At 40.4% G+C, this 131,402-nt stretch overlaps 2 protein-coding genes across 2 annotated transcripts; one reads left to right on the top strand and one right to left on the bottom strand.

Moving 5' to 3' along the window:
• The first annotated feature begins 36,702 nt into the window (after positions 1-36,702).
• On the top strand, positions 36,703-57,805 carry faxdc2 (fatty acid hydroxylase domain containing 2). Its single transcript, XM_081391382.1, has 8 exons — positions 36,703-36,874; positions 37,372-37,469; positions 37,592-37,695; positions 37,994-38,115; positions 41,342-41,547; positions 53,583-53,688; positions 53,765-53,931; positions 56,396-57,805. Exons 1-8 carry the CDS (start codon positions 36,866-36,868, stop codon positions 56,553-56,555), a joined length of 972 nt encoding a protein of 323 aa, XP_081247508.1. The 5' UTR covers positions 36,703-36,865; the 3' UTR covers positions 56,556-57,805.
• A 1,424-nt stretch (positions 57,806-59,229) lies between these two features.
• larp1 (La ribonucleoprotein 1, translational regulator) lies at positions 59,230-103,094 on the bottom strand. The gene is made up of 19 exons (XM_081391381.1): positions 102,578-103,094; positions 96,611-96,672; positions 93,150-93,215; positions 92,243-92,390; positions 91,369-91,503; positions 89,780-89,926; positions 86,141-86,303; positions 84,621-84,765; positions 84,259-84,433; positions 83,378-83,535; positions 79,227-79,595; positions 77,543-77,666; positions 76,017-76,222; positions 75,357-75,463; positions 75,019-75,176; positions 73,963-74,107; positions 62,888-62,997; positions 62,674-62,801; positions 59,230-61,320 (listed from the first exon to the last, which is right to left on the bottom strand). Exons 1-19 carry the CDS (start codon positions 102,843-102,845, stop codon positions 61,027-61,029), a joined length of 3,108 nt encoding a protein of 1,035 aa, XP_081247507.1. The 5' UTR covers positions 102,846-103,094; the 3' UTR covers positions 59,230-61,026.
• Between the last annotated feature and the right edge of the window lie 28,308 nt (positions 103,095-131,402).

Below are 131,402 nucleotides of genomic sequence, written 5' to 3'. Positions count from 1 at the left end.
TATGATAGCTATCTAAAAGTGCACTAACAATTAACTATTTTTAATGTGTTAAAAATGTACTTGTAAGAAATACACTAATAAAACACTTGTGTATTTTTTCAATAGTATATCTTTTTTCTATGCACTAAAAATACATTTAAAATATCAATGTTATTTAGTATACTTTCGCAATTACACTTAAGTACTACTTAAGTAAAAATATACTTTTAATTAGTGTATTTATATTGTATAATGTTTACACTTTTCTTTAGCACAAAAAATAAGAATATACTACAAATATACTTTCTTGTATTTAAGTGTTTTTTTAGTGCACTCAAGTACACTTTATTTTCACCTGGGAAACCAAGGCAATTTCATCATTCATGATTACAAAAAACTCAGAGGACAAAATTACTGTCGCTGAATTAACAGCTACCCATCACGGTGTGCGACATGGCCATAGCTACCTGTCAACTGACTGTGGGAACAAGGTCAGTGCAAAAATATTCAGTGACTCTGATATTGCAACTAAGATGTCTTGTGGCAGAACTGAAAGTGAGGCCTTAGTGGAAAATGTGTTGGCACCGTTTAGTCAACAAAGATTAGCAGCAGAGTTGCAGAAAGCGCACTATTTTGCAGTATGTTCTGATGCATCCAATTCTGGGCGCACGAAATTGTTTCCCTACACGGTCCAGTATTTCTGTGCATCCGAGGGTGTGGATTGTTAGACTTTTACGACGACTCCAACTAATCTAGTGAAGCCATATTCAAACAAATAGTGTCTATTACTGAGAACAATGGACTTTCAGTCAGCCAGATCAGTGCCTATGGTGCAGATAACGCATCAGTTAATTATGGTCGGCACAACTCAGTTTTTCAGAAACTCAGAGAAGCTAACCCACAAACTGCAAGTGTCACATCATAAACAACACTGTCAAAGCAGCTAATCGTGTCTTTAGTGCTGGAGGGTGTGACTTGGAGGCCTTTGTGCTGAAGGTGTATAGTGAATTCAGTTGTTCTGCTAAAAAAGTGGAATTGCTTAAGGACTTCTGTGAATTTACTAATACAAAAGATTCTGAGGCATGTCCCCATAGCCAGCGATACAGATGATTTTAGAGTGTTGGCCAGCTTAAAAGTCTTATTTTGTATCCCTGGGAAAGGAGGACTGCCCAAGTATCATCTGGACATTTGTGTGTGGTGCAAGTGATGCAGAAAATGTGGACTGTACTGTAGCTGAATGCATCCTGGCATTCATGCACAATGTGATGCAAGAATTTGATTCATCTATTAGGGTGCTTGAGAGTGACAGTGCGACTGTGATTGACATTTACTCTGTGATGAACCGATTCTATGGCAGCAAAGCAAAACAAATACTGAGGAACCTTTTACTTTTACCTTTTGAGGAACATCAGGATCCTGGTAGACAGATTGTTTGAGAAGGCAGAGCTATATCTTGAGGATAAATTTGACTTCAATGACCAGGTTCTTGAACACATTGGCTGGGTGTTTTAGTGGAAAAACTGGCCCTGGATGTTGAAGAAGACAAGCTGTATGGTGATGTAGTCATTCTGAATGAGGTGTTACACACCATTCCAACAGACCTTACCCCAGACAGAAAGTGGGCCTATTTCTTTAGCAAGGCAACTGAATCCGCTGAGCTGTTGAAAGTAGTTGCTTTTGTTTTTTCCATACCAGTCAGTAATGCCTATGCAGAAAGAGTTTTCAGTATATGGAGGATGTTTGGTCCGATACAAGAAACAGACTGAGCTTGGACTGAGACTGAGCTTCAGGTCAGATTGAATTTCAAATTCTCATGCACTGAATTCAAGAACAGAAGAACAGAAACCACTGATAGTTGCAGCGAAGGGAAACGCCAAGTATAGATGGAAGACTAGGTAAGCTAAGGCTTATTTATGTATGATTTTGTTATTCCAATGTCTGGTTGAGACATACTGAATAAAAGTGGCTATTGATGTGGCTAAGGTATGGTAAATGCAAATCTAATGTCATCCCTCCACTTATTTCTTTAGCAAAGAGGGAGCAAACGCAAGCACAAGCACAAGCACCAGTATATAAGCAGTAAGCTAAGATAAGATAAGTTAAGTAAGATAAGTTTCCTTTTATGAGAATACTTGAGATAATATTCAGGACTATGCACAATCTTACTGTACAAAGGCCAATTTTGTCTTGTGGGACTAATGTCTAATGGACATTTTCACTTCGGTCGGGTCATTGATATGTCCAGGTTTTCTATCAGACATAGCTGGCAACCCTAATCTCAATTCTTGTGGAATTCGCTAAACTTTATATTTTTTCGCTTTAATCACTACACATTTCATTATTGCTTATCTCAAAACAGATATGGGGCCCTATCTTGCACCCAGTGCAATTGACTTTGTACAGCGACGCATGTATCATTCCTATTTTGCACCCGCGCAAAGCGCGCTTTTCCCTCCACAGAAGCACGTCGCTAAACTAGGGAATGAACTTGCGCTCCCTGGGCGGTTCAGCGCAAAAAAGGAGGCGTGTTCCGGCGCAAACGTTCCTTCATGCTATTTTCCAGGTTTAGAAAACAATTGCGCCACTAACCAGGAAAAAATAGTCTAAAGTCAGTGGCGCGTTGCGCATGTTATTCATATGCTATTTTAAGGGCGCATGCTTGGCCATAATCAATGTAGCGTGAGCACAACGCACACACACTTTGATTCTCTCATCTACACAGAAGCAGCAGTTTTCATTTTTGCAAATCATACATTATTACGATAGATAGATAGATAGATAGATAGATAGATAGATAGATAGATAGATAGATAGATAGATAGACAGATAGATAGATAGATACATAGATAGATAGATAGATAGATAGATAGATAGATAGATAGAGATAGATAGATAGATAGATAGATAGATAGATAGATAGATAGATAGATAGATAGATAGATAGATAGATAGATAGATAGATAGATAGACAGACAGACAGACAGACAGATAGACAGATAGATAGATAGATAGATAGATAGATAGATAGACAATTTATTATAAAAGCATACACCTAGCTTACACATTTACCCAAATTATCATACGCCTTTTTAACCGAAGTTAATTTGGGTGTGTTTCTCCATCCCCAACGTCCCTGACGAGAGCGTTGCTCTCCTCGGCTGTGAACCACTCCTGGCAAATCCGCCGTTATAATAGGAATCCGCTTTAGAAAAAGCGCGTCTGCTCTTAAAGGGAATGTGAGATGACGCTCTGATTGGTTTATTTAACGTTACGCCCAAACCGCACCTATGAATAATGAAGCGACTTCAGACCAACCCATTTTAGATTTGCGCCTGGCGCAAGAGTCATTTATCCCGCCGGGAAAATAGCAACAGCGCCAGAGATCCGCCCACAAAGTTACTTGCGCTTTGCGCTTTGACACTTGCGTTTCAGATCGTTAAAATAGGGCCCATGGTCAGTTTACATAAGAAGACATGCATGGATGCTTGTTGGCCAGTATGTTTGTAAAGATTGATCCATAAATATCATAATACCACAATAGATAACACCAAGTCTCAATCTTGTGAGGTGTGAGTTGCATTGGACTCATCAGTTTTAGTTAAAATTGCAATGAAACATTGTTTAAATCGTACTAACATTTCTCATCTATAGACTGTTTAAGGTTTTACTTTCTGTGATGGATTACAAAATAATGAATACATTATTATTATTATTATCTGTACTCCTATAGGGTCCAACAGTACAAGGCAGACTCTGAAAGCTGTCGACCCGGTTGGGAACTTTGTTCGTGGGCTTCAGCTTAATATCACTCCAAGGGCTCCATATTCTGTTCCGGGTCCTCTCTCCCTTTGGCACACAGATGGTAACCATAAGTTGATACGGCAAGACTTCAATTTATTGATCATGTCAACACTGATTATTATTGATGTAATTAGTTTGGGTTTAAAAAAGGCTTTAATGTCAAGATTTCTTACCTACTTTTCCCCCACATCATTAAACAAATGATTTTGTCCTTACCGCTGGAGAATTGTTCTACATGGAGGGATTGATGGGTTCAGCCGGCACATTATGTAGATCTTTGTGCAAACAGAAATAACAGGGCTTCAACTGTTCTCCAGTGTTTTCTCACTGCTGTCCGTCAGCATGGTTTACCCCACTGCGTTCGAAGAGACAAGGGAGGAGAAAATGTTGAGGCCACTAGATACATGCTGGAACATCGAGAACAGGGACCCGGTAAGAAGATCGTCCAGATAGTCCAGATTAAAGTGTACAAATTTTAAGTTTTAACATAAATAAACACCCTGGTCTACTAAGTTGTTTACATCACTACACACACTTTGATGCTGCATACAGTGGCGTGGATTTTAATCGGTTCATGGGGAAAGTATTCTTAAAATGCATTGTAAAAATCTGAATAATTTGTAATAAACATGTTTTATTAACAATAAACACACGTCTACCTTCAGGCACCTTGAAAGTATTGGTCAGCTGGATCCGGATCAAGACCACCACATCATCTGCCTCCATTACGTCTTCCTGTCAAGACTGAACTGGCACCTGAAGGAGTTCGTTCAGATGTGGGACAGGCGTCCTCTTTCCACACAGGGAAACAAGTCTCCACAGCAGTCGTGGATTACTGCTCTTTCAGGGCAACAAGAAAATCATGACCAGGTTACACTGTGATCAGGTGTTCTTTTTAAAGTCCAGTTTTTTGCAGACAAGACTACTTAACTCATTACTTGGTACAATATCTGAATCATGTTCCAACAGATTGATGTCACAAACTGGGGCATTGATTGGGATGGACCTGTTGCAGAACCAGACACCGAGGCTGTTGGGGTTCCAGTAACTCCTCAGGATTTGCATCAAACAGTCGAGGAGCATTTAAGGGCCAACATTGACCCCTTTATGAGCAGTGACATCTTTGGTGTGGACATTTACTTACAAGCCCTGTCATTGGCCCAGTCCTTAATGACTACACAAACATAAAAATATGCACTGCGCGTCCTTCATCCGTGGCCAAGGTAAGGAAAGACATGTGTATTTATTATGAATGTTTTACTCCATTGGCTGACATGCCCACGCTATTTCAGCTAAAGTTAAAGTGCGCAGACACTGCTTTCCTGCAGATCGTGTTATTGATGTTGTGCACAGGTCCCTGCAGTCCTGAAGGATGACACTACTATTGCACACTACTATGTGCACTACTATTATTTTTAAATGGGAGAAAATATAACCCCTAATATGGTGAACAAGTACCACTTTAAGAATAAAAGAGCCAACTGTTGAGTAGTGAAATCATAGTGCCACTGCAGCTGATTATAGATTCTGTGGTCGCTATAAAACAAATTATGCGATTTAAATGAGAAACAAAATTAGACATTTGTTCTGCAAAGGAACATGGATTTATTTGTGAGTACCATTTTACAGTTACACCTGTTGAATGTTATGAGAATATTGTTATAAGAATAGTTTCTTTTTTGTTTGTTTTTTCTGAAAAAGGAGGTATGAGTCACCTTTATTTATATAGTGCTTTTTTTTTTTACAATACAGATTGTATCAAAGCAGCTTCACATTGATAACATATGCCATACTGCCATCTCATTGATAGTGTGAGATGGCAGTATGCCATAAAATCAGGTATGATTTTGACTACTTCCAACATGTAAAGTGCAGTCGAGTCTGTATATGAACGTTTAAGCTTTTGGATTGTTTAAATTGTTTTGCAGGGAATGAACATTTATTTCTACATTGCATGTTCCACCAACTTGACTCTCACCTACACACTGTGATCCTCTAATATCGCTCCCAGTAAGTTGGGCTGGATAGAACTCTCATCTAGCCTGGGAAAACCCAGACTACTTCCGGCGAATTTTAATTCTCTCTCCAGGATAGTCTGGAGAAGAGCCCATTCAACTCATTTCTGTGCCGCTGAAATCGCGGCACCAATCAGAAACGTTGGGGGAGGGATTTACATGATGACGACAGCGCAGCGACGCTGAAGGAGTTCTCATGCAGTGAAAAATACATTTCGGAGCAGAGAGGAGACTGACAACACGCTGGCAGACAGGACAGAGCAGGCTACTTTTCGGTTACGTTTGATATTAAACATATTAAACAAAGTCTCAGCTTTCAAATTTGGTAATTTTTTAAAAGAAATTTAAACAATAAATACCGTTTTGTTGCTCTTTAATGTGCCGTGACAGATCGCTGTAGAGCATCAGTTAAAGCTGTTCTTGTGAACCGATCATCTCTTCCTTTTAGTTAATTTATCTTTCCTTTCTTTCTTTCTTTCTTTATTTATATAGCACAAGTAAACACAACCAACGTTGACCACTGTGCTTTACATAAAATACACAGAAAACAGAAAGACAGAAACATAATATAATATAAAACCTTGTCAAAAAAAAAATCAAGGAAATGCCTGTTCGAGAAGATATAACTTTAGTTTGTGTTTAAACTCAAATAAGGAGGTCAATGTTCTCAGGGAAATTGGGAGGGTATTCCACAGCCTAGGACCCGCAACAGCAAAAGCACGATCACCTCGCGACTTCAATCGAGAATGAGGCTGAAGTTCTAGTTAATTTATAGCCTCAAATAAACATGAACAAACATAAGAAGGAATGTTGTTTTAAAGGGTAACTAAACCCCTGGTCAGAGCCTGACTCCACCCACTGGCAAATTTGAAAAATGCTAGAAAAGTAGGCAGAGCCCAGTGGAGAGGGGGCGTGTATCTGAGACGTATCTCTTTGCAGGCAAGGGCGTGGTTAGCTGGTACCCTCTGACATCACCGGCCACCATAACTTCCAATAGGAAAATTCAACTGCAGTAGCCACTGTTCAACCTGAAGAGGGCAGCACTCAGACGTTTTTACACCATATTTTGTAAAATTAAAACACTTTAAACACAAATGTCAAAAAAATTACTTGCATCAATGAACAGCACTAATAAAGCCCCATTCTTACAGATCATTAACTAAAAAAAGTTGGTTTAGGGTTTAGTTACCCTTTAACCACGGAAAGGTGTCAGTACACTCCGTTTTTCAAGTTCAAATCCTCCTATGTTAATCTACTCTCCTGACTGCTTTGTCGGACAAAATAGCGGATGGCGAAGTATGATTGGTCAGATCACCTGTCAATCAAGCTCCCTGCGAAGGGTCGGAATTTGAGCTACGTCGGTTGGTGACGCCCCTTTGGAAATGATTTGTCTACATAGCTTCTCCAGACCCTACACTCAGTTTCAACTGAGAAGGGTCTGGTTTTAACCAGGCTAACTCTCATCAGAAGTTTACAAAATTTGCATAGAAGAGATATTTACTGTAAGCTTTCAGTCTTTTTAACTTTAAAGAAGATAGTTCACCCAAAAATTAAAATTGTCATTAATTACTCAACCTCATGTTGCTCCAAACCTGTAAGACCTTCGTTCATCTTCAGAACACGAATTAAGATATTGTTGATGAAATCCGAGAGCTTTATGATCCCTCCATACCAGTTTAAATATCACTTTTAAGGCCCAAAAAGGCATTAGAGACTCAAATTATTATACTCGATGTGACTCCAGTGGTTCAACCTTAATGTTCTGAAGCCACAAGAATACAAAAAAAAAAATGCTGGTTTGTTTTAACCCGATTTTGGGTCAAATATGGACAAACCCTAGCCTGGTTCTACCAGACTCTTGTACATTTCATTTGTACAGAGAGTCTGGAATCTCTCCATTGAGAAACGTTTACTTCCTTGTAGGCGGGTTCTCTGTTAAAGTTCAAAACTATTGGATCTGCCCAGAGTCACTCAGGATCTGCCATAGCCAATCGCTAACGTGTGGTCGTGACGTATGTCATGCGCCGAAACCGGCCGGAAAGATTTACAAATTCAAAATGTATAAGGACAGTGATGTATTCAGTCAACTGTCGAAGCTGGGTCTAATCATTAACAATACGCCGCTGCGGTCGTTTCGCATCTGCCGCAAATGCTGTACAGTGATCACCAGGCTACTGCGCGATACGGAAACAACTTTTCTGCCTCCTTCACTTGGTCCTCCATTAGTGCAACAAGAGGGGAGACGACAACAACTATCGGCTTTGCATCCCTATCGTTCGCCTTAGCTAACTCATTCACCACTAGAACTGCCATGGCAGTCATTTTGACCGTTTTGAATTTTATATCTGCAATAACTTTGTTGAAAAAATAAATACAATCCTGCTGGTACCTGACTTTTCCTAAAAGTGTCTGTATTTTCATTTAAAATGTTTTTCATATAAATTACCTATGTAAATTACACATAAGGCAAAAAAACAAAACAAATGAACATATTTACCTATTTCGGCCATAAACGGTCATATTGACCGCACTGAATTTCGCGGTATTATTATATTAATATACGCAACAATAAAATGTGGTAAAAAATACACTAAACATATTCAACAACAAATCATTTAAATGTAATGATATTCAGAACAGAACAAGAATGAAAAAATAACTAAAGCCAAAATGAAATGCTTTATAAGCGAAAGTGAAAGTAAGCGGCGTTGGGCTCACGTAACTCTCTAATTAGAATCAAAATGTTTCAACATTTGCGATGTATTTGGATGCTAAACTATTCTTTATCATAGGCTTTGAACTTCACTCACGTTCCAATATCGACGGAAAAAATCATCCTCTTCACACGCATAAAATGCTACGAATTGTAGCCTACTAGTACTGAGAAACAGCAGTGGAATTTGTATATGTTAGGTTTACTATTTTATTATTATATTTTATTATGCTATAATGAACAGGCTGCAATGCTGGAATATGGTGTGTGTGTCGGCGGGCGCGATCGAACAGTGGAAACATGAAAACATCTCCGTCATTTTGTTCAGGGCATCTACGAATATTATTTATTTATAAATTATAATTAAACTTGTTTAAATGTACAGTTTGGTGTTGTTTTGTTTTAAAAAGACATCCTAATACAATAAATGCATTAATCTCTCAATTGGGGATTTATCATTAAAGATATAGAGTTTTGAATAGCGATCAAAATGACCGCTTGTGGCAGTTCTAGTAGTTATGGAATTCTGGCACTTAGCTGGAAAATCAAACTTTTCCCGAACCCCGTGGGGAGGAGGGCCACAACATCATGGCCACCAACAAAACTTTGTTCTTGCTCCGGCTTTAACTACTGTATATTCGGCAGTTTTGCAACAACGGACCGAATAGCTTTTCTCACATCTTTCTCCGCTGCCATTACTCCAACTCAAACTGACGCACTACATCAACGTCATCGTTCTCAGCCACTCCCTCTGTTCGCTGATTGGTCCTACAAAAAAATGATTTCTGGAAACCTTAAGAATATACAGCAGTCCCAGACGTAGTACTGAAGGAAAATGAAATTGAGCGGAAGTACGTAGGAGGGCGGAGCCAGGCTAGACAAACCCAGCCATTGGGTTAAATTGTATTTGTAAAAAAATTAAAGAAATGAACAAAAATGAAGAATTTCTCCTCTTCCCTTTCATTCTCCTATGCTGTTTCTGTTGTATAGACAGTGCAGGGCTTCTGGGTTCTACTCAGAACGCCTGCTCATTATTGGCCAGCTCCTACATCAGCATCACACACATACATTGTGCTCATGTGAACCACGTCGGTGAGTTATATATATATATAAAAAAATTGTTAATGCAACTGTTAAAATAAAACTAAGATGTATGTATGTGTATTTTTTATTTTTAAATGTGAATTTGTAGACGAAGATTTGCACATTGGACTGAAGGCATGGCTGGACTGGCCATTGGGCATACCGGGCATTATCCCGGTGGGCCGACGTGCTTTTTGGGCCGATACATCTCATACTCATACATACTTTTTATTAGTTTTTTTTTTAGTTTTTTTAACGGCCCATAAAATTTGTACATCGGCGGCCCATTCGTTTTGTTTTGTTTTGCTTAATTGGCGGCGCTGGGTTTGTGCCGGTGTAATGCATTGGTCAAAAAAAGTCAGTGTTAGTTTTTTTTTCTGACAGACCAGCCCATGAAACACGTAGATCAGCGGCCCATTGGCTCTTTTCTTGATTGACATTGGGCTGGCCCAATCACAACTTAAAACGAGTGAGCGAGCATGCAGCAGTGTCAGTGTGTATCTGTCAAAATAGTCAGCGAGATGGAGAAGAAACGCAAGGAATGTGCAGATAAATAGCGTGAAACAATAGAAACAGGCCCTTAAAGCAGACACTGTAAACTGTGTCAAAATATATGTTTTCTGACCTTCATCAGCTCCAGCAGCAGATGATGATAGTGAGGAGGATCAGGAGAGAGATGAGAGAGAGATGGCCTGTGAATCAATTTTGATCGATTGCTCCTGTCTGCCTCGCTGCCTGCTGTGAGTGTGTTTGCTTCGGTGCTGTAAGCTCCGTCTTAGCCTCGTATTTCCTTGTTTTAAACCATCATTTACTACAATTTCTAGTTGTTCATACTACTACTAAATACAGCTTACCCAACATCTCAGATTAACCTGACATCGCTAGCTTCCGTTACTACTAGCACAACACGCTAGTAATTTGCTAGCCTGTTAGCTGCTAAACGCGCCACCCGTGCGCTCAGCTATTTTTATTTATTTTTCTCTCGCGCGTCCGCGCCTTTGAGTTCATAAAAAGCTCAGGTGAGTAAGAATCACTCAACAAACACGGTGAGTAATGTCTTGTCCTGTTATTGTCACTTGCACTTCATGTCACATGTTTAGCATAGCCTTCTCTGTTGGCAATATAGGATTTATCTGTGATAAATGCAAGGAGACAGTTAGGTTGACAGAAGATTTCAGAACTAGAAACACGCATCCAAACTTTAATTGAGGATAGTAAGAGTGCTAGAGCTTCAGATACTATTTTGGATGCGCCTAGCATAGTGAACTCTTTACATGATTCGGTTCCAGCTGAAGTAGAGCCCGTGCAGCCGGGCAAATGGGTGACAGTGAGGGATCGCTCTAGTCGCGGATCTAAAAACCACTCATCCGTTCCGATTACCATAACAAATCGATTTGCCCCGCTCAGTGAAACACCCACTGAGAATGATTGTGCCCTAGTTATTGGCGATTCTATTACACGGAACGTGAAAATAGAGACACCAACCACCATAGTCACATGTTTGCCGGGAGCCAGAGCGCCTGACATCAAAGCAAATTTAAAAGTGCTGGCTAATGCTAATCGTAAATTCTCTAAGATCATTATTCATGTCGGCACTAATGATGTTCGACTCCGCCAGTCGGAGATCACCAAAATTAATATTAAAGAGGTGTGTGAACTTGCAAGTACGATGTCAAGGACTGTAATTTGCTCTGGCCCCCTTCCTGTTCGCAGGAGTGATGAGATAGTTAGTAGATTGTGTTCTCTTAACGGTTGGCTGTCTAAGTGGTGTCCGATATAGTAATATAGAATTTATAGACAATTGGAAAAGTTTTTGGGGCAAACCTGACCTGTTGAAAAGAGATGGTATTCATCCCTCCTGGGATGGTGCTGCTCTTCTCTCTAGTAATATGGCTCATAGTCTTAGAGCTCAAACATGACAATCTGGGGCTCAGGTCAGGAAGCAGACAGACTGGCTAAACCGACTGTCTGCTAGCGGCCTCTCGTCACCAAGGTCAGATAAATCCCATCACATAGAGCCTCTTTCACCTAGCTATCATCATATAGAGACTGTGTCTGTTCCCCGAATTTGGAAATCCAAAAAACGTTTAAACCCAACTAAGGTTAAAAATTTAATTGATGTTCAACAAATAAAAAACAGCTATAATACAGATGAACAAATGCTAAAGCTTGGGTTGCTGAATATTCGATCGCTTACTTCAAAAGCACTCGTTGTTAACGATATGATTTCAGATAATAACCTAGATGTGCTGTGTTTGACAGAAACCTGGCTAAAACCAAACGATTACATTACTTTAAATGAATCAACCCCGCAAGATTACTGTTGCCTTTGGCTTGCTCAGTTGGGGATATTTGGGAATATTTAATTTAATTAATCAATCAACGATACTATTGATCAGCATTACCAAACGTGGACGTTCCACTAGAAACAAACATTGATGTATTGTTTTATTACTGTGAAGCTGCTTTGATACAACCTATGTTGTGAAAAGCGCTATATAAATAAACTTGACTTGACTTGACTTGACTTATAAACATGAGCCTCGTCTGAAACGCAAAGGGGGTGGTGTTGCTGTAATTTATAGTAATAGTTTCAAAACCACTAAGAAATCAAGTTTTAAATATAATTCTTTTGAAGCATTGGTGCTTAATGTAAAAATATATAGTGTAAACGATAAATCACGTTTGAGATTTGTGCTGGCTACTGTATACAGGCCACCAGGGCACCATACAGACTTTATCAAAGAATTTGCGGACTTTCTATCAGAATTAATATTGACTGCAGATAAAGTACTAATTGTTGGTGATTTTAATATACACATCGATAATGAAAAAGATGCATTGGGATTGGCATTTAAAGAGATAGTAAACTCAATTGGAGTTAGACAACACGTGTCAGGACCTACTCATCGTCGTAATCATACTCTAGATCTAATATTATCACATGGAATAGATGTGGATGCCGTTGAAATTCTGCAGCAGAGCGATGACATCTCAGATCATTATCTAGTCTCGTGTAATTTGCATTTAGCCAAGGCTGCAAAGCCGACTCCGTGTTTCAAATATGTGAGACCTATCACTTCTGCTACTAAAGATTGCTTTATTAATAATCTTCCTAATCAGTTTCATCATCTCAGCATCTCAGATAGCTTAGAAGAACTAGATATTACAACAGAAACGTTTAACTCTCTCTTTTCCAGCACTTTAGACACAGTTGCTCCGTTGCGCTTAAAGAAGATTAAAGAAAATAGTCCAACGCCGTGGTACAGCGAGCACACTCGGGCCCTTAAGAGAGCAGCCAGAGAGATGGAGCGCAACTGGAAGAAAACAAAACTAGAGGTATTTCGCATTTCATGGAAAGAGAGCTCAATTACTTACAGAGAGGCTTTAAAAGCTGCTAGATCTGCTTATTTTTCAACCCTATTAGAAGAAAATAAACATAATCCAAGGTATTTATTTGAAACAGTGGCTAAACTAACGAAAAAGAAAGCTTCAAACACAGAAGTTTCCGAGCAGCACAGCAGTAATGACTTTATGAACTTCTTCACTTATAAGATTGATAATATCAGGGACAAAATTATAACTATGCAACCGTCTACTACAGTATGGCATCAGGCAGTGCACTGTAGTCTCCCTAAAGAAAAATTTGATTCATTGGTTGCTATAGGAGAGGAAGAATTTACTAAACTCATTAAATCATCTAAATCTACAACATGTATGTTAGACTCTGTACCGACTAAGCTACTGAAAGAAATACTTCCAGAGGTCATAGATCCTCTTCTTACTATCATTAATTTGTCTTTGTCTCTAGGATACGTACCAAAAAACTTTAGGCTGGCTATGATTAAACCGCTTGTTAAAAAAATGCAATTTGATCCTACAGAATTAATCAATTACAGGCCAATCTCGAATCTACCTTTTCTGTCAAAGATATTAGAAAAGGCAGTATCTTCACAACTGTGTTCCTTTCTTGAAAGAAATGATATCTGGAGGATTTCCAGTCAGGATTATGGCCGTACCATATTACTGAGACTGCTCTCGTTAGAGTCACAAATGATTTGCTCTTATCATCCGATCGTGGTTGTATCTCTATATTAGTGTTACTCGATCTTAGTGCTGCATTTGACACCATTGACCACAACATTCTTTTAAATAGACTCGAACATTATGTTGGCATTAGTGGAATTGCATTAGCATGGTTTAAATATACTTATCTGACCGTTATCAGTTTATAGCAGTAAATGATGAGATGTCTCATCGATCGCAAGTTCAGTATGGCGTACCACAAGGCTCAGTACTAGGACCGCTGCTGTTCACTCTGTACATGCTACCCTTGGGAGATATCATTAGGAAGCATGGCATTAGCTTTCACTGTTATGCTGATGATACTCAGCTCTATATTTCTTCACGCCCTGACGAAACTTAACAATTCACAAAATTAACGGAATGCATAGCTGACATAAAAAACTGCATGACTAGTAATTTCCTACTACTTAATTCTGAAAAAACTGAGATTCTAATTATTGGACAAAAAAAAACCCTTCCTCAAGTAATAATCCAGAATACTGTCTAACACTTGATGGCTTCTCTGTCAAGTCCTCGTTGTCGGTTAGAAACCTGGGTGTGCTCTTTGATACCAATCTTTCATTTATAAGTCACATGTCTAGTATCTGTAAAATCTGTAAAAAAGGACCTTAAGAGAGCAGCCAGAAAAATGGAGCGCAAACGGGAAGAAAACAAAACTAGAGGTATTTCGCATTTCATGGAAAGAAAGCTCGATTGAACACAGAGAGGCCTTAAAAGCTGCTAGATCTGCTTATTTTTCAACCCTATTAGAAGAAATAAAACAAAAGCCTAGCTATTTATTTGAATCAGTGGCTAAACTAACGAAAAAGAAAGCTTCAAGCCCAGAAGTTTCCAAGCAACACAGCAGTAATGACTTTATGAACTTCTTCACCTATAAGATTGATAATATCAGGGACAAAATTATAACCATGCAAACGTCTACTACAGTATCGCATCAGGCAGAGCATTGTAGTCTCCCTGAAGAAAAATTTGATTCATTTATTGCTATAGGACAGGAAGAATTCGTTAAACTCGTTAAATCATCTAAATCTACAACATGTATGTTAGACCCTTGTAACGACTAGGCTACTGAAAGAGATGCTTCCAGAGGTCACAGATACTCTTCTCAATATCAGTAATTCATCTTTGTCATTAGGATACGTACCAAAACCTTTTTTAGCTGGCTATGATTAAACCGCTTGTTAAAAAAAATGCAACTTGATCGTACAGAATTAGTCAATTACAGGCTGATCTCGAATCTACCTTTTCTGCCAAAGATACTAGACAAGGCGGTATCCTCACAACTGTGTTCCTTTTCAGTCCAGTCAAGTCAAGTCATCTTCATTTATATAGCGCTTTTAACAATGTAGATCGTTCCAAAGCGGCTTTACAGAGATACAAGGATAGTTTAAAGTAACAGAGATTGTTTTGGCTTTATAGCAGTTCTTGAATAATGTTATTTTCCAGCTAAAGTTAATTTGATTGATTCACTTCGGTCGCAACAATCATTTGTTATTAAATTAGGGGCCGCTAACACGACACCGTTTTAACAGGAAACTCTACAAAGACTTTAAACGTGAAACCTGTGAGAACGCTGATGGTGCACATGCGTATTACGAGTTCAGTCTATTGGTATGTGTGTTTGAATAATTGAGCGCAGGTTTGTAATTCCCTACAAACCAAGCCTTAAAAACTACTTGTCTGGCCTTAAAATTTTGATACAGAATTATATCACTTCGGGGTAGATAAGCGAACCGAATTTTCCCGACAACGCTTTATCTGTAGAGTGGTAAAGGGGTCCCCCATAAGGAGAGACTAGTTGGCACTTTAGCACCCCGCTATGACATCGGGTCCAGGCGCAGGTCCTTCATCAGATCTGGATACGGCCTGGATACGGCAGGCTGCGGGAAAACCTCGAGATAAACAGAGACACTAAAATTAGCGTAGATGCCATTAACGAGTAACGAGTACATCAGGATTTCATGGGAAGTGGTCCCGGTTCCAGCTGACCTGATCTACGCAGCCTAACATTGATTTATAGAAGTCTAGAATGTATTATGTGAATGCTAGGTCAAAGAGATGTGTTTTTAGTCTAGCTTTGAACTGACAGAGTGTGTCTGCTTCCCGGACAATGGTAGGAAGACTGTTCCAGAGTGTTGGTGCTAAATAGGAGAAGGATCTACCGCCAGCAGTCGATTCTGATATTCTAGGTATTATCAACTGGCCGGAAGTTTGAGATCGCAATAGACGTGAAGGACTATAATGCGTTAAGAGCTCGCTCAAGCACTGCGGAGCTAAACCATTTAGTGCTTTTTAAGTAATCAGCAATATTCTCTCTGTTTATCCCGAGGTTTACCGCAATCCAGATCTGATGAAGGACCTTCGCCTGGACATGACGACAGCGCAGTCCTGAACTGTCACTAGTCTCTCCCCTGAGAAGGCCTCCTTCCCTTCCCTTTACCTCTCTACAGATCAAACATTGTAGGGATAATTCCGGTTCACGTGGCTATGCGGAAGCGGTGAAAATGAAGACCAGACAGGTGGTTTGTTGAGGGTTGCATATTTATAGAAAACTGTTGACAATGAATAGAAAGGACCAACAGTAGCAAAACGAATCACTTATTCTAAAAAGAATATCTAGTAGGCCTATATAATGGATATTGATGGATAATACAAAATGCTTTCTAATATTTTGACAGAAAAAAACACAAGCAAGAACAAAATTTAGACTTACAGTTGCCCGTCTTCTCTTTGTGAGAGAGAGCTTGCACAGCACTGGGACAATGGTTATTTTAAATCCATAAGCAATTAACACGTTGTCACGGCTCCACCAGATCTACAGACTCCACCCACTTGTTCCCTCTCCCCTGATTACTAATCACCACACCTGTACCTCGTCACCTGTTCACTATATACACTCACTTGCACCACTCTTCATTGTCTGATCTCGTTTTTCCATGGACACACAGACTCTACCTCGATCCGTACCTGTTCCACGAACCTGCCATCCTCGTCTTCCGATCCTGTTCCACGAACCTGCTATATCGTCAGTGACTCTCATCCACATCTGCCATCAGCCTCGTGCCGTTCTCTACCTGTGAAGGACAATACTGTTATTCATCAGCTAAGTTCCATTCAACTATCTTCATTGTGTTCAACTCATCATTTACATCTGCTGGTTTCTGTGCTTCTGTTCATAATAAACTTCAGTCACTTTATATTCACCTGTCTGCTTCATCACTCTCCGTGACACACGCTAGTTTTCATACTAAATGAATGTGTAACGAAATTAGGTACTTTAGTAATTCTGAACACAATGGCGTTACCCATTCATGCTACATTTCTCAACACTGAGAATGAATAAGTAAATGCTTGTTTCTCCAGACTTGCAGTTGTCGGTCATCCACTAGTCAGAGCACTTTCATAAAGCCATAGCAATTTCAAGTTTATTTAGATTATATTGTTCAAAGTGACTATGAATGACAGAGTGTAATTTAGAGTCGATCCATGCGATCACGCAGAGGATTAAGTAAACTCAATTCTATATTTCAACAAATCTCCCCCAGCCTGTTTACCATAAGGAGTCAGAAGCACCGAGACAACTGTCCTGTCCTCACTTCAGAAATCTGTCCGATGGCGGGAGTGGAAGGGGGATCGAGCCGGATTCTGTATTGCTGTCTCTTTTCAGTCATGAGCCTTACGCATTTTTGTCAATCATCCTGGCTTGATATTTGGGGAATGAGCCAGTGCTATGATCGGTCGAACTGATTCGAGTAAAGCGCGTGCACCAGGTTTTTGCGTAGTTTAGAGTGACAAATCATACCAGCGTACTTTGAGCTCAAAATGCGTCCGAGTCTGTTCTATCTCAAACAATGTCTTTTTGATTTAAAGGCCTGAATTGATAAAAAAAAAACATTTATTTTTCTTACTTTTTTGGCTTCTTTCTTCTTCATTCTCTGGGTATATCAGGGATGAAGTCCAGTAGTCTTTTGCATCAAGCCGATGTTCTGTGAATGTTTCTGTGAAGAGGGCGGATTAATCACCTTTGACCTTTCTGTAGTAGGCTACACGTAAGGTGAATGTTACCATGACATTCAAAGCATTTGTTGCTGTTACTATGACATGAGCATTTAATCACTGCTAACTAGGGCTGGGCGATAAAACGATAACGATATCTATCGCGATAGACACGTAATCAATATCAATAAAAAATACGTTCGATATATATCTTTTTTTTGCTTCGTCGGAAGAAACCAAATGTTGCGAAGCAAGTTTGGTTGCATGAACAAATTGACTCACTCTCTAGTAACCCAGCAACGTACTGGGTGACACGCTAACAGCCGGTAAAGGGGATTAGAGTACACTGTATTGTACTGTATTGTAGTATCTGTCCGCTCACCCAGCAACGGCTCAGGACCGTGTTCAAAATCCTGCCGCGCCATTTACATAGTTTTATATTAAATTGACATTATATTTGTCTCAAATCGTCATTAATGTATACTGACTTCACCATGTGCTGCAATATACATTTGGTTTTACATTCATTCACAAAAATTAGCTGACTGAATGAAAATTGCTGATGTTATCGGATTTATAGGTGAGATTCTCAATTCATTCAGTTAACGGACAATCTGAGGTAAAGTGTTTTGACTGCAGACTTAGCAACGATTGTATTTAATTGTATAGTACAATCATAACATAGTACAGACATTATCTTAATTTCATAATGTCCTTAAACATAAGAATATTGCTGGCCATAAACTGAGAAAGTGCGCATCTGGTGTGCGATAACGTTACCTCGAGTTGTCTTAGACTCAACGACACGTGGCGTGTTGTGTTGACATTTCTGCCTTTATAACTGAGGGGATTATAATCAGAGGAAGGTTAAGTTTAATATAAAACATGTTTAAATGTAGCCTAATATATTTGTCTCCTGGTCCTTTAAATGGGTCATAAAAAATCTATAATTATCGATATCGACCGATATGAAACACTTATATTGTGATATAGTTTTCAGCTATATCGCCCAGCTCTACTGCTAAAATTCAGTGTTTTACACTTTGCTCATTCATCATCAAGGTTTGACACTTATCATTTTACTGTCACTTTATGTGTCACAGCTTAATTATTTTCCAAGCAATGTTATTTCCACTTCGTTCTTGTTAGTGATCTTACCCAGGCCTTCTCTCTGAGCTTCCGCTATATATAGAGCACTGTGTTCGCAGTTCAAGTCCTCTGGGTTTTCAATTTCTGCAAGCAAGACATTTCCCGTGTTTAGTGAAACATCACCAGTCATCAGTGATCTGTGTTCATAAAGCCAACTCACTTTTATCATTTTTTTCAGAAACTTCCGCTTTTCATTCTGTTCACACATAATCCGGAAGTATCGGTGCATTGTCGGTTCACCAGGAAACTTTTCATCTGGAACACTGACTGAAAAACACACAGCAACAACGTGTTAATATACAGCTTCAGACTGAGATTACAAACAAAGCCAGAACAACAGATTGAAATGGACATGAATCCAGTGGTACGTGAAACTTCTACTGTAAGTAAAAGTAGCATATATGTTCTCAATAACGTAACCGGAGCAGCAGGGGGCTGTTGCTATATAGAATTGTCTCTAGAACTAAGGGTGTGGAAATCTCAGTTTACTCGCTACAAAAAACTAGAGTCTTAAAAGGTAACAACATATAAAATAAAATCATGATTCATGATTTAATCACGATTCTATTTTGCATGTCAGGTTTATTATTTTGCCAGTGACCGAGCACAACAGCCAAACTAATGTCCCAATTTTAAAAACAGAGTCTTAAAAGGTAACAACATATAAAAATAAAAAAAATGGCAGACATTTGGCCCAAAGTAGCAAAGATAGTAAACTTTGTCATTCTTTTTTTTTGTTATTGAAAAAAATAAGCACACATAATGCATATTACATATATACATCTGAAATAAACAGTGATGTGTTATTTCAGCAACAGTAGGTGTATTTAACATTAGCATTGAAGAAAGACATTAAATTAACAGAGTTCTCAGTCAAGAGCAGTGAGGGATTTTCTCTTTGTGTTTTATTAACATTAAAGGATAGTTCCCCCCAAATTGTCATCATTTACTCTCTCAAGTTGTTTTAATGCAGAATAAATTTCTTTCTTCTGTTGAAAATAAAAGTTATGTTGAAGAATGTGGGTGACCAAACAGTTGCTGCTCACCAGTGACTTCCATAGTATAGTTTTTCCCAGAAGACCAGCAACTGTTTGGATCACCTCACTTGTGCTACAAGCCCCCAGATACCAACCAAACAATGACAGGCACCGCTGCCACTCAAGCCTGCGGGCCCAGCTCGCCCTCCGCTCCTCCTGTGAGAGCTCTTCAGCCTCTGCCACAACGCCAGGGCCCACACCCTCCTCCATCGGCTCGAGGTGAACCAAAAACAACTGATACCAGCTCTCAGTGATATGTGTCGGGTCCCAGCTATGATAACAGTAACTTTCTCAAATGTTTACAGAACAAGCGGGAGCGCAGTGTGCCGGTATCTTTCTCTATTGCTGTTCTATTACAAGATAGAAAGTCTAAGGCCTTCAATAGCCGTACAGCAAACCCAACTAATCTGGTGCCTATTACACGTCAAAGTAAGATTGCTGAGGGGACAAAAAGTAAGACTGTTAAGTTAGCACTTTTAAACATTCGTTCACTTAAAAATAAATCACTTCTAGTCAACGACTTAATAACCACAAACAACCCGGATTTTATGCTTCTAAATGAAATCTGGCTAGAGGACAGCTGCAGTGCAACAGTCCTCAATGAAACAGCCCCTCCTAACTTTACTTTTATGGGTGTCTGCAGAGCTGTTAAGAGAGGTGGGGTTCTAGCTGTACTTTTTAAAGATATCTATCAATGTAAGCAAATATCATTTGGGAATTACCCTTCTTTCGAATATCTGGGTATTGTGTTGAAAGGTGCTCCACGCATTTCACTTATCATTATTTACAGGCCTCCAAAATACTCTCCAGCCTTTGCTGAGGACTTTACAGAACTGTTATCAACAACTACCTCAGAGTTTGATTGTTTTGCCATTGCTGGAGATTTTAACATCCACATAGATAATGCAGAAAACAATATGGCAAAAGAAATCAAAACTGTTTTAAAAACTTTTGATCTGACTCAGCATGTACATGGACCCACACACAATCGTGGACACATTCTAGATTTACTCATCAGTAAGGGTCTAAACATTTCATCGATTGTTATTAAGGATGTAGCACTGTCTGATCATTTCTGTATTTTCTTTGATATATTGATCTCTCCTGCCACTGAAGCTAGATCTGTGTCTGTCAAGAAGAGATGCTTAAATGAGAACACTAGTGTACTATTTATGAAGGCTATATCCTTAACACCAATCATATCTGCAGACTCTGTTGATTTTCTCCTTGATTCTTTTAACTCAAAAGTTAAAGGTGTAATTGATGATATTGCTCCTGTGAAAGTCAGGAAGAAGAGTGGCAGACAAAAAGCACCTTGGAGAAACTCAACAGCAGTGCAAAATATGAAAAGACAATGCAGAAAAGCAGAGTGCATGTGGCGGAAGACTATACTTGTAGTCCATTATAACATCTACAAAGACAGCCTTCATGCTTTCAATATGGAACTAAGCAAAGCTAGACAGACTTTCTTCTCAAATATTATAAACAGTAATTTAAACAACACACGCACTCTTTTTGCTACTGTAGAGAGACTGACAAACCCCCCAAGCCAGATTCCCAGTGAAATGCTCTCAGAGAACAAGTGCAGTGAGTTTGCTTCTTTCTTCTCTGAGAAAATCAGTAATATCAGAAAGGTGATCAGCACATGCTTGAGTTGCTCTGGGGTCAGACAGATCAAACCACCTGAGAAAGTAGTTACTTACTATGTCTGATTTCAAAGAAATTGATGGCAAAATTTTGGAAGAAACTGTACAGCACCTTAAAACATCAACCTGTGCTCTTGACAAACTCCCTGAAAACTGCAGTAGTCAAGAAAAAGAGCAATTTTTTCCCCTCCTGAAAAATAGCAATCTGGATAAGACCATATTAAGCAACTATAGGCCGATTTCAAATCTTCCTTTTATAGGCAAGATCATTGAAAAAGTTGTCTTCAATCAGCTGAACAAATTCTTAAGCTCGAATGGATCCTTTGACAATTTTCAATCTGGTTTCCGACCGCACCACAGCACAGAGACAGCGCTCATAAAGATAATAAACGATATTCACTTAAATACTGATTCAGGCAAATTATCAGTGCTGGTGTTACTCGACCTCAGTGCTGCATTTGACACTGTCGATCATAACATACTTCTTGACAGGCTGGAAAACTGGGTGGGGCTTTCTGGGATAGTCCTAAAATGGTTCAGGTATACCTTCACTCTAGGGGTCAAACAACTAAAAATCAAGTCAGGAATCTTGGTCATGTGACACTAGAGTCAGACCTTAGTTTCAGTAGTCATGTCAAAGCAATAACTAAATCAGCTTACTATCATCTGAAAAATATTGCAAGAATTAGATGCTTTGTTTCCAGACAAGACTTAGAGAAACTTGTGCATGCTTTCATCACCAGCAGGGTGGATTATTGTAACGGACTCCTCACTGGCCTTCCCAAAAACACCATAAGACAGTTGCAGCTCATACAGAACACTGAGCAGAACCAGAAAATATGACCATATCACACCAGTCCTCAGGTCTTTACACTGGCTCCCAGTTAGATTTAGGATTGATTTTAAAGGTCCCGTTCTTCGTGATCCCATGTTTCAAAGTTTAGTTAGTGTGTAATGTTGTTGTTAGAGTATAAATAATATCTGTAAAATTATAAAGCTCAAAGTTCAATGCCAAGCGAGATATTTTATTTAACAGAAGTCGACTACATCGAACGGCCCGTTTGGACTACATCCAGGGGCGGCTGGCCAATAGAGGGCGCTAGGGCGCCGCCCCCCCATGAGCCAGACCACAGTTTATGAGCCACACTCATTAAATAAATAAGTAAATACATACATAAATCATACATACAAATTGTCAGTATTTGTGTTTAAGATATTAAATACACCCAGTATATGTGAAAAATATGATAGAAATTAAAAATGTCTGCTTTTTCTACACGTCTCCTCCACCTGCGTGCACGTCTCATCAGCTCTGGGCGCTGGAGAAATCGCCCCAGAGAGGCGGGTCTGTGGAGCAGCTTAGCCAATTGCTGATTTAAGATATACATGTTTGACATAAACTGTAGCCAATCAGCGAGCTCAAATCTAGTCATCTATGGGCGCTTCTGTTAGCGCCCCAAGCTGCGCGTGCCCGCCCGCGCCCGCGCCCGCGCTCATGCGCGCCTATCTCCATCAGACTGCGGTCTATCGGCCTGGCTAGCTGGATGCTAATGCCTTGTTTTGCTTTCCGTGATTACTTTTTAAAACAACAGGGACAGATCCAACATGGACAGTTACCGAAGTGAGGGACCGGTCTGAGAGAGTAACTAAACTTTTTGAGTTGAATTTCAAATGCAAATGGAAAGTTTGTTTTTGTGTAAGAATGCTTCAGTCTTGTAATATGGCATTAAATAATTACTGACTTTTTCACAGAGCACTGGTATCATGCAGTTTGTGTTAAATTGTGTAATACCAATAATTATTTGTAATATTATTATTATTATTTGTTTTACAAAGTCGATATGTAAAGGCAGTGGTTCTCAAACTGGGTTTGTGGTGGTTCTCAAACCGTGAGGTGACAGAAGGGGGTGCGGGAACAAAATGCTGAATTTTGGATATTAAGGATATTAAAGCCTTTTGGGGTACAACCCTAAAAAGTTTGAGAACCACTGGGACTGGGTTAAGGAATAGAACAAAATAAACATCAAAGCACAATGCACATAACATTACCAAGGGCAGAAAGTAGGCCTAATACTCCCATGGTTACCAGACTATTGAAACTGGCTGAATATGACAGCCCCACCTAAGATATTTTTCACCAGCCGCCACTGACTACATCCCTCTACTTCCTTCTTTAATGACGTCACTAGAACAGTTTTTTGACTAACCTCCGCCCACAGGAATGCTCCCTCAACTCTACCGAAATTCGTTTATGTACTTGCGCACTTCTAATAACTTAGTGTTTACTCAGCTCTTACGGTGATTTTCTGAAGTAAAACTGACGCTTCATCTTTTGTGTGATGTACAATAAACTTTATTAAACTCATCAGTATATGTTTGATCATCATTCAGACAGCAGACTTGTAGGCTATTAATAAATAATGGATACATACAAGCAGATGACAAATACGTTATAATAACCGTAATTAAACTACTAAACCATACCTGTTCCATCTCTATACAGCACTCTGACTCTGTAGGCATTATTGTCCGACTCGAACTGAACACCGTTACTGAGAGTTTCTGATATTATCATCATTCCGTGAGATGAAATTGTCCTGAGAGACTGAGCGCGAGCTCATGAAGCTCCGCCCCCTGTGCCGTCCAGCAGCACCTCATTTGCATTTAAAGGGCACACACTAAAACAGCGCGTTTTTCTGAGCCCCAAAAAATGACAATTTAAACATGCTGTAAAAAATTATCTGTTGGGTATTTCGAGCTGAAACTTCACATACACACTCTGGGGACATCAGAGACTTATTTTACATCTTGTGAAAAGGGGCATAATACGGGACCTTTAACGTATTATTATTGGTATTTAAATCATTTAATGGCCTAGGACCTCAATATATTGCAGATATGCTCACTGAAGACAAACCCAACAGATCACTCAGATCATTAGAATCATATCAGCTAGAAATACCAAGGGTTCACTCTAAGGCCGTGTGTCCACCAAAGCATTTTTAGCCAGCTGAAAACGCTAGGCGCTCTGCTGAAAACGCCTAGCTGTGGGCGCTGTGGGCGTTTTGCCTCGCGCCTCGTTACGCCCATGGCGTTTTCAAAAACGTGGCGCTCCCATTCAAATCAATTGAAAAAACATGCCAGCCGCGTGAAAAAACGCTTTGGTGGACACACGGCCTAAGCATGGCGAGTCCGCTTTTAGCTATTATGCCACCTCAGCTGGAACAGCTTCCAGAGGAGATCAGACGTGCTCCTACAATAGTCACTTTCAAATCCAGACTCAAAACACTTCTGTTTAGCTGTGCATTTACTGAATGAGCACTGTGCCAATGTTCGTCCGACTGTTTGTACTGCACTGCATTTTATTTTTCTAAACTGTTTTAATTATTCTTATTTCTTTTTATTATTTTAATTTCTTCTATGTAAAGCACTTTGAATTGCCATTGTGTATGAAATGTGCTATATAAATAAACTTGCCTCGCCACATTACTCAAAATATCGTATTTTGTGTTCAGCACAAGAAGGAAATGAATACAGGTCTGGAACAACATTAAGAGTGAGTAAATAATGACAGAATTAAAATTTTTGGATGAACTTTCCCTTTAAAGTGAGTGACCCTATTGTGAATTTTCCTGATTATCCTGATTGGTTCCAGAGCCGTTGAATGGTTGTGATTGGTTCTTATGATAATGAGCTCGCCTCGCCTCACTCAGAGCTTCTGTTTATCAGATATATGCTGTGCGTGTGTATATGCTACTTTAATGTGATTAGATTTAGAAGTCTAAATTTAAACTGTAATAATATATAGAGCGATCGTGTCCCTGTAGAGGACTAGGAGGAAACCTCGCGACTCGTATGGATTAGGTGATGTTTTTTGCGATTTAACTTTCTGGTGAATCGTTTATCGGAGGGATGTAAATCTCTCAGGTTTCATTAAAATATGTCCGTTTTTCTTTCGAAGATGAACAAAAGTCTTAAATGGTTTGGAACTACTTAAGGGTGAGTGATCATGACAGAATTTAGATTTTTATTTGGCGGGGTGGGGGGTAGAGACTATTTGATAGAAAACGTAGTGTTGTTTTTACCCAGTTTTTTCAGGTCAGGTTTGTGCTGCCTTTGAGTCATTCATGTAAAAATCTGTTTACGTGATTGTTTTTTTGGTAAAGCTGCAAGTCCTAGTTGTCCAGGCATACAATATTTTGCACAGCTTCTAATTTCCTCAAATCTTTGCAGCAGAGGTGAAGAGAGAGCATGTTAGCATGAGCACAAAGACACGCTCATGGGGAATACCCTGGGTTTAAATAAACCACAATTATCAATACACAACATGCCCTCTAATACTCACAGGTTGCTTTATTGCTGTATAAGTATATCTGTGAGTTTTTGATTGAACTCTGCTCAATGTAAGTTGTGTTGGGCTTCTTCTAATCTCATGTTGAGTGTAACTCATAGAGTTCTGTATAGTGACGACAGACAGAAGGTAAACTTTTGTGAATGGCAGTGTCCCGTGAGTGTATAGAGAGCATGTGATGTGAATGTAACAGAACTGCAGCTGATAGAATGTGCGCAGGCAACACAATACTCTACAGCATTTCTTCAAAAGCAGATCGTGGAGACATTTTAATCGTCCACGATTGAATATTGTGATATGGCACACCCCCATGTGCCCCACTGTTATTTACACGTCCCTGTTGCTGCGATCCATTCCTTCAGGGAAAGTGTGCATGATGTTTACTTTCTGCATGTTGCGTGACATCAGAAACATCAGGCTGAATTATGATTCAGAGAGGTAATAACTAGAGACTCACAGAATTTCGGCTGTAGTTTTTTTTTAAACCAGTCATGGTCTAAAATGTTCTGTAAGGAGATCCCTGACTCTCTGTCACGAAGTTTCTGAAGTAGATCCAGGCATTCTGTAAAAGTGTCCAGAAGAGAGCCGATTAGTCCTGTTTGGTTTTGAGATATGTAGTTTATGTACAGTAGTGTTGCTGTTACTATGGCATTCTCTGGATGCCCAAGAACGTTTCCGGTTACTTAACTGTAACCTTGTTCCCTGAGAAAGCTACAGTCGCTGCTTAGCGCATTGGGAATGTCTTTAAACGTGACCAGCTGTGAATATAGTGTGTAAACACGTTATTAGAATTGACCCGGAGGTAATATAGCCTCGGATGGCGACGTCATCGGCGCACACCCGCGACACGAGGCTATAAATAGATGGAGGCGACCCCTTTGGTGGAGTGAGATCCTCCATGACGAAATCATTGTCCATTGTGGGCGCTACCCCTTTGAAACAAGCAAAGCGAACGTGAATCACTTTAACTGTGATCATTACACTGTGCTCGCAATCACCATGCTCAGATGCAAGGGCAGCATGTTCTTTCCCCAAACAAACAAAGCAGTAATTGTGTGTATCCAGTTCTGACATGGGACGAGAACAAAATCAGCTGACTTCTTTTAACTTGAACTCCTTTCACTTGTATGTTGAGATGAGAAAGAGAGAAATCTGCACACTGCCAGTTTTGAACACTAACTCCTATCAAAGATCTGAAGCGAGTTTGGTAGAGAGAGAGATTGCGTGACACACAGACACAGAGTGGTCTGAAAACAAAAGACCTGACGATGCACCTGCGGCTCATCTATTTATAGCCTCGTGTCGCGGGTGCGCGCCGGTGACGTCGCCGACCGAGGCTATATTACCTCCGGGTCAATTCTATCGCTGTGTTTACACACTATATTCACAGCTGGTCACGTTTAAAGACGTTCCCAAACGTTAACGACAGTAAACATTCACTGTCAATCCGCTGTGTTTTACACTTTGCTTGTTTGTCATCAAGGTAATTTTATTGTCACTTGTGTAAGAGCTTTACATGTTTTCAAGCAGTGCTATTTCCCTTTCGTTCTTGTTTTTGGACTCACCTTTGGACAACTGTGTATTTTTCCTGGGAAGGCAAAGTTTCAGAAGACAATCTCCTCCGACCATCTCCTTCAGCACTCTGTGCAAGCCTTTGTTTGTTGCCATTAAAGCGTGGAGTCTCCTCTCTTCTATTGATTTACTACCGCCTTTTCCTGTAAGCAGTAAGTTTTCAGTTTTAGTAAAAAGCCCTTATTTTCATATCTTGTGCATTATAAATCAGTGACTTGTGACAAAAAGCAAGCTCACGTGTTTCTCGGATGTGCAGTGCTCCGTGAAAGCCGGCTAACTTGATCTGCCCGTTGGATGGGTCGATGACTGCCTTTCTCAGGCTGAAGTGTTTATAATAAATACCCTGTGCACTGCAGTGCTGTAACGCAGCGATGAGTTTCTTCATGATGTCTTGTGCTTTTGCTTCACCCATTACCTCTTTGTATATTTTGACGTGATCACGCAAGGTTTGGTGGAATACTGAAGATTCCATAATTAGGATGTCGTGATCTTCCATGCTTATCCAATCATATAACTTTAAGACACGGTTGCTATGTTCCATCATCCGCATTAAAGCTGCCTCTCGACAACAAGGTTTGGGACCCCCAATCTGAAAGAAGAGATTGACCAAAGGGTTAGTTGACTCCTCACCTCAAACCTCCTGACTAAAGAGTGACCGATATTCAAGAAGAAAACAATGAACTTTTACATGTACTTTACAACTGATGCTTCTTTGATTGTCTATTTCAGTTTTATCTTATGCTGTCTACATAATAGTCATTTTCATGAAGAACAAAATCGTGTCAACTTACGTCGAAATCAAACTGGTCCTTCTTTACATATTTGATGATCACCTTAAAAATAAAGAAAATATTTGCAAACGTAAGTGAACTGACTCATTTTTGTTGTTTACATGATAATCTTTTTTAAAACATGTCAGAATAAAAAAGACAGAAGGAAACAAGAGGCAAAAAGTGTGCTGTGTCCAGAAAGAGCACATACATCTGTGTAATCTGATCTTCGAAATCCTTCATAGACAATGCCATGGCGTTTGGATGCCAGTTTCCATATCACTTCATACAGAGAGTCAAAGGATCCTGTAAAACACACAACAGCATGAGAGACTGAACTGCTTATGCCTGAACAACACCTGTGGAGATCAGGCGAGGAACCAGCCAGTGTGAAGATTACACATAAAGTCAGGACACAGGCCGACATTGACACATATTAGCAGGTTTTGCATGCAAGTTCATGTTTGTGATTGTCAGAACATTTGGTAGCCTAACTAAACACTATTTTTTTTAGTTTACTTTAGTGAAAGCATGGTGCAATAATTGGTATGGGCTACTGCTTTTTGAGGATATAGCCAAAGCTTTGAAAGGTAAACTGAGAAGTCAACGGAAATCTGAAGCATTTATATGCATATTATTATACTTATATTCAAACATGGATACAAAAATGTTAATAATTGGTTAATTTTATATCAGTTGTTCTTCCCTTCCACAGAGATCCTGTGATGAAGCAGTCTTCGGCACCACAGTGTCTGAGCCAAGCAACCAGTGTTTAGAGCAGCGAAGAAGAAATGAAAACGCGCACTGGCAGTATGTCCGCTGTTTGGCAGTATTTCAGACTGGACCAACCAGCCATTAAAACGGCGACATGTCTCATATGCCATACTGTAATAATTGCGAGGGGTGGCACAAGAAGAAGCAACTTCAACACGAGTAACTTAATAAAGCATTTGAAGACGCGTCACCCCGCAGAACACGACGGTTACATAAACGCAAGGGCAGAGAAGGATGAGCCGCGCCAGAATCAACAATCTCTGGAAGCTTCATTCAAACCAAGAGAAAAGTTTTCAAAAGACAGCCAACGAGCGATACATCCAACACAATTATCGCGTTTATTATTCTGGATGACCAGCCGCTGTTCAGTCATCGAAAACAATGGATTTCGCCGCTTGATTGAACATTTGGAGCCCCGGTACAGTTAGACTGGACGCAAATACATATCTGAAACAGCGTTCCCTATTCCAGACAGTGCGTAAACACATTTCATGCAAACTAAAAGATGTGAAAACAAACAGCTTCACTACTGACATCTTTAGTTGAGGTTTATTTATACTCAAGTCTCTTATTTCACTACATTGTGGCTGCACTTATTTAAGGACTAACGTTAGATTGAGTACAAGTTAATGTTGTACTTTTTTTTCTTTTCTTTTTTTTAACCTATGTATTTGAAAAATGAAATGCCGTTCATTTAACACAATTGTTTCTGGACTTAAAGTTATAAAGAGATTATTTTTCTTATATTATTCATAGAGTTATACAACTAAATAAAACTAAAATACCTTTTTCAGTTTATAGGATTAGATGTGTGGCTGCATTTGAAGTTCTTTTTCAAATAAATAATATATTGCTGTGAAATGTATGTCAGATAATAAAAATACTCTAGTTCACTGTATGTTTTTGTTCATGTTTTATTAAGGGATTAGTCTGAAGCACACCATAAAATAATTATATCAATTCATACAGGGCTAGTAATTGCAGCTGTATAGATACACACCCAGGTATCGGATCAGTACTCGGTATCGGCCGATACCCTGAGTCCAGGTATCGGAATCGGTATCGGGGAGGGAAAAAGGGTATCGGAACATCTCTATAATTTATACTTCTAATATTTGTTAAACGAGCTTAAATCTTGCCGATATGTATGCTATAAAATACACTATAATGTAAAATATGACTGAAAATTAAGGACTTATCATGCAAGCCAGTAGTTGTATCGAGTATTTCTTAAAAGTTTAGAGGATTTAAGTTTATCCGTAGACATTAATTCATGGATTAAGTAAAAAAAGAAAAAAAAGAGTGTTAAATCAACCCAATTTGCTGGGTAAAATTAACCCAGCGCGTGTAATGATCTAGATTTACCCAGCCCTTGGGTTGTTTTTAACAGTTTTTTAGAGTATATATATATATGACATTTCGGTTCCTAAATTTTTGAATGGCAAAGACATTTAATTAAATTCAACTCATGTTTATTTGTTGTAGGCTATAGCACTTTTCACAATACACATCGTTTTAAAGCAGCTTTACAGAAAGTCCACATTAGTTTACACTGATCTGTTTTCAGAGGGAACTGCCTTAGTTATGTAGCCTATTTTAGAAATGTACAAAATCACAGTTAGCTAAAAATGTATTAATTTAAACAATGTAGTAATTTAATGGAGAAACAATGAGGTCATTGAATTAATGAATACTTAGAAAGCCTAGCATTGGTGTGTTGATTCAGTGTTAGCGTCATCCGAAGTCTTCACGGCTCAGCCCAACTGACTAACATAAGCTATATCCCTTAATGTACATTTGTTATTTGTACTATTTGTTGAAATCAGGAAAAAAACTACAAACGTAAAGATTTGTGGAAATATTTTATAGTTTAGTTGATTAAAGTTTTCATTACAGTTGCAAGCCAATGTTGATATTATACCGGGCTGCACTACACTCCCCAGAATCCTCCTTGGCGCACACCTGCACTCTCTCTCCTCACTCTCCCCTGAGTAATTATCATCATCACCTGTCGTCTTCTCACCCCTTTATATTCAGCACTCACCCTTCAGTCATTGTCTGGTCTCGTCAATACACATCTATTCTTGACTCACAGACTCTCTACTTCACCTGCCTGCATACTTACCGTCGATCCCGATCTTCTTCAGCCTGTCTTCAGTCCATCTTCAGAGAATCTTCATCAACTGTTCCTTTACGAAATACGGCCAAAAGCACTGAGGGGGAGGGGTTAACTATGAAGGTAAAACAGTAGCAAAACTCGAGAGCATGTAAATGTGAATTTGAGAACTTCTACAATAAATATTCGTACTTGTACATGAACATTTACACTCACAGCTCCAATGTGAAAACCTGTAAAATAAAAATCTGAAGTTGAATGTTGAAATTTGCACTCGCAAACAATAGTCACAAACCTGTATTCTGAATCTGAAGCTGCAGACAAGTAGACACAAATGTGTAAAATGCCATTCACAGAAATACAACGACAGACACAAACTTGTAATATATATTTTGCATTTAATCTTACGTTCACATTCGCGGTACTTCCTCAATTTAGCACTTGCAGCTTCTCAAATCTGTCACTGCAATTTCAAATTTCGCGCCTTGACTTTTGCTACTATTTTCGCGATATATCAGGTGCAAAACTAACTTGTGCACTTGAAACTGAGAGGCGGTGAGAGGGAAGGGGGTGCGGGAGGAGGGGGGTCAAAGGAGCCGTTTTATTGGTTGGCACCTAGCCAATGAAATGGGAGTTCGATGATGTCACGAAACCCGCGTGCACTGAAACACTAACATGGCTTAATGCATTAGACTGATATTAAAATAAATAAACGAAATTATCAAACTCAGTAGACACAATGCTAATGCATACTACAGAAAAGCAGATGAGCACAGAATATGATGTAAAACATATGACGTATGCCATATATATATATATATATGCCTTATATATATATGGTATATATACCATAGACTGTAAAAGACACACACACACACACGTACGTATATATATATATATATATATATATATATATATATATATATATATATATATATATATATATATATATATATATATATATATATATATATATATATAATTTATTGTTTTGTTTGTTTTTGTGTGTCTAACAGTTAGGCTAGGGTGAATATTTAAAACATTTACATTTTTCCAAAGAGACTTACATTGCATATTAAGGTATACATTTTACATTCTTATCAGATAATTTAGGTGCATTTTCATATTGCAATGGAATTGGCACACACAACTCTTCATATATATATATATATATATAAGCAAATGTGTGTTCAGTGCAAATAAACTTGCTGCCTAGTGTTTTATTAATAAAGTAACAAATTATGTGTTTTTTTATTGTTTTTAATTTTTATTTTATAACTGTTGGTCCATTAAGCCTCATTAAGTGTTTTCTTGGGTTCCAGGAAAACGTACAATTAAACGCGTTGCGTTCATATTCTGTGCTCAATTTTTTTCTGTATAGGCTATATGGTGTTTCCTGTTTGGTCTTTTAATACCACTGTCTCAATTAAACGCGTTGCGTTCATATTCTGTAAAACTATTCCAGTAAAACTAATGATATTTCATAAAAATATTTTCCAAGCGTTTTAAAAAATAGCTGATACATATGCATACAAATGTTTGCATTGTGGCTGGCGTTGTTCATTGGTGAGGCATCGACCAATAAAATGACTTCATTCCGACCCCAGCCCCGCCCCCGACTCTGCTCTCGCAAGTCTGCATATACAAGTGCACGAGTGAGTTTTGCTACAGGCATATCGCAAAAAGAGTAGCAAAAGTCAAAGCGCTAGGATTTGAAGCTGTACTGCCAGATATGAGAGGTTGTGAGTGCCGACTTGTGGTTGTACAACGAAACTGAACTAAAGCACAAAGATAAATGTGTAGTACACAATTGTGCCTGTCATTTTGTTTGTGTAAATGACACTTTACACATTTGTAACTATTAATCTGCAACTTCGAATTCAAAACACAGGTGTTCTGAGTATTGTCTGTGTGTGCAAATCGATAGATGCAGCTTTTCACATCAGAGCTGCAAGTATAAATTTCAACTTACAAATACAAATATTAATTTTACAAGTTCTCACATTCAAATTAGCAAGCTCTCGAGTTTTGCTACTGTTTTACCTTCATAGTTAACAACCGTCCAACATTTTTAAGGTGGAATGAATAGTTCGACGAATAAGGAGCTGGAGTCCATAGACATCATGTCTATGCTGGAGTCAGCCTCGTTAAATGGGTTCCATTCAGACCTTAATATTAAGTATTTTACTGTTATTTGTCAACAAGATTCAACAACACATTTTCTCCTGGCTATACCCAATGTTTAGATCTGTTGTGGTATTTATGCAAATTAGCACATCTGTAATTAGATTATGCACCGTTTGTCCATGTTAACAAACAATTTTAAAAAAACTTGTAATACATTTTTTGTTTGTCTTGATGTAAGTAATCAACTCAGTAATTTTCATGGTGATATCTAAAGGTTAAAATTTTTACCCTATTCATGTGAGAAAAATAATGAATAGGATATATTTGGGTCTTTTCGGAACTTTCCCCTAATGGGATTCTTCTGGGCTTTTGTTTCGTTACTCGGGACATATGGAGGATACAAAATCAGTTGAGTTTGCTTCTGTTGCAATTTGTTCACCCTTTTTTCCTAAAACGCCTGGACTAAATAGGCGTACTGGAGTTTTGATTTCCATGAGCTGTAAGCCCTTATCATCAAGATTAAAACAATAAAAGGCTTGAAATATTTTACTTTGTATGTAATGAATGTAGAATATATTAAAAATTTACTTTTTAAATTAAAGTATGGGGAAAAAAAATAACTTTTCCACGATATTGATGCATCTGTACTTGGAATTGTTGTCATGAGGAGGAGGAAAAATACTTTCTCATGTATTTCTAATCTTCCTTATCACTATATTATCAATTAGTCTCTCTTTATCCCACTAATGTGCCGAGATTAGCTGTAAAACATGCCCTGAGATAATTTACCATTTGATACAAGCTGTGTGTTTTCGTTTTACGAGCCCCCCTCCCCTCGGTTACGTCTTCAGCCGGTTAGCCAGTAAGCTCGCTACGACGCCGGTGAAACACACAACAGCCTGCCAGCCCCTGATGACAACGACGAAGAAGAAGATTTATATTCTTCTTCGTTAGTTTTTATTGGCAGTTGGCAAACAAGCTGATAGTGATGCGCGATGCATTAGCGTCCGCCACCACGCACGGTAATAGAGCTTGTTTCATTTTTTGCCGCTCCAGTCAGAAAGACTGAGAGGAAATGAAACAAAGTTGATGTTATTTTAAAAAACCTAAAACATTCGGGGCTTTTGACAAAACATTCGGGGCTTAAGCCCAATTAGCCACCCCCCCGCTCCGCCCCAGGTGGCAACGTCTGTGGCACGTTCGTTGCATTTCTGCTATGGCAACGTCGCTGTCTACGTGCTCGCAACATTGTTACAACGTAGAATTGTAAGACGCGACAGGGCTGTAGCAACGCTGTTGCGCAACATTCAGCAACTGAGAGACGACGTTCTGGCAATATTTTTATATGGTGTATTTTGTTAGATAATTATATACTTTTATCGTTTATTGTTTATCTATATTATTTAATGGGGCTATCAACGCCTGCAAGTGTAGCCTACACTTTAAAGAGTAAAAATGACAAAAGGTTTCGTTAATTCAACTTTATTAAAATTGCATATAATCAAATTGCACTTCCAAAAGTCATACATTTGTGAAAAAAAGAAATAAACGAATATACAAATTTATTTTAAGTATAATAAATAAAAACAGTATAAATAAAAAGTATAAAAAAGCAAAAGCAGATCAGAACATTTAATGAACAAATCCGGGTCTGTGTGGCAGACAGTAGCCGAAAGCAGGGGTCACCGGGGAAACATCCACAAATCCAGTGGAGCAAAGAAACGAATGAGACTAAATAGCGGGAAAAAAAAAGAAAAATCAAACGAAAAACTAAACAGTGCGAGCGATGCTACATTAATCACATTAGAAATTAAAGTTGTAGGCCTAGGTTGTGTTTGATAGCTGAGGTCGGCTAAACGCAATACTCACGTATCCTTGCTCGATGGTGAACGAGAACACAACGAGCCCAACAACATGTGGTTGGAATTTAAAAGGCTGATTTTCCCGCTTCAGGGCAGTGATCGAGTGACGAGTAGGCTACATTATGTAGTCCAGTGGTTGTCCAGACACCCTCGGCACAACCTTAAGCAACGGCCCTGAACGATGGTTTAATGTCAACATTGTGACAACGCTGAAACAACCTTCCTCACACAATGTAGTTATAGCAACCTTTTGGCCATGTTGTTAAAACGTTGTTAGAAGGTTGGCTACGTTGTGCCAACGTTCTGTGTTTGCTGGGTTGTACCCATGCTCCTCACTTTCACTTTTTGGGTACATCCCATCTAGACTAAGAGGCAAATACTTTTTTTTACTGCTCTTCCTTGGTTAGTGGGCGGAGCACGAGACAAGCGCATAAATGCTGACGATTGGCTGAGGTAGAGTAAAATTTCATTGTAAGCTAATCAGAGTTAGAGTTGCGGGTGTTCGAAAGCACGCATAGTAGTGATGGGCATTCGGCTCTTTTGACTCAGCTCACTGAAAATAGCCGGCTCTTTTGGCTCACAAACAGCTCTTTAAATGACTTTGACTATAATATTTAATTTTTATTACATAATTATTTAATTTCTATAGGCTAAATTTGTAAAAATAGAGTCGGCTCTTCAGATATGCGAGCCAGCTCCCGACGTTCACCTTAAAGAGCCGGCTCTTAGAGTCGGCTCATTCGCGAATCGCAAACGACCCATCAAAAGCTCATTCGCGAACGAGTCGATCCATCATCACTAACGCTCATGAATTGCGAACGACCCATCATAACGCATAGTCGGACAGGACAGGGCTTTGTCCCACAGCAACATTTTTTTTAGACGTGTGTAGCCTACAGTGTTTCATGTTTCTGTTAATAATGTATTGTATTACGTGTCCATTTCATTATAATATTCAGATTTATCATAAATAATTGAACATGCACATGTATTTTAAGTTCCGTTAAAGAGGGGTAGAGGTGGGGTAACATTTGAGCATTTAAAATTTAATTTTACTTGAAAGTAACGCAATAGTTACTTTCTTAAGTAACTAGTTACTTTTAAAATTTGTAACTGAGTAACTAATTTAGTTACTTTTTGGAAGAAGTAACTAGTAACTGTAACTAATTACTTTTTAAAAGTAACTTACCCAACACTGATGATGACTAATAATAATAATGATACATTTTATTTGAAAGGCGCCTTTCTGACACTCAAGGTCACCGTACAGGCATACATAAAAATTAATACATGATCGGAATCACTTAAAAAAAAAAGGAAAATACAGTTCAGCACAAGTCTGTCATATCGGCTACATTGTAATGGTGAGACTTTTGTTTTTGTAATCAGGCTGTCTTTATCTTTAAATTATATAAAAATGTGGATTTAGATTTATGGGTCAATCAGTTATCGGCTTTTAAATATAAAGAATAATCATTAACAGTAGCCTATCGAACAAACTGTTCATATCACAAATATATCTCTCAATTAATACAATCTGCTGTGTCTATGATAGAAGATGCAATTTTATTGTTAGGTATTATTTTTGTATTCAAGATTTTTCTATTATTCATATTTTAATCCAGAAAGGAGCGTCTACTGGCGGTGTTTCCTCCGCAATCATTGTGCACGGGTCGTCAGCTGACCAGCGGTTGGCCAATCACAGCTCAGCTGGTGACGCAGACGAGGCTGTAAACATGTACAGTATAAACAGACATGACTGTCAGCTCCTGATCTCACACAGCCAGCATGGACAGAGTAAGTCATTTCACTGCACTGTTGTTCACTGCGTGGGTTTGTTCTGTCTCACTGAACTCTTACTTTAATGTGTGTGTAACTATAGATGTGTCACTGTTGTTACATCATCGCTGTCGTGTTATTTTGCATAACGAGTCTGAAGTTTACAAAGAAACTATTTAAAATATTGAAACTGCTATTTCAATTTGATGAAAACAAACATATAGCATATAATAACTTGTAATTGCAAATCGAAAAGATACATAATAACGTAATAATAATAAATGCTGAATTGTTTCTGCACCATTAACCCTCTAGTTTACAAGCTGTCAGTTCTGTTCCTGTCAGAAATACTGTGTCATGTCGTAGTTTTGATGACTTTACTATTATTCTATTATTATGTCACAGTGCTTTTCTCTGGTGGTGTATAAGTTTATTAAATGCTCTTATGGTGGCACTTTATACATTAGTTGAACTTCAACAATATGATGTGGCATTTAGTCTTCATCTCTCTAAAGGGAAACACTGGAGGGCTTTGGGACTCGGTGAAGAAAGCAGCTTTTGTCATCGGATCTGGGCTTTTCTTCCTGGTCGGGTTTAGAAACTCAGTGACATGGTGAGCAATCTTCATTTTCACAGTCTTGCTTTACATTATAAATCCTGCTAATCTGCACCTTGCGCTCGCCGTGTCCTTTACGATCGAGCATTAATCATTAATGAGCTGCTTGTGTTTTGAAGGCACTTGCAGAGGTTCTGGGGAGCGTCTGGAGACTTCTGGCAGACGCAGTGGACCAGGCTTCACCAAGCCATGGGGGGAAATGAGGCCGCCTTGTTCTTTACCGGTCAGGGATTCAGCAAAACTTGTTTTTTAACCTTTATGCAGCTTCCCCTCTGGACACCGATCATGAAGTGTTCTCGCATCTGTTGCTCTAGGCTGAACTGACAGAACAGAAACATATCGATCTCTGTTAGTGTCAGTCTCTCAAAACTTCTCTTAAATAGCATAATTTTGGCAAAGGCCACTGTATTCTGCATCAGGCAGTTTTATTTAATTAAATCTTCCCAACAGTGCTAAGAGTTCACAGTGGTTTCTGCCATGAATAGTGGATCAGTCCTGCATGTGTGTGTGGTGTTGAACAGGGACCATGCTGGTGCCGACGCTCTCCTTCTGGCTGTTCAACGCCCTGCTGATGCTGGTCGACACCACGGGGAAGCCGAGCTTCATCACACGCTACAGGATTCAGCCTGACAAAAACAATCCGGTATCGTCCTGTTTAAGCTCTCAATCATCACTGCCTGTTTCTAACGGTGCGGGATTCATCCCATCACTCCATTTGTAGAAATCCTCCAATACAGTTGACCCGTGTCGAGTAATTGTAAATGCCAGAAGTGACTGAGACGTACACTACCAGTCAAATGTTTTGAATCTGGAAGATTTTTAATGTTCTTCTGCTCACCAAGGCTGCATTTATTTGATAAAAATAATCATATTTCAAAAGAAACAGTGTTTTCTATGTGAATATACAGTAAAGTGTAAATTATTCCTGTGATCAAAGCTGAATGTTCAGCATCATTACTCCAGTCTTCAGTGTCACATGACCCTTCAGAAATCACTCTAATATGAGGATATGATGATCAAGAAACATTCATGATTATTATCAGTTTTTTTCAGGATTCTTTGATGAATAGAAAGTTCAAAAGAACAGCATTTATCTGAAATATAATCTTTTGTAACATTAAACACTACCATTCAAAAGTTTGGGGTCAGTAAGATTTTTTATTTAATTGTTTGGTGGAATAAATAAAATAAATCAATAGTTTTATTCATCAAGGATTAATTAAATTGATCAAAAGTTACAGTAAAGACATTTATAATGTTACAAAAGATTATATTTCAGATAAATGCTGTTCTTTTAAACTTTCTATTCATCAAAGAATCCTGAAAAAAACTGATAATAATCATAAATGTTTCTTGAGCATCAGATCCTCATGTTAGAGTGATTTCTGAAGGATCATGTGACACTGAAGACTGGAGTGATGATGCTGAACATTCAGCTTTGATCACAGGAATACATTACACTTTACTATATATTCACATAGAGAACAGCTATTTTAAATAGTCATAATAATTAACAATATTTCTGTTTTCATTTTGAATCAAATAAAGGCAGCCTTGGTGAGCAGAAGAAAAAAAATATATTAATAAATCCAAAACATTTGACTGGTAGTGTACATGAAAAAAACATTCCTACATTATTAGACCATTTTATGCAAGGGCTGCTCTATATGTTGAAATACATTTAAATCACTGTTGGCGTTAGTTAGCGCATGCGCTGTGTGTTTCAGAGTGAAGCGGCTCATGTTTTCAGCCGCTCGATTCTCTGTAAATCATAAACTCCGTCTACTCAGAGTCTGATGTGCATTTGGAAACACAACATACGCTACTAACTCGACCAGATTTGTAAAGACAAGCGTTTATAAACACTTGCCAACAAAGGAGAAGCTTTAAGGACTGAGGATTTCCCTCAAAATAAGAGCTTGATGGTGTAACGCTTGAGAAAGATATTAAGGCGTAAACATTAGTATTGTAATCTTACAATTGCACTATAAAATAAAATAAATTCATTAAATAGAGTTCATGATGTGACATCATGACATAATGATTTAAATTAAATTTAGATTAATTTGGATAATGTATGCTTTAGGGATGCACCATATATTGGCCACAGTATCAGTATCAGCCGATATATGTTCATCTTTAATGTTATCGTCTCTGGACGAAAATCTGGCCGATATATTAAGCTGATTTTAAGCTCATTTTGATATCAGTGCATCACTAGTATGTTACGTTCTTATGAGACTGTATGGATGATTGCTCGATTAATCTTCACAATAATTGGTCAATAACTTGATTGTAATAATAATGGATAGTGGCAGTCCTAGTATAATGAAGAAAAGACCCAAACCCACTGATTAGCTCTTGCTGTGGATGGGAAATATATTTAATATTCACACAATTATTTAGCTGATAATGAAAGATTAAGCAACATTATTGAACATTGCACTGATTTTAATGCAATTACTATTTGACCAGTAAGTTTCTTAACAACCTTGCCATTAGACAAATTACATGATCCTTCCTTATTTTGTGACTCACTAATAATGCAGACATGTTTCAATAGCGTCTCTGATTTAAACACGAAAAAGCCATGTTTTCTATGTTTCCAAGTAATTTCTGTGAATCAGTTCAAAACTCTTAATTTTGTGACTCGTTTGCAGCACCGCTCAAAGATGTTTAGGGTGTATTAGTATAATATCTGCAAATATCGCTATGTATTGATATATTAGAGTAAATATACTTCTTTGTTTCTTGTCTGTACTGTAGCTCATAGTCCAAATGCAGTTGAATGAAAATATTGGCCTGTCAAGTGATTACTTTCTGCACTGATAACAATTTTAGCACGCATTGCATGAATTTAGATTACACAGCACATATAATCTTAAAATATCAGTCGTAAACACTTACATGTTTCGATTATGTAGTGTATAATAATAATAATGTCTGGCTGTTAAAGCAAAGAGAGAAGCTCAATAATACCCTGTTTATGATAAAGTTCAGAGTTCACCGATGACAGTCTCAGTCATTATATGAAGCAACAGGTTTTTAAAAGTCTGATAATAATAATCTGTACAGTTGAACGTTTCCTTTTCTCCCAGTGTTTTCACATCAGATAATGCTTTACCCTTGAGTAACCTCCACTTTAGAGATATAACTAACAACTACATGTCAACTAACTCTCATTAGAGTATTAGTAGACTGTTAAATTAGGGTTCGAGTTAGTAGAATAAGTTGACATGTATCACACAAGCAGCACACAAACTAGCCAAATATTACACATAAAAGGATTACAACGTAAAATATTATTATTGTGTACATAAAGATATGGTGAATCCAGCTTGTCTCGTAGATGGTCTGCTTCAGCTTCAACCTCACACACACACACACACACACACACACTCACAGCTTTAACCTCGCACACGAGTGGATCCGTTTACTCTCTGGAGGAGCGTTCAGTTTTTCCGCTTGTAATTTCCTCCATGTAAATAGCGAATCCGCCGGGCCGCGAGCGCAACTGGCTTTAAAAGGGAAAGAGAGATGAGGCTCTGATTGGTTTATTGCACGTTACGCCCAACACACACCCATTACTCATTGAGAGAATAGAGACAAAACACACCCATTACTCATTATAAGAATTGGGACAACCCTTTTAGACCAGCGCCAGGAGCGCCGTCCATTTTACCCGTCGTTAAACTAGCACAAAGGATTCGGACACTGAGTGCACTTGCACCGTGCGCTTTAGACCATGAGCTTAGATCCTTAAAATAGGGCCCTTATAGTCTGTAGAATGTCTGTTGCGGAGCATCAAAATAAAGTGTTAGCAACTCCAGTAAACTACATTTTAGAGGTATAACGAGTGTTTCCGACAGGTGGACGCGGGCCGGTTGCGTCATGCGGTGAAGACGGTGCTGTTTAACCAGGTGTGTCTGTCGGGGCCGGTGGTGGTTCTGACCTTCATGCTGATGCAGTGGCGCGGGGACCCGTGCAGCCCGGAGCTGCCCAGCTTCCACTGGGTCCTGCTGGAGCTGTCCATCTGCGGCCTGATGGAGGAGGTGCTCTTCTACTACACACACAGGTCAGCGGTCACATCATACAGCAGAATCACTGGCTACGTCTACATGCAATCAAATAATCTGTTAGTAATGGGATTGACGGCTCAATCGGACTGAAAAGCCTTCATGTAAAACACCCAATGACATCTCGATTGGATTGAAAGGAGCGGTTTATTCCTTTTCTAATCCGATCGAGAGAACATGTAAACACTTGATCAGATTGAAAACCGAAACTTAAAGGTCTGCGCATGTGCAATGACGTAGATATAGCGAAATGACGTAGAAATAGCGTAATGATGCAGAAATAGCGAAATGATGTAGAAATAGCGTAATGACTTAGAAATAGCGAAATGACGTAGAAATAGTGTAATGATGCAGAAATAGTGTAATCACGTAGAAATGGCGTAATGACTTAGAAATGGCGTAATGATGCAGAAATAGCGTAATGATGTAGGAATAGCGTAATGATGTAGGAATAGCGTAATGATATAGGAATAGCGTAATGATGTAGGAATAGCGTAATGACTTAGAAATAGCGTAATGACGTAGGAATAGCGTAATGATGTAGGAATAGCGTAATGATGTAGGAATAGCGTAATGACTTAGAAATAGCGTAATGACGTAGGAATAGCGTAATGATGTAGGAATAGCGTAATGATGCAGAAATAGCGTAATGATGTAGGAATAGCGTAATGATGTAGAAATAGCGTAATGATGTAGGAATAGCGTAATGATGTAGGAATAGCGTAATGACTTAGAAATAGCGTAATGACGTAGGAATAGCGTAATGATGTAGGAATAGCGTAATGATGCAGAAATAGCGTAATGATGTAGGAATAGCGTAATGATGTAGAAATAGCGTAATGATGTAGAAATAGCGTAATGACGTAGGAATAGCGTAATGATGTAGGAATAGCGTAATGATGCAGAAATAGCGTAATGATGTAGGAATAGCGTAATGATGTAGAAATAGCGTAATGATGTAGGAATAGCGTAATGATGTAGGAATAGCGTAATGACTTAGAAATAGCGTAATGACGTAGGAATAGCGTAATGATGCAGAAATAGCGTAATGATGTAGGAATAGCGTAATGATGTAGAAATAGCGTAATGATGCAGAAATAGCGTAATGATGTAGGAATAGCGTAATGATGTAGAAATAGCGTAATGATGTAGAAATAGCGTAATGATGTAGGAATAGCGTAATGATGTAGGAATAGCGTAATGACTTAGAAATAGCGTAATGACGTAGGAATAGCGTAATGATGCAGAAATAGCGTAATGATGTAGGAATAGCGTAATGATGTAGAAATAGCGTAATGATGCAGAAATAGCGTAATGATGTAGGAATAGCGTAATGATGTAGAAATAGCGTAATGATGTAGAAATAGCGTAATGACGTAGGAATAGCGTAATGATGTAGGAATAGCGTAATGATGCAGAAATAGCGTAATGATGCCGAAATAGCGTAATGATGTAGAAATAGCGTAATGATGTAGGAATAGCGTAATGATGCAGAAATAGCGTAATGACTTAGAAATAGCGTAATGATGCAGAAATAGCGTAATGATGCCGAAATAGCGTAATGATGTAGAAATAGCGTAATGATGTAGGAATAGCTTAATGATGCAGAAATAGCGTAATGACTTAGAAATAGCGTAATGATGCAGAAATAGCGTAATGATGTAGAAATAGCGTAATGACTTAGAAATAGCGTAATGATATAGAAATAGCGTAATGATGTAGAAATAGTGTAATGACTTAGAAATAGCGTAATGATGCAGTAATAGCGTAATGATTTAGAAATAGCGTAATGACTTAGAAATAGCGTAATGATATAGAAATAGCGTAATGACTTAGAAATAGCGTAATGATGCAGAAATAGCGTAATGATGTAAAAATAGCGTAATGATGCAGAAATAGCGTAATGATGCAGAAATAGCGTAATGATGTAGAAATAGCGTAATGACTTAGAAATAGCGCAATGATATAGAAATAGCATAATGACGTAGAAATAGCGTAATGACTTAGAAATAGCGTAATGATACAGAAATAGCGTAATGACTTAGAAATAGCGTAAGGATGTAGAAATAGCGTAATGATGCAGAAATAGCGTAATGATGCAGAAATAGCGTAATGATATAGAAATAGCGTAATGATGCAGAAATAGCGTAATGATGCAGAAATAGCGTAATGATGTAAAAATAGCGTAATGATGTAGAAATAGCGTAATGACGTAGGAATAGCGTAATGATGTAGGAATAGCGTAATGATGCAGAAATAGCGTAATGATGCCGAAATAGCGTAATGATGTAGAAATAGCGTAATGATGTAGGAATAGCGTAATGATGCAGAAATAGCGTAATGACTTAGAAATAGCGTAATGATGCAGAAATAGCGTAATGATGCCGAAATAGCGTAATGATGTAGAAATAGCGTAATGATGTAGGAATAGCTTAATGATGCAGAAATAGCGTAATGACTTAGAAATAGCGTAATGATGCAGAAATAGCGTAATGATGTAGAAATAGCGTAATGACTTAGAAATAGCGTAATGATATAGAAATAGCGTAATGATGTAGAAATAGTGTAATGACTTAGAAATAGCGTAATGATGCAGTAATAGCGTAATGATTTAGAAATAGCGTAATGACTTAGAAATAGCGTAATGATATAGAAATAGCGTAATGACTTAGAAATAGCGTAATGATGCAGAAATAGCGTAATGATGTAAAAATAGCGTAATGATGCAGAAATAGCGTAATGATGCAGAAATAGCGTAATGATGTAGAAATAGCGTAATGACTTAGAAATAGCGCAATGATATAGAAATAGCATAATGACGTAGAAATAGCGTAATGACTTAGAAATAGCGTAATGATACAGAAATAGCGTAATGACTTAGAAATAGCGTAAGGATGTAGAAATAGCGTAATGATGCAGAAATAGCGTAATGATGCAGAAATAGCGTAATGATATAGAAATAGCGTAATGATGCAGAAATAGCGTAATGATGCAGAAATAGCGTAATGATGTAAAAATAGCGTAATGATGCAGAAATAGCGTAATGATGCAGAAATAGCGTAATGATGTAGAAATAGTGTAATGACTTAGAAATAGCGTAATGATTTAGAAATAGCGTAATGATATAGAAATAGCGTAATGACTTAGAAATAGCGTAATGATGCAGAAATAGCGTAATGATGTAAAAATAGCGTAATGATGCAGAAATAGCGTAATGATGCAGAAATAGCGTAATGATGTAGAAATAGCGTAATGACTTAGAAATAGCGCAATGATATAGAAATAGCGTAATGACATAGAAATAGCGTAATGACGTAGAAATAGCGTAATGACGTAGAAATAGCGTAATGATCTTAGAAATAGCGTAATGATACAGAAATAGCGTAATGACTTAGAAATAGCGTAAGGATGTAGAAATAGCGTAATGATGCAGAAATAGCGCAATGATGCAGAAATAGCGTAATGATATAGAAATAGCGTAATGACTTAGAAATAGCATAATGATGCAGAAATAGCGTAATGATGTAGAAATAGCGTAATGATGTAGGAATAGCGTAATGACGTAGGAATAGCGTAATGATGCAGAAATAGCGTAATGATGCAGAAATAGCGTAATGATGTAGAAATAGCGTAATGATGTAGGAATAGCGTAATGATGCAGAAATAGCGTAATGACTTAGAAATAGCGTAATGACTTAGAAATAGCGTAATGATGTAGAAATAGCGTAATGACTTAGAAATAGCGTAATGATATAGAAATAGCGTAATGACGTACAAATAGTGTAATGACTTAGAAATAGCGTAATGATGCAGTAATAGCGTAATGATTTAGAAATAGCGTAATGACTTAGAAATAGCGTAATGATATAGAAATAGCGTAATGACTTAGAAATAGCGTAATGATATAGAAATAGCGTAATGACTTAGAAATAGCGTAATGATGCAGAAATAGCGTAATGATGCAGAAATAGCGTAATGATGTAGAAATAGCGTAATGACTTAGAAATAGCGCAATGATATAGAAATAGCGTAATGACGTAGAAATAGCGTAATGACTTAGAAATAGCGTAATGATACAGAAATAGCGTAATGACTTAGAAATAGCGTAAGGATGTAGAAATAGCGTAATGATGCAGAAATAGCGTAATGATGCAGAAATATCGTAATGATATAGAAATAGCGTAATGACTTAGAAATAGCGTAATGATGCAGAAATAGCGTAATGATGTAAAAATAGCGTAATGATGCAGAAATAGCGTAATGATGCAGAAATAGCGTAATGACTTAGAAATAGCGTAATGATATAGAAATAGCGTAATGATGCAGTAATAGCGTAATGATGCAGAAAAAGCGTAATGATGTAAAAATAGCGTAATGATGCAGAAATAGCGTAATGACTTAGAAATAGCGTAATGATGTAGAAATAGCGTAATGACTTAGAAATAGCGCAATGATATAGAAATAGCGTAATGACGTAGAAATAGCGTAATGACTTAGAAATAGCGTAATGATACAGAAATAGCGTAATGACTTAGAAATAGCGTAAGGATGTAGAAATAGCGTAATGATGCAGAAATAGCGCAATGATGCAGAAATAGCTTAATGACTTAGAAATAGCGTAATGATGCAGAAATAGCGTAATGATGCGGAAATAGCGTAATGATGTAGAAATAGCGTAATGATGTAGGAATAGCGTAATGACGTAGGAATAGCGTAATGATGTAGGAATAGCGTAATGATGCAGAAATAGCGTAATGACTTAGAAATAGCGTAATGATGCAGAAATAGCGTAATGATGTAGAAATAGCGTAATGATATAGAAATAGCGTAATGACGTAGAAATAGTGTAATGACTTAGAAATAGCGTAATGATTTAGAAATAGCGTAATGACTTAGAAATAGCGTAATGATATAGAAATAGCGTAATGACTTAGAAATAGCGTAATGACTTAGAAATAGCGTAATGATGTAAAAATAGCGTAATGATGCAGAAATAGCGTAATGATGCAGAAATAGCGTAATGATGTAGAAATAGCGTAATGACTTAGAAATAGCGCAATGATATAGAAATAGCGTAATGACGTAGAAATAGCGTAATGACTTAGAAATAGCGTAATGATACAGAAATAGCGTAATGACTTAGAAATAGCGTAAGGATGTAGAAATAGCGTAATGATGCAGAAATAGCGTAATGATGCAGAAATAGCGTAATGATATAGAAATAGCGTAATGATGCAGAAATAGCGTAATGATGCAGAAATAGCGTAATGATGTAAAAATAGCGTAATGATGCAGAAATAGCATAATGATGCAGAAATAGCGTAATGATGTAGAAATAGCGTAATGACTTAGAAATAGCGCAATGATATAGAAATAGCGTAATGACGTAGAAATAGCGTAATGACTTAGAAATAGCGTAATGATACAGAAATAGCGTAATGACTTAGAAATAGCATAAGGATGTAGAAATAGCGTAATGACTTAGAAATAGTGTAATGATACAGAAATAGCGTAATGACTTAGAAATAGCGTTGTCACGGTCACGTTCTTCAGCCTTCATCTGTGTGTGCACTTCATTCCCCAGAATCCTCCATGGCGCACACCTGCACTCACTCACCCAATCACCAATCATCATCACCTGCACTCCCTCATTAACCACCCTTTATATTCAACACTCTCCCTTCACTCCTTGTCTGGTCTCGTCGATGTTCACCTTAACATGACCCACAGACTTCCGAACACTTACCTGGATTCCTACCTGTCATTTCATCCTCTCCAATCCATCCTGCCTGCCATCCTGTTCTGCCTTCAGCCCGACATCATCTGCAAAGAGAAAGAAAGACAAGGACATTACCAACCAGCTAAGCATCCACTGTTATTCTGTGTTTCTGTTACTCACCATCTGTCTGCATCTCCACACTCCCTGAAAATAAACTATTAACCTTACCATCTTGTCTGCATCCTCTGTAAAACCCTGACAGAAGACCAGACCCACACGAAGCATGGAAGTTGCTCACTTCACCCTAACCCCAGCTGATCGTCTGATTCATTGTTTTCAAGATGGCTGCTCAATCGAGGAATATGTCGCCGGCTTTCTGGAGCTTTCTGTTGGGGTAAGCTGGACAGATGATGTCCTAAAAACAGTATTTTGGGGCGGACTGGATAACCATCTGTACCAGCAAGCTCCAGCGGAGGCAATCCCAGGCTCATTTGCCCAGTATCTAGATCATGTGTTGAGGTTGAGTGGCTCAAGGTTCACCGTAGGTGATGTTGAGGACATCGCCACTCAACCACCATCTCCAGCCATCTTCACCACGCCACCCATCATCATCCGGAATTCAGTCACCAGCACTAGCGAGCCTGCATTTGACGCCAGTCCAGCCGAGCCTGCACTTCACGCCAGTCCAGCCGAGCCCGCACTTCACGCCAGAGCTGCCGAGACCAAGGCAGTAGGCGTCGTGCCCGCCGCCCCTGAGTCTATGAGCGTCATGCCCGCCGCGCCTGTGACTGACAGCGTCGCCTGCCCGCCAGAGCCAGAGCCCGAGCCGGTCGCCTGCCCGCCAGAGCCCGAGCCGGTCGCCTGCCCGCCAGAGCCCGAGCCGGTCGCCTGCCCGCCAGAGCCCGAGCCGGTCGCCTGCCCGCCAGAGCCCGAGCCGGTCGCCAGCCCGCCAGAGCCCGAGCCAGTCGCCAGCCCGCCAGAGCCAGAGCCGGTCGCCTGCCCGCCAGAGCCTGTGAGCGTCGTTCTCCCCGAGCCAGAGCCAGAGTTTTCAAAGCCCTCATCGCTGGTCCTGTCCAGCTCAAAGCCCTCATCGCTGGTCCTGTCCAGCACAAAGCCCTCATCGCTGGTCCTGTCCAGCACAAAGCCCTCATCGCTGGTCCTGTCCAGCACAAAGCCCTCATCGCTGGTCCTGTCCAGCACAAAGCCCTCATCGCTGGTTCCGTCCAGCTCAAATCCCTCTTCATCGCTGGTTCCGTCCAGCTCAAATCCCTCTTCATCGCTGGTCCCGTCCAGCTCAAAGCCCTCATCGCTGGTCCCGTCCAGCTCAAAGCCCTCATCGCTGGTTCCGTCCAGCTCAAAGCCCTCATCGCTGGTTCCGTCCAGCTCAAAGCCCTCATCGCTGGTTCCGTCCAGCTCAAAGCCCTCATCGCTGGTTCCGTCCAGCTCAAAGCCCTCATCGCTGGTTCCGTCCAGCTCAAAGCCCTCATCATCGCTGGTTCCGTCCAGCTCAAAGCCCTCATCATCGCTGGTTCCGTCCAGCTCAAAGCCCTCATCATCGCTGGTTCCGTCCAGCTCAAAGCCCTCATCATCGCTGGTCCCGTCCAGCTCAAAGCCCTCATCATCGCTGGTCCCGTCCAGCTCAAAGCCCTCATCATCGCTGGTCCCGTCCAGCTCAAAGCCCTCATCGCTGGTCCCGTCCAGCTCAAAGCCCTCATCGCTGGTCCCGTCCAGCACAGAGCCCTCTTCGCCGCTGGTCCCGTCCAGCACAGAGCCCTCTTCGCCGCTGGTCCCGTCCAGCACAGAGCCCTCTTCGCCGCTGGTCCCGTCCAGCACAGAGCCCTCTTCGCCGCTGGTCCCGTCCAGCACAGAGCCCTCTTCGCCGCTGGTCCCGTCCAGCACAGAGCCCTCTTCGCCGCTGGTCCCGTCCAGCACAGAGCCCTCTTCGCCGCTGGTCCCGTCCAGCACAGAGCCCTCTTCGCCGCTGGTCCCGTCCAGCACAGAGCCCTCTTCGCCGCTGGTCCCGTCCAGCACAGAGCCCTCTTCGCCGCTGGTCCCGTCCAGCACAGAGCCCTCTTCGCCGCTGGTCCCGTCCAGCACAGAGCCTTCTTCGCCGCTGGTCCAGTCCAGCACTGAGCCCTCTTCGCCGCTGGTCCTGCCCAGCACCAAGCCTTCACTGCTGGTCCTGCCCTGCACAGAGCCTTCACTGTTGGTCCCATTCAGCTCAACGCCCTCTTCACAGCTGGTCCTGTCCAGCTCAACGCCCTCCTCACAGCTGGTCCAGTCCAGCTCAATGCCCTCCTCACAGCTGGTCCTGCCCAGCACTGAGCCCTCTTCGCCGCTGGTCCTGCCCAGCACCAAGCCTTCACTGCTGGTCCTGCCCTGCACAGAGCCTTCACTGTTGGTCCCATTCAGCTCAACGCCCTCTTCACAGCTGGTCCTGTCCAGCTCAACGCCCTCCTCACAGCTGGTCCAGTCCAGCTCAATGCCCTCCTCACAGCTGGTCCTGCCCAGCACAGAGCCCTCATCGCTGCCCAGCACAGAGCCCTCATCGCTGCCCAGCACAGAGCCCTCATCGCTGCCCAGCACAGAGCCCTCATCGCTGCCCAGCTCACAGCCCTCATCGCTGCCCAGCTCACAGCCCTCATCGCTGCCCAGCTCACAGCCCTCATCGCTGCCCAGCTCACAGCCCTCATCGCTGCCCAGCTCACAGCCCTCATCGCTGCCCAGCTCACAGCCCTCATCGCTGCCCAGCTCACAGCCCTCATCGCTGCCCAGCTCACAGCCCTCATCGCTGCCCAGCTCACAGCCCTCATCGCTGCCCAGCTCACAGCCCTCTTCGCCGCTGGTTCCGCCCAGCTCACAGCCCTCTTCGCCGCTGGTCCTGTCCAGTCCAGAGCCGCCTTCATCACTGGTCCTGTCCAGCCCAGAGCCGCTTTCGCCCCCTGCCTCTTCCAGTCCCGTGTTAAAGCCTGATATTTCCCCAAAGGAATTTTGGGGGGGGGGCTATCAGTCTTCTCCGCCATGGCCACCCGAAGGGTCCTCTCCGCCGTGGCCACCCGAAGGGTCCTCTCCGCCGTGGCCACCCGAAGGGTCCTCTCCGCCGTGGCCACCCGAAGGGTCCTCTCCGCCGTGGCCACCCGAAGGGTCCTCTCCGCCGTGGCCACCCGAAGGGTCCTCTCCGCCATGGCCACCCGAAGGGTCCGCACCGCCATGGCCACCCGAAAGGTCCTTACCGCCATGGTCCCCTGCTCAGCCTGTATCACCATGGTCCCCTGATCAGTCTGCTTCACCTTGGTTCCCTGCTCAGTCTGCACCGTCCTGATCACCTCCTCTGTCTGTCCTGCCACCATCCTGGAGTCCGTACTCCTGAACCTGCTCCACCTTCCCGTCACGGACTCCAGGATGCCCACCCTCCCTCCCGTATGCTGCCTTCTTCGGCGCGGGACGCGCCTTACGGGAGGGGGGAGTAATGTCACGGTCACGTTCTTCAGCCTTCATCTGTGTGTGCACTTCATTCCCCAGAATCCTCCATGGCGCACACCTGCACTCACTCACCCAATCACCAATCATCATCACCTGCACTCCCTCATTAACCACCCTTTATATTCAACACTCTCCCTTCACTCCTTGTCTGGTCTCGTCGATGTTCACCTTAACATGACCCACAGACTTCCGAACACTTACCTGGATTCCTACCTGTCATTTCATCCTCTCCAATCCATCCTGCCTGCCATCCTGTTCTGCCTTCAGCCCGACATCATCTGCAAAGAGAAAGAAAGACAAGGACATTACCAACCAGCTAAGCATCCACTGTTATTCTGTGTTTCTGTTACTCACCATCTGTCTGCATCTCCACACTCCCTGAAAATAAACTATTAACCTTACCATCTTGTCTGCATCCTCTGTAAAACCCTGACAAGCGTAAGGATGTAGAAATAGCGTAATGATGCAGAAATAGCGTAATGAAGTAGAAATAGCGTAATGATGTAGAAATAGCGTAATGACCAGTGTTGCCAGATTGGGCGGGTTCCCGCCCAATTGGGCGGTTTTGAATTTGATTGTGCGGGTAAAAAAGGGTTTGGGCGGGTGGACAAAATTTGGGCTGGTTTGGGATCAGTTCGGCGGTTTTCAAACATCTACATTTTAAAGTCTAATTGGTTAAAAAACTAAAATAAAGTGTGCATGTAGTCCATAAAATCAGTCATCATGACATTACTGTACACACACGCCCATGCAGAGTCAGCTGGCATTGGTGTTGACATCACCGACGAGCACGCACTTTTAGCCAATCAGCGATCAGCAGGCAGATGCGATTGAGCGCGATAAGTTGTAGCTGTATATTCAAGTGATGGCTAATGCCTCTACTAAGTTGTATGTACACAGTAAAGAGTGAGATAGTGAGCAACTCTAAAAATGTACACGTGGTGGGAGATATCGATGGTGACTACTCTGAGAGGAGAGCACAGTTATGTCCATGGTCATGTGCACACTAGCCTAACTGTACCAGACATCGTCAACTTTACACCGTCCAGACTGCACTATACTCGCCCCTGACACCTGCTGAAAAAGGTTTGAATCAACGATGAATCAGTTTTGACTGCTAAATTCTGCGTTATGTTCTGCATTGTGTACTTTCCTAGGGTTAAAGTCATCGGTTCATTTCTTGATTGCCGTTTTGACAGTGTCCATCTGGACATTTTAGTCATATTGGCTAATTCTCCTTAATTATTGCCGTTTTGATCTGTTTTCCTGGATTTTTTTTTTTTGATTTTTTTTTTATCACTGTTATTTGTTTTAAGGAGATACAAATTGTGCTTATCAACCTTGAATGACATGGTAATGAAATTATATCATATTATTTTGGCAGTAAAATTTTGGGCGGTTTTTTCTTGTAGTGGGCGGGTTTTGGTGAGCTTTTGGGCTGGAAATCACCGTTCCAATCTGGCAACACTGGTAATGACTTAGAAATAGCATAATGATGCAGAAATAGCGTAATGATGTAGAAATAGCGTAATGACTTAGAAATAGCGTAATGATATAGAAATAGCGTAATGACTTAGAAATAGCGTAATGAAGTAGAAATAGCGTAATGATGTAGAAATAGCGTAATGACTTAGAAATAGCGTAATGATGTAGAAATAGCGTAATGATGCAGAAATAGCGTAATGACTTAGAAATAGCATAATGATGCAGAAATAGCGTAATGATGTAGAAATAGCGTAATGATGTAGAAATAGCGTAATGATGTAGAAATAGCGTAATAATATAGAAATAGCGTAATGACTTAGAAATAGCGTAATGAAGTAGATGTAGCGTAATGACGTAGAAATAGCGTAATGACGTGTGGCGCACTGAACAAGCTGTTCTCCGGCTGAATAAAGTGTGGTATAAACGAGTGTCTCGTCCTCCTATAATCCTCCTCTTCTGCGTGTGTGGAGTGGAGCAGGACGACGGCCCTCCAGCGCTGCTTCAGACGCACACACACACACCACTGGTTTTGGCCATTTTTAATTTGTGATATTAAGTCTGCTGTTTAGATAATACAAATAAAGAACCAATGTAGGAGAACATTTATAACGAGCAAACAGTGGGAAACTCATACTCGTGCAGTGAGCGCATGTCAACAGATATTCCGATTTAAAGCTTGTGATATAAACGCACATCAACCCGATCACGGTTAGCATTCATGTAAACACTACATTCGATGCAAACTTCATCAAATATCTGCTGGAGTTTTCTAAGGATATCAAATTTTCTTGATATCAAGAATTAGACTTCGTTTAGTAACAATGGCAATTTTTGATATCAGGAATTACATTTCCTCTTGAAAATATGTGAATTCTTGATATCAAGAATCTAATTTAAATGTTTAAATATGTAATTGTATTTTCACCATAGGCTGTCATCAAATTCAATTGTTGATATCAAGAATTGATTTCTTACTAGTAGATATCATTTTTGATATCAAAAATTTCTATTTCTAAAAATATATATTTCTGATATCATTAACTCTACTATCACTAGTTGAAATATTAATTTTTTATATCTGTGAATGTATTTCAACATGTTACATTTGTCATTATTACATTAGTAATTTCAGATATCTAAAATGGCTTTCTTACTAGTAACAATCACATTCATGAATATATCAGAAATGAACATGTCCCTTGTAGCAATTCATTTGTTGATATCAAGAATTCATATCCCAGGAATGAATACCAGTCTAAACGGCTCGCCATAACCCCACCACACACAGAGTCTGATGGATCAGACTGAATATTCCTCACGTTCATGAGCTCATCTTCTCTTTCTCAGGCTGGTCCACCATCCGTCGCTCTACAAGAGCATCCACAAGATCCACCACGAGTGGACGGCTCCGGTGGGAGTGGTGGCGCTCTACGCTCATCCGGTGGAGCACGTGGTAAGATCCGGCTCAGGTGTGATCATGTGACCCATACAGTGGGTGTGTGTTGTAAGCCCTCGATGTGTGTGTGCAGTTGTCCAACATGCTGCCGGCTCTGGCGGGTCCGGTTCTGCTCGGCTCGCACGTCTCCACCACCAGCCTCTGGTTCACCATCGCTCTGCTGGTGACCACCGTCTCCCACTGCGGGTACCACCTACCCCTGCTGCCCTCGCCAGAGTTTCACGACTACCACCATCTCAAGTAAGGCCAGCGCTCAGTGTGTCCACGAAGGGCTGAGGTCAACACGGATCTGTTTAGTTTGAAACGACGTCACACCAGTTCGTTCTTCGATTTGAAGTAAATCAGAGCCTTAAATAATAGGCTTATCTTAAAGGAGTAGCTCACTTCAGAATTCAAATGTCCTGATAATCTACTCTCCCCACGTCATCCAAGATGTTCATGTCTTTCTTTCTTCAGTGGAAAAGAAATGAAGGTTTCTGAGGAAAACACTCCAGGATGTTCCTCCATATAGTGTCTTCAATGGGGTCCAGCGGGTCGAAGGTCCAGATGTGAGTTTCAGTGCAGCTTCAAAGTCTCGACACGATCCAGCCGAGGAATAAGAGTCTCATCTAGACAAACCAGCGGACATTTTAGAACAAAACTAAACATTTATATACTTTTAACCACAAATGCTGGTCTTGCACTCGCTGTGATGCGACACACATTACGCAGTCAGGTTGAAAGGTGCTTTGAAGCCGCACTGAAACTCACATCTGGACCTTCGACCCGTTGGACCCCATTGAAGACACTATATGGAGGAACATCCTGGAGTGTTTTCCTCAGAAACCTGCATTTCTTTTCCACTGAAGAAAGAAAGACATGAACATCTTGGATGACGTGGAGGAGAGTAAATTATCAGGACATTTTACTTCTGAAGTGAATTACTACTTTAAATAAATAACAGAGTGTGTGTGTGTGAATGTTAGTCACTTTTACAGTGGTTCCAAATGTTGACTTGTTATATTCACAAGTTATATCCCAGAAGTGAAAGTTTTTCCTGAAAGCTGAAAGTAAATCCTGTATATTTGTTCACAGAAACAACCTAATAACCTAACTAAGGGTTATAATAGTGATGCACCAATCTTTTTTTTAAAGCAAATTGGTGGATTCCAATAGTCCGATTGCAAATTTATTTATTTAATTTATTTGTTTATCTTTGTGCAAGCAATTTTATTTGTAGCCATTTTAAATTAGTGGGAACCACTGCATTTTAATCATGATCCAATCAGAGATGCTGCACACATGTAACATGAGCAGTTGTTTTTTATTTAAATGAGATTTTATAATTTCATGATTTTAAGCAAAAACCGAGTGGTCTGAGTGTAGACTTGTGAAATGATGCTACATATTAAGACACACCTACACAAAACAAAAACAGCAGATGGACTGAATGAAAATGCAGATCCACTCTCTGCCAGTAGGTGGCGCTTATGGAGGAGCAGCGGTTTCTGTGGTGACCGCTATACTGCAGATACAGACTTCGGACACATTTCCACACAAATTACATTTTAGGAAAATGATTGCAATGCAGTTCTTCCACAAGTCCGGAATAGAGATCAGCAAAAATAAAACCGGTTGGGATTTATGGCCGGTCGACCGGGGCATCTGTAGTTAAAAGCGTACTGGTAGTGTGCAGTAAGACATGGTTTATGACTGTGAGGTAGAGCTGATCTGTGCTGTTGTCCAATCAATGAGCCTTTCAACTGTGCTCTACTTTCAACTCACGCAGTCAACTTTGTTCTCATGAGATAACCGGCAAACTCTGGGAGCTGTTCAGCCAGCTGATAGCTGTCCATGTGAGGATACACACATGCAAACTGGTGATGCATCATGTAACAGAGTCAGAACTTTCAATGTATTGGCAGTTCTTTTTATGAAAATGATTTGCAAATACTGTCCCCACCATATCACTCCATATCTTACCTCTTAGCAGCTTATTAGTAACTGGTCGCCTCTTCATTTTTCATTTGCAAAAAATCTATCAGCTTTTTGTGCTTTCTCTGACATCAGTTAGGATGAGTGAGCCTAAACTGAAATGTGCACCATTTTGTAGTCCATTGTCCATAACAAGCTACTTATACCCTAATCATTGCAGACTTGCTCTAATGGGTTTCCAGCACTGGCTTCAGGTATCGCATAGAGGCTAAATATAGATTATGATTATGTGTATGTCATTTCCTTTGGTGTTCCACTGAAAAAGCAATGTTTTCTATTGGTGTAAGCAGGACGCCCATTACTTGGAGAATGGATAGAAATTGTTAAAGAAATATAAAATATGGAAGAATTGACTTTTATTTTGAGACTTAAAAAGGACCTATTTCTGAAATACTGGAAGAAATGGATTGAGTACTGTAATGTAAACAATCAATGACTGTACATGTGGATCTATACTTTCCCCAAAACAACCCCCTGCTCTATTGTTTGCTTTTTTCTCCCCCCCCCCCCTCTTTTTTTCTGTTTTTCTTAATGCTGTTTGCTTAAAAATCATCAATGCAAATACGGTGTTAAAAAAAAAAAGCAATGTTTTCTAGGAGGAAAATCAAAGGCAATACATTAAACATGACGTGTGTCATGATGGCATCATCAGTTTGGATAGACCTACTACGGTAAAACCCTGCTCTTTAGCACAAGCCCTCGCCTGACCTCTGACCCTCTCCGCCCGCAGGTTTAATCAGTGCTATGGAGTGCTGGGTGTGCTGGACAGGCTTCACGGGACAGACGACAAGTTCCGTAACTCAAAGGCATACGATCGGCACACCGTCCTGCTGGGTCTGACCCCGCTGAGCCAGAGCATCCCCGAACACGCCAAGAAAGAGCAAGACTAACCAGAACCCACGTGTGCGTTAGACGTGTTCCTGTATTCTCTGCAAGGCTTCATTACTGATTAAGTAAAGATAACTCTTACATAAGCAGTGTAATCGCTCTGGAGTATGGACACTCACTCCTGGGTTCAGTATCACTGCATTAAGGTTCATTCAACCTAAAGCGTTGTACTAATACATGCAGGACTAAGCTAATTTACTGTATCGCACTTTACTTTATCTGAAGCTGCTCTAGTCGTTGTTTGGGATCAGGGTTCAAATGCTGTCAAATGACCTTGTGTCGTACAGAGACCATCAATTCCTCTATACTGTCATTTTTATTGTTCTTAATCTGTGTCTGAGTTCTCATATCGTGTCAGAATACCTCCAACATTTATACAGTTGATAAATGATTTTAATACTGATCAATGCTATATTTTAATACTGAAAATCTGGTGCTGGTTTCTTGGAACTGAACATGTCCATGACTGTACTGTAGTTCACCTATTATTCATCTACTCTTTACGAGATCAGTTTCTGGATTTTCACTCATTAAAGCTAACCTGCTGCACTGGGTGTGTTTGCATCATTAATGCTCAGAGTAAAATAATGACACTTGCTGTTCAATTTGTCCTCTGGAACCAGAGTATAGTAGTCGATTGTCGAGTTCACACGCGTGATAAGCCTATGCACGTGAACTCGACAATCGACTACTGTGGACTTCGACCGAAAAACAGGATGTAAACACAGGTATGTGCGCTGGCTGAAATAACATCATTTTTATTCATATCTTTCACATCTACTGCAGTCAGATCCACTCGTGTTCACTCTGAAGGAATCACTCACATTTTCTGTGCACTTGTAATGACACATCAAGGATGTTAAGAGGCTAAAAGCAGGTTTAGTACTTGCCCCATTGAAGTCAACAGGGTGCAAATTTTAAAAATAGAATAACTCGGTGTAGGCAACACCGATTTTTGTCATTGTTCTCTGTATTGACAGCACTTAAATTTACAAAAAACTACTTTAAAACAACCAATTGCAGCAACCAATCAGCTGCACTATATAGATAATGATGTGATCGCTACCAAATTGAGTTATGGATCTATCCCAGACAGCAACATAGTGTTGGCCCAGATCCGGCCCACATCTGGTACGCGTTCAATCCACATGTACCATCTATCTGGCTATCTGGGACCAGTCTGCGCCATCTAGTGTTTCATGACAGAACTTAGTATTTAATAAAGTAGGCATTTTTGGTCTTATTTCCAATATAAATCCTTTAGACTCATTTAGGTTTATTTTTGCCATTTTCTTGTTTGTGGTTTTCCCTAGACAGATCTCTTAAGCAACACAGCCTCTTTAGCCACTATATGGCCCTCGAGATCCTCACTTATCAAACACAGCTCAACAAGCTAATCAACGTCTTCAGGATTACTAGAAAGGCGAGTTTGATCAAGGTTAGAGCTAAACTCTGCAGGACAGTGCCCCTCGAGAGCCAGAGCTGAGAACCCCTGGTCTAGACCAATCTCAGTTCCTGGAGACCCACCGTCCTGCAGAGCTCAGCTCAACCCTGAACACACCTGAACCAGCTAATCAAGGTCTTCAGGGTCGCTTCAATAATCACCGGAGAGGTGAGCTGAAGCGGGTTGGATATGTGTCGGCTGTACACCCTACTCTATAACCATGACCTGAAACTTGGCATGGACATAGTGGTCTAAAAAGTCATCTGATCAAATGTGGTCATGATTTGACAATTCAATAGGAGCTTTGGGATTGAGTCACATGTGGCCGGAACATCAAGATTCCAAACGGGTTCATGAAATCCTGGGAGGAATGGCTCGAAGACTAACTAAACAGTATGTCATTTATTTCCTATAATAAAGCATGAAAATACCATAACGTGTCAAATCCAGCGTATTGCAGCCATGGTAGCCAGCAAACAGATTCTTCCAGACCCAAAAAGCCTTGGCATCCATCTAAGAAGCTCTAAGACTAAAGGCATATTAAAAATGTGGATGAATACTGGAGATGTTTTCGAGAGATGGAGACAACTTAAAGCCCAGAGAGACTCTGAGCAGAGCTGTCTGTGCAGGGTGATCGAGAGAGCACTTGATCCCACTCTTGAAATGACACGATTCAAAACATCAACAATAAAGAGCAAAACATGCGACTTGTTACATCTGAGATGTTGAACAGTCCATAACTCTCTGAATTAAATTGGCCCTGCTTTCCAGAGGAACAAATGAAGATATCTTGTCATGACTTCAGTCGGGTCAACAGATTCACTGAACTGTTCTCTTGAAAGGGCTTCTGGATGGATCATGAGTTTGAAAAGAGCCCCAAAACAAAAGTACGCTAATTCAATTCTTCATTTACAAAAACCTGACACACAATATTTATGCCGGTCTGATCTCTGCTGAAAAATCCAGCACAAATTCCATGTTAGTATGGTTAGTTCTGGTTCTAGTGTTGGCGTAGCTGGCGGACCAGCATAATCACGGTGTTCTCCAGCAGACCTGAGCTGATCCACCAGCTCCTGCTTCCCGTTCTGAAGACCAGCCAACCAGGAGCCAGCATCCCAAGCTGTCCCAGCATGCAAACCATTCCTCATGTTGGTGACCAGCAATGCTGGATGTTTCAGTAGGGGTGACAGAATAATAACTGAAGTCAAACCTCATGGTTTCAGGGAGGACCTCAAACATGCAGAGGACACTTCATCCAGCAAGAGGAAGTTACAGCACCTGAAGAAAGAACATGGCTAAAAATTGCTGGACTTGAGTGGGAATGTGTGCTTATCAGGGCTATCCCAACACCTGTGAAAATGATTTGGGTTTATAAGAAAAGCTCAACAGCTGATTTAAGGTTTTTGATCATTTTAAAGTTTTTTTTTCCCGTTTATTAAAAGCAAAATTACAAATCACACTAATAGCAAATCACATCTGCCTATAATTCAGATGAAGTGTTATGATACAAGATTTGGTTCAAGTATTTTACAGTTTCCATTTTTCTTTTCTCAATAAGCCGAATGTATATGCGAGTCATGGTAATGAAGTATTAACAGTTTTAATGGATCACATACAGTTATTTATATGGCTTGATGAACTAGTGTGTCTGTTCCCAGTAATCCGAGCCGTTGGCCTCTGAAGCAGCGCCAACACCCGTCATGGACTCGCACAATGGAAAAGACCATTTAGTTGAATAAAAGCCTTTTAATTATATCAGTGATCACAAGAATGTTCTCATCAGGCTTTGACCACAGCTACTGTGAATGAAGAAGCCCGCCGAGGGGGAACGGGGAACGGGAGCTGCTGATGTTTGCCGGGAGTTAAAATGAGATAAAATTTAAATCCAATAATATTACCAGAGAGAGCATGACCCAAAACATTTCAGACGTTCATATGGCGGCCGAATTCAAAAGTGAAATCCCATAAATTAGATTGGAATATTGCTTATGATCCAAAGGCAGTCGGGCAAAGTTTTCAAATGCATCTCAAATCATCATAATCAAGGTTTGCCTTTCTTCACATGATTCCAGTTGAAACCCTGAGGTCAGTTTCCCTTTACTCAGACCGACATGCTGTTTGTATGAAGAAAAGCGAGAAGTGATACTAAAACATACCCATAATAACTCAAAACGCATTAGGGCGAGCATAAAAAAGGTGAACATGTAAGGCAAATATATCTCTATAAACAATAAATGACACATACAGCCAAGGTGGTGTAATGTCTCTTAATTTCTTGAATTCATATGTACACTAGGACCAACACTCTGGTAAGACTCCCGTTGGCAGGAGACGGTGTGAACGAGCTCGGCTGCGCGCCTCGGGTCGTCCTCCACAGCGGTGATGAGCGGAGGAATGATTCGTCCGTGTGAAGGTAGTCGTCTTCTGTAACAGACCGTGACACTCGGAAGCAAGCGAGAGGATTTGGCAGGCGGGACGTTAGTGTCACAGTGATGGCCAAGCTTACGGTACGCTAAAAGTTATTAGCTATAGAATTTAGCGTCCACTCCCGAAAAAAAACAAAAACTGGTAACAAAATCATCATCTCGCTCAAACAACTGCAGATCTATAGTATTTGCATTATTTTCTGTGTTACGCGTTTGCCTCATCCAGTACCTAGTCTAGTCAAGAGCAATCTTATCATCGTTCAACACAATCTCTAACAAGGAAAGAAAAGAAAAGAAGATCATGGTGGAATCACGCGTCGTTCAGCCAAATAAAACAGTGAGTCCACTGAGGATTATAAAGCAGAAAGATTCAACAAAAGCCTTTTTGTACCCCAATGATACAACAGGAATAAAACTTCAAAGTCTTAATAAAACGAAGAATGGAAGTATTTCTCATGCCCTCTGCTGTCCGTTTCTGATGCACAAATGCTGTGAACGAGGGGAAGATGGAAGAGCCTAGATTGGACAATCGTGAGCCGTTCGTTGGCGAGCCGTTGCGTCATGCTTGTGTTCGGTCGGTCGGACCCGCGGCCCGTGAGGCGCTCACTTCGGGGGCTTGCCGTCTGAAGCGGTTCGCTGGCTCGGGGTGTTGGCAGCATCTCTGGTGGGAGGAGCTCCGGCAGGGGGGGCGGAGCCTGAAGCAGCATCTCTGGTGGGAGGAGCTCCAGCTGGGGGGGCGGAGCCTGAAGCAGCATCTCTGGTGGGAGGAGCTCCAGCCGGGGGGGCGGAGCCTGAAGCGGCCTGGTTCTGGGTTCGGTTGGACTGCTGGGAAGGGTGACGGCGACGGCCATCTCCACTGGAAGAGTGTCTCTTACGCCCACCTTCCTCCATTGGCGGCTGAAGGCAAGAAATAACAGTTTGGTACTCGAGCATAACCTTTCAACTCCTGAACCTGAAGCATCTCTCAGGCCCTGTTTACAGCTGGTGTTAAGATGTGTTTTGGTCGATCGGACCACAAGTGGACGACACTCTACGGGTGTAACAATATATCGCGTCACTACACATCGCAATACAAAAATGCAACAATATGTATTGTGGAAAGTGACAATCTGTTTTATGTATAGTTGACCTAAAATAAAAATTACTGTGCGAGTAAAAAATTCAAGTTTTCAGAGTTTGTGTCAGTTCTACATATAAACTGCATTATTATAGATTATATCATAGTAGTAATGGGGGAATATATGTGTGTCCTGATAATGCCAAATGTCTGATGTTACCAGTAAAAAGTCCAACATTATTTTAAATATATCTAGTCAGTGACAGTGCAAGCATATTCATCTACAATAATTCAGCTTCAGAATCATGAATATTTCTGTTCTGGTGTCTCTATTGTCCTGTTCATTCATTTACACCTATAATATAATATAAAATTTAGCAATATAAATCAACAGGACATTTTTTGTTAACCTTTTATCATATGTCTTGGAGTATCAGAGTTCAGGGTGTCGTTACACCCCTAATAAACACAGGTGTAAACGGGTCTAAAACGTTTTGAGCTCGTCCACTTTCCACCACTTCCAGAGGGAGCTGAAAACACATTCGTCCGGTTTGCTTTCGTAGTGTAAACGCTCATGTGCTCAAACAGCCACTAAAGGCCGTCTTCTCTCCGTCTACTGACCGAATGCGTGAACATTATGGGAAGAGCTCTAGCTAGACGGGTTTAAACTTCATCGGCTGGAGACACAAGTTTGGTTTGAAGATGAAACTGAACCTAGCTCGATGTGCTCTCACCGTTCCTGATTTCTAGCACACACTCACAGTGTTCAGGTGTCTTGTGTCTGTCAGAGCAGAAACGAAAGCTGATGTTCTCCGTATGTTTATATGTAAATTGTGTGAGCTTATTTCGTCCATTAGATTGAAAGATCTGAAAAAGCCCACACGTTTACCCGCCCATAGACCCTCCCCTGAAGAAACCAGGACAGAAGTGGTTTAAAGTGGACAGAAGAGAGGGATTAAACACCAGGTGTAAACGGGAATGTGTCTCCCTCGTCTACTTGTGATCCGATCCACCAAACATATCTTAATACCAGCTGTAAACACGACCCATGTGACGCCAACCAAGGAACAAAGTTTGACAAAGTGACTTCAAACATGACAAAAAACTTTTTCATTCAGAAAAATGCAATCAATGTGATTATGAAATTAACCATGATGATTCCATGCTTAAATGAGGAGAAATGCACGACTCACGTCCACTCTGAAGTCCTCTAGACGCTTGAACTTGCTGAGATGCACCTGCAGCTTGGGGTCGATCTCCATGTTCTTTGTTTTCGAGTATTTAAGAAAAGCCCAGAACTTCTCGAGTCCATACAGCTGGCCTGTCAGGGCGTATGAAGAAGAAATAAACAAGAGCTCCACACACACACACACTTCACAAATGCATCTGTTGTTTACGAAGACACACCTGCTTCATAATCTTTAGTGGTCTCCTCTTGAAAATCTTTAAATATGTCCGGCCTGAACTTCCTCTCGAGTCCATAGCTATAAAACCTGAAGAGACACTCCAGACCGTACCTGAGAAACAACACAGCGCTGTCAATCCAGGACATCACTGACCATCACTGACCGCTCAAAAACAAGAGATCACACTGGAAACGCCATACTGAGGTCACAGAATTCTCAGCTGAAATTATCCACTTTTAATAAGAGAAACAAAAATATATTGTTCATATCATTTGCTCCTTGTAAACAGTAGGGCTTGTCAATAGATTACATTTTTTAAATGACCCGTCAGATTGAAGGGTGATTCTCACAAAACTAATTTCTGCAAGCTTTTTTTTTTTTTTTAAGTAAATTTGTGTCTTTCCAGAAAAGGACACTTGGAGACTCGCAAAAAAAAAAAAAAAAAAAAGTCAAGTCGCGATACCGAACAGGGGTGTTTCACACACACGCCCTTCAAAAAATGACACTTTAAATCTCTTGACGAACTAAAAGACGTAAATGACATTTGCATGTACTCTAAATTAAAGACACAGGTTGTCCTGAATGTCAGCTTGATTATTTTGCTCAAGATCAGGATTTATTGAATCCACATGTCATGAAATTTAGAAACTCTTCTTCTATCCACAGGTCGAGATCTGTCGTTACACACACACAACTCTGAGATGCTGTTTGCGAATGTTCGCTGGAACGATGGTTTTGGGAAACACAAACTCGTTGAACTATGATGATAACGACAGAACTTGTGACCATAGTTGGCTAACGCTGCTTTCGGGGAACACACCGCAGAACCACATGGCCTTGATCTGACTGCACTACAGTACACAGATCCATTCAGAATTACTAAACACAGCAACATGACGAATCAAAACATTATCCTGAATGTGTGGAAATAACGTGAAGGTACTGAAATGTGTCTGTTTATAAATACAACGTGCGATCAGTGTGTCGAGAACACACACACAGTTTAGCACATTAATATAACAGACTCACTCGTGCTACTATGCGACTCCTGTACGCCACTGCAATCTTTACCTTGATTGCAATATCCACATATTTATACGCAGAACTTTACTAGCGAGACGCCGTTTGCTTTATCCAGCCGAGAAACGCAGTTTGCGGATCATCTGATGGGTTCCGCTCAGTCTGTATTTCACACAGCGCGATGCGTAAGGGTTCACGCTCTTCAGAAACAATCACAGAATATGACAGAGCTCGTGTTTTAAAGCTAAACAGACACTGGAATGAATAATTATTATATGAATGAATTATTACATGAATAATTCAGTGAAATCTGGCCACGAGTCTATTTTCTCTGCCATGATTTTACTAGAGCTTTCGGCTGCATTTGATACTGTGGGCCTCAAGATCTTGATTACACGCTTAGAACAATGTGTTGGCATTAAGGGCACTGCACTGCCATGGTTTAGATCCTTTGTCTCCTCAACGGCTTATTTCACGTGTGGGGTCCCCCAGGGCTCTATTTTGGGGCCTATTTCGTTCTCCCTGTATTTGCTCCCCTTAGGACATATTTTTTAGGAAATTTGGTATTTCTTTTCATTGTTATGCAGACGATACGTAAATGTATCTGCCTTTGAAACGAAAAGACACTCGCACTTTAGCGCCTCTATTGCAGTGTCTTGAGGATATTAAGGCCTGGATGGCACTAAATGTCCTTAGCTTTAATTAAAATAAAACAGAAGTTATGCTGTTTATGCCGAGAGGCACTTATGAGTCATTAGATTTGGACCTTGGTGAATTGAATCCACTTGTGAAGTCCTATGTAAAAAATGTTATAACTGATTGTGATTTTAAACTGGACAAACAGATTAACTTTTTTTTCCAATTGAGACAACTCACCAAGGTGAAATCTAACCAGTCTTTAAAAGACTTTCAAAGACTTGATCATATTTCATTTCATCTCGTCTGGATTATTGTAATGGCCTCTATAGGCATTAGCCAGGCCTCTCTCTCCAGACTGCAGACGGCCCAGAATGCAACAGCTCGCCTGTTGACGGGTACATGACAGCGGGAACACATTACCCCTGTTCTCGCCTCTCTTCACTGGTTACCTGTCCATTTCAGGATTCATTTTAAGATTTTGGTGCTTGTTTTTAAATCTCTTAATGGTTTAGCACCTGAATATCTTTCTGACCTGATCAAGCTGTATGCTCCGCTAAGAGCACTTAGGTCTGCTGACCATTTGCTTTAAGTAGTCCCACGGGTAAAGCTGAAGAGCAGCGGTGACAGAGCATTTGCAGTGGCGCATATGCGTTTCATATGTGTTTGTTCGTGTTCGTAATCCTATAAATTCGTCACGCACAGAAAACTTGCACACTGAGTCCAATGCGTAAAAAAACGCAAAACAATACAAAATGGAGTCTTCAAGTAGTAAAGATGATTTTGTTGCCCTCTCTCCTGATCGATTGCTCCTGTCTGCCTCGCTGCCTGCTGTGAGTGTGTTTGTTTGATTCGGTGCGATAAGCTCCGTCTTAGCCATATATTTCTTTGTTTTGAACCATCATTTTACTACCATTTCTAGTTGTTTATACTACTACATTTTACCCAACATCTCAGATTAACCTGACATCGCTAGCTTTTGTTATTAGTACTACTAGCACAAAACGCTAGTAATTCGCTAGCCTGTTAACGCGCCACCCGTGCGCTCAGCTATTTTTATTTATTTATTTTTCTCTCGCGCGTCCGCGCCTTTGAGTTCATAAAAAGCTCAGGTGAGTAAGAATCACTCAACAAACACGGTGAGTAATGTCTTGTCCTGTTATTGTCACTTGCACTTCATGTCACATGTTTAGTATAGGCTTCTCTGTCGACAATATAGGATTTATATGTGATAAATGTAAGGAGACAGTTAGGTTGACAGAGAAGATTTCAGAATTAGAAACACGCATCCAAACTTTAATTGAGGATAGTAAGAGTGCTAGTGCTTTAGATGTTTTGGATGCGCATAGAATAGTGAACACTTTACATGAGTCGGTTCCGGCTGAAGTAGAGCCCGTGCAGCCGGGCAAATGGGTGACAGTGAGGGATCGCTCTAGTCGCGGATCTAAAAACCACTCTTCCGTTCCGATTACCATAACAAATCGATTTGCCCCGCTCAGTGAAACACCCACTGAGAATGATTGTGCCCTAGTTATTGGCGATTCTATTACACGGAACGTGAAAATAGAGACACCAACCACCATAGTCACATGTTTGCCGGGAGCCAGAGCGCCTGACATCAAAGCAAATTTAAAAGTGCTGGCTAATGCTAATCGTAAATTCTCTAAGATCATTATTCATGTCGGCACTAATGATGTTCGACTCCGCCAGTCGGAGATCACCAAAATTAATATTAAAGAGGTGTGTGAACTTGCAAGTACGATGTCAAGGACTGTAATTTGCTCTGGCCCCCTTCCTGTTCGCAGGAGTGATGAGATAGTTAGTAGATTGTGTTCGCTTAACGGTTGGCTGTCTCGGTGGTGTCCGCAACATAATATAGAATTCATAGACAATTGGAAAAGTTTTTGGGGCAAACCTGACCTGTTGAAAAGAGATGGTATTCATCCCTCCTGGGATGGTGCTGCTCTTCTCTCTAGTAATATGGCTCATAGTCTTAGAGCTCAAACATGACAATCTGGGGCTCAGGTCAGGAAGCAGACAGACTGGCTAAACCGACCGTCTGCTAGCGGCCTCGCGTCACCAAGGTCAGATAAATCCCATCACATAGAGCCTCTTTCACCTAGCTATCATCATATAGAGACTGTGTCTGTTCCCCGAATTTGGAAATCCAAAAAACGTTTAAACCCAACTAAGGTTAAAAATTTAATTGATGTTCAACAAATAAAAAACAGCTATAATACAGATGAACAAATGCTAAAGCTTGGGTTGCTGAATATTCGATCGCTTACTTCAAAAGCACTCGTTGTTAACGATATGATTTCAGATAATAACCTAGATGTGCTGTGTTTGACAGAAACCTGGCTAAAACCAAACGATTACATTACTTTAAATGAATCAACCCCGCAAGATTACTGTTATAAACATGAGCCTCGTCTGAAACGCAAAGGGGGTGGTGTTGCTGTAATCTATAGTAATAGTTTCAAAACCACTAAGAAATCAAGTTTTAAATATAATTCTTTTGAAGCATTGGTGCTTAATGTAAAAATATATAGTATAAATGATAAATCACGTTTGAGATTTGTGCTGGCTACTGTATACAGGCCACCAGGGCACCATACAGACTTTATCAAAGAATTTGCGGACTTTCTATCAGAATTAATATTGACTGCAGATAAAGTACTAATTGTTGGTGATTTTAATATACACATCGATAATGAAAAAGATGCATTGGGATTGGCATTTAAAGACATTGTAAATTCAATTGGAGTTAGACAACACGTGTCAGGACCTACTCATCGTCGTAATCATACTCTAGATCTAATATTATCACACGGAATAGATGTGGATGCCGTTGAAATTCTGCAGCAGAGCGATGACATCTCAGATCATTATCTAGTCTCGTGTAATTTGCATTTAGCCAAGGCTGCAAAGCCGACTCCGTGTTATAAATATGTGAGACCTATCACTTCTGCTACTAAAGATTGCTTTATTAATAATCTTCCTGATCAGTTTCATCATCTCAGCATCTCAGATAGCTTAGAAGAACTAGATATTACAACAGAAACGTTTAACTCTCTCTTTTCCAGCACTTTAGACACAGTTGCTCCGTTGCGCTTAAAGAAGATTAAAGAAAATAGTCCAACGCCGTGGAACAACGAGCACACTCGGGCCCTTAAGAGAGCAGCCAGAGAGATGGAGCGCAACTGGAAGAAAACAAAACTAGAGGTATTTCGCATTTCATGGAAAGAGAGCTCAATTACTTACAGAGAGGCTTTAAAAGCTGCTAGATCTGCTTATTTTTCAACCCTATTAGAAGAAAATAAACATAATCCTAGGTATTTATTTGAAACAGTGGCTAAACTAACGAAAAATAAAGCTTCAAGCACCGAAGTTTCCAAGCAACACAGCAGTAATGACTTTATGAACTTCTTCACTTATAAGATTGATAATATCAGGGACAAAATTATAACTATGCAACCGTCTACTACAGTATCGCATCAGGCAGTGCATTGTAGTCTCCCTGAGGAAAAATTTGATTCATTCGTTGCTATAGGAGAGGAAGAATTTACTAAACTCATTAAATCATCTAAATCTACAACATGTATGTTAGACCCTATACCGACTAAGCTACTGAAAGAAATACTTCCAGAGGTCATAGATCCTCTTCTTAATATCATTAATTCGTCTTTGTCTCTAGGATACGTACCAAAAAACTTTAAGCTGGCTTTGATTAAACCGCTTGTTAAAAAAACGCAACTTGATCCTTCAGAATTAGTCAATTACAGGCCGATCTCGAATCTACCTTTTCTGTCAAAGATATTAGAAAAGGCAGTATCCTCACAACTGTGTTCCTTTCTTGAAAGAAATGATATCTGCGAGGATTTCCAGTCCGGATTTAGACCGTACCATAGTACCGAGACGGCTCTCGTTAGAGTCACAAATGATTTGCTCTTATCATCCGATCGTGGTTGTATCTCTCTATTAGTGTTACTCGATCTTAGCGCTGCATTTGACACCATCGACCACAACGTTCTTTTAAATAGATTAGAACATTATGTTGGCATTACAGGAAATGCACTAGCATGGTTTAAATCATACTTATCTGACCGTTATCAGTTTGTAGCAGTAAATGATGAGATGTCTCATCGATCACAGGTTAAGTATGGCGTACCACAAGGCTCAGTACTAGGACCGCTGCTGTTCACTCTGTACATGCTACCCTTAGGAGATATCATTAGGAAACATGGCATTAGCTTTCACTGTTATGCCGATGATACTCAGCTCTATATTTCTTCAAAACCTAACGAAACTTATCAATTCACAAAATTAACGGAATGCATAGCGGATATAAAAAATTGGATGACTTGTAATTTCCTACTTCTAAATTCTGAAAAAACAGAGTTTCTAATTATTGGACAAAAAACTTCCTCACGTAATAATCTAGAATACTGTCTAACACTTGATGGCTGCTCTGTTAAGTCTTCGTCGTCGGTTAGGAACCTGTGTGTGCTCTTTGATACCAATCTTTCATTTGAAAGTCACGTGTCTAGTATCTGTAAAACTGCATTTTTCCATCTTAAAAATATATCTAAATTACGTCATATGCTCTCATTGACAAATGCGGAACAATTAGTTCATGCGTTCATGACATCAAGGCTAGATTATTGTAATGCTCTACTGGGTGGTTGCCCTGCACGCTTAATAAACAAACTACAGCTGGTCCAAAACGCAGCAGCTCGAGTTCTTACCAGAACCAGGAAGTATGACCATATTAGCCCGGTTCTGTCAACACTGCACTGGCTCCCTATTAAACATCGCATACATTTTAAAATATTGCTGATTACTTACAAAGCACTGAATGGTTTAGCTCCGCAGTACTTTAGCGAGCTCTTAACGCATTATAGTCCGTCACGTCTATTACGATCTCAAAATTCCGGCCAGTTGATAATACCTAGAACAGGGGTCACCAAATTTTTTTCTCTGGGGGCCACATTATCGTTCCTGACTGTGATGGGGGGCCGGGGCCGGGTCAGCTATATAACATAGAATTGTGACCCAGACCAAAATGACCACCAGCAGGCCTCATTGTGTAGTAGAGATTACTAGCCTGGCACAGCCATCCCCACTACTATATCCCCACTACTATATCCACACTACTATAGCAATACTAGTGGTTTGCAAAAGTTGTAATTGAGTCTTCACACTTTGTTTTATTTAAAGTTATTCTTCACAAATAATCGTTGGTCCACTGTTCTTTGAAAACTCTGCACTCTCTTTTAGGGGTGGAACGGTACACAGAAGTCACGGTTCGGTTCATACCTCGGTTCAGACATCACGGTTGGGTACAATGAAGGGAAAAGCAAAACAAAAATGCAGAAGGCTTGTGCATGTCTCAGGCTGGACCACCAAAAGAAAAATAAATGTCTTAAGCCATGTATTTTTTTAAAATAAGTTTTATTAATAAAGTAAAGGCATAGAACCAGTTTATTTGTAGTGCACTGGCAATAGTTTTATATAATTAGTTCATTAATTCAATTAATAAAAATACCTTGATATGTTTGGTAACGTTAATTGGACCTGAATTAATTGAAAATGAATCTGCTACATTTCAGATTAATATATTTGTTTTCCTTAAAAATGTAATTCACAGTAACTTAAACACTTTGCAGTTTGAATGATGTCCTGCATAAACGAAATGACGGAGTATGTTTTTATGTTTCCACTGTTCGATCGCGGCTGCGCCACACACACACACACACACACACACACACACACACACATATATATAAGTAAACACTTTACGACTTTTCGATCGCGCCCACACCTCTCTCTCGACCAAGGGCGTAACTTTGGGTCTACCATTGGGGGGGTTAAACTCGCTGCATATTTATTAATTTATTTATTGAATAATTTTCTTGTGTAAAAGGTAATTTGCCGTTCCTGTTTTAGAAATACATTGTGATACTTTTACTGATTTAGGCTACTTAACGTAAATGCAGTTGTTCACTTGACTATTTATGCCATAATGACACAGTGTTTAAGCACTAGCCAGCAGTGGCAGCTTCCAATTAATTGATTTTTTGTGTGTTCAATATCTTATAAAAAAAAAAAACTAAAAAAAAAAAAAAAACTTAAAGATTAATCAATTGCATCACTGTATTGGCACCTACATGCAGCAAATGTATTATGCACAATTCAACTCTCAATATTACAATATAGGGTGGCACACTGGAGTGCAGCTTGCACCTTTATTCTGAACAGATTTCACATATTGGTGGGCATCACCAAAACTCACCATCCACTAACAAAATCTTTAAGTTTATCTGTTAAAATGTATTTTATTAACATCACATTTTAAAAACTTAACATCAAATAACAGCATTAAAAACTTTCAAAGAGAGAAAATGAAAGTGCAATTATATTATCACTTTGCATGAAATAAGACTCAAAAGTAGATAAAAAAAAATTGTGTTTGCATTTAGCCTCTGATAACATCAAATTCAGAAACTGGGAAAGTGTGGACTAGTTGTGCTTTGATTCATTTTGTCACTTTGCAAACTGCAAAAAGAACAAAAAAATTATAAAAAAATAAAAATAATGATAATAATCTCAAATTGAGCCGGAGGTGGTAAATTCCTAATAATTTACGTATTTTTGTTTTTAGGTATTTTAAGATAACTTACCTAAAATACGTTGCGCATACAACTAACGCGATCGTTATAAAGGTGTTTAAACAACAAAACACATCCACTTGCACATATTTGACAATCGGAATATCAGATATATCCTGCTATAGCTAACAAATTTGTGAAATTTTGAATAAAAAGAAATAAAAGCAGATCATCAGTCATTCATTCAGCGCTATTGTGGCTGCGGTGTGACAAGCAATGAATGACGCGTCTCCATGGGAACCATAAAGTGATAGCCTAGCTACTACTTTTAAACTTACGTGTAAAAAGGTTCAGCAAGGCTTACATTTAAATGTGTCTTTGTTTTGTTTTGAGTGTATGGTCAATAAATAAAGGAATTAAAAAGATGGGCACAAAACCTGTTTGTCGCGCCCCATTTGTCATGTCTCTATTCCCCCCCAGCAGTGGGCCGCGCACGCGCCCGCGCCTCACACTTTGAGAAACGCACCTCCGTTTGGTCAGGATTTTTCCTCTTTTTGGCTGGTGTCGACCATAGACTGTAAAAAATGGTGTCGACCAACAATGAAAAATCGTTGTCTGGCTGCCTTTCAGTGTCCTTTTTCATCTTTCCATCCGTTAGCATGCACCGTCAGCTTTCTCCAACCATTCATCCCAGCGACTGCGCAATATAGTGAACAAACTTGGTAGAGAAAGCGGGTTGGGTAATACCAAGTAGTCGGCGGTGCGGTGGGCGGGAAGTACATTACAGATTATTTAAAATATGATACTATCTTTCTTGCTGGCAAATGAAATAAAGAAAACGAACAAAAGTATTCATTCGGAATATTTCATATTTATTTTAATATGGGGGGGGGGGGGGGTTATATTAGCTGGATCAGATTTTTGGGGGGGGTCATAACCCCCGTAACCCCCGTGCAAATTACGTGCATGCTCTCAACATATTCCAGCATTGCAATCTTTACACCGCAGCCTGCTTCAGAGCTTCAGAGCTAAAGCGGAGCTACAGATTAGGTGTCCCTAAGAATCCGCGTATATAACAGTAGTTCCGCATTACATTAATTAAATTGCACGCAACTTTTATTTATTTTTATACCGTGTATTCTCCGTGTAAATGTATGCACCAAACTGTGACGCCCGTACCATGACGACTTTTGGGGATTGCCTCATAGGGCCGATTCAAGTAGTGGGGGGCAGAGGGGCTGGGGGGCCAGTCAAAGGGGGGTGGCGGGCCTGAGTCGGCCCGCGGGCCTTAGTTTGGTGACCCCTGACCTAGAATATCTAAATCGACTGCTGGCGGTAGATCCTTTTCCTATTTAGCACCAAAACTCTGGAACAGTCTTCCTACCATTGTCCGGGAAGCAGACACACTCTGTCAGTTCAAAGCCAGATTAAAAACACATCTCTTTGACCTAGCTTTCACATAATACATTATAGACTTCTATAATTTAATGTTATGCTGCATAGATTAGGTCAGCCGGAACCGGGAACACTTCCCATAAATCCTGATGTACTCGTTACATCACGAGAAGAATGGCATCTACGCTAATTTTAGTGTCTGTGTTTATCCCAAGGTTTTTCCTGCAGCCTGCCGGATCCAGGCCGTATCCAGATCTGACGAAGGACCTTCGCCTGGACCGATGACAACGCAGTGCTGAAGTGCCAACTACTCTCTCCCTATGGAGGATCCCACTACCACTCTACAGATAAGGCGTTGTCGGGAAAATTCGTCTCGCGGTCCTACCCCAAAGCAACAAATAAAATAAAATTCCTTATCAAAATTTATAAGGAAAGACAAGTATTTTGTTTAGGCTTGGCTTGTAGGGAATTCCAAACCTGCGTATATTCAAACACACATAACTATAGAACCCATTCTAAATGCGCATGTGAACGCCATCAGCGTTTCTCACAGGTTCGCGTTTAAAGTCTGTGTAGAGAGAATGGTGTCGTCTTAGCGGCCCCTAATTTAATAACAAATGATCATTGCGACAGAACCAAATCAATTAAAACTAACTTTAGATGGAAATAACTTAACTCTGCTGTAAAGCCGAAACAATCTCTGTTACCTTAAATTATACGCTTATCTCTGTAAAGCTGCTTTGAGACAATCTACATTGTTAAAAGCGCTATATAAATGAAGATGACTTGACTTGACTTGACTCTCTTAAAAAAAAAAAAAGGAAATGTTGGGTCCATCCAATCCTGAGACTGCGTAGAGAAGGAGAGTTCCTGCGGGATTATCCCGATGATTCGAACTATACTTCAGGATGTCAGTGGCTCAGTTTGATGCTTTGCTAGCGATACTGGAGACGCGTATAGAAAAAAAAAAAGCATCACCAATTTCTGTGAACCAATTGATCCTGAACAGTTCTGGATTTTGGCTCTGAATTGTCAAAACACATTCTTAAAATGCTTGATACGGATGCGGAAAACGCAGAAAATCCAATCTGATCAAATATGACGGACGAAAGTTTCGGAGGCTGTGTGTAAATGTGATTGGCACAACATGAGGTCGCATTTACTTTTAACGTGCACAAATTTCGGACAAGAATTTCAGCCTTCAGTAGATCATCAAACTGCGCGATGTAAAATACGTTAATGATGCAATTGTGCATGCTTCAGTCATTTATTGGTGTTAAATCATTTTAATTTTAATGCCAACATTTGATTCAGACAGCAAATAAAATCACTGATAACACTGAAGTGACTTTACACCCCGCTCTCGAGCAAACATTCCTGTTCAAATAAAAAGCATCAAGCATTATGTTCATACCTGTATCCCTCCTTCCCATCCTCCACCACCAGCTGTCTGAATTCCTCGTACATCTTTCTGTTGAAGTGATCCCGCAAGAAGAAGGACCAGAAGCGGAACAGCGTGTTCATCTCCTGAGACTGGCCGATGCCCAGACGCTTGCGCTCTGCAGGACCAGAGAGACACAGATCAGAACCACTGCACACTTAGTCCAATTTATAATCGCGATTACGGATGCCATGATTACGTAATCGGTCAAAGCCGCGATTACAAAAAAAAGTCCACTTCTGAAGATGTGCGTTTAGAGCATGCTGTATCGTTTCACTAAATATAAAGCGCAAAAGAAACTACGAGCATGAGACGTTGTTACGTTGTAAATTAGTAAGTCACGAAATAAAAAGTAAAATACCAATACATCTCGTGACTGGTACGTCGTGTGTTAGCTGAGAAGGATTAGCATGCAGGTCTGATGTTCATTCTGTTCATCAGGAGCAATTTCCATGTTTCATTAACAGTTCTTGTTAGTATTGTGTATCACCATGGTAACTGTTGTTTCCATAACCTCAAAATGACACCATTTTTACTTTGTGTTATCTTGTATATTTTGAATTGACTGGTGGCTCATACCAACATTATATTAACAAAACTAGTTTGGGACTGCTATTTAACAGCTTAACCTCAGAGGCCTACTGTTTATTTATCAGTATTAGTTATATTATTGTGTGTGTGTGTGTGTGTGTGTGTGTGTGTGTGTGTGTTAAGTAAAGGGGGACAGAACTTGTGTCAATTTTTGTGTAAACAAATGTATTATAATAGGCCTATATATACAGACAGTAGTCAACATTTAGGTGGATCAAAACCTTTCAAGTTATACATGACCTTTGAACCATACCCGTTCTTGTCTTAGAACAACTCTGAAGAACTTCTTTGATCCACTTCAAATGTTGAATACTGTATATATTCCTTAAAAAGTGGGTCACGGCTTGACCAGGGGAAATGTGGGTCCCATGGCCAAACGAGTGGAGAACCACTGGTATAAAGCCGTTCAAAACATCAAAGTAAACAGTGATAACCCACCGTTGAGGCAGCGTCGCCGGTACTTGTGGTAGACGTGCTGTGTGAAGCCGTTCTCCTTCAGGAGCTCGTGCGACGGGTGCTGGAACTTGGGAAGAGACTGAGGCGTGCAGCCGTAGTTCCCCATCGCTGCGGTGCCCTCCGACGGGCTCGCGGTCGAGCTACAGACAAGACAAGACACCTTTATTTATACAGCGCTTTTACAACACCGAGTGTTTCACAGCAGCTTTACAGAGACAACAGGAGAATACTGCAACAGAGTTTGTTTCCAGAAGAAAACAGCGTCAGTCTATATATACTCTGGTTCGCCATCATCATCTGAAACACACACACTCTCTCACCTGACGGAGGCGGTGCGTGAGCGGTGCTCTCGCGAGTCCATCACCCAGCCCACATGACACTCCATGGGCGGGTTGGAGCTGTGTCGCGTCTTCCTCTTGCGAGGGGTCTGGAAGAAGACAGAAGCGGGAGTGAGACTCAGGAATTCAGAATTAAAATCTCCTGATAATCTACTCTCCCCTCGTCATCCAAGATGTTCATGTCTTTCTTTCTTCAGTCGAAAAGAAATGAAGGTTTCTGAGGAAAACACTCCAAGATGTTCCTCCATATAGTGTCTTCAATGGGGTCCAGCGGGTCGAAGGTCCAGATGTGAGTTTCAGTGCAGCTTCAAAGTCTCGACACGATCCAGCCCAGGAATAAGAGTCTTATCTAGACAAACCAGCCGACATTTAATAACAAACTAAACATTTATATACTTTTAACCACTAATGCTGGTCTGGCACTAGCTGTGATGCGACACACATTACGCAGTCAGGTTCAAAGGCTCACATCTGGACCTTCGACCCGTTGGACCCCATTGAAGACACTATATGGAGGAACATCCTGGAGTGTTTTCCTCAAAAACCTGCATTTCTTTTCCACTGAAGAAAGAAAGACATGAACATCTGGGATGATGTGGAGGAGAGTAAACTTCTCTAAGCAGGACCGGAGCTCATACGCACTTTGGCATCGAGCGGCCGGCCGTCCTTCACCACGGGGTAGAAGCGTGGCGTCTGCGTGGGGTCCTTCAGCCGGGGGGTGCGAGGGGTCCGGGGCGTTCGGGCACTGCGGTAGTTGGGCGAGTCAGGCACTGTCGTCGGAAGAGAGCGAGCGATGGCCGACGGTTCAGGGGCGCCGAACAGCTTGTTGGCCAAGGCTTCCGTGGGGACTACGGGAGAGAAAACACTCGCGGTTAAAGCTCACATGACAGGTCTGGAGAAGGTCAAGTCATACAAGGTGCTTTTGAGGACTCATTTTTGTATTGTATAGAGAATGAGTTCAACAAGCAAAAACAGAACTCCCAAGGAGAAAAATATGATTTTCTGAGTCATCACAATTCTCTCTTCTTCAGAACTGATCCCAAGATTAGCTTTTCCCTGCATACGTGCGATGGAATTGTGTGCTAGAGACCGTCGTATTCTGCATGCGAAACCATCGAACAAATAAATGAACTTGAAGGATTCAGGGTTGAAGCGAATGTGTGGTGAGATCTGTGAGAGTTTGTTCATGCTGTATAGATTATTAACACAGGCTTGCATGGAATAAGCCATGTATTCTGCATGCAAAACCATCGGACAAATAAATGAAGCTGAATGATTAATGAACAAATAAATGAACTTGAATGATTAACTCATTCATTAACTCAAACCAGCGAGTGAAGAGAACATGAGGCCGGACGACGATGACAGAACTCATGTGGTCTGTTGCTCAATACCAACTCTTGAGCCGGTCAGAGTGATGCGAGTACAGGTCCGTCACTGTTCTCGCTGTTGAAGACCTGTGAGATGTTATATTAGGAGGCTAATGTTGTAGAACACCTGAAGGCTAACTGTTAAAATAAACATTATTAATATACATATGCACCAGGGATGCATGATGTATCTGCATCGGCCAACATGTTCATTTTTAATGTTAATGATATCAGCCCAATAAGAAAATTTGCCCAATATAATAAAGCTAATAAATAATGGAGTATTTCCTTCAGCTGCGCACTGTTGTGATGGCCTTAAATTGCTTGAAATATGATTGGAATCCCTTAAAAAAAAAGGAAAATACAGTTCAGTGCAACATGTCATATCAGCTACATAAAATTATCATGAGAACATTATAATTGTGTGTTTGGGACATGGCTTTTAATGGTGAAACCTTTGTTTTTGTAACCAGGCTCTCAAAAATTATATCAAAATTTAAGTTTAGAGTTATGGGTCAATATATCAGTTAGCGGCTTTCAAATATGAAGAATTATCGGTTATCATAATAGGCCAAAATGTTCATATTGGAGCATCACTAGTATGCACATATTGTTCGCTGCGGATGTTAAGCTTATAATGTTGTGTGTCAATTTACAACCGGTTATACTGCCCATAAATTAGACGTTATTTGAATGTTTTTAGACACGGTACTGTTAGAAACGTTGGGATGTAAATTAATGAACACTTATTTTTTTAACCCGTGACGAACCACAGTCACGGTGCAGTAACACACTCACTCTGCTGGGGTCTCGGCGGGCCCGGGGGAACCTCCTGGTGGGGGTCGATGGGCGGCTCCGGGGTCAGACAGTCGAACTCCTCTCTGCTGATCAGGTGCACTTTCTTGAAGTTCTCCACTTCTTGCTGTTGCGAAAACAGACAAGAGTTACAACAACATGCCGTTGAAACACAAAAACCAGAACACACACAGTCATCCTCACTCCATATAATCCAGCAGGACAACGGTACAAGCAAAACAGTAATGCTACTCACTGACAACAGCAACACATGATGATACACAACATCTCGCTCGTACCTGTGCGCCGAAAAGAGCCATGAACCCCCGAGCTGCTAGTCAAACACCAGTAAACTGAACAAGCTAACACTATCTGGCTTTTCTAGCGGCTCTGCTGGCCTTCCAGGACTCGCACGTGAGCGGCACAAAGAGCACAGCACAAAAGACCACAACAAACACTCTGGTGGAAGACCATTCTGTCCGGCCAGGTCCAGAAACACTGCGCTAGAGCACACACTCTCTGCGCACACCAGAAGAAAAGCAGCACTGGAGAATGGACACACACCCAGAATCTGACAGAATTAAGCTCATCTCATGACAGCCGACACAATGAACACACACACACACACCACCTCAGATCAGCTTTCACCGCTCATAACACATCAATGCACACATTTCTGCCACGTCACATGACCCTTCACTACTGAAAAACTTTACAGTCCCACTGTGGTGAAAATCCAGCTTTTAATGTTGTTTATGTGTCTATGTGGTGTTTTTAATACGCTTTAAGACAAAGCATGTGTAAATTCATAAGTCGACAGCATTGCTGAGTATTTCCTCCTTAAAACTGCAGTGAACCAAAGACAGTCTCAAAGACACGCTTTGAAATCGCTGGTGTTTCTGACGTCACAAACTACCTTGTAACCAATCAGATCAACGTGTGATCGTCAACCAGTGGAGCTGAGTGAGTGAGTGGAGGCGGGGCTCATCTGCATATTCATAGAACTGTGCATACTAAATGAGGCAAGGGTGTCGAGTTACATTTAAGATATTTTAAGGCATGAAGACATTTTTCAAGGAAAAAAACATTTACATGTCATTTTAGTGATCAAATGTATTGACTACAGGGAGACTTTAGGATATTTAAATGTTGTGGATGAAAACACTGAAGGAATGCTCTCAATGCAATTTTAAAAAACAGTTTCACTCTTCGTCAAGCCGCCTAAAACGCTTTAAAGTCTCCATGAAATCAAAACTGACAATTATATTTATGGATTGTTTTAATAGTCTTGAATCAGAATAAGTTACTCTTGCAGCATCTCTTCTCTTCTCTGATGACGAGGGCGGGGCTATAACCTGTCACTCACATGAGATCCACCAATAGCAAACCACATCATTTTCCAACGGACACAATAAAGCCCCGCCCAAGTGTTCTTGCTCCAGAAGCGTTTCGCTCACATATTCGACACAATAGAAGAGAAGAGACCAGCGAAACTCCCCTTTATAACGAGTCTAAGTGCACTACAGTAGGATGTCATCCTGCTTTCTCTCCATTACTGATTTTGATCATTTGGAAATGCTCAAACATGCCAAAACACAACATTAAACCAAAGTCAAATTAACCAAATCGTTTTGAATAGCTCTTGTGCATTTCTCCCTCACATGCAAGACGGGAATAACCAGCTCACCTTGATCATGGCATACTCGGGCTCGTACGTGTCGTCCCAGAGGTCCTGCTCGTAGTAGTACAGCCCGTCGTTGATGACCTTCACGAGCTCGCTGCTCAGCTTGGACCTGGAGGTGTGGTTCCCCGTGCGGTCTCCTCCCGGGTGCTTGCGCAGGTACGGCGGCGTCTGAGTCACGATCAGGATCTTGTTGACGTCTCGATCGTCGATTTCACAGTCCGAGTCCTCATCCGACCAGTCTGTGAAAGTGTTGCGCCGGCCGTCGATCTGCTCCATCTCCTCGTCGAACATGAAGTCCAGCTCCTCGGGCTCGTCCTGCTCCTCGCCTGACGCCGGGCCGGTCTGAGCCGGCGAACGCACCGCATCCGCTTTCTGCAAGACAGCCGAGCGCCACCAGAGGGTTAATGATGCTGCAGGCACCAACAGACAGCTATAGAGGCTAAAAACACACGAAACACACCTAAAACGGGAAAGAGCTTTGAGATTGCCTGAACAACTACATTTGACAAGAAATCTGAGGCGTATTTTTACAGACTGCAGAAAAGCTACAGAATAGAAGCAAATGGATTGCTGCGATTCACAGAAACAACTGGATCCAGGCATTTTTGTGTCAATATTCTGAATTTAGGGGTAAAATCATACCTTATATATTGTATTGATAACTCAATTAAATATTACCCATCATATATTCTGCATAATTTGATGTTTTTAAATAAACTGACAAGACTACACAAGTTTTAGGGCTGAACGATATGATAGCCTATCTCTCTCTCTCTCTATATATATATATATATATATAAAACACTGATATAAGTGATCACATGGATTTAGACCTATATTGTATTTATATAAAGCGTTCACAGGCAAATTTGCTCGAAATCAGGCTCATATTAATGTCAGGAAACACGATTCCTGCTGCATGTCAATATCCACGATCACTGGATCTTTGGTAAGATATAAGGAACACTATATATCGAGTCCAAACTTTAGTTTAAACTGATAATCGTTGTTAAACTATTAAAGCTCAACTACATCTGTGTTATGTCATGGTTTTGCATCAACTCAACATACGGAGAGTTGTTGCTGCAAATAAATCAAATTTCTCATTTGTCCTTTTGATTGTGGTGGGACAGACGACCCAGACGGGTTCAGGAGGCCAAACATAATCTCTTGATTCTGAGGTGTGGATTCCAACAGTTGGAATCGATTCAATCCAGGGAAATCGACTCCTCTTGAAGAGCCTTTTCCAGTTCAACAGAGCTAATCATTAAGAGGAACTTTTACGCCCCTTTCACGAGATGTAATATACAGTGAGGAAAATAAGTATTTGAACACCCTGCTATTTTGCAAGTTCTCCCACTTGAAAATCATGGAGGGGTCTGAAATTGTCATCGTAGGTGCATGTCCACTGTGAGAGACTATCAAAAAAAAAAAAAAAAAAAAAAAAAAAAATCCAGAAATCACAATATATGATTTTTTAACTATTTATTTGTATGATACAGCTGCAAATAAGTATTTGAACACCTGTCTATCAGCTAGAATTCTGACCCTCAAAGACCTGTTAGTCTGCTTTTAAAATGTCCACCTCCACTCCATTTATTATCCTAAATTAGATGCACCTGTTTGAGGTCGTTAGCTGCATAAAGACACCTGTCCACCCCATACAATCAGTAAGAATCCAACTACTAACATGGCCAAGACCAAAGAGCTGTCCAAAGACACTAGAGACAAAATTGTACACCTCCACAAGGCTGGAAAGGGCTACGGGGAAATTGCCAAGCAGCTTGGTGAAAAAAGGTCCACTGTTGGAGCAATCATTAGAAAATGGAAGAAGCTAAACATGACTGTCAATCTCCCTCGGACTGGGGCTCCATGCAAGATCTCACCTCGTGGGGTTTCAATGATCCTAAGAAAGGTGAGAAATCAGCCCAGAACTACACGGGAGGAGCTGGTCAATGACCTGAAAAGAGCTGGGACCACCGTTTCCAAGGTTACTGTTGGTAATACACTAAGACGTCCTGGTGTGAAATCATGCATGGCACGGAAGGTTCCCCTGCTTAAACCAACACATGTCAAGGCCCGTCTTAAGTTTGCCGATGACCATTTGGATGATCCAGAGGAGTCATGGGAGAAAGTCATGTGGTCAGATGAGACCAAAATAGAACTTTTTGGTCATAATTCCACTAAACGTGTTTGGAGGAAGAAGAATGATGAGTACCATCCCAAGAACACCATCCCTACTGTGAAGCATGGGGGTGGTAGCATCATGCTTTGGGGGTGTTTTTCTGCACATGGGACAGGGCGACTGCACTGTATTAAGGAGAGGATGACCAGGGCCATGTATTGCGAGATTTTGGGGAACAACCTCCTTCCCTCAGTTAGAGCATTGAAGATGGGTCGAGGCTGGGTCTTAATGACCCGAAGCACACAGCCAGGATAACCAAGGAGTGGCTCTGTAAGAAGCATATCAAGGTTCTGGCGTGGCCTAGCCAGTCTCCAAACCTAAACCCAATAGAGAATCTTTGGAGGGAGCTCAAACTCCGTGTTTCTCAGCGACAGCCCAGAAACCTGACTGATCTAGAGAAGATCTGTGTGGAGGAGTGGGCCAAAATCCCTCCTGCAGTGTGTGCAAACCTGGTGAAAAACTACAGGAAACGTTTGACCTCTGTAATTGCAAACAAAGTCTACTGTAACAAATATTAACATTGATTTTCTCAGGTGTTCAAATACTTATTTGCAGCTGTATCACACAAATAAATAGTTAAAAAAAAAATCATACATCGTGATTTCTGGATTTTTTTTTTTTTAGATTATGTCTCTCACAGTGGACATGCACCTACGATGACAATTTCAGACCCCTCCATGATTTCCAAGTGGGAGAACTTGCAAAATAGCAGGGTGTTCAAATACTTATTTTCCTCACTGTATATATAATACAGTGTCCCCAGAATGAGTCTGTAACAGTGACGTGCGGTCTGGGTAGGCAAACTAGGCACTGCCTACCCTGCCAAAATTCAAAAATAAAATGGTTTATTAAATAATAAACTTGTATTTGTATTTTTACTGTTTATTCTTGTGATTTATATATGCAATATGTGTGTTATTCCAATTATTTAGACGTTATGATGACAAATGTAGCAGTTACGCATAATCAAATAAAAAACAAATCGTAGAATAAGCAGTGCTTTTACTGTCCATTCATTGCAGACGGCAAGCGAAAAACCCATGTTGCGCATGCGCACTTCGATCCTGTATTCTTTAACATGTACGTCAAAAAGCACAACTCTGCTGTGCCTTTGGACGTAAATATGGTATGCCCGTAACATCTCCGTAACATAGCAGACATGGACCAATTAAAATCAAGATATTACTGGACATTTGCGCAGCTAACGTCATTAACGTTACACACCACAGATAGCCTACATGCCTAATCCCCGCGGCAAATTCAAAGCCAAAATGAAAGCAACGGAGTTAAAAGGCTGTCATCAGAGAGTTAAATGTTTTAAATTGAGAGCCAGAGACTGTGCAAACTGAAGGCCCGTAAAGATGAGTTTTACAAAGCTGCGATCGACGTCTTCATGAGGACATGGCGGCGGATGAATTTGATGTAGGCTACAAATAATCTACCGATTGGTGAGTCAAAAACTATTTTGGGCTTAATATTGAATTGATAAATATGGTTGAATTAATGCAAGCCATTTGACTTCATATTCAATTGAGCGGTGTGTGATTTTACTTTTACTTTTGGCCGCTGTGCAACAATAAGGATTAAGAATGGTTGCATTCTAATGCTGGAGTGGAGTGGACATAAACTACTGTTACTCGCGGTGTGTGCCTGTGCCGCGCTTGTGTGTGTGCGACGTGCGTGTGTGTGTGTGTGTGTGAGAGAGAGAGAGAGACTGAGAGAATACACGCGATATACATCCTGATTTGTACATTTCTTGATATGCCACGCTTGTGCGTAATGTTTACTGTTATTATTAGCCTTTAAACAATAAATCAGGTAATCTTTCATAACTCAGTGCCTAGCCTCTTTAAGACATCACCGCACGTCACTGTTCTGTAAAATTTCAGCTCAAAATACCCACAAGATCATGTCACATTTGTTCAGAAGAGGGCGGAATATTATTAATTTTAGAATCTGCTCCTCCTACCTTGGGTCGAGCGGGTGACGGCCTCGGCCTCTTCTTCACCTCGATCCACGACTCCGAGTCCAGGTCCGGCAGACTGGCGGACAGGCCCTTGGGCATCAGCTTCAGGTTGCTGACGTCATCAGTCTTGTGGTGCTGGGGTGTGGAGGATCTCGGGGAACCTGTCGGGGTCAAAGGCTCAGTCAGGGGTGTGTGTCCCGTACAGCGCTGTAACTCGTGCTTCACTGTCACAGTACGATCATCGTTGAAGAATCCACTAGCTCGTCACGACTGTTCCCCAAACTATACTGTCGCAAATTGGTCGTTAAACCACGTTGGTTAATGATGTCACACAGGTGGAGGAGTGATAACTACTGCTAATGAATCTGTTTGAGACTGAATTAATGCGAGATGTTCTGCTATAAAATACGGACTGGCATCTGAGGACTATTGCTCATTTTTCTCAGTTATTTTGCTTTATTTCCAGATTCAATCTTACTCGACTCGGTCTTACACACTAGAGCTCGTTCACACACGCACTCTTCAACAACTACGCTTAAAATCTCTTGACAAACTAAAAGACGTAAATGACATTTGCATGTATTCTGAATTAAAGACACAGGTTGCACTGAATGTCAGCTTGATTATTTTGCTCAAGATCAGGATTTATTGAGTCCACATGTCATGCAAACAAGAAACTCTTCTTCTAACCACAGGTCGAGATCTGTCGTTACACACACACAACTCTGAGATGCTGTTTGCGAATGTTCGCTGGAACGATGGTTTCGAGAAACACAGACTTGTTGAACTATGATGATAACGACAGAACTAGCGACCACAACTAGCTTACAGTGCTTTTGTTAAACACACCCCAGAATGGCCCCTCACGTCGAGTCAGCGCTCACCTGTGTTTTTGTTCACAACGTTCCTGGGAACAAACTCCGGGCAGTTGATGAACTGGGAGAAGTCTGTCTGCGACTGGTCGGGCAGAGCGAGGCCCGGCAGGGGCCATTTCTCCGGCTCCTCCTTGCAGCGGATTTTCATATCCGTGATATCCACTATTTTACTGTCCTTCAGGGCCTGAGAGAAGAGCAAACCTCAGTTACAGACGCAGTAGATCATACAGCAGCTGTGTGTGTGTGTGTTTGTGACACACCTCCAGTATGAGGCTGACGTCTGTGGTGAGCGCCTGCAAGCGGTGGAAGCTGGCGATCAGAGGGGTGGGTGTGTGTGTGTCTGTGTGTGTGTGTGTGTGTGTGTGACACACCTCCAGTATGAGGCTGACGTCTGTGGTGAGCGCCTGCACGCGGTGAAAGCTGGCGATCAGAGACACCGGAAGGAAACCCTCCTCATCCATCTTCCTCCGCAGGAAGAAGTCCCTCTCCAGATTGTCGCTGCTGAAGTAATATTCACTGCGGAAACACACACAGCATCTCAACACCGGTGAGGAACACACACACAGAGCCTAGCGGAACTGAACCGACTGCTTCCGAAGCACCTATAGCGCTGGTCAGAGCAGTGTAAAAACATGCATTAAAAACAACTTTTACAAAACAATTGCAAATGTTTTATTAAGGGTGTAATCTATTAAACACAATTAAACAAATATATATATCTCATCTAATACCACTAAATATGAAGTGCCTCTATAATGCGTGTTATTTTATTAAATCAGACCGATAAGAGACTTAACTCTTTTCTTTATTATACAAATGTGTCATTAATGTCTATACACATTTATAAAAATGTATCTGGTAAAGATCATATTTAGACACAGGTTCAGGGGTCACGGAGATCATCGCCCCCTAGCGGCGAACCCCTGAAACACTGCGAAACAGTAATGACGTCATGAAGCCTCGTCTCCTGAGATCAAGTGACTGGTTTCGAAGCTTAACAAGCACCATCTCTACATGACCTAATCGCTAAATCATAATTCCTGTCAATTAGTGTTTGTTCATGTGGTTTCTCACAGCTCACACAAACGAGTGCGGACACAAACATTAGGCCAGATTCGCTCGAGAACGCTGATTCGTCCACTAATGGAACGAAGTCTTTATGAGTGAGTCGTTGAATCATTCGCTCAATCCAATTTTTTAAAAATCAATAATTCAAATTAACAAATTAAGCAGCAATTAACATTTTGTCAGAACCTCTAGTAAATTACATGTTATTTTGTGTAGTTGTCCATCCTGAACCGTGATCTATATTTTAAACAATATAACCGTGATCCTCAATGTACCCAGAGTTGTGCAGCTCTATTACAAATGATCCGTTTGCATCACTAATTACTAGAGCTGGGCAACGATTAAATCTCATCCAAAATAAAAGTGTTTACATAATATGGGTGTGTACTGCGTATAATTATTTTTTATATATAAATACACACACACACACACACTTAAGAAAAATGTGTTATTTATATATAAAATATTTAGATATTATATAAATTATGTATAAATATACACAGTATATACATACATACAATTATATACATGAATGTGTGTATTTATATATATATACAAAATAATTCCTATACACAATACACACATTTATTATGTAAAACTTTGGATGCGATAAACCCAGCACTAGTAATCACACGTCATAATTGCTGAAGTATTCACACACACACACACACACGATTCCCCCTCTGCGTGGCTCTAGCTGTCGAGTTATCCTGGCACTGTACAGATGATGAATATTGTCAGCTCTCTGACATTGCTTTAGAGCTGTCACATGCACAAACGCAGATGCACATCTACTCCTCCGGGAACGGACGGTGTTACTCACATCTGCCTCTTGATGTAGTCCTTGAGCAGGTCATGGTCCACCGTGTACAGGTCATTACTGCTCATGTTGTCATAATAGTACGTCACGGTGCTGTTGAACTTCTGCCCACAGGCTCCGTCCTTCCCATCAAAGCCTTTATAGCCGTAGTAGTAGTCATAATGACCTGAGGACACAACAACAGGACAATCAAGCAGGAACACACGATTAAAGTGCCCTCATTACGCTTTGAGAAATGACCCCCCATGTAGTGTGTAATGGAGCTGTTTGTGGATGTAGAAGGTCTAAAGTTTCAAAGGTCAAACTGCAGATAAGTGAAGTCACTGTCTCCCAAAGAAAGAAGCGATTCTGAACCGCCTGGAACGAGTCGTCAGTAATTCAGTCTCACTTCCTGCTGAACCTGCGTAGGTTTGTGACTAATTTGCATAATGCCAGCCTGTGGTCTTGATTGGCTGAGCAGCGTCTCTTAGCTCCGCCCTCAAACACTGTAGTGTATCTGAGACTGGAAAAGTTTGGTTCGTGTTGTTCATGTGGAGAAGACGCTGTTTTCTGAGATTGATACAGAAAAACCCACGCCATCGTCACTGTTCGTATCACTGTGATCAAGAGCTGAGATTCAGATATGATAATGAGCGTTTGGTTTCTGACCAATCAGAGCAGAGCAGCTCTCAGAGAGACTGAATCCTTGATGGAAGTGTTTCAGACACGGAGGAAAGAGCTGATGTTGCAGTGGAGATTATGAGGACATTAAAGTGTTTTTGATGTGTGATGAATGTGAGCCTGTTGTAGGAGACGCCAAAGCAACATTAGCAACCTTTAAAATAGCACTATAACAATTTCTTTCATTTCACATTTTTTCACATTTATTTTCCCATTTACTTATCTCTATTTTAGTAAATATATGTAATATTAAAGGAGCTGTATGTAAGATTGTGGCCAAAACTGGTACTGCAATCACTTTCAAATTACTGTAGAGCGGTGTATCCCCTCCCCCCCCCCCCTGACTTGAGGTTGCCAGATTAGCTGCAGGATCCAGCAGGAACGTAGGCTGCAGTTTGTAGCTGCAGCTGTGGTAACTAGAGCAGAGCTGTTGTGGAAACACTGCTGACTTCGTGATTGGTAGATAGATGGAGGGCGGCGCTTCAGGCCAAAACACAAGATGACAACATCAACATCAGTTGAGGGCTGCAACTTCACTTTTTAAATGACAATATCCTGGCCGTACTACTGTTGTCAGTGATATAAGTATTAGAAATTAACATGATTTCTTAATGTCTAGTGACATATCAGGGCCATTTTATGATTAATTGAAATACATTTCTTACATACAGCTCCTTTAATATAAATGTAACTTCAGCAATTGTTTGCAGGTGTTCTTATCTTTAAATGAAATGTAATATAATATATCGGTCTCCCTGCTCTCAGCGATATCAGCGTCACCCATCAAAAAAACCCATACTGGTCGACCCCTAAAATCATAATTAGGGCTCGGAATCGACAATGGATTCCAATTCTGGAATCGAATACTTGTTTTATAATTTTAATGTTGATTCCTCTTATTGATTCCTTTGTGAGCATTTCAATATGACTTTAAACAATTCAAGCGCGAGAGACTCTGTTTTCGGTGTTCATATGTAACACTATATTGGATCTGTGCAGCTCTTAAAGTGACAGCAGCCTAACATTCCTATTGCTGTCTCTATAATAACACTAATTAAAGTCATAATGAAATTTGTATTACATTGTTGTGTGTGTTAAACAAGTGCAGTGCTGTGGAAAAGAATTTCCCCCTGGGGACAATCAAGTTAAAGTTAATATTCCTGCTGCTGTCTCTATAATAACACTAATCAAACAACAAAAGACAGAAAATGCACTCGCTGTTCTTCACTGAATAGCTGTAACTATATTTGTAATGCAGGGCCTGAATTTCATTTTGGAAAATGGGGGGGAAATCCCCCCTTAGGTGATTCTTATGGGGGGGAATTTTTAATTTGAGGGGGGAGTTTAGACTTTTTTTTTAATTACATTTATCTCGCCTAAATGTATGCTTAGCCTACTCATTGCATTTTTACAATGGGGTCATTTTGTTCTTAAGAATTTACACAACTCAAGGAAGCTTGATTTCAATCTTTGAATTAAATTGAAAAAAGTAGCACAAATAAATACAATAGAATAAAGATATCAATAAAGAGAAATAAAGAGAAAAGTTTTTGCTTAGGTCTAAAACTAGTAGGCTATTCAGAAATACTACAGAGACTGAATAAAGTAGCCTAATCAAATGTAAAATAACACTGGGTAGTATTTTAGTCCTGACTAAATTAAATTCATAGGCTATTAATCCTGATTCCTTAAAATGAAAGCTATGTTTTGTTGTTTTGACAAACAAATTAATGACAGACACATACGGCTGCTGTCCCTTTAAGAGCTAGTGCACGGATCCTGTTTTCATTATACGGTCACGTGCGATTTATGCTTATTTAAGACATAACCGACTGTGTTTAGATTTGAGGATACTCTCCAAGACCGAAATTGACATCATTTTCTTATGTTTTTGACTGTTAAAGCGATTTATAATCCACGAAAAATAACTTTTGTTACCCGCGAGCTGTTTGTGAGGCTGCTTTACTCTATGTATGTGTGCAGAGAAAAAAGCATCTCTCAGACAGCGCGCAAGTACCGAAGAGTTTAAAATCGCGTGACTGTTTAAACTGGTGAGACTTGAAAAGACGTGCAAATGGTAAACTTTAGTTACTCGTGATGCAATGCTGGCCCGATCGACTCCCGAAACGCGAGAGTGTATTTCCGCCGCCTGCTGCGCGCTTAACGATTGCATTGTGCAACCCATTTTGAGAGACGCGAGATAGAAGACGCAGCGCCGCTGAATCACTCACGCTGTTTGTGAAATTGCGTCTCGCAGACAGTTTTAAAATGACTGATTTGATTTTCCATCTGCGTGGATTAATTTACTAATACAACCTGAACCTACATGCTAAAGTGAATCAATGTTTGCGGGAATTTCCCGCATTATAAATGGGAGACCTGCGGGAATGATAAAAAATATGCGCAATACCCGCAATCCCGCACCGAAATTCAAGCCCTGTAATGTATATTTTATGTATAAAGTGCAGTGTTATTTTACATTTGATCACAGTTTCTGAACCTGAAAATCTTAAAACACTGTTTCAATCGTATCTGTGTTCATTCGTATCCATTTGTTGCGATTGCTAATTTCTGCTAATTTTTTTATTTGTTCTTTTAATTACTGAGTGTATAATAATGCTTGAAATGTATATTAGTTAGGCTAGTTGTTTTTCTATGGTGTTTTCAAACCACAGGCAAGCGTTCCTTGTGTAAGTGTTTTAGTCTTAATTTTGTTCATAATATTCAGATACAATTACATGTTTTGCAATAAGACTAAATGTGAATGATATCAAAGTTTTTTTTTTACCTAATTGGAATTGAAATTAGGAATCGATAAGAATCGGAATAATTAAAACCCAAACGATACCCAGCCCTAATGCTAATGGCAGAGCGACTGAAGCACTGCTGGTTTAGTGAGTGCTGTAATGTTCTGCGAGCGTGACTTTGAGCCTGGACTCAGTGTTTGCTCAATCAATGGCAGATGAAGGAAGAGTTCGTTACCTCTGCCTCTTCCTCTTCCTCGTCCTCGTCCCCGACCCCGGCCTCGGCCCCGGCCACCGGCTCTGTACGGCGCGCCCTCGCTCTTCACACTCGACACCTCGTCATGGTCATCCCTCAACTCCTGATCGTACTTCCCACTGTGCCAATCTGCAAACACACACACACACACACACACACACGCACACATCAGAAGAGCTGTTGGTGTGCCTGTCACTGACACCAGTGACGTCAGGAGTTCTGGCAGTCCGGGAGCAGGGAGTTCGATTATGTAGTGATCATCCCTATGTCCTATTCTTTGAAGACTGTTTCTCTTTCATCCGCAGCATTTAGGGTACAGTACAACTGGCTGACTGGCAGCGGCTCTCCAGAGCTGAAAGTATAGTTTATACTAGTGTGCATATCAAAGTATACTATATATAAAAGTATATGAAAGTATACTTATAGTGGGTGTGCATATCATACAAGATAAAAGAAGTTTGTAGACAAACTAAGTTTGCTTGAAAAAGCCAAGCCAGAAAGTTTGAAGTAGCTTTAAAAGCTTCAAGTTTGAAACAGTTTAAGTTTAGTAGTTTTAAAAGCCAGATAGATATAGATATCAGAAAAATTAGATGGACAGATATATATATATATATATCAGATAGATAGATAGATAGATAGATAGATAGATAGATAAGTAATGGGCTACTCTGACTGGTTGCTAAGGGGTTGCTATGCGGTTGCTAAGGTATTCTGAGTGGTTACTAGGGTGTTATGTGATTGTAAATGTGGTTGCTAGGGTGTTGCTATGGGACTCAGGGTGGTTGCTATGGTGTTCCCAGGGCATTTTGGGTGGTTGCTAGGGCGTTGCTAAGGTACCCAGGGTGGTTGCTATGTGGTTGGTAGGGTATTCTGGGTTGTTGATAGGGTGTTGCTATACAGTTGCTCAGGGTACTCAGGGTGGTCGCTATGCGGTTGCAAAAAAATCATATAATGTGAAAATTAAAGTCGCAATGAAAAGGAAGTGGCGTCAGATCTTTTCTTCCGCATTGTGACATAGATCTGAATGTAACAGATTATCGGAAAAGAATAAATGTAGGGAAGGGTTTGGATGTTGAGATGTGGGCGTGGCTCTCAAAAGTGTATGCAGATGAGCACCCGCTTGCAGGGGCGGAGCTAAAGCCGGACTGCATGATTGGAGAATCCAGAACACGTCACTGGAGAGACGAGTGACGCTGATTAAACTTCACGAAAACGACACGCATGCACAGATGAATTGTTCACAATAAGATCTATAATTTGCTTTTCGCGAATAGATGCGGTTTTATTTCCGCACTTTAATGTAAGCAGACAAGATCAAACAAGTGCGAAACATGATTGAATTGCAAATATATATTGTTTTAATCTTCATTTGTTGTTTGTCTTGTATTATATGCATTAATATGCACGCATGTTTCCGCTACACGCATGTTGCACATAAACTTAACGTGTGCATTTATAATGTTGTCCACAAAGGTAAAGGTGTGTCTGATCATGTGTAGCGGCTGTTCGGGTCTCACTGCATCAGATGTGGCCAGGATGTAACCCAGTGAGAGCAGAGAGCGAGTGCATACCTCTCAGGTCGTTCCTGCTGCCGGGGGGGATTCGATGAGCGTCAAACTGGCGCGTGTTGTTCCGAGAGGCCGAGCGCTCACGCGGACCTTCAGACTTCACCTCGATCATTAGAGGAACCCACTTGTGCTTGTTTCCTACAACATCATCACAATCATCATTAGTTTTTTACACACATTCATTTCATAACACATCTTTAAGGTTTAGCTCATCTCAGAATTAATCTCCTGATAATCTACTCTCCTCCACGTCATCCAAGATGTTCATGTCTTTCTTTCTTCAGTGGAAAAGAAATGAAGGTTTCTGAGGAAAACACTCCAGGATGTTCCTCCATATAGTGTCTTCAATGGGGTCCAACGGGTCGAAGGTCCAGATGTGAGTTTCAGTGCAGCTTCAAAGCACCTTTCAACCTGATTACGTATTGTATCGCATCACAGCGAGTGCAAGACCAGCATTTGTGTTAAAAGTATATAAATGTTTATTTTGTTTATTACTCTATATTTATAGACCGGAACATATAAATGTTTATCTTGTTATAAAATGTCGGCTGGTTTGTCTAGATAAGACTCTTATTCCTCGGCTGGATCGTGTCGAGACTCTGAAGCTGCACTGAAACTCACATCTGGACCTTCGACCCGCTGGACCCCATTGAAGACACTATATGGAGGAACATCCTGGAGTGTTTTCCTCAGAAACCTGCATTTCTTTTCCACTGAAGAAAGAAAGACATGAACATCTTGGATGATGTGGAGGAGAGTAAATTATCAGGAAATGTTAATTCTGAAGTGAACTACTCCTTTAAAATCGATACACGAAACAGTAAGAGCGTTCACTTCCTCCCTCTCACGCTCTAGTAAAGGATCTGGCGTTAAACACCTCTCTTTCTGTGTCCGTTTTTCTGCGACTCCTCGTCAGTGTTCTTCTCCTCTCCAGAGTCGTCCGATTTGGCTTTGAGGTTTTCTTTGCTCTCTTCATTCTCCCTCTTTCCCTTGGACTCGCGTTTGACCGCTGACTTCTTCACAACCTGACATGTTCATCAAGGAGTAAAAACAATCATGTGGCATTTTCACAAACTCGTCTGACTTTACACTAGATGGGTTCTGTATGAAAAGGAAAGTCTTTATAAAGCCTATTTTAATGATGAATCTTCCCCCTTAAGGACAATATTTTGCACATGTTGCAGGGTTCGCACAGATACTGTAAAATCAAAGGACTTTAAGCACTACTTTAGTTTTTTTTCAAGGACTACAATCAGAGATTTATCAAACAATATCTTTCTTGATTATCTTTTAAATTCTAAAAAAGGTAAATGGATAATAAAATAAACAATTAAAACTAAATGGTACAAATAAAGTGCAGCAGTTGCAATGACTGTGGAAACTGTAACCACTGAAAAGACACTATGACAAAGATATCGCTTTCCTCTTTCAAACTGATTCTTTGACCCATGAATATATGATTGAGCTGAAGGAGGAAAGCGGTATCACACACTTGATATTTATATGAGCAATATCACACTCATAGACAAGAAAACTGCAGTTTTAATTTTGTGTGAAAAGATTGTTTTATCAAAATTTGAAAAATTTCCCACATATTGTCGATTATAACTCAAGCACTTTAAGGACTTCTTCATAAAATTGTCTGTTTTCAAGGGTTTTTCAGGACTTACACTTCCAAAAGTCAGACTCAAGCACTCTAAGCACCGTGTGCGAACCCTGTACCGTCAGGATTGGGCTTTGGTACAGATGGAGAACAGCAGAGACACAACTTAGCGCGCTCTTACCTGAACCTCCTTGGTGGCGATCTCTCCCGGCGTCGGCCAGTTGTTTGTGTCTCCGAAATCCCCCACCTTTAACGACATGAGCGTTAAGCCCGTTAGACAGCAGCTCACACACACACACACACACACACACACACACAGCAGCGTAAACACGGCAGCAGACTCGCCTCACGCTGACACTCACAGACACGAGGACACTACTAACATGCTTATCGTATTGGAGTTCGACACACTGAGCATCAATCTAATCACATCTATTGGCACGAAATCTCATTTATGTGAGGAGAACGACCACATTTACATCTAAACGTGCGTGAATATGAATAATCTGGACTCAGATTAACTGAACACAGTGTTCGGATGAGTCCATTGTGCTGCGTTTCGTGTCATTTTCTCTGCTAATAAAGACCTTGAGCTGATTCTCTACTCTTATTGCTGTGGGCATCTGAGAAACACACACTACTTTAACATGCGGTGTGAGACAAGTAGTTGTGCAACGGATCACAAAACGCACGGTGCAGATCGTTTACGGTTTTTGAGCCATGGATCGTTTTTTGGATCAGAAAAAAAAAAAAAACTATACATGGGGGGGACTTTGCTTTTCATTTATTGCTTAAAGCTTACTTGAAGTACTTCAATACCCCAGCAGAAACTGCTAGCCTGACTGATAAAGTTCAAACATTATTATTACTAAAAACAATAGTAGAAATAATACACAAATTACAAGCAGAGATGAATACTAAAAGTTACAAAGTCTAACAGTAGTCTTCATATATAAAAATTAATAATTACCCCTAAATGTCAAATAACACTTTTGTTCACAGTAGAAATGAAATATAGGTTCATCTTTGTTGCAGCTGTATTTTGTTGTTTTATTAACATTAATGGCAGACGACAGCAGGAATATTAGTCTGCCGTCCCTTTAAGACCGAAGAAACTGACACACATCCGGTTTCTTTTAGGGCTGTGTATTGGCAAGAATCTGGCGATACGATACGCATCACGATACATGTGCCACGTTTCAATATATTGCAATATATTTCGATACTGTGCATAAGGCGATATATTGGGATTTTTTTTAAAGTAGGACTATAATTTTAGAAAAAGTAATATTTAAAAAAAGACATGATGTGCATAAAAGTCAAAGAAGTTTACTTTAGGTAAACAATTCAGTACACAGAAAATCAAACTGCCAGTTTGGGATTGTGGTTCAGATGTTCTTAGGCCGGCGACACACTGCTGCGTGGCGTTATCCATGTGTTTGCACACCAGAAGCGTGTCTGACGCGGCGCTGCTGCTGCTAGGTGACATATGATGAGCCTCATTGGTGATATATTTCACATATGGGGAGAGAGTTGTGGAAGGCCTATACTTCATGTTAAACATAAATATATAGCAGCAAAGACAACGTCGGCAGTATTGACGGCAAAACAGGCTAAAGAATATTTCGTTCTGTATTGAGAGGTGCAATATTTGAGAATCGATAATAGTTTTTTAAATTACATTTATATCTGCATTTATGTCAAAACCTAGAGGCTTTCAAACATCAAAATGACATTTATTAATACGTAGCCTATTCAAATCAAAATGACATATAAACATCTTCTATTCTATTTTGCCTGGAAACACTTCCAACACACTTGCGTCGCGTGAAAAATAGGCGTCAGCTCAGTTCCATTTCTAGCATGCACACGTTTTCCGCGCGGCTCCATCCGCACCTGAGACGCACGTGTCACGCAGGCAGTGTGCAAGCTCTATGGAGCCGAAATAAAAACTGACACACCACGCAGCCAGTGTCTCGCCGGCCTTAGTGAGCAAATTGTTATATGCTCAAGTAGGCCATAATAAATGAAAATACATATAGCCCGTCACAATACATAACACATTATGTGTAATAGTATTTTTCCCAGACACAATTTACAAACTGCACGGTTCCTGTCGATATCGGTAGTGCCCTCTTTACTCTGGAAACCAAAATGATTCCACACTTCAGCAGGGAGTGCAGCGGGAGCCGGTCCTACACGGGGTTCAGCCATAGCTACGTTGTTAACGTCTAGCAAAAATGTTAGGTGAGGACACTAGTGGTGCGTCTCAGCATCTAGTGGTAGGGATTTAAACAACATAAACCTGAACCACTGTCTTACCATGAATATTTTTGCGTGTAAACTAAAAAATAAAATAAAATAAAATAAAATAAAATAAATCGATATTGCGTTTTTGAAAATCGATACAGTATGGAAAAATAAAATATTTAGAGACGGGTATTAGAAAAAGAGTAGACGGATATTTAGTGTGCATGTGTCCGTTCTAGAGCAAGGAAACGCAAGAAATAGGAATGAATTCAGTGTTCGAGCGCTGTCTGAACGTGCCAGTCCTGATATCGCCTATTCTTACGCGTTTAAATGTGTAAACTGTCAAGACAAAACACATCCAAATGATAAACTTTCACTCTGTGATGGTTAAATTCAGCAGTTAATCCACGAATCACGTGTGTCGAGCCGTGGGGGTAAGCTGATCCGTTGCACCCCTAAAACAGCCCTAAGGCCCATTCAAGCCAAGGATGATAACGATATAGTTGTTAAAATCGCTCTAAATGTACAAGAATAGCAGATTCCACACCTCAACTATCGCCACATAGTGCTGGAGTCACAGAGTCATTTTCTTCAGCTGATGAGCGATAAATACGTTGACAGCCAATCAGAATCCTTCCAACTTTGAGGAGCTCGAGCATTTAAAGCATCAGCCGATAAACTGCAGCTCTTCGACTCTCCAGAGCGCACAGGTGTGTGTGCCGATACAGTGATCGCTCCAGAGCGCAGGTGTGTGTGCCGATACAGTGATCGCTCCAGAGCGCAGGTGTGTGTGCCGATACAGTGATCGCTCCAGAGCGCAGGTGTGTGTGCCGATACAGTGATCGCTCCAGAGCGCAGGTGTGTGTGCTGATACAGTGATCGCTCCAGAGCGCTGTCGTGCGCAGGTGTGTGTGCCGATACAGTGATCGCTCCAGAGCGCAGGTGTGTGTGCCGATACAGTGATCGCTCCAGAGCGCAGGTGTGTGTGCCGATACAGTGATCGCTCCAGAGCGCAGGTGTGTGTGCCGATACAGTGATCGCTCCAGAGCGCAGGTGTGTGTGCCGATACAGTGATCGCTCCAGAGCGCAGGTGTGTGTGCCGATACAGTGATCGCTCCAGAGCGCAGGTGTGTGTGCCGATACAGTGATCGCTCCAGAGCGCAGGTGTGTGTGCCGATACAGTGATCGCTCCAGAGCGCAGGTGTGTGTGCCGATACAGTGATCGCTCCAGAGCGCAGGTGTGTGTGCCGATACAGTGATCGCTCTTGGCCTGAACGGACCTTCAGTCTTTACAAGGCATTTTGTTCAATAAATGTAATGTTGCAAACCTGTAACCCAGTGTGGGTCAAACAGTCCTGCTCCTGTAGAGAGACTCAAGTGAACAGCACTCACCTTTCCCCCGCGCCTCGCTCGCGTGTTCCCCGCCTTCACGACCTTTGTGGGACCAGAATGCTCTGGAGAAGCAGAAGAGCATGACAATTAAAGACAGGTCAAATAAGCTGAATTACACACTTATAGAAACATTATTATTCTAAATCAAATGACACTAGGAGTCACATTTCAGACAAGCAGAACATGCACACTTTAGAGTGGAGAAAGAGCAATAAACATACGTCTGAAAGGTTTATATAAGTACGGCCGGGCACAAACAGACAACAAGAGAATCTCTGTTCAATTCACAGAAGTCCCTGTCATGCAAAGCCACATAAAAAACACCAATCGTCAAAATATTTTGGTGAACGTTTAAAACTCATGCCATGTGAGGCGTTTCAACTCACACTTTTCAGAAGATGATTTTCTCTGAATATATTCTCTGATGAAATCAAATTATGCAACCCTTTAGCTGAGTCACTTCAAGAGCTTGTGAGAGTCGAGACACTGGTCCTGCACTCGCTCTCGCCAAACTAGAGTACTACAGCATTCACTGCATTTGATCAACAAAAGCTAAGAATAAATTTGCAAAGCAAAGCGGTTGGTTGGCTTTCGACATAAAACTTGGTGAAATTATTATCAGTGTGTAGTATCAGTACTTTTGAACACTTCCAGCACATTTGAACAATACCGTAATAACCGTGATCTATAGAAACATCTATAGTTACAACCACAGTCTAATATGCAAAGTCCTGTTTTCCATAAAGAATTGTCTCTCTGATACGGTTAACATTATTTAAGAGATTTAAGTTTTGCATTTTTAAAAAGTAGCCAAGCTCTCAATGAAATAAGGTTAGAGACCCGAAACAAGCTTCAGTAAATAACTTTATGAAGTTGTGTCTAGGATTATGACAGTAAGAGAACTGATAGTCATCGGAAAACAAATACTAGCATCATTTTTGGCCAAGAATGTTCATCAGGGTCATATGCTGTTTGTGTGAACAGGATTACTGGTAACTTGCTTTGTGTGATTTGAGTCTGTTCCAGCTGTAAGAGCGCGCACACACACACACACACACACACACACACACACGTGCGCTCTGAACTCAGTCCTCTCAGAGAAGGGTCTATTGCTACAGTGTTTCTCATTCATTACCTAAAGTCTGGAAGCCCATCAGTTTCATAACGCACACGTCACAGAACACCACAAAGGTCTTAAGCATATTGTGCAAAACTCAATGCTAATTTATGTAATGACGTGTGAGTGACGCCCGGCTGGCGCTGTGTTAGAGCGCGGAAGCCCACCGTTTCAAACTCAGAACACTTTGCTGAGAGCAGGGCTGGGAATCGAACATCTATTACAATTCTGGAATCGAACACTTGTTAATAAGAATGTTGATTCCTCTTATCGATTCCTCTGTGAGCATTTAAACCGACTTTAAACCATTGAAGCGCAAGACGACTTGTGCGCGGCTTTCTGTTCTCATGCGTATCAGTGTATTGGACCCATGCAGCTCTTAAAGGGGTCATATAATGGTACATGCACTTTTACAAGTTGATTGTACTGAAATGTGTGTTGGCAGTGCCTGTACACAACCATCATAAAATGATAAAAATCCATCCAGTGGTTTTTTTTTAATCTCCTTATATGTTTGAACCTCTCTGAAATCAAGCCGTTCGACCGTGTGACGTCACACGGTCGGACGCCCCTCCCACGATTGTGATTGACAGCTGCAGCGTTTCAACACAGACCCGCCCTCGCTCATGAGCGAGCTGTCAATCATAGTCCGCGCGTCATTGTTGATACCCTCACTGGAGCGCTGTCTATGAGCATAATGGCGTCTGCGATTGTTCTTCGGTGTAATAAGGAACACAGCAGTCATTTGAATGTTCCTAAATCTGAGCCATTGAAGAAGCAGTGGCTGAGTTTTGTTTTTGAAGCGATATGCCCAAAGGATTGACGCGGGGATTCCCTCACGGGGATTCCCCACGATCGTCTGGCTTTCCTGTTTGCGTGAATCATTTCACATCAGACAGCGTTACAAACGAGAAAAAACGGATCGGTACCAACGTGTTACTGCTGAACCTCCAGAAGATGTGAGTGTAATGTTTTATTAACCTTTATATTAGTATTTATATTAATCTTTGCAAATTTGCAAACCTTGCTGCACGCTTCATGATGAATGCATCTAAGGTTTACACTCCGGGTACATTACGGCATGTTTTCTATGTACGACGTTCTCAATATAATTCATAATCCCACGTTTATAATGAACAACGCGTGGTTATTGTGTTAGAATTGGTGTACGCACAGAACAGAGGGGCGGGGTGAGCAAAGCTCATTATCATTTAAAGACACATGCACTGAAACGGCGTGCTGAAAACAGAGCTGTTTTTGAGCAGGTAAAATGAGTGTTTTCTTACAATACTAATGAGAATTTTTAATTAAAGTATATTACAAACTTTTAATTTAGACCCTAAAGAATCATATTAGCTTGTACAAAAATGGCATTATATGACCCCTTTAAAGGGAACTTCGGCTCCCAACGATCACCAAAATGGTACAACCGAGTAAAAACGATTATTTTGCCATGTTCTGTTTTGAAAGGACGCTCTAACTGTGTCTTGTGTTCTGAATGACCCGCACACCCGCCCCTCCCGAAGCCGCAAACTCTCTCAGCTCGGATGTTTAAACTGATAAGACTTAAAAAGTGAAAATGCTAAACTTTAGTTATGATGCAATGCTGGCCCGATTGTGCAAGTGAATGCTCCGTCATGTCTCGACTCCTGAACGCCAGACTGTAGTTTCAGCATTTGCTTTGTCCACAACCCATCCAGAGAGACGAGAGAGAGACGCGGCACCGCTGAACACTCGCGCGGGTTGAGAAATTACATCTTTTTGAAAGTTTTAAAATGATAGATTTGATTTTATAATTTGTGTGGATTATAATAAGGCTACTCATACAATCTACAGGCTAAAGTGAATCAATGTTTGCGGGGGAATTTCCCGCATTATAAGTGGTAGACCTGCGGGAATTATTAAAATACTCATTGAAGTATTATGTTTGTATTTTTTTATTTTAATAGTTCAAAAAGTACAATCAATGTTCAAATTTCAATTTTTTAAGAATTGTTGAAAGGTGTCTTTTTAATAAATGCAACACGTTCCCAAAGTCATGTAAAATAATCGTGATTTCAATACTGACCAAAATAATCGTGATTATGATTTTTTCCATAATCGAGCAGCCCTATATTCCTCTCTATAATAACAGTAATATTCCTCTCTATAATAACAGTAATATTCCTCTCTATAATAACAGTAATATTCCTCTCTATAATAACAGTAATATTCCTCTCTATAATAACAGTAATATTCCTCTCTATAATAACAGTAATATTCCTCTCTATAATAACAGTAATATTCCTCTCTATAATAACAGTAATATTCCTCTCTATAATAACAGTAATCAAACAACAAAACACAGGGAAAATTCACTCGCTGTTCTTGACTTAATAACTTTAGTAACTATATTTGTAATGTATATTATATTTATAAAGTGCCGTGTTATTTTACATTTCATTACAGTTTCTGAACCTGAAAACACTGTTTATTTCAATCCAATCTTTTGTTCAGTTGTGTCTATTTGTCGCGATTGCTATTTTTTTTGTTTGTTCTTGTTTAATTACTCAGTGTTTACCTGTCTTTAATAAAGCTTGGTTTATATTAGGCTAGTTGTTCTTCTATGGTGTTTTTAAACAACAGGCAAGCGTTCCTTGTGTAAGTGTTTTCAGCCTGTTGATTTTTGTTCATGATATTCAGATACAATTACATGTTTTGCAATAAGACTAAATGTGAATGATATCAAAGATTGTGTTTTTTTTTTTACATTATTGGAATTGAATTTGTAATGGTCAAAGCTCCAGCGACCCCCGACCCCAGCTGACAGAAACAGCACACACCACAGAGTGTCTAGAATAAAACCCAGCGCATGAGAAGAGTCCCAGTCTCTGTTATTTAACACTCTGATGCCGTTTACGGTCTCACTCAGGGACTGCTGTCTAGCGGAAGGATGGCATTCAATAATTTACCTTAAAAAAAGTTGCATATTAATATATATTTTGCCTTTAATGTATTGTGTGGTGTAACAATATGCAATAAAAAAAATGCAACAATATGTATCGTGGATAGTTCACCCAAAATAAAAATACCTGTGTGAGGAAAGATTTTTTTCAAGTTTTCAGAGTTTTAGTGTCAGTACTGCATTAAACTACTATATATAATGTTGATTAAGTATAATAATGCAAAGGGGGATTATTTGTGTTAAAAGTGTCTGACATTATTATAAATATATCTAGTCAGTGACAGAGATCAAGCATATTCATCTACAATAATTCAGTATTTTCATCTTCAGAATCATGAATATTGTTATTCTGGTGTCTCTATTATTCATTGTTCAAGTCCAAGACTATTCATTTACACACACAATGTAAAATATCAAATTTAGCATTTTAATCAACAGGACATTTGCTATTAACCTATTATCATACGTCTTGGAGTATCGCAATATCGTATTGTGAGTTCAGTATCGTAATATGTCTCGAATCGTGACATTCATTCAGTTCATGCAATTGACTGAATTCTCCCATCAGTCATGATTCAGCATGTGCAGTCCAGCACTGGCCAGCTCTCAGTGGACTGATCTCTGACCGGGGAACAGTGGCAGTCAGCTGTCATGAGTCTACAGCAACATTGATCAGTCGGCCTTCGCTAATTGTCCTCATGCATTAGCTTCATTAGCTCGGGGAGCCCATAAACACACTGGAAGCAGAGCAGTGACTCGCATCTATCCGCGCACGTGATCACATGGCACACACCACGTTGCCTTCATCCAGGGGAACTCTGGGATTGATAGCAGCTCCACGAGCCCTTCATTACATCATTTCTGCAGATGAACTCCAGCACTGCGACGATGCCATGCCTGCGATCCCGTCCGTGTGTCAATCGAGCATATGAATATTAATAAAAGAGGAGTGATCAGTAGCTTACTGCTAACGGCTAACAGCCGGACTCGCGCACGCACGTGCATTAAACACCACGGGAGAGGCAAACTGTCACGAGCGCCATTCATAAAACACACCATTTAACCAGATGTGCGTTTAAAAACGCGTTTACGCGAATCCGAGCGAGTTCGTGACAAACACGTGGATCTCACACGTGTCGTGCCATGACATAAAGCGGATAATCACACGCTCAGCGATTGCAATATAACACTGTAAACAAATGCATCTCATCTAGTCTGACAGCGTCACGTAAAACGATAAATAATCGTGATTTTGTTAGCAGCTGATGTACAGTAAAGCGGCATCCGCGCCGGCCTGTCAGACGAGCTCGAGCCCCACAGGCCGCTAATGCTAATGCTAACCCGATAGCCATTTGTTCGGAAAAGCGATGAAGGTGAACAACAACAAGACATTTTGCGTCTCATCTGCGACTATAATTTTAAAAAAATAAGATTTGTTTGGCATCATATCAATGCACTCATGTACGAGTTGAATGTACGAGTCCTGGAGCAGATTCGAGGCCTACTAGTGCTTACAATCTGCTGTCATGTGTGTGAGAAACACGATAAACATCATCTGACATCCCAGCGGACAAAACCAGCTTCACATCAACTCATGAAAACGCTATTTCTGAATGTTTCGAGGGAACGTTCCATTGTGGGAATGTTACATTTTCACGTTCTGAAACAAGTTGCAACATTTAAATAAATAAAAAACCGTTAGATAAAAGTCCAACTGAAACGTTGTTAACGGCCACATGAGGGTTACGTTTGCAGAGCATTATTAAAGCCCAGAACCTTCTGTTGACGTTATTATTCAACATGTTCCCTCACAGATGTGCCTCATGATGATGGACTCGCTCGTTGCCAACGGTTTGTTGTGTTAAACCACACACACACACACACACACACACACACTGGTACAGACCGTGCAGCGCTTGTCCGTTGACGCCGCTCATCTTCTTCGTCCACGGGTTCACCTTGGGCGGCGGAGCCTCGGTGAACTCCGTCTTACACGCGTCGTCTTCGCTCTCCTGCTCCAGGTTCTCCTTCGCCTGGCTGTTGCTCTCGTCCTTCGCCCGTTTCAGGCTCTGCTCCTTCCCCACAAACCCTCCGTCTCCGCCGGCCTGGTGCTCGAGCTCCTCCGGCTTGAGCAGCGAGTTGTTCGGCAGGAGAGTCTCCACCTCAGTGGCCATTTCTCCTCTAACAAACACCCCTCAAATCCACCGCAATGATCAGCGAACGATGTGTGTGCTTCCAGCGGGAGCCTCTCGCACTCTCCACTCCACCCCTAGACCAAACGGGCTTCAGTCTAAGACGCAGAGTGGCGAATCTCAATTAAAACATGTAAAAGAACCCCTGGAACCTTTAAAACGACGGACTAGCCTTCCCTACTTACGGCAATGTGAAAGAACCACGCGTTGTACGTGAGCGCGCACGTACGCACGCGTAGCGGGGCGTGGCAACGCTAGGCCGCGACACCACGTGACTGTCCAGCATATAAAAGCAGCGCTACAGCTCTTGTTCATGCACAGTACAATTAAATTGAAATATGAGACTTTTTATTTATTTGTCATATTCGAGAGAAAAAATATCACGTTCCTCTTACTTTTCGTATTTTTAATGCTTTCAGAAAACATTTTACAATATAAGACGACTGTTATCTGATCTGACCTGAAAGTATTTGTATTTGAAAGTATTTTTTTAGTAGGCTAAAACAAAAAATGAATAATACTGATATTACCCCTAATTATAACTACGATTTTGTTTTACCTTAAAGTACCCATGAAATCAATACTAACCGTTTTTTTTCTATATGAATATGTGTAGTATGAATAATCCATACATACTTCATCCGCCATGTTGAATCAGTTGTGTCTCTTTACTTCATTCACAACTTCTCATTGGACAGTAAAAATAATTGTATTTTTATATAAATTTTTATATATTTTTTTATTTTATATTGTGAATTCAGACATGCTAATCTTTTTATATATGAATATATGTGAATTGTAGGGAAGTATATGATGTTGGATGCAGCCTTCTCTGATGACGTGTTTACTGGCAACCTGTCACTCACATGAGATCAGCCAATAGCAAACCACAACCATCCAATCAATTCCCCACGGACTAAATCAAGGCCAGAAAAGACTAGTGCCTCGTTTGGGTTTGATTATAATCTCACACTCGCTCACATGACGTTGCAGTTCTTCATCATCATGAAAGTTTATTATCTGCAAGCGTTTAAAAGCCATATCAGTCTGAACTTCTGATATATGGTTTTCTGCGCACACACACCGAATCATGCGCACAGAAAGCTGGATGTCAGTTCTCTCATTTTATTGAGCTTAAACTGTTAAATACACACCAGGTTATGTCAAAAACACACAAAGTACATAAACATAGTCGGTTATGTCTGTGAAAGTAAACCGCAGGGAAAGAAATCACATGTGTGTATTATATCTGTGTATTAAAGTGACAGCAGCGTAATATACAGAACCTACTGCTATATCTGCTGTTAATATGAATCAAACAACTTAAGAAAAGCAGAAAATCACTCACTGCTCTCGCCTGAATAACTTTAGTAGCTTTAATAAGAATACATTTCTTACTTGAACGCTGCTGTTAAACGCTCTGGCGAGGAGATGAACATGCGGACTGGGCTCAGATCACTGAGGGGCGGGGCCTATGCTAATAGGGTGGACTCTGTCAGCAGTTATGGGTATGGCCTATGCTAACAGGGCGGAGTCCGTCATCAGTCACTGTCCTTTTCTACACTGTGGTGTGCTGGGGGAGCAGCATATCCAATAAGGACACCCACAGGCTGGATAAACTGATCAGGCGGGCCGGTTCTGTGATCGGTATGAAGCTGGATACACTGGTGATGGTGGCAGAGAGGAGGACACTGGATAAACTGTTGGACATTATTGACAATGTTAGCCACCCTCTGCACACCATCATCAGCACTCAGAGGAGCCGGTTTAGTGGAAGGCTGCTCCTTCCCAAGTGCCGGACTAACAGACTTAAGGACTCTTTTGTCCCTCATGCTATCAAACTATACAACTCCTCACTTGGGGGGAGGAGGAAATAGGGCAGAGAGGATAACACAACACAAGACAATACAATACATATACATATACACATACATACACACATATATATACACCTGGACTTATATTATGCTTGGTCACTATATCATCATATTACTATAACATTGGACTCAACATTGACTCTTTTTAAAATAATTTATGATTATGAATGTTATATGTATGTTAATTTATACTGTTTGTATTGTTAAAATTTGTACTGTTTGAAATTTGTACTGTTTTTGTTTTTTTCCTTTTTCTTTTTGCTAAAACTGTAGCTGGAACTTTTAATTTCCTGGCGGGAGTCATCCCAAAGGATTAATAAAGATAAGTCTAAGTCTAAGTCTAAGTCTAAGTTGTGGGTGGGGCCTGTGCTAATAGGGTGGAGTCTGTCAACAGTTATGGGCGGGGCCTATGCGAATAGGGTGGAGTCTATCGGCAGTTGCGGGCTGGGCCTATGCTAATAGGGTGGAGTCCGTCAGCAGTTGTGGGTGTGGCCTATGCTAATAGGGTGGAGTCTATCGGCAGTTGCGGGCTGGGCCTATGCTAATAGGGTAGAGTCAGTCAGCAGTTGTGGGTGTGGCCTATGCTAATAGGGTGGAGTCTGTCAGCAGTTGTGGGTGTGGCCTATGCTAATAGGGTGGAGTCTGTCAGCAGTTGTGGGTGTGGCCTATGCTAATAGGGTGGAGTCCGTCAGCAGTTGTGGGCAGGGCCACAAAAGCTACAATCTGCAAACGGCTTGTTATCAGACACTGCTTATGATTAATGATTGAAAAAAGAAGAGTGGATGGATTTTTATCATATAGGGTGGTTGTGTACACACACTGCCAACACACATTTATGATGTTCAAACACCATTTAAAAGTGAATTTTGAATACTAGGTCCCCTTTAAGGAATATCTTCGTGCGAACGCATGAGAAACGCAAGCTCATGCAACGACCTTTTCCAGCAGAACTGATGAAAGGTGCGCTCGCTCAATAGACTTTATTAAAAACATACATTCAGCAAAGAACAAATCATAATATATCCAAAAAGTAAAAATATATAGCCTATTAGAAATATGAGTGATCTAGCAAATGATATTCTGTGATTTACAGTCTCCATCGTAAAAAATGTCTGGGGCTTATATTGGACCCTTTTATTAAGAATGAATTATGGATCAAAATGAAATGTAACGCTGGCCAAGCATGAAAACAGCAGGCTTATTAATGAGACTCTGATGACAGCGAGAGCAGCCTCTCATCTGTGCTTCACGTCCCATTCTCTGAGCGCATGGCATTAGTGCCACGTGAGCGTATTGTTCCTCTTTAGTAGTGTAATCAGCGGTGAAACGGCCCCTGGCTCCCAGCATAAAAACTCAACTCAGCAGCTGGTCAGCAAATCACAGACCAAAGCTTTAAAACGTGGATTTGCTCAATAAGCAGTGCATTCTGGGGCATTTCAGACCAAGGGCACTTCAAGTCCATGGAACTCACAAACATTACCAGTTCTGACAAAACAAACCATAACAAAAATATGTTCTAAGAATGTTTTTGCTGAAATTCACATGAAGTTATTTCTGAATGTTCCCTGAATGTTCAAAACATTTCTTCTTGGTTATATGAACGTTAATGGAACATTCCATTGTGTAATTCTTCAAACGTTATGGGAATGTTACTTTTTAATGTTTGCTGAACGTTCTGAAACAAGGAGTAACATTTAAAACATTTTAACAAATTAACGCTTAACTAAAATGTCTCAGAATAATCGCTTCATGAACAATGCATAAATAATGTTTTTATGTTTTTGAGAACGTTATTAAAGACCAGATAACTTTGAATGAACATTATATTAATGTTAATAATGTTTGTTCATAACTTTGAGAGAGACTGTTCACTGTTAGTTAAGTCTTATATTATTTTCTTGTCATTATTTTCCCCCGCTGAATCTAAGGCAGTTTAAGCTGGTTATGTTTAATATGGGTTCCACATGACTAAAAAGAAAACACGAAAAATGTCCAGTTCTCTCGTTGTGATTAGAATGTTAAATGTTACAAACTTAAACCTTATTTACTCACAATATAACATTCTTTGAACATATTTGTGGTAAAACCATGGTAAGTGTTGTGTTACTATGCATACAAATACCACATTAAAACATGGTAAATGCATGGTAAATGTTGTTACTGTGTTTTAACTACAAATACCACTGTAAAACTATGTTTACTATGGTAAAAATATGGTAAGTGAAATGGTCAGTGGGCTTTTACTAACAGGATCGAACTGTGGTAAAATCACATTCCTAAGCCCTGTCTCATAAGGCAGGCTAAATAGACATTAATTGCGCAGATATTAACATAAATAAATGCATACTATTCAATTAAAATAAACATAAATAAGACTTATTCATGTTTCTTTCTTTTTATCAATTGCAACAATTAACTACATTAATCACGATTAATTGCCATTAAAAAAACTTACTTTTTAACATATTTTATAATGTAATAATTTCACAATTAATCTCCAAATTAATGTAGAAAAACATAAAACAGTATATTTTAAATATTTGTCTAACAGGTAGGAAAAATATACAGAAATTGAAGTTCAAACAGTTTGCACTGCATACAATTTAAATTGTACATAGATTAATCCCTATTAAAGTAAAAAAAGATCTTTAGTCAAGAGCAGTGAGTGTTTTTCTCTGTTACCTTTGTTCTTTGACTAACTTTACTGACAGAAAGCTTTATTGGCTACTGTCTCTTTAAAAACAGCCGCTGACGGATCTCACACGCGTCTCATTCTCTCACACAAATTAACCATATTCTTTCTGGAAATATAATCGTAACGTACTGATAGACAGTAATTGAATTTAGACATGTTCAGACACACATTAATTTATTATAGAAAAAAAAAAATATTTTTTATTTTGACAGGGCCAGCAGAGAAGGCCCTGCTGGCTCTGACGGCACACCACTGATTATAGAAGCCATTGAATCGACGAAGTGATTTCTCTGGAATCGACACTTTTCTTCCCCTCCCCCTCCTTCAGTTTCTCCCGCCATATATACAGCGATGTCAAGTTTTACGAGAGCCTGACAAGAAGTAAAATGGTACGTTTGCACTAATTGAACAATTTTTAATTATCATTACATAACAGGATGAGTTATCCGAACTTGTTGATGAATATAGTATTTTTGTTTGCTTTTGTTTTTTTCCCAAATGTAGTTTCGAGGTGTTTTCTGACAGGATTGCTGCGTTTTCACTGAAATTCTGACTGAATTCGACGGTAATTGTGCATACATAGAACTATTTATATAGCCAAAACAAAATATCAAGTATTATTTATTGGTTTTTTCCCCCCTAATTGGTGGAAAATTATCTAATTTTACGGTCTTATCTGCCCAAATGCAGCTTCTTCCCGCTCCTTTCTCCTTCGACGACAGAGCCGTTATTTTCCCACAGTCTTCAAAAATCTTATGGTAAGTGAATTCATGAAATAATTATCATATGTACTAAAATAAAACACTGTATGTTCATTGCTTTGTGTGGATGTGATTGGGGTAATAGTAAAATACAATCTCAATCCAGTGAGGTAGCCTACAAAAGTTTAGATCAGTGGTTCTCAACCTTTTTTGGGCCAGCGCCCAGTGGCGGAGCCAGGAATTCTTCATAGGGGTGGCCAGGCAGGGGCCAGTAGTTACTTTGGGGTGGCACAAAAAAACATAATTTTGCAAACAAACATGGCACTTAATGTGTTGAGTTTAATAAAGACACGGAACTCTCATTACGGTAAAACGCAATGAACGTGCTTGAATCTTTTACTTTCGTTTTCAACAACGTAATTTTCTTCAGGGAAAACAAATCAAGGAAAACATATCAGGGCTCGACAATAACGCTTGTCCAGGACACGTGTGTTTTTTTTTTTTTTTTTTTTTTAAGGGAAAAGTGAGAGAGAATTGTAGCCAATCCGGACAAATGCCCTGATTAAAACTAATTTTAATATAAAATAAAAAATAACTAGGGAATCAGCGAAAACTTAAGGATGATTCTGTTTTATTTAATTTAATGTAAGTGGCGATTGATAGCCTATAGTTGATAATAATATATTCCTACCTAATGTACTGACGGTAACAATGTTGCGCTGTTGAGGCTCACGCAGTTATTTATAACATATTATAGTTAAGAAACAATATAGCCTAGGCTACACACGACCAGAGGGCTGTTTTCCAGAATGCCATCAAGTCTGAAACCGAGACTGATTTCATAACAGTTCAATAAACAAATAGTTAAAATTAAGTCACTTACATTTCTGACGCAATGACTGTTTTTGTTCTGTTTCAGCAGCGAAAATAGTTCCAAACAAAGATCACAACAGAAACATTGCGCATCTCACAGAAACACTTGTTGCATTACTGAATGATTCAGCGTTTTGAACGAATCGGTTGAGTCAAAGATTCAATGACCCATTCATAAACTGCTTCATTCTGAATAAATCAGCCGATTGAACGAATCGTTTGAATGAATGACTCAATGACTCGCTCATTAAGACGGTCGCCTGCCGCCTCCTACTGGCGGTTTAGTTTCATAAAGTATCATTCTTTTCATCATTCCTTATTTGTATATTTAAAAATATTTAAAATAGTCTAATTTAATACAGTTATAATTTTTCAATGTAAATTATTTAATTTGATTGGTAACAGCCTAGTGTCTTATTATTTTAATTGAATATATTGATCAAATTTAAGACTTTGAAATGAAAGATGGAGCAAACATTTAGAAAAAAAAAAGCCTTTTATAAAGGTACAAAAAATTATTTAGAGTGTTTTCTAACAGTGATGTATATGAAACATTGACAATTTAAGTTTGAAGGGTGTAAAGTCTCTGTTTAGACTATTAAGGAAATGTAATTTTGCCAAAACAACTTATTTTAAATAAATGTTCATTTTTAATCATCACACTTCAGTGTGATATGTTACCATATTATCATGCTTAACACTGAGAATGTGAATAATTGTAATGTGATGATCAGATGCAGATATCTAAATCAAAGAATATAGGTGGTTTGTGGGTGGATTATTTATTTTTAACAATAGATTCTGGTGACTCAAAGTGCACCAGATTAATGAATTTATCTTTAAAATTTCAAAATTTGCTTCCGGGGGGGCATGCCCCCATACCCCCATAGAGGTACCGAGCTCCACCCACAAAAATAATGTGGGAAACACATTAGGCTATATGATGATCTATGAAAAATACTAATTTAATTACCTTATTATTAAAATACATTATTAGGATTTTACCACCTCCGCCTCATTTTGAGCCAGGAAAAACCCTGTTATCCAACCTTAAAATACTTTTTAAAGTATTGTAGGTGCCCAAATCACAATGATGTATAATGTACAATAGCTAGCCTACAAAGCCATTTTTTATTAAAGTTTACCAAAATCCTGAGCGTTATAATTTTACTCACCCTCAAGTTATTTAATCAAATAAAACTTAGGAAATTCACTTTGAAAACAGAATACATATCTCCCAATGATAATAAAAAGTTTAAAAAGGACCAGAAAATCATGTCAATTATGTACTGAAGTGAATTTTATTTCAAGTGCAAACTATGTAAATTCAGCAAACTTACAAGCTGTTTTCCAAATTACATGTCACTAGTTACACTAGTACAACAACCTACATTAGTTTGATTCTACGGTTATTGTGGTTTAAAGCAAAGAAATTTACAAATTCATCAAAGTTCAGAGACTTGGCTCTCCTGGACTCCACACTTAAGACACCTAGATTGCTCAGTCTCTCATCATTCATGGTTGAGCGCAGGTAACTCTTCACTAGTTTGAGAGTAGAGAAGCTGCGTTGACATGTAGCTGTACTCACGGGAATGGCAACAGCAATTTTGCACAATCTAAAGAGCTCATGAAATACCTCTTTAAATGGCTCAATAAGTACAGTCAAATCTACAACACTAGTGGGCTTCGGGTAGGCCAGCTTGCACTTTTCTCTCCAGAATTCTTTTCATTTGGTGAAGTTCATGTCTTAGGTCATCTATGTTGCATGAATATATAGAGGCAAATGGAAAAAGTTCTTCCTCATGACAAAACGTTGCACTATTGGGGTTCAGAGCTTGGATTCCCATCATAATTTCACAGTTTGGTTTTGAAAATCGTCTGTTTAACTCACTCAGCATATTGTCAATCACTGGGTAGAATATATTGGTCCGAAAAGTGTCTTTAGTACTTTCAGAACGGCCAGCTAATTGGGACATTGTGACATATTCATGGAGCTTTGAGCTCTGTTTAGTCTTTCTTTTTGGAGCTGGCTCGATTTCAATGTTGCATTGTTCAGCAGTGTTTAAGACATCTTTCCAGAGTCCTTCAAAGTAGGATTCATCCCTGTAACACTGAAAACGATGCATAAGAGCTTCAATTAGGTCCAGGGCTGAACCCAAATCAAGAGATCATGGAATGATTCCCACGGGTCATGGAATTTCTGGAAAGTCATGGAATTTTAAAAGGTCTATTCCAGACATTGAAAGTCAGGGAATTTTATATATTTTTTGTCCAAGTCATGGAATATCAGGGAATTTAGTTTCCATTTATCAAAATGTAATTTTTCTATACTACTAATAATACTATACTAAACTACTATTGAGCTATCAAATATGGGTGAGGGTGCTCTTTGCAGCCTTTCACATTTTGCCGTTCATTATAGGTCATGGAAATTCATCTTTTTAGTCAGTGAAAGTCAGGGAAAAGTCAGGGAATTTGACATTTGGTTTAGAGTGGGAACCCTGAGAAGGTGATTGAAGAATGTCAGAGAGACATCTTGTGTCACCAAAAAGCTCAGTGAAAGTCACTAAAAGACCAATGAATTCCAGGTCGATTTGAGCAAGAAGTCAACGTGCATCAACGGTTCTATCTCCACTTTTTTCTTCAGATATTTCCTCTAGCAAACGAATTACAGCAGGTAATCGTTGGAGTACAGAATTGCAAGCCATATGTTGACAAGCCCACCTTGTGTCACTTAATTTTTGCAGCTCTCTGGGTGGACTATCATACATTTCATTGCAATGTACATAAAATGCCTGCTTTGCCACCTCCTTAATACAAGACTGAACGCCAGAGTGCTTACCACTCATTACGGAGGCATCATCATAGGCTTGACCAACCAGATTACTCTTGTAATCCAAGCCCTATTTCTTAAGGATATGGATGATTTTTTCTGTCAGTCCTGCAGCATCAAGGCGCTCTGCAGCTTCAAAATGTAAGAAGCTTTCCTTTATTGCTCCTTGGTAGTAATATCTTAACACCAAAGAGATCTGTTCTTTTTTTTTTGGTATCTTTAGTTTCATCAGCCATAATCGCAAACACCTCACTTTCCTTGACTTCATTAATGATGGAGACACGCACCATTTCTGCCAATGTGTCCAAAATTTCATTCTGAATATGATGACTTGTGTATTTTGCGTTTTGAGGCCCCGCCAATTTCTTCTTAACAGTTGGGTCATGGTTGCCGATGAGATTTAATATTTCTAAAAAGTTTCCCTTGTTGTCAGCATCAGCTGTCTCCCTGTGACCCCTCTGGGATATATTCTGGGTTGCAGTTAACATCAAGACTTCTGCTACAGTTTTTATGTATGTTCGATTTTCCTCTATTTGCTTTTTGTGCTCTTTATTTAATATAGACATTAAAGACGAATCAGTCTTTTTTCTTAGCCTATTTCAAATTCCTTCCAAGCCATCATTGCATTTATGTGTGCCTCAGACTTTGCATGTCCAGCAAATCCACCATCTCTGAATGTTGCCTTTTTCCAATTCTTATATCCCACAACAGATGTAAAGACTGAATCTGTGTTTAGAAGGCCAAAGTTTCTACAAGCGAAACAGTACACTGAGTCCTGGCACTGGGAGTATTCTATCCATGGGTGTAAATTGTACCATGAAGCTTGAAAGTGTCTTTGTCTGTCACCCTGGAGAGTCCTGGGAAATACTTTAAGGTGTGGCTGGACTGGACCATCAGCTCTTGATGTGGAAATGTCTAGAACAAGAAATAAATGGTGACAGAACAATAATTAGCTATATAAATTATTTTACACATTAGAAAAAAAGACCTTCTTTAATAAACCTGAAAATAAGACTCATTTCATTTCAAACACTATTTATCCCGAAGGGGCAAACAATATAAGCTACTTAAAAACATCATACATTAATAAATAACACAATGTGCACGAAATACATATTAATTATAATCCACTACAAGTGGATACCTGAAAAACAACTAGTCCATACCATATATAAGAATAAATAAATATGTAAATAACAATGTACAAAAATATATGGTATATATGTATATATATACTTTCACGCTTATAAGCAAAGTATGTGTGATAGGTAGTTTACCTGGAGGTCCTATTGGGTCAGCGTGGTTAGTTGGCTCCTCTTCATTCTCAAAGTCTGTCTCCTGAACTGTCTGAGAAAGAGCTAGAAAGCAAAAATCAGTCTCAGTTTGTTTTCATACGCTTTAAAAAGTTTAATATTATTTCTATATCGCTTGTATTAAAACGTATAGCACCAGTAAAGTAGTCAAGTGTGTGAGTGGAGGTATACCTAACATTTCTCCTGGGCTTGTGTTCTCTGGAAATTCTTCTCCCTCACTCTCTGGGTCAGTCTGTTCTTTCTCTCTTTCATCCTGCCTATTATTCTCCTGTGTCTTAGAGTCACTTGGCTGCTTCTTGCTACTCTTCCTGAAGAAGGATGCTATATCTGCTGCCTTTCTCTTCATTTTCCACACATTTCACTGACTGACTGACTGACTGACATAAATACACATCAAAACATAAGCAAAACATATCAACATTAACATGTTTGAAAAACAGGATTATTATTGAGCAAAGATTAGATGTTTTGTTGTAGGTACCTAATTTTATCTTATCTTGACTTTATCAAGAACTCAGCGCGTGACGACGCAAATGATCCGAGTGCAACGGTTATTCACATCCATCTAACGTTAGCGTGTTTACATAGAAAAGTAACCTGGCCACCCCCTACATAAAATCGACTTAGAAGCTAGTAATTATATTGGTATGTTGAATCACATTAAACGTTTTATGATAAAAACATATATTTCCCTATATATTCAGAGATATCATAAACATAGTTCTGAGCATCCGAGTCAGCTAGGTTAATATGAAGCTAGCTAACTGCTCCATACGTTAAAGGTCCCATGACATGCTACTTTTTGTAGGCTTTAATATAGGCCTTGGTGGTCCCTAGTACTGTATCTGAAATCTCTTTCCAAAAATTCAGTCTCAGTGCAGAATTATAGCCACTATAAGCCAGTCCCAGAATGAGCTTCCTTCAGACGGGCCGTTTCGGTGTCTGTAGCTTTAAATGTTAATGAGGAGGAGAAAGGCGGCGTAAGGTGGAGGGTGGGTGTGGCCTTGACCATCTGCGGCAACGGTAGACCATGCATGTTTACATTGGATATATTGCAATGGCACGGAGACACGCAGTCGTTCAAGCATTTCAGTTTGACCCAGAATCTGATCCAGATGGAGAAACAACGGATGAAGAAGTTATGCAACTCAGCGGCTCCAGCAGGACGTTTCCGAATGGTTAGTTTAAAATATTATGTCTGGACTTTATTCGGATGGTTTAGTTATTATCATGTAGCTAACGCTAACCTACTGTTGCCTTTCACGAGAGATCTGTAACATCTGTAATTTATCTTATTACAATTACATCAAGCTCTGCGATCTTGAAATGCGGATATCGCGCACACCGTATAACCAACAGGAAAACGCTATCCAAATAACAAAGAAGTGTACAACACTCGCGTTACAGTGTGTGTATTCACACACACTTGATGCTATCTAACATTACATTAGCGCAAGTAACTGCATAGCTAATGTGACAGCCACATTCTACGTGTAACAAGCTAGGTAACCATAAACAGTAAAGCAACAACTTGTATTATTAGTTGACTTACTTGTCCGAGGTGTGTAACGTTAGCTGAGCCAAAGAGAGTTGGTACTGATCCAGACTTTAGTTTCAGACGTTCAGCAAGCCCAGCTCTGTATTAACCCCTCGGTGTTCATTTGTAACTTACATCCAATTATTGAGCAATTATTATGCTTCGCTCGCTCAAAAGCCATTATATCTCTCGTGGACAAACTAAAATCGCGCGCGCGTTCCTACTTCCTTCCTAGCTCATTTTCTCATGGGAGGAAAATATTCTCTGGGCGGGCAAAGCAGAGACAAGGGAGGTAACATTCCTCCTTATAACGTCATAAGGAGGAGATTCAAGATCAGCGCGGTTGAGCGTCCATTTTCTCAAAGGCAGAGAAAGATAGCAAAAGCTCCATTTACACCGATTAAAATTTCTAGAAACTTGGGGACCATATACAGGCTAGGGGAAGTCATATTAATGTTAAAAAACCCCAGAAAGTGTAAATTTCATGTCATGGGACCTTTAACGTTACCTGTTTGTTACACAGGAGGACAATGGTAAAACTTCACTGACACAAATAGTTGAACGGGACTAAAATAATAATGTATATGACTTTAATAACTCACCTGAAAAGATGTGTTTGTGTGCTCAAACACGAGTTGAACCAGACACAAAAGCGAAGCTTCACTCCTCGTCTCTCCGAGTCCTCGACTTTTTACAAATGCTGGAAAAAAAGGCGCGCTACGGAAACTCTCGCGATAGTGCGCCTGTAAGTGACAAGTGATTCAACTGTCGCGATAATTTCGCAGTCCGAACGTAAACGTTTTACCATGATCGATCAAGGTCATTTTGATCAAAATCTAAGAAACTATTATTATTATTATTATTTATAATAGATCGCAATTACGATCGGGGTGGCCAGTGGGGTGGCCGTGATTATTTCCATGGTGGCCATGGCCACCCCTGGTGTTATGATTTGGTTGAAGCAGAGGAGGAAGCAGGATCCAAGTGCAGTAGTCATTTATTAAATTAACTCAAAACTTCTCCTACACAAACTCAGGACTGAGACTCGGGAACAGAACAACCACCATGGTGCAACAATATACAAGAACTGACAAAGACTGAACTAAACACAGGGCTTAAATACACAGACAGACAAGCTAAACAAGATAACAAGGGGGCGTGGCTAAACAGAAACACCTGTGAACATTTAGACAATCAACCAATGACAACATGACAACAGACAGGGGAACACAAGGCAAGATCACATGACTAGAACAGGGATCACATGACAGACAAGAACCAGGAACAATAAACAAAACCCAAACCGTGACATAGCCCTCCCCCTATGGGCGGCTCCTGACGCCCATAAAAATAACAAAAAGTTCATGAGGGCGGTGAAGCGGAGGCGGTCTCGGGGGCGGGATGGAGGGCCAGGCCCGTGGAGCAGCAGAGGGCCTGGAGACTGTAGCAGGACTGGAGGCCAGGACGGATCAGGCAGTGCAGGCGACCCTTCAGGCGGCCAGGGCGGAGACGACCCTTCGGGAGACCATGGCGGTGAGCACCCTTCGGGTGGCCATGGCGGTGAGGACCCTTCGGGTGGCCATGGCGGTGAGCACCCTTCGGGTGGCCATGGCGGTGAGGACCCTTCGGGTTGCCATGGCGGTGAGGACCCTTCGGGTGGCCATGGCGGTGAGCACCCTTCGGGTGGCCATGGCGGTGAGGACCCTTCGGGTGGCCATGGCGGTGAGGACCCTTCGGGTGGCCATGGCGGTGAGGACCCTTCGGGTGGCCATGGCGGTGAGGACCCTTCGGGTGGCCATGGCGGTGAGGACCCTTCGGGTGGCCATGGCGGTGAGGACCCTTCGGGTGGCCATGGCGGTGAGGACCCTTCGGGTGGCCATGGCGGTGAGCACCCTTCGGGTGGCCATGGCGGTGAGGACCCTTCGGGTGGCCATGGCGGTGAGGACCCTTCGGGTGGCCATGGCGGTGAGCACCCTTCGGGTGGCCATGGCGGTGAGGACCCTTCGGGTGGCCATGGCGGTGAGGACCCTTCGGGTGGCCATGGCGGTGAGGACCCTTCGGGTGGCCATGGCGGTGAGGACCCTTCGGGTGGCCATGGCGGTGAGGACCCTTCGGGTGGCCATGGCGGTGAGGACCCTTCGGGTGGCCATGGCGGTGAAGGCTTATTGCCCCCCCCCCAAAATTTTCTTGGGGAAGTTAACGGACTTAGGTGCCGGGTAGGAGGAGTCCGGTGGCGAAGGCGTGTCAGGGCTGGATGAGACAGGCGGTGAAGGCAGGTCAGGACTGGGCAGGACCAGCGGCGAAGAGGGCTCTGAGCTGGGCAGGACCAGCGGCGAAGAGGGCTCTGAGCTGGCGTGAAGTGCAGGCTCGGCTGGACTGGCGTGAAGCTCTGGATCGGCAGGAGTGACGTGAACCGTCTCTGGATCGGCAGAAGCGACGTGAACCGTCTCTGGATCAGCAGAAGCGACGTGAACCGTCTCTGGATCAGCAGAAGCGACGTGAACCGTCTCTGGATCAGCAGAAGCAACGTGAACCGTCTCTGGATCAGCAGAAGCGGCGTGAACCGTCTCTGGATCAGCAGAAGCGACGTGAACCGTCTCTGGATCAGCAGAAGCGACGTGAACCGTCTCTGGATCAGCAGAAGCGACGTGAACCGTCTCTGGATCAGCAGAAGCGACGTGAACCGTCTCTGGATCAGCAGAAGCGACGTGAACCGTCTCTGGATCAGCAGAAGCGACGTGAACCGTCTCTGGATCAGCAGAAGCGACGTGAACCGTCTCTGGATCAGCAGACGCGACGTGAACCGTCTCTGGATCAGCAGACGCGACGTGAACCGTCTCTGGATCAGCAGAAGCGACGTGAACCGTCTCTGGATCAGCAGAAGCGACGTGAACCGTCTCTGGATCAGCAGAAGCGACGTGAACCGTCTCTGGATCAGCAGACGCGACGTGAACCGTCTCTGGATCAGCAGACGCGACGTGAACCGTCTCTGGATCAGCAGAAGCGACGTGAACCGTCTCTGGATCAGCAGACGCGACTTGAACCGTCTCTGGATCAGCAGAAGCGACGTGAACCGTCTCTGGATCAGCAGAAGCGACGTGAACCGTCTCTGGATCAGCAGAAGCGACGTGAACCGTCTCTGGATCAGCAGAAGCGACGTGAACCGTCTCTGGATCAGCAGAAGCGACGTGAACCGTCTCTGGATCAGCAGAAGCGACGTGAACCGTCTCTGGATCAGCAGAAGCGACGTGAACCGTCTCTGGATCAGCAGAAGCGACGTGAACCGTCTCTGGATCAGCAGACGCGACGTGAACCGTCTCTGGATCAGCAGAAGCGACGTGAACCGTCTCTGGATCAGCAGACGCGACTTGAACCGTCTCTGGATCAGCAGAAGCGACGTGAACCGTCTCTGGATCAGCAGAAGCGACGTGAACCGTCTCTGGATCAGCAGAAGCGACGTGAACCGTCTCTGGATCAGCAGAAGCGACGTGAACCGTCTCTAGATCAGCAGAAGCGACGTGAACCGTCTCTGGATCAGCAGAGGCGACGTGAACCGTCTCTGGATCAGCAGAGGCGACGTGAACCGTCTCTGGATCAGCAGACGTGACGTGCACAGGCTCTGGATCAGCAGAAGTGACGTGCACAGGCTCTGGATCAGCAGAAGCGACGTGAACCGTCTCTGGATCAGCAGAAGCGACGTGAACCGTCTCTGGATCGGCAGACGTGAAGCTCAGGCTCGGCGGGACGAGACCCTGGAACGATGGCCTTCGTGGCAGCATGTGCTGACATCAGCGGGGAATCGGCCACGCTGGAAACTAGTCCTTGACGGCCATAGACCAATCCAGTGGCTGGCTTGATGGTTGGCAAGACGTGATGATTCCCAGGCCGGGCGGGCGAGACGTGAACTGACTCTGGCTTGGCAGACAGGACGTGGAGCTGTGAAAACTCTGGACTGGGCACGACCAGTGGTGAGGGCTCTGGGGGTACTGTGAGCTCGCAGGGTGTTTCATCAACCAAGCTCACAGTAAATGCCAAACCGCTCAAGGAGAGGGTCAGGTTGACATACCCTTCTAGGGTCCAGCCGGTATAGTCCTCCGGCATCAATTGAGCAATTTCATCATCCAGCCCACTCCAAAACAGGTCCATGAGCTGGATGTCATCTAACGCTCCCAGATGACAGCAAGATAAAAAATCCCTTGCATACCTCTCAATAGGCTGGCCATCTTGGAACAACGAAGAAAGGAATTTCCTCAGGGCCTGGTTGCTAACCACTGCTGGATCCATTTTGTGGTCAGTTCTTCTGTTATGATTTGGTTGAAGCAGAGGAGGAAGCAGGATCCAAGTGCAGTAGTCATTTATTAAATTAACTCAAAACTTCTCCTACACAAACTCAGGACTGAGACTCGGGAACAGAACAACCACCATGGTGCAACAATATACAAGAACTGACAAAGACTGAACTAAACACAGGGCTTAAATACACAGACAGACAAGCTAAACAAGATAACAAGGGGGCGTGGCTAAACAGAAACACCTGTGAACATTTAGACAATCAACCAATGACAACATGACAACAGACAGGGGAACACAAGGCAAGATCACATGACTAGAACAGGGATCACATGACAGACAAGAACCAGGAACAATAAACAAAACCCAAACCGTGACACCTGGCCACCCCCTAGCTCCGCCCCTGCCAGCGCCCCCTATCCAATATCCAGGTCCCTGAACGCCCCCCACCCCCAAACTAATGAGTGAGCTGAACGAGTGAGAGTTAACAGATGAAATAAGTGCAAAATTGTCTTTTATTAATACAACTGAACTATACTCCACAGTGATTCAGGGAACTACACTAACCTTTTCCACTGGTGGCACTTGCGCTACTAATTTTTTCAGTTACTGGCGCAAAGCATGATTTGGTCGCACAAATTATTTATAGTAGCCTAAACCGCTCTGGATAATAATGTACAATAAACTGTATTGCATATGTGCTTTTTTGTTTTACTTGCCATCTTTTAAACCACATGCCTTCTTGTTTTTGTTTTCTTTAACATTGGTTGGGATAGATTTACTGCAATAGAAAATACAGTACACAATAAAGTGCAAAATGAATTTCAACATGCTATGGTTGGCCCAGATGGGCAGACTCATGAACTCTTAAGTAGTGATGCACCGATGTGAAAATTGTGGCCGATACCGATAATAACCGATATTAATATTGCTGTTATGGCCGATACCGATATCGATATCTCTGTATAGAAAACAAATGTACTGATAATCAAATAAAGAGATATTATCCAAAACACCTTATTTTATTTTTTTTTTTACTTTAGAAATGACTGATATTGGGCACCTTTACCTGTGTGAAAAATATGTCACACAGGACACACATGCATTATTTTGCATTGCATTGCATATAATGTGTGCTGGTCAACTTGTCTAAAATTAAGCCCTAGAGTAACAGAGAACAGTAAAAAAAACAAAAAAAAACAGGAACATTGTGCACAATTAAGATAGGCTCCTTAATTTATAATTCCAATATCCAAATATGATACTAAATAGCACAGGGAAAAGGGCTTCTGTTTGTGACGTGCTGTCTTTGCGTTTGAACATTGCACATTTTAAACAGGACACGCATTAGCTGAATAAATGTAAGCCAATACAAACATATTTATAGAAAACAGTTGACAATGAATAGACAGGAGTCCAATAATAGCATAACGAATCACTTATTTTAAAAATAATATCAAGTTAGACGAATCCGACAAATAACGAGGGCTGTGTTAACAGTAAAACGTCCGTCATTTAACAAATTTTAAAGGAGAACTCGGCAACTCTAGCGAACTCTAGTCACTTCTTCGCTGATTTTCCCTTTTGTTGTCGCATGTTTTCCCCACGAGCTCCCCCTACAGCTGTGGGGGGGCGTATATGTCACAACACGGTCGTAAAAAACTCACTTGCGGCGACCTCCTCCCCCTCTCTACCGCTGCTCATGTGCGCTTGTTATGATCAGAGCAAGCCAACTGAATCGTGTGGAGCTATGTCTACCGAGGTGGGTAATCTGGTAATACATCATACATGCGTATGTGTTTATGTCGAATTGCCGTAAAGCGATTCGTGTTTCGCGCTCGTTCTTGTTCTCGTTCTCGCTTCTCTCGAGACTTCCAATTTCTATTTTGCCGGGACGGTAGTCCCCAAGTTGTAAGCTTGGTTTTCCGCCTGGGAACGCTGGGGGGAGCGGGGAAAGTCACCAATATCACCAGAACAGGTTGTTTAACCATCCAAATGATTTCTAGACAGTTTTATTAAGTTAAAAAAGTTACCAAGTTCTCCTTTAAAAACACAGATGGATAATACAAAATGCTTTCTGACATTTTGACAGAAAAAAAAAACAAGCAAGAATAAAATTTTAACTATAGCCCATCAATTTTCATTTAACAATTAGCACTGATACAATGGTAGGCTACGTTTTAATCTAAGTAACGGTCGCAGGGCTGAAGCCAACTTGATGTGTTGAATGCTCAGAGCACGTTATAAAACATATACTTAAAATACACAATTCTGTTTTAATAAATGGTCATAGTAAATCATAGCATATTGCCTAAAACAAAGGTACAAAAATAATCAGTGATACACTCTCAGTGATAGTCGCAATGGAATTTCAAAAGGTCGCATATGCAACCATTTTGGTCGCAGTGTAGTCCCCTGTGATTCATTCAAAAACAAGCTATAAACTCCATTGGTGTAGCAATAGCAGTGTTTCTCACATTTTTTTTTTATAAATCTGTGGTGGGTGGACCCTCGGGCCTTCTAGGGGGGTTCGGGGGCATGCCCCCCCATAAGAAATTTTGTGCATTTTAATGTTAAGTTCATCAATCTGGTGCACTTTGAGAGTTCAAAATTAAAAGCTCCAACCCATATTCAGTGTGCAAATTAAACAAAGAAAAACTCAAACCTCTTTTAGTTGTGTCTGTCTACATTACACTACTACATAATAATAGTTATAATATTAATCCAATGACAGAAATAGCCATATATTGTAAAACAAATGCACTGAAAAATAAAGGACGGTCATTAAAGCGGTAGCCTAATGTTTGCACTTATAGGTTTTATGACGCATTTAGGAGAGTATTGCAAGAAGCTGCTTACATTAATCTTACTTTCGAAAAATAAATAAATACAATCATGATTTTTCATGAAAAATTATGTTAGAATTGTAGGCCTAAAATACCTTGGTATCTGCTTGTTTTCATCAATGGTATAATTACTACAATTACTATTAATTTGGTTTGTCGTGATTAATTTGTGTTCATAATCAGTAAAAAAAAAATCTTCTAACAAGAATAAACACATATGAACAATTAAATTATTATTGTATTATTCATTATTTATATCTTGAAACTACCCAAGGCAAGTAGCGTTTCCGCTCAGATATGACGGCGGAATGAATACATTGCCAAAATGTGAGAATATATTTAAATTATCCATCAAATTGTCATTTTCTCCTTACTGTCTTGCCAGTTAACAATAATGCCTGACCAGTAAATTACTTGGTGAACAAAGAAAACATTTTGGCATTAGGGATTGTATTTAGTTAATGCCTAAAAATGTAAAGTTTTACCTTATAAATTGAATTTAGTTCAATTAATTTTAAAATTCGTCGCCAGAGTGAATGGGAACATGATTTATTGAAAATATTTGAAAAAATATAAGTGTTTCTTATGTCAATACTTTTTAATGGCTTGTCAATTTTCCATTCCTCCGCTGCATGACTTTAGTCAGCGCTGAATGCTAGGCACCACCGGATTGATGTCAGCGCCAAACGCATTTTTGAGCTCGTGAATGCTGATTCGTGTCAGCGCTGGATTCTAGTCAGTGCTTGAGCGCTGGTCTATGACTGTAAAAATAGTAGAGTCGTTGCAAAAGTAACGATAGGCTACATGTCGCATTAAACTGGAAGATTTTAGAATGTTAGGCATTCTAAACTTTTGAATAAGAAATAATATCAAATCGTCAAAATACAACTCGTCAAAACTCCGCGAATCACAACAAGTGTATCGGTGAGAACACTCATTTAAACAGTATATACAAACACCCGAACTTGACTGCACATCATATTTTTGACATTATTGATACGGCTTTCAATCATAATGCAATAGAGATGAACACAAAAAACCTGCCTAGTGTCTACCTACAACACTGATGACGGTGGACTTGCGGTCAGGAGTAGATCGGCCGCTGGAGGAATGTTTTTTTTTTTTTAAGCACTGCTGAGGTATTCTTTCACGTGCATAGACGCGCGTGCACACACAATATGATATCACACTCTGCGCATATGTTTTACAACATAATTGAACAAATACATAGTCCTAACACTTTTTAAATAGCCTACTTAAAGTGTTTATTACAACTTAATTACTAAATGCTTAAAATGAATAAAAGTAAATGAACAAAAATTTGCGTTATATATTTAAACTCGTGAACGCCCCCCTTTCAAAAATCTTGCTTCCAACGCCCCCCTGTTGTTCTCTGAACGCCCCCATAGAGAACCACTAGTTTAGATAATGGTAGTTTTCTCAAGCTATCCTACATAGCTATTGGTGACGTTGCCTAACAACCAGAGGTAGGTAGAGTATTCAAAACTTGTACTTACTTGTACTCAAGTAAAAGTACAAGTACTTATAGAAATATTTACTCAAAGTAAAAGTAAAAGTAATAATCTTAATAGTTGCTTGAGTAAGAGTAAAAAAGTAATGTATCCAATGAAAAAACTACTCAAGTAGCTAGTTACTTCGGATCATATAGCCCTATATATATGTGAAGACTTCAGATGCAAAAGCCTCTGAGTGCCATCTGAAATTTTCTTCTAAAACAAGCATTTTTATCAAGCTCGTATATTTAAGTACAGTAATTTCACTTTAATGACAATTAATAGGTACTTTTCATTGCCAATTAAGTGAAATAACTGAATATAAACATGCAAGCTTGATAAAAATGCTCTTTTAGAAGAAAATTTCAGATGGTACTTAGAGGCTTTTGCATCTGAAGTTGTCATATATATAAAATTATATTATTTAGATTTTTTTAATATAAATGACTATTACTATCATAAGTAGATAGGCTATCTTTGCAACAAAAACAGAAGAGACAAGCATTATTTCTGCCATCTGTATAGCCCGAAAAGCATTGCCTGTCCTTTGGTTTGTATAATAGTAACTTATACAACTACATTTGGATTATTAGACAATGGCGAAATAAAGTGAATCTGCAGAGTGTTGCATTCAAAGGCATGTAATTGACACAGAGAATAAAGAGTTAAAACTCTTGTCGTGTGCTCGCACTCATGACTGCTACTGAACATCTGAACACAAAAAAACAAACAAAAGATGGATCTCCTTCTGTCTGTTCTCCAAAATATAATCAAATGTATATTTCTGCAAGCATGTTTAAACTGGTTAAAGGGATACTCCACCGTTTTTTCATATTAAACTATGTTATTCCCTTAACCCTTGTGCATCCTTGAGGACATTTTTGTCCTTTTCAGTTTTTTTTTTATCACTTTGCCTGTGTTAATGCTAACTGCATAAAATTTGGCACAGGTGTGTATTTTTATTGGAATTTTACTATTTCATCACCATTTACTTTAAAAAATCTATTTTGCACTATTTACACAAAATACTTCCTCTCTGCGCCTTTTGGACAAAAATGTCCCCATTGAAACCCATTAAAACTGCATTTTTTAATCCCTGTGACGTTTAACTATAAAATGATGCAATCTTTTTTAATAGGCTTTAATTCTGTTGGCAAGGCTTCAAAATTGACATTTTTACAATTTTTTATCAGATGGTGCCATTTTTTCAGGTTAGGCCTATAAAGCAAATACTTGCTTTATTCCTGTTTTCTGCTTCGGCATATTATAGAGCCAACTGGATAAATTATGCAACGATAATTGTGTGGGTGTGTTGGTATGGATGTCTAAGTGTGGTTTGTATGTGTGTAATAAAATAAAAAGTGTGTTTGTGTGCTTGTAATATTTCAGAGAGAAAAACTCAACTGCAAATCAAAAATCCAATCACTGTGTTCACCAGTGGAGTTTTGCTGGGATCCAATGGGGAAAGTCTGGTACTGCGCCCAAACAAAATCTTACTGAAAGCTAATTTTTTGAGATATCATCCTCAAATTCGGAACACAACCTGTTTAGATTTATGGCTTTGAATTTATATCAGTTTTAGTGTTCCAAATGTTTCATAAAATACACATTTTATATAAAATATGGATTATAATGTTCATAAATATTTTTTCATAAACTAAAACTTCTATAACATTTTTTTGGTTGCACTTTTTTCCAATTTTTTCACTTCAACAACAATCTGCCAAGGGTCTTCTTTAAAATGAGACCAAACTTAAGTATTTGCTCCCAAGCATAACATTTTTATGAGAGTTTTCTGACTTGGCCATTTTTGTCCCTTTTGGACCTATGTGTAAGTTTTTTCTTTTTTTTTAATGTTAACTGCATTAATTTTGGCACAGGTGTCTATTTTTATTGTAATTTTACTATTTCACCCCTATTTCATTTGAAAAAAAAAATGTTGCACTAGTTACACAAAATACTTATTCATATTTTATATAAAATATTGATTATAATGTTTATAAATATTTTTCATAAACTTAAACTTCTATAACATTTTTTGGGTTTCACTTTTTTCAATTTTTTCACTTCAATAACAATCTGCCAAGGGTCTTCTTTAAAATGAGACCAAACTTAAGTATTTGCTCCCAAGCATAACATTTTTATGAGAGTTTTTTGACTTGGACATTTTTGTCCCTTTTGGACCTATGAGTAAGTTTTTTTTTTTTTTGTTGATGTTAACTGGATGAATTTTGAGCTATTATAGAGCCAGTTGGATAAATTATGCAATGATAATTGTATGCGTGTGTTGGTATGGATGTCAGAGTGTGGTTGGTATGTGTGTTATAAAAAAACTGCAAATGACAATGCCAATCACTGTTCACCAGTGGAGTTTTGCTGGGATCCAATGGGGAAAGTTTGGTACTGCGCCCAAACAAAATCTTACTGAAAGCTCATTCTTTGAGATATCAACCTCAAATTTGGAACACAACTTATTTAGATGTATGGCTTTGATTTTCTAGCCGTTTTAGAGTTCAACTTGTTTCATAAAATATATATTTGATATAAAATAATATTCAGAAATAATTTTCATAAACTTAAACCTATTTAACTTTTTTTTTTATTTACTTATAAAAAAATTTCTTTAACTTTCTGGTATTCTTTAAAATGATACCAATGTTAAGTCTGTGCTCCCAAGCTTCAACTTTTTATGACAGTTTTTTGACATGGACATTTTTGTCCTCTTTGGACCTATGAGTAACTTTTTTAAATTGATGCACAAGGGTTAACTAAGACGAGTTGATACATACCTCTCTCATCTCAGTGCGTGCACTTAATCGCTCTAGCGCGCGGTGACACTCTGATAGTACTTAGCTAGTACTGGCGCAGTAAAAAGTCATGCCTGATCCTCTTCCTCCAACTTCTGTCAATAGTGGGGAGAGGATCAGGCGTGACTTTTTACTGCGCCGAGTCGAAGTACTCCCAAAAGTGCTATTCCGCCATACATTATAGTTATCCGTTTTAACCCGCTTAGAAAAGCGCCACGTTTTATTTTGTGTCACCATACTTGGTCGTATAACTACTCGTGTAACTGTTTTTAAATAGGGAAAACGCTGATGTGTTTGGTCACTTCTAAATTCATTGCTGTGAGATACCATTGAATATACTGGGCTAAGCTAAGTACTATCAGAGTGTCACCGCGCGCCAGAGCGATTGAGTGCACGCACTGAGATGAGAGAGGTATGTATCAACTCGTCTTAGTTAAGGGAATAACATAGTTTAATATGAAAAAACGGTGGAGTATCTCTTTAACTGTCCACGGCAGGCAAAGGCATTCGTTTTCAAGTCGAGTTCACACGCCACTGCGCAACAATACACACAAACTACCGCGGGATGGCGGGTGTTCATAAACTGTGAACAATGGTAGCTTATTTAATGTATAAATTAATGTATATGTCGAAAAAACGGGTAATGTCATACTTTCTAGTAGTGCTATCGTGGCGTAATAATCTGTTTGTTTGTAAAATGTATTACCTGATTGAAATTAAATCGAATATATCGTCCTGTGGACTGATTCATTCACAGACAGCTTACGAAGATGTTCAACTAATAAAAATCTTCATCGCTGGCAAAAATATGATGCATTTGCAGATTTGTTCTCACTTGACTGTTCTGTAGGTCCACGACCACTTCATCTAACGCTCTTGATGTCCTTAAGGCGAGACACGGCAGGCAAAAACATAGGTTTTTTTTCACAGGTCAATTTTGAGATTTTGGGTTATTTGTCTTCAATAACATGTATTCTTTCAGACTTGTGCTGAAAAAAAGTCCAAAATACACATTTAGGTCTTTATTTTACTACACTTTGTCTGTTTGAGTGTGCAGATTTCGCCTAAATTCATCAAAAGTTGGCGTTCTAAATCATCCCGCTGCTCCACGATCGCTGTGTCTGGTGCACCGTCATCACACACCGTTAGAAAGCTCTCTCTCGTCTTTTCAATGCTGTCGGATCCAAATATGGTAATTTCCTGTCTATCAGCAACAAATCATGAAAGTAAAACAGGTGATTTAACTCGAAATGCGCAATCTTATTGGCTGATGCCAATTTCTGACAACATGATTCGTTCAGAATCGTCACGTGACGCGCTCTGACATTTCAGCGGTAGTTAAAAATGTCGAAAGATATGCGTGTAAAATTCTCTCAGAGAAGCCGAGAACAGTTAGAAGCTAGAAGACAAGGGATTACCAACCAAGACAAAAGATGATGAAATGGGTCTTCACTATTTTTTTCATGAGAGCCGCACTGATAGGACAAAGTCAGTAGAAGAGCCATACGTCGTCCTTTCAGTTTCAGTTCTTAATCGACCAAGTGTTTACATGTTCTCTCGATAAACCACCTCTTTCAATCCGATCGAAATTATTTGTAATAGAGCTGACACTTTGAGTTTGTAATGGGTTATGTTATGAAATATCTGTAGTGACTGGCTGCATGATATCGCCGTATTTTTACAGCCATGCGAGGCACAAATTAAAGCTTGGCGGGCCGCATGAGGCTCGCGAGCCACGCAATGAGTAACCCCGAGTCATAGTGTGTCGATACGTTACGAACAGTGTTGGGGCTAGTTACTCAAAAAAGTAATATATTACATATTACATATTACTCTCAAAAATAGTAATGCCTTACTTTACTTTATTACTCCCTGGAGAAAGTAACTAGTTATATTACTAGTTATATTACTAGTTACATTTTTTTCTTAATTACTCTATAATTGCCTGAGATGCATCAGATGGAGGGAGAACATACAAAGGAGGAGTGTTCTTTAGGGTCTTTATTACGCCAACAACAGATTGGCACTGTCTAGCACAAATAACTACAAACAACTGTAAGTTACTTGTACTTGCCGTTGTTGACGCTTCCATTTTTCCCCATCTGCCCTAATAATATCTGTCTGCAGAGCCGCAGAGCCACAGTTTCACCACAGCAGTTTTACCCGCGCATGCGCAGTTTCAGGTTGTAATTCAAGCCCTATAAATAGTCATTTATATGCAAAATTGTCTATAAAACACAACCGGTCTTCCGACCTTTTACTATATGTGCGAGGGAGAGAGAGCAATACAGCGCTCGTGTTGTTTGAAGGCGGTGAGAGTGAACGGGCTGCGCGTGCGCGTCCGGGGCGCTATATTTTTTTTCCCAGGATGGTAGGGGAAGACTCATGAATATTCATTAGGGAAGTCATCCCTGATTGGCCTTAACTGCCGCAGGTCGACCAATCGGTGATGGTAAATGATACCTCGTGCCAAACCCAGACCAATCACTGTTCCATTCACGCCCTCCTCCCCTTCCCTTCTATTCTCTGTGTTGTGTGCCTTGTGTGTGATGAAGGTGCTACTGGCAAATGTAACGCAAGTAACTAGCTCGGGAAAACTGTAATAATATTACTATTTTCAGACGAGTAATGCCTTACACTACCAGTTACTGAAAAAAGTAATATTATTACAGTAACGCGTTACTTAGTAACGCGTTACACCCAACACTGGTTACGAACAAGCTGTAACATTTTGAACACATCTAAATGTAAGTCAAAAAGACACATCACATTTCAAAGCACTTGAAACCCACGAGCCAAATCCTGAAAACAGTCCCCTCAGTCAGCTGATGGTGAAGCTAAACAGAACTCATCAGAACAAAACTAATTATGAATCATTCAAAATATCAATATTTAGAACATTAGAGAAAGCAAACAAAGTAGACTAAATTGTTATTTGACAAAATATTTGCACACTGTCAGAGAAGAAGAGATGGATCCTGACTAAATATAAAGGCTCAGTGACCACCAACTGGGTTAGACAGAGATGCACTTCCTCCTCCACTGGGAAAAAATATCTTCACTAAGTGATTTATACCTTGGACAAATAGCCAAAAGAATAAAACTTCCCAAAGTTGAATCTGCCTGAGGGACTGTGATATACCGGTATTTAGTTTTTCCATTCCACCTGTGTGATGGACTGTTGTTGTGTTGTTTTGGATGTTATGATCAGTGATGGATGAAGCAATAATGAGTTTTGGATGTAAAACTGTGTGATACGTGGATTTTACTTGGACCTAAAGCATATTTTGCATATTTAGGAATTAGTGGAATTTTGCCATAAAAATCTTTAAAGGCCGTTTTCTCAAAATGATTTTTTTCTCACACTCCTAGTGACGAATTTCCACATCTGTAGCACCTACATACACCAAACTTTACAGTCGTATTCATAACTATATTGTGAAGGTTTTTCCAGAGGGATTTGTTGATATATCATTCTTGGCCTGATTTATATGATATTTTATGCCTAAAAATAGGGCAGAAATCAATTTTTTAAGGCTATTGGCAGTGTTTTCTGATTTACAGGGTAACAAAAGGAGATATTCATTATCCCCTCTGATAATGTGCAGAGCCGGACAGTAACGAAGTACATTTACTTAAGTACAGTACTTAAGTACAATTTTGAGGGATCTGTACTTTACTCGAGTATCATTTTTGGGGAGTACTCGTGACTTTACTCAAGTACATTTGAGAGGCAAATATTGTACTCTTTACTCCACTACATTTCTATCCATAACTGTGAGTACCCGTTACTTCTTCAAAAAAAAAAAGGAAAAAATAAACATCTCGGAAACCCTCAATTTGTTGTTTTGTTGGTCAGATTTAAACAATGGATAAAGACGCAGCAGGTCCATCCTGGGAGTATTTTTTCCCCAGGATGGTAGGGGAAGACTCATGAATATTCATTAGGGAAGTCATCCCTGATTGGTATTAAGTAACCCCAGTGACGGGTAGGTTTAGGGGCGTGGTTAGGAAGGTCATAAGACCCCCAGAGACGGGTAGGTTGAGTCGTATAGCTGCAGATCACAGCATGACAGTTGGGGTCGGGGGGCTGAACTAGTTGATACAGGAAATAGTATGTTGTTTAGGGGTGGGGTTAGGGGTAGGTCATCAGACCAATCAGGGATGACTTCCCAAATGAATATTCATGAGTCTTCCCCTACCATCCTGGGAAGAAAAATATCGCATCCCGAACCCGTGGCCCCACCTCGCCAGACTATTTCAATTTTCTGAACAAGTTAATGATAGTTTTCGCTTCAAGTGTTTGCTGTGTTTACCAATGTAAGCACTGTGGCAGTAGTAATGCAATATTTAGAAAATGTACTCTTGTACTCTTGATACTCAAGTACTTTTAAAAACAAGTACTTTAGTACTTTTACTTAAGTAGACATCTGACTGTAGTACTTTTACTTGTACTTGAGTAAAATTTAGCAAGGGGTATCTGTACTTTTACTCAAGTAATGAAGCTGTGTACTCTGTACGCCTCTGATAATGTATTTTCACTGAATATATTAACAAAATGCAAAAATAATTTTGAACATTGTTTTTTTCAATGGTCAGATTTGTCACTTCAAAATATATGCAAATTAACGCATATTTAATTAGATATAGCCTCATTCGCATATTTAGAAATAAAATTACAGAAAAGTTGCAATGCATTTTTTTTCTCCTATTCATGTGAGTAATCAACTGGTAAAGTTTGATGGTGATATCTTTAAGTTAACAATTTTACCCTATTCACGTGTAGTGTCTCGCCTTAACCCCCTGAGGTCGGCTATTGCGCCAGTGCGATAGGTTCGTTTTTTTTCCTTATCAGTACAAATTATTATTTTTTTTTGATCTTATATGCTTGTGTTATACATCAATCGATCCTGTTAAGTGTGTATTATATTTGTGTATACTCACAATAAAAGCAAAGTGTTGTGCTTTTTGCCAAATAAAGAAAAATAAACATGATGTGAGTTCTGCCTTCTCTCTGTCAGTGAAGTCAATTCTGAAACGCGTCCGAAAATGAACAATAACTCAGCGAATTCTCAGTCAAAACAGGCATACAGACACACGGGCATGAAGCTTGAATTCTCTTCTTTTAAATGAAGTAATTTTTATAAAAAATATTCTATGTTTATGTAATCTGTATGAAAAGAGCGAGATGTCAGTCGTTCTCACCTCAGCTAATTATTTTTAATGTGACCCCGCCCACGGAGAGCGCGCGCT

Source organism: Scardinius erythrophthalmus (genome assembly GCF_964197995.2).
Source record: "Scardinius erythrophthalmus genome assembly, chromosome: 17".
NCBI lineage: Eukaryota > Metazoa > Chordata > Actinopteri > Cypriniformes > Leuciscidae > Scardinius > Scardinius erythrophthalmus.
This window is presented reverse-complemented; position numbering and strand designations above follow the sequence as displayed.

Bases quoted from the DNA above. Each gene is read 5' to 3' on its own strand.
- larp1 (XM_081391381.1), bottom strand. From the start codon at position 102,845: ATGGCCACTGAGGTGGAGACTCTCCTGCCGAACAACTCGCTGCTCAAG. The intron at 92,391-93,149 runs GTAAGAGCGCGC...TGAACATGTCAG, and splicing joins TCGCCACCAAGGAGGTTCAG to GTTGTGAAGAAGTCAGCGGT. The intron at 89,927-91,368 runs GTATGCACTCGC...GTGTGTTTGCAG, and splicing joins CAGCAGGAACGACCTGAGAG to ATTGGCACAGTGGGAAGTAC.
- faxdc2 (XM_081391382.1), top strand. The intron at 37,470-37,591 runs GTGAGCAATCTT...TGTGTTTTGAAG, and splicing joins TTTAGAAACTCAGTGACATG to GCACTTGCAGAGGTTCTGGG. The intron at 53,689-53,764 runs GTAAGATCCGGC...GTGTGTGTGCAG, and splicing joins CTCATCCGGTGGAGCACGTG to TTGTCCAACATGCTGCCGGC.